The 108,514-nt window shown below is 51.9% G+C and overlaps 7 protein-coding genes across 14 annotated transcripts in view; 4 read left to right on the top strand and 3 right to left on the bottom strand.

Annotated features, from left to right (window-relative positions):
- The window catches only part of DDX25 (DEAD-box helicase 25), a 15,280-nt gene extending 5,715 nt beyond the window's left edge, over nucleotides 1-9,565 (bottom strand). The window contains exons 1-6 of the mRNA XM_074976887.1: nucleotides 9,491-9,565; nucleotides 6,405-6,540; nucleotides 4,240-4,332; nucleotides 2,511-2,613; nucleotides 853-967; nucleotides 376-553 (exon numbers count right to left, since the gene is read on the bottom strand). Of these exons, the coding sequence (XP_074832988.1) occupies nucleotides 376-553; nucleotides 853-967; nucleotides 2,511-2,613; nucleotides 4,240-4,301 (458 nt within the window). The 5' untranslated portion in view covers nucleotides 4,302-4,332; nucleotides 6,405-6,540; nucleotides 9,491-9,565. The remainder of the gene's footprint in view (nucleotides 1-375; nucleotides 554-852; nucleotides 968-2,510; nucleotides 2,614-4,239; nucleotides 4,333-6,404; nucleotides 6,541-9,490) is intronic.
- A 6,538-nt stretch (nucleotides 9,566-16,103) lies between these two features.
- On the top strand, nucleotides 16,104-26,520 carry PUS3 (pseudouridine synthase 3). 6 transcript variants are annotated; one of them, XM_074976829.1, is made up of 5 exons: nucleotides 16,104-16,166; nucleotides 21,758-22,203; nucleotides 23,462-24,030; nucleotides 24,508-24,698; nucleotides 24,821-26,520. In XM_074976829.1, exons 2-5 carry the CDS (start codon nucleotides 21,814-21,816, stop codon nucleotides 25,144-25,146), a joined length of 1,476 nt encoding a protein of 491 aa, XP_074832930.1. In that variant the 5' UTR covers nucleotides 16,104-16,166; nucleotides 21,758-21,813; the 3' UTR covers nucleotides 25,147-26,520. The 6 variants fall into 6 exon arrangements, with proteins under 6 accessions (XP_074832930.1, XP_074832931.1, XP_074832929.1 ...); XM_074976830.1 differs by lacking the exon at nucleotides 16,104-16,166 and adding an exon at nucleotides 16,578-16,720; XM_074976828.1 differs by lacking the exon at nucleotides 16,104-16,166 and adding an exon at nucleotides 16,721-16,840.
- Nucleotides 18,730-29,619, bottom strand: HYLS1 (HYLS1 centriolar and ciliogenesis associated). Of its 2 annotated transcripts, none has more exons than XM_074976835.1 (2): nucleotides 29,578-29,619; nucleotides 18,730-20,163 (listed from the first exon to the last, which is right to left on the bottom strand). In XM_074976835.1, the coding sequence occupies exon 2, from the start codon at nucleotides 20,131-20,133 to the stop codon at nucleotides 19,216-19,218; it is 918 nt and encodes a 305-aa protein (XP_074832936.1). In that variant the 5' UTR covers nucleotides 20,134-20,163; nucleotides 29,578-29,619; the 3' UTR covers nucleotides 18,730-19,215. The 2 variants fall into 2 exon arrangements, with proteins under 2 accessions (XP_074832936.1, XP_074832937.1); XM_074976836.1 differs by lacking the exon at nucleotides 29,578-29,619 and adding an exon at nucleotides 28,877-28,915.
- Nucleotides 29,301-36,118, top strand: RPUSD4 (RNA pseudouridine synthase D4). Its single transcript, XM_074976834.1, has 7 exons — nucleotides 29,301-29,489; nucleotides 31,114-31,279; nucleotides 32,384-32,585; nucleotides 32,953-33,046; nucleotides 33,194-33,344; nucleotides 33,770-33,867; nucleotides 34,887-36,118. The coding sequence occupies exons 1-7, from the start codon at nucleotides 29,325-29,327 to the stop codon at nucleotides 35,091-35,093; spliced, it is 1,083 nt and encodes a 360-aa protein (XP_074832935.1). The 5' UTR covers nucleotides 29,301-29,324; the 3' UTR covers nucleotides 35,094-36,118.
- Nucleotides 36,119-36,770: 652 nt separating this feature from the next.
- On the top strand, nucleotides 36,771-48,360 carry PANX3 (pannexin 3). The gene is made up of 5 exons (XM_074976833.1): nucleotides 36,771-38,463; nucleotides 43,315-43,457; nucleotides 44,449-44,663; nucleotides 46,412-47,076; nucleotides 47,779-48,360. The coding sequence occupies exons 1-5, from the start codon at nucleotides 38,283-38,285 to the stop codon at nucleotides 47,832-47,834; spliced, it is 1,260 nt and encodes a 419-aa protein (XP_074832934.1). The 5' UTR covers nucleotides 36,771-38,282; the 3' UTR covers nucleotides 47,835-48,360.
- Nucleotides 48,361-57,098: 8,738 nt separating this feature from the next.
- Nucleotides 57,099-94,561, top strand: LOC142001579 (sperm surface protein Sp17-like). Of its 2 annotated transcripts, XM_074976967.1 has the most exons (5): nucleotides 57,099-57,492; nucleotides 60,701-60,771; nucleotides 61,640-61,696; nucleotides 91,762-91,976; nucleotides 93,744-94,561. In XM_074976967.1, the coding sequence occupies exons 1-4, from the start codon at nucleotides 57,339-57,341 to the stop codon at nucleotides 91,966-91,968; spliced, it is 489 nt and encodes a 162-aa protein (XP_074833068.1). In that variant the 5' UTR covers nucleotides 57,099-57,338; the 3' UTR covers nucleotides 91,969-91,976; nucleotides 93,744-94,561. The 2 variants fall into 2 exon arrangements, with proteins under 2 accessions (XP_074833068.1, XP_074833069.1); XM_074976968.1 differs by lacking the exons at nucleotides 91,762-91,976; nucleotides 93,744-94,561 and adding an exon at nucleotides 62,797-63,039.
- Nucleotides 94,562-96,089: 1,528 nt separating this feature from the next.
- VSIG2 (V-set and immunoglobulin domain containing 2) lies at nucleotides 96,090-104,032 on the bottom strand. The gene is made up of 6 exons (XM_074977161.1): nucleotides 103,892-104,032; nucleotides 102,759-102,966; nucleotides 102,115-102,273; nucleotides 100,201-100,320; nucleotides 99,047-99,194; nucleotides 96,090-97,650 (listed from the first exon to the last, which is right to left on the bottom strand). Exons 1-6 carry the CDS (start codon nucleotides 104,009-104,011, stop codon nucleotides 97,509-97,511), a joined length of 897 nt encoding a protein of 298 aa, XP_074833262.1. The 5' UTR covers nucleotides 104,012-104,032; the 3' UTR covers nucleotides 96,090-97,508.
- Between the last annotated feature and the right edge of the window lie 4,482 nt (nucleotides 104,033-108,514).

The following is a 108,514-nucleotide window of genomic DNA, read 5'->3' as shown; positions in this document are numbered from 1 at the left end:
AACAAATTCACGTCAATCCTAACAGAATTTGGCAGGTGCCAGGCTGATTTTAAACACTGAAATAAGGGTTCTTGAGCAGCCAATTTCCTCTTGACCGAATGTTCAGAAAGTACCAAATTCACAGGAAAAGCTTATAAGCAAGGAAGGTGGACTCACCCACTTTTTAACTCATGCTTTAAGAAGGCCTCGCTCTAGCTTCCCCTTCAAGTACATCTGTCTGGGGCAGAATTTTAGGTAAAGTTTTTTCAGCACTGGTTTAGCTAAAACTGTTACACAGAGTTTTAAACTGATTTGCCAGTTAAAAAGTGAGAATTTTGACAATTAAACCACTGTTCACTCTGCCTTCAGCATTCTGACGGCTAATGAGAATATTACCTCTGAATACGGAAACTCTGGTCTAAGAAGCCCTGGGTATCTATCATAACATCTGCTTCATCCAGCACAAACACACTGATCTTCTTCACATCCAGAAGCTTCAATTTGAAACACCAGTCGAGGACAGTCCCTGGAGTTCCAATTATTATCTGTTCTTCAATCCTGGCACCTCTCCGAACTAAGAGGAGGGAGAAGTTACGTTAGCCTTTATCTTGGGGAGGGATCTCTCATCTACAAGCAGTCAGAGGCCTAATGCTGCCTGTTGCCAATGTGGAACCTCCACATCTAATTACGGACAAATATAATTTGCAGAATTTTAAAATATCCTGTGTAGAATTTTTATTTGTGGAACAGAATTCCCTTAGGAGCAAGAATGGGATCCCTGTCCTGACTGGGCCTCTAGAATACAACTATGAGATAATACAACACTAACATTGATTAGTCCCATATCTACGGAGAAAGGCGAGTCAAACATACTTCTATTCCCTCGGACGGCATATGTAACTCTGATGTTGACACAGAGTTTTCCCATCTTCTCAACCACTCGTCCAGTCTGCACAGCCAGCTCGTAGGTCGGTGCTAAACAGAGGCACTTCCAGGGAGCAGAGAAGTGAGAGAGACATTACAGAGTAGCCAAGATGGAAGCAATCTATCAGTTGTATTGTTTAAAATCAGATTAAGTGGATGACATATAAAAGGTACTGTACAACTTATGCAGCACTTTGCAAATATCAACTGCAATCAAATAAATACATTAAACTACAGTCTATCAAATGGCTGCACAAGCACCAAGCTTAAGGCAAAAGGAGAACGTTAGGGGACAAGGTCAAGAAAGTAGGTACATGACAAAATACCTTCCAAAGTTGTGCTCTCTTGTAGGGGAAAATGTTACCCAAAAAAAAAAAGGTGGCAGCGCCCACCTTTGCCTTTATAATACACAGGGCTCCAAAGCCATTTAAACTTAATTATACAAGATCTTCCAAAGACATTCCAGGAAATTGCCATACCTGTCACACGATTCAGGGAAAAGGTATTTAATGACATGCATGCTGAGCAGCTACCTACCTTTTTTATTCAAGTAAACCCATGACTTTCATTATTCTATGACAAAAAAGGAACAGAAACCTGACTTACAATGCATGAGATTTAGTTGCAAGGGGGCAAGAGGTTAGAATTATATCCTATCACTGAGAATGTTTTTGGAAGAGTAACACTGTTTGTTCTGTAGTATTTGTGATTTAATTTAACTCAGTATGGATAAAAACGGTGATTTCAATAAGTGCTAAACCTTTATGATCTACAACATTACTCTTCCATGTTAGGTTAATTCATGCTGAAACACAAAAGTGACACTTGAGCCAGTAAGGTTATTAATGTGAACAAGAATTTTAATTGTAAAATAAGCGTCAGAAAAAAGCTGTCATGAAATTATAGTAATTGCTCTTTAAACTTCTCTGTTTCCTCAAAGTTAAATGCAAAGTATTTCAAACCGGTCTAAAGTCATAACTAGTAAATATGCAGTTATGCTTTTAGACAGGGCTTTCAAATTTTATCTAAAATTATTGAACAGTTTTCTGCACTAAAAGGCAAAGAACTTAAGATGGAAACATATTTTTGTTATAAAGCTCGTTCAGTGCGCATATATTATTTCAAGTTTCAAAGTGACTGTACAACCAAAATATTTAACACAAAGGACAGTGAGTATGTTGCCAGTAAGTGCTGGCATATCACAAATGTATGATCATAAAACCCTGAAAGAAAATAAAGACAACATGAGATGATTCACTTTTACAAATGAAGTTAAAAGTAATTTTAAGTATCACAGCTTCCACTGGGTCTCCCTTTTTACCTTAAGGTTTTACAGTAATAACTTCCTGTTTTAAAAAAACAAAACAAAACACAATTGCATGATGGGCCCAAACAAATCAGGGAAACTGACTACACATGAAGCAGTGAAAAATAATATACATAAAGTTCTGTCTCACACAAAGAAAATGAAAAAGTTATTTAATTTCTCTGCTACAGTGTTCATAGCAACATATTCACATTCTGATTTTGGCTGTTTCCCTTTAAGAAAGGCAACAGATTACTACTCCTATTCCTCCCAGATCACCTTAACTTTCTACCAGTATTACCTGGGGAGACTTCTCGGCACCATTAACTCTGCTCAGCATGGCCAACGCAAAAGCTGCAGTTTTTCCAGTTCCTGACTGGCTCTGTGCTATTAGATTCTGGGGTCTGCAAACAATAAGAATTTACTCAGTTATGCACAGGTTTTATAATTGCAAAAGTCTTTGTACGGTTGTAAATGTATGTTGTGTTCTACAAAGAGGGAGGTGCGATTATATTAAAAGGGATTGCCTAAAAAGTTGACTTTAAGAACAGAGATATGACAGGAAGTGCATTTGTCCTAGGTACATGAGCACTGAATAACATGGGAGCCAGGGTAATAAAGGAAAAGAATTCTGTTGAACAAAGGAAGAAGTCAGAACAGAGATGAAGGGGGATGAGAGATGATGTAGGACCCGAAAAAAAGGAGAAATCCTAAAACAGGAAGCCAGTGGGGGGTTCATGACCCAGTCAAAACAGAATGAGAGAAAGCTTACAGTGGCAACAGTATTTTGGACAGACTAGAGGGAGGCAAAAGATGATAAGTAGAAAGGTCTTAGTGAGAAATGAGCAGATTTTGGAGACATCAAAAAGATACCAACAAATCTTTAGACTGATGATGGGGAGAGACAGACAGATGAATTAATGCTGATTGAGATTATGGACAGGGGTGGAGTGTCCCAGAGCTCAGACTCCAAACTGAGCCTGAACATTCGAAGAGTTTTTTTTCATCTTTGCAGCCTGAGCCCCGCAAACACAAGTCAGCTGATGATGGTCAGCAGTAGCCATGCTCAGGACTTTCATTCCCATGGAGACATATCTGGGACAGGCAGCAACCGTAGATAATTAAGATTGAGTGTGGGGAGGGGTCTAAAATGATGAACAACTCTGTAGAACTGTGGTTCTCAACCAGAGGGTACTGGGGGTATCCCTGAGGGTACACAGAGATCCTCCAGTGGGTACTTAATTCATCTAGGTCAGTATTTCTCTACTTGGGGGTTGTAGACCCAAGAGTTGTTATAGAAAAGGTTTGGATTGGAGGATCACAAATGCCAGGTCAGTATTTGGAGGTGGCAAGCCAAACACTGAGGCTCAGGCCTCTGACAAAGCTCATCAGTGAAAAACAGGCTCAAGCATCACACTGAAACGCAAGTGAAATATATATATGCAAACTGTTTGTATTGTATAATAAAGTACAAACAAGTAGCAAGTGACTTTCCAGTAACTATGCTGTGACACTGTTGCGTTTCTATATCTGGATTTTGTAAGTAAGTACTTTGAGAGGTGAAACTTGGGGTACTTCAAACAAATAAGACTCTTGAAAAGGGTATGGTTGTCTTGAAAGGCTGAGAAGAACCATTGCTATAGAAGTGGAGTTTGAAAGGAAGCTGTACAGCCAAACAAAAGTGCAGAGATCGGACAGGTAGATCTGAGACTCACTGCCATAAGTGGAAGTTGAAAGCACAAGAGGAGATAAAGCTATGTACGACAGACGAGCAAAACCATAGGTTCAGTTTGACTTTTATTGTAGAACAGAGAGGGTGGCAGACCCAGATGAGGCTTGGAGCATCTCCACATGGTAAGACCCTGGGACAGAGTACCACCTCCAGCACTGACTCAGCATAGCAGGCCAGGAGCCCCTTTCCCCAACAAAATATAGAAGTCAAACTACACCTACCACAAGAAAGGCAGAGAGATGACAAAAGTGAGCAAATTCAAATAGCATGTTTTACACCTTGCTCTGCAAGTACTCACGGGTCAGCTAGCATCATAGGAAGGGCTGTCTCCTGGATCTTGGATGGTCTGTTAAAACCCATTGCGTAAATTCCCTGTAATAACTCCTTCTTCCTGTCAAACCAGGGGAAAAAAGTCAAACTATTTAAAAGCAAGTGACAGAAACGCCCTAGGACAGTGCTCTCAAAACTTTTTAGGCTGTGTGCTCCTCTCCAAATGTAGTTTCCCCTATACCCTCATCTGAGATGGGGTCATAACCAGAGGTGGAAGAAGTACCCGAACATTTATTTGCGCAAAACTGCAGCTGCTTTCACTTTTGCATACTTGAGTACAACCTAGATGTGACATTTGTGCACACATGTACTTTTACTCAAGTGGGTTTCCAAAGGGACACTGGTGACTTGTATTTAAGCATACTCTCCCACCCCAGCAGCTGTACTTCTACTTAATCTTCTGGGTACGCTTTCCATCTCTGGTCACAACATACCTATGACTAGATTTCCAAGTCCTACTAAAGCAAGTGTGTTAGCAGATTTTCTCCAGCTGGGGAACCTGACCAGGACATTCAGGAATGTGAAATTACTGGTACCAAGGTATTTGTTTAAAACAAAACAAACAGAAGACAATTATTAAAAGTCAAGGGAAAATTGAATTTTTGTAGGTAAAACCCACTTCAGATGGATTTGGAGTGGAAATACAGAATCCAGGGTTTATATAGCAGTGAGTGGGGGAGAAGGAAGCTACCTGTCACTAGAAGGACCAGTTAATGAAGCAAATTAAGCTGATCTTGTTTCATTCCTACAAATATCAAAAGGTGGAGGAATTACCCTTGCAATGCATAAGCCAGTTGAGATTTCTATTCAGGTCAAGTTTAAAAGGTGTTATATTTGTAAATGAATTGCCATTCAGATATCTCCCTCTGTAATTTTGTGGTAAAATCTTTTTGTAGAAGAATGTCCAAATCCATCTGATGAAGTGGGTCTTGCTCATGGAAGCTCATGACCTAAAAAACTCGTTAATTTCTACGGTGACACAGGACTGCTAGTTCTTTGGGAAGTTACAGACTAACAGGGCAACCCTTCTGAGACAAAAGCAGTGGTTAGATTAGGCTCTCTAGCAGAACCAGACATGACATTCCAATCCAGTTTTATCCAGTTAGCCACACACTCAGGAGGGTTTGGGGGACTCTGAATTCTTTAAGAGATAGACCAGTAGGGATACAAAGACGCTTTACCAATTTTACTGCCTGCCTCTTACATGCTAAATGTCTCAGATGAGAAACTGCCCCACTTCCTGTATTCAACCAGTCCCTATTTCTACCGAGGAAAGCAGTTGGGGTGACCTTTTACGATTTCTTTTACGACCTTTATCATGAAACAAACAATTTATTGCCCAACCCATCTTCTATTACTAAATATTAAATACTGACCAATTCCAATGCTCTCCAGATACCACTCACTCTAGAGGGTACCATCATAAGGCCTTGTACAACATAGCAGCAGCATGTTTTGGCTTTAAAGGTTAGGAGGACATAAGCTCAACTGTTCCTTGCTGTGGCTGTAACCCAGCAGCTAGAAGGAAGACTCATCTGTTGACATAATACCATTATTTCCTATACACCTCCAGGTTTCCCTTGGACATTGTGCATTCAGGTCTAACCCTAATCATGTTTAAACATGGTTAGGAAACAGCTATGATCCAACCATATTAAAACATGAACTTTCCCTGCTTGTGCGAAAAGACTGGCATCCTCAAATCATGTTTAGGAACTATTTGACCCTATATATTTACCAATTTAAAAAAAAAGTTTCTTTTATGACGGCAGATTGTTTTTCATTCCATACCGGCAAGAAAGATGATCTCAAGTCTTTTTAAGTTCTCTACAACTGTGGTATCTAAAAGTCACTATTTAAATATTGGTGGATTAAACACACACTTCCACATTGCTTTGGGAAAGGTACCAGATGTGAGAGTCTCACAAGATCGTAGCAGGGTAGAACAGATGGATCCTTTAATGTATGTTTGCACATCTTCCCCATTGTAGCTGTATTTGGGTTTTGCTCTATTTTACTATCACTCCCCAATGCAAAAGAATTGAGTGACAGGACTAACTCCTTGTAGTAACTATGGGACCAATGATCTGACACTGCTGTTCTTCAGTGCATACTTCTGTCCTGGGTACTCACAGCCGCAGCTCTTCAAAGCTTTTCACGGAGAAGAGAGGGGAGCTGGGATCTCGCTGCAGGACTTCAACATGATGATTGGATTCTACTAGAGATTTCCGGATAAGTTTGTTTAAAAGGGAATTTTCTGCTAAATCCACTATGCGAGCATTAAACAAAAAGAGGGAGAGAAAGGGAACAGGTCACCATACCTGGCAGGTTTGATAAAAATCAGCTTAATTCCTGTATTGTAAGTGCTACAAGAAGAGTGTTTTTCAAACAATAAATAAATAAAGCCCTAAGACAGAAAGAAAAAAAAAAAAAAAGAAAAAGCAAACAAGTCAATGCACACTTGGTGGCAAAGTATAATGGGGCTGATGTCCCTTTGTCTCAAACAATAGAATTACTGTAATGCTAGACATGTCCACTTCAAAAACAACTCTGCCACGACTGGAGCCTTTCCAAACAGCTGAGTCTGTGCCATCTTAATTTGTAAGCCTATGGTGCTTTCACAGTCTAATACAAGAGACTCCCTGGCCCAATCTAGCTCATCTGGCAAACTCCACCTAACTCTGTAAACTACCATACCTCTGCGATTTTGCCCAGAGACAAGAGGCCAATATGCTCTTCTCTGTCTCTTCCACCCCAAAACCCTTGTGCTGTCCCTGACATTCCTGTGTGGATTCTCTGGTCTTGCCCTCTCTTATTATTACTGCAGTGCACTTTGGTATATTTTTCAAATGAAGAAACTATAAAGATCTTTCGACGTAATTAGTGAAACTGTTTTATCCCTGTCCCCCGACTCTCAACATTAAGGCTGGAACAATGTTCAGCGTTCATCTACGAATGGAGTCATTACTGACAGTGTGCAGAGACCACTGCGCCTGTCATGTTCACCAGTAGTGTCTCAGTTTCCTCACACTGTCCTGTCTACATCCACTTTGTAAGCTCTTTGGGATACACATGATCTCGTGGATCCGTGTTTGAACTAAACCAGCACAATGGGGTCCTGGCTCATGACTGGGGTCCTAGCTTTATGGTAGGTCAAATAACATATTAAAAATAAATATTTCAGAACAAAAGCTTCCACACACGCAGTTACTCAGGAACAGCTATTCCTGAGTAGTTTCATGCGTAGACAAACACACACTTAGGCTATGTCTAAACTGTAGACTTCTGTTGGGAGCCCGGCGATCTGACAGAAGTCTGCTGCTTTGGCAGCATTCTGCCAACATCTGAGTCATCCTCGTTCCACGAGGAAGAAGGGATGTCTCGGCTGGGGAGGGGTGCCCAACATTTGGTCCTGTGTGGACAGATCAAATGTCAGGAAAGCCTCTCCCAAAAGAGCTGTCTGCAGAAGGTATGCAAATATGCTGCGCAATTTGCATCTCTTTTGCAGACAGTTCTCGGCAACCTAGACACAGGCTGAGACCTCAGCTCACTGGAGTGGTAATGAAACACAACCAGAATTAGCTTTTGCTACAACAGGCCTTGGCTTTTTCAACTGGCAGTAAATATTCGAAAGGATACCGCTTAGGACACAGCTATGCGCAAAGTGCTCATATGCAGTTGTACAAGTTGGATATACCTAGCACAGAAAATTGGTAAAATGTTGCTTTTGCAAGACCAACACTAAGGGGTCAAATCTGCTATCAAAGTGTAACTCCTCTTTGGACACATGCAGCAGGGAGGAAAATAAGCCAGCCACTGGCTAGACGGAGTTAAAGTTACACCAAAAATATGTAAAGATCTTAAAGTTATAAAGTCAAGCACCCCAAAATTAGAAAATGATATAATTAAGGTTGCCTAGGCAATGAGAATTTGGTCCCCTGGTGACAGATCTGATGCACTGGGACAATACCCAAAATTCAAGAAATGTCAGAACTCATGGGACAACCTTGATTCACCCTCCCCCACTGTGTGTGTCTGTGTTGTAATTTGTCTTGGAGGGATCAGATTAGAAGAACGGGGCCTGACTGACTAAACACTGGGCAGGGATGGAGGAATATGAAGGAGCTGCAGGAAGGAGACTGTGACCAGGTCTATACCTGGAAGGCTGTACTGATATATTACACCAGCAAAGTACTACTGTGTGGATGCAGCTGTAAGAACTGTACCTTGCAACTGGGGATGTTGATTAACTGCTCTTAATGCAAGCAATTAATACAAAACAAATTAACAAGATATAAAAGTTGCAATTAATCAGTTTTAATTGCACTGTTTATCAATGATAAATACCAATTGAAGTTATAAATATTTTGGACAATTTTCTACATTTTCTAATATATTGATGTAAGGTGTAAAGTGCTCACTTTATTTTTCTTACAAATATTTGCACTGTAAAAATAATTTTTCAATTCATCTCATACAAGTACTTTAGCGCAACCTCTATCATGAAAGTGCAACTTACTAACGTAAAATTCTTTTACATACTGCCATTTAAAAATAAAAATGACATAATACTTTAGAGACTAAGTCCTTTCAGTCCTCCTCTTTGTTAGCCAATAGCGAAGACAAACAACCTCCCTTACATTTACAGGAGATAGTACTGTCCGTTTTTTTTATTTATGTCACCTGAAAGTGAGAACAGACACTTGTATGAGACTGTTGTAGCCAACACAGTGAGGCATTTATGTGCCAGGTATGCAAAATGTTCATATGCCTCTCCAGCATTCCAGAGAACATGCTTCCATGCTGAATTTACATTGATATTCTATTATTATTTAAGTGATTAAAATTGTGATTGTGACTATTTTTAAATCTCCCTATTAAATATAATGTTTAAGTCATTTGACAACCCCACTGGTGATTAACATCAGTTTCTTTGAGAAGACTTCCCACTCTCCTGTCTACTCTTTCCAGACATGCCACTAATGTGAGCAAACAGCTAACCAAAAAGGCAAGAACACGGTCCTCTGACGGACTAAAAAATCAGAGCACTTACATGTTTTGTTGACACTGCCTGATTATTCAAAGAGAACAAACAGATGGAGTCATTGTACACATACCCACAAAGCCAAAGCATAGCCAGAAGAGCCTAATGCTGAGCTGAAAAGACTTGGCAGAGGCCCTTTATTCAAATATATCTTAAAAAAGTTGTGTGATCCCACCTTTATCATCTTCCTTATCCTCGTCTTCGCCATAACTTGCATACTTTTTCCCTTAAGAAAATCACAACAATAGTACATTGAATATACAAACATGAGAGTCCTTTTATTTTTTAAGCAGCAGATAATATGGTACACTCTTTCATATCTGGAACAGCCCCGCGACCAGCAGGTGGCCGGATATTCAAATATTCTGGATAATAGAGAAGTATACCCAGCAATCTGAAACACTAAAGAAAAATGAGATTAGATATTAACAAACAACAAATGTACGAAAAGGACTTTGTTTATCAACAGTAGTATTGTATACTGTAAATATACTGTATTTATTTGTATTTACTTTCACTACACTGTACTTAGACAAATGTAACTACAATTTACTTATGGTCAAAATGCCAGTTATTTAAAAGTTCCAGATGATAGAATGCCAGATATGAAAGAGATTACTCTATGCGCCATGCTGATTGTTGGATAGCCAACAATTATTCACAACAAGCCAACATTGGAAAAAAAAAAAACCACAACTAGTCAGAAGCCATTCATTTTATTACAAGACAAAATACAGGTTCAGCCACCCCAGCCCGGCACCCTCTGGACCTGAGCCATCCCAGACCAGGGATTTCTCAAGACTGAGATGGTCAGTTCTGCTCCCCTGCTGGAGTTCCAGCTTCTGCACCAGGGCTCCCCTCCCCACATCATGCACAGCTTCCCAACTGCCCACCCCTACAGGCTCCCGGCTGCCAGATCCTTGCGCCAGCCCCCCTCCCAGCCACAGCTTCCCCAGGCCCACATCTGGCTGCCGTTCCCCAGCAATGAGACACCACTCCCCAGACTGGGCCTTCTCACCCAGTTCCAGCTCTGGCTTCCTGGGGCCGCAGCTTTCTGCCAGGCCCTGGGGATGAGCTGCTGCTCCCATGCCAGGGGCTTTGCATCCAGCCCCTGCTGCAGCTTCCCCGGACCAGCTTTTTGCCCAGCCAGCCCTGGCTACTGCTCCTGGCCCAGGGTGAGGGCCTCTCACTGCAGCTCCCTGGCAGAGGCTGCTGGCTCCCCTCCCCTCTTGCCACACAAGCCAGCTGTGGCTGCTTCTGGACGACAGAGGCTGCTGGACAAGAGAATTCCGGATTTGGGAGCTTCAACTCGTACACTGCGCTTTTAAAATTCAAAACTTGGAGAACCTTTTGGACTAATGTCCTGCAAGTAGAGCTGCTTCAAATTTAAAGGTCTAAAAGTTAAATAAGTTGAAGAATAACATCCATAGGAAAGACTGAAATTGTCAGGACTATTTCATTTATGAGAGACACAAAGAAGTGGAGCAATAAAAAACGTTCAGAGTAGGCCATAGAGTAGATAAAAGCACTATTTTATCCTCCTATTGTGAGAAAGTAAATAAGACACCCCATGAAACTGAAAGAGAACGAACAGAAATGTAATAAAGGAGATCTTTTTGAAGCAGTACATAATCTGTTGGAGTCGCCCCTTAACCCAAGAGCTCAGTGCACGGAAAAAGTGGGGAGAGAGGGAAGAGATTTTTGCAGGGGGACCACTCCACAAATTTTGATAAACGCTCATGGGCTGCACATTTCTTACCTCACCATGTTGCATCTATTGCTGGAGTGCATAAGATACGGGCTGTGGGCAGATCCAGTCCACAGGCTGCATCTGGCCCACATACTATTGATGACCTGCTGTCCTGGTAGTAGAGAGGAACAGGAGCCATGGGACTTTTTACATAGCTGCAAGAAGCACAAGCAGCAACCAGGCAGTGCAGTAGGAATAGGGGCTGCGAGCCCTTTAAATAGAACTGATTTAAAAGGCTTTGGGCTCCAGGCCCCACAAAGCTACCGTGCTGCCTGGCTGCCAGCAGGGGTTCCTGCAGCTATTTAAAAAGCCCACAGCTCCCAGCTCTTTGCTGCTACCCCAGCAACGGGATATAAATATTATGTGGGACAGATGCAAACCGCAGGCCAGATCCAAGCGTTAGATCCAGCCCAAAGGCCATATCCTGCCCACCCCAGGCCCAGTGAGATTCATGAAAGGATTATAGTTATAAAGATACTGAACACAATTGCAGTTATGTGACAAATTACAAAATATGGGGAAATTAAACCAAAAGACAGAGAACCTTCAGAGCGCCCTGTACATGATCAGAATCCAAAGAACAGGGCTCTTCAACCTGATTCACCTGATGAGGATGAGAGGAAGCCAACATTACTGCTGTGGTGCAAATAATCATGTTTCACACAAGAAATAAGGAACCAAGTGGTCACCAGGTGGCATGTCTGAAAGAATGCATGGTCCAAAGCACAAGGAGAACAGACGCTCCAGACAGATCTGCAAAAGATGCTGTTGCCACAAAGGAGACTGACTTCTGAAAGGGCCACGCCTAACAAATAATGCAGACATCTTAGAAATCAGCTGAATACTTGTAGAGTAGGCCACTGATGCCAGAGAAAAAAAGTTATTCACAAGAAGCTACTAAAAGACAAAGTGGAAATGTATTGAGAGCCAAATCCAGAGGACAGAAATGGCTGATCCTGATTAATGCAACATGTGGACACTGTTGGGGCAATCTACACAATACATTATTCCGATTAGCTATTCCTTATGAACGCCACTTGTGGGCAGGAGTATTCCGGAATAAGAATGCTTTACTCCAACTAATTCAGCTGTAAGTAAATGAAACTAATTGTGAATTAAGCTCTATTATTCTATAAGAGCACATGCACAAGGGAAGGGATTCAGAAACAACTAGTCTGCTCTAAATCCACACCCTTTTACTCTGTGTTCACTTTTGCAGGGCTCTGCTGCACAAACTATCACCATTCTGAGGAGCAAACTAAGGGGCAGCAAAGAGACACACCTCCCTTTGACTCTCCTGCAGTGGAAGAGGTGGGAACCCACGCTGTGTGCCAGGGAGCAGCATCCCAGTCACCGGGGTGTGACTCCCAACCGGGACCTTACCTAAGCAGGGAAAGGTGGCATTCCTGAGGCTCCTCTGGTGGGTACAGAGTCCAGAAAACTGCAGGGAAGAAAGGCGATAAGCAGGGTCGGGTGGTGGTGGGGAGGGGGACATGGACAACAGGGGGTGGACAGAGCCAGCCCAGCAGGGCATGGCTGGTGGGCAGTGGATACTACACTAGTTAATTGCAGCACAGAGACCCGAAGGTGCAGGCCCCAAGGCATCCACTTTCCCCTAAAGCCAAGCCTAGCGGGAGGTAACCAGAGGAAAGACTGGGAGTAATAGGCAGGGGGACGACAGACTATCGGGGAGGGGGATAAAAAGAAAGGGGGAAGAGGGTGTAACAGGAAGGGGGGTGAATACTGCCATAGGTGAGACAAGGTGTAGGATAACGGGAGGGAGAACAGGGCTAAAGAGGGAGTAATTGTGGGAGAGGGGACAGGGGTAACGGCTTGAGATGGACCCGGTGATGGGAATTCAGGGTACAGGGAGACAGGCAATGCCCCAAGGGTAACAGGAGAACAATATAATGGGGGACTGGTAACAAGGGGTAAGGGAGGGGGGACAGGCCATGGCGTAGTAGGGGTTCAGGAAGATGGAATAACTGGATGTCAGAGGTAATGGGGGTTCAGGAGGCCAGGGGGTAACAAGCAGCAGAGTAATGGAGCACAGGTGATGGTGTAACAGAGGGCAACAGGGGACAGGTATGGGTAAGAAAGTTCTGGGGCCAAGGCACAACAGGACAGAGTAAAAGGGGTCAGGGAGTCACAGAATAGGTGATGGGGCACCCAGGGCTCAGCAAGCCAGGCAAAGAGGATAATGGAGTAATAGGTCAGGAGATGATGGTGTAACAGGCAGGGGGAGGATTGGCGGCCATAGGACAATAGGGTGACGGGGCCAGTGAGTGACTTACTGGGAGGTGGCAGAGAACAACAGGGTGCTGGGGCCAGCGAGGGGGTTACTGGCGGGGGGGGGGTAGAGGACAATAGGATGCTGGGGCCAGTGAGGGGGCTATGGGGGGGTGAGGACAATAGAGTACCAAGGCCAACAAGGGGGTTATAGGGCTGGGGCCGGCAAGGGGGTTACAGGATTTGGGGGGCAGTCAGAGGACAATAGGGTGCCGGGGCCAGCAAGGGGGTTATGGGGGGGGGTTAGAAGACAATAGGGTGCCGGGGCCAGCGAGGGGGTTATGGGGGGGGTTAGAGGACAATAGGGTGCCGGGGCCAGCGAGGGGGTGCTGGGAGGGGGGTTAGAGGACAATAGGGTGCTGGGGCCAGCAACGGGGTTATGGGGGGGGGTTAGAAGACAATAGGGTGCCGGGGCCAGCGAGGGGGTGCTGGGAGGGGGGTTAGAGGACAATAGGGTGCCGGGGCCAGCGAGGGGGTGCTGGGAGGGGGGTTAGAGGACAATATGGTGCCAGGGCCAGCGAGGAGGTTATGGGGGGGGGGGCGTTAGAGCACAGTAGGGTGCTGGGGCCAACGAGGAGGTTACGGTGGGGGGCCAGAGGACAAGAGGGTGCCGGGCCAGCCGGGGGGGAGGGGTTACGGGGGTGGGGGCAGAGGGCAATAGGGTGCCAAGGCCAACGAGGGGATTATGGGGGGTTGGTTAGAGGACAACAAGGTGCCGGGCCAGCGGGGGGGTTACGGGGGGGGGGCAGAGGACAACAGGGTGCCGGGCCAGCGGGGGGGGGGGTTACAGGGGGGGCCAGAGAGCAATAGGGTGCCGGGGCCAACGAGGGGGTTATGGGGGTTGGTTAGAGGACAACAGGGTGCCGGGCCAGCGGGGTGGGGGGGGGGGGCGGCAGAGGACAATAGGGTGCCGGGCCAGCGGGGGGGGCGGGGCAGAGGACAATAGGGTGCCGGGCCAGCGGGGGGGGGGTTATGGGGGGGGGCAGAGGACAATAGGGTGCCGGGCCAGCGGGGGGGTTTACGGGGGGGGCAGAAGACAATAGGGTGCCGGGCCAGCGGGGGGGGGGGGTTGCGGGGGGGGGGGACAGAGGACAATAGGGTGCCGGGCCAGCGGGGGGGTTTACGGGGGGGGGGCAGAAGACAATAGGGTGCCGGGCCAGCGGGGGGGGCAGAGGACAATAGGGTGCCGGGCCAGCGGGGGGGGGGGTTACGGGGGGGGCAGAGGACAATAGGGTGCCGGGCCAGCGGAGGGGGTTACGGGGGGGGCAGCGGACAATAGGGTGCCGGGCCAGCGGGGGGGTTTACGGGGGGCGGCAGAAGACAATAGGGTGCCGGGCCAGCGGGGGGGCAGAGGACAATAGGGTGCCGGGCCAGCGGGGGGGGGGTTACGGGGGGGGGCAGAGGACAATAGGGTGCCGGGCCAGCGGAGGGGGTTACGGGGGGGGCAGCGGACAATAGGGTGCCGGGCCAGCGGGGGATCGGGCCCGGGGGTAACAGGGAACGGGTCACTCACGCTGCGCGCCAGGCAGGCGGCGTCCGACTCCGCTGAACTCATCCCTCCCCACCCACCACGTGCCGCGCCGCCGTTAGAGGCGCGAAGACACGCATGCGCCTGCCGGTCACAGGACCCGCTCATGAATATTCATGAAGGGCGGTGCTTGCAAAGGAGAAATGGGGGAGTGGAGCTGTGTGGGGTAGGGGTCTCGCTGCAGCTCACCCTGACCTGCGGGCGGGAGGTGTCCCCGCCCCCGTCCCGCCCCGCCCAAGGGGTATGACGGGGATCCCTGCCGTGCCCCCCCGGGCTATGAGAGTGGGGGGCTCCCTGCCACGCCCCACCCCGGGCTACCTGAGAGGGGTCTTCCTGCTGTGCCCCAGGCTATGAGAGAGGGAGGTGAGTGGCAGGGAGGGGCACAGCAGCTCCCCAGAGCCCCCTCGGGTGCAGGCCAGCTCTGCGTTTGCGGCAGGGCTGGGAGGCGGTCCATGCCCTACTACAGGCCAGGCCATGGCTCTTGGGGAAGCACAAGGAAGCAGTGGTCAAAGGGCAGATGTGCTCTGGGGGGCTGGGAGTCTGCCAGCACCCTGCGCCCCCTCCATTGTCACACCTGCACGGAGCCCACTGTCACAGTAACCATGTCACCCTGGGGCCTGTCAGCACGTAGTGCCATGGGCCTAGCAACACACCACCTTCTGCCCAGTGCCCAACCCACAGCTAGAGAAACCAGGCAAAGCAGGATGCAGCCTGGAGGCCAGAAGAGCCTAGCACCGGTTTTGTGAAGGAAGAAACACAAGGGAAGAGTTCGTTTCGTATTAGGTTCCTGCCAAGTCATCACTGCAGTCTTTAGCATCTCGGGATTTGTGTATCCTCTGAATATCCTGCCTGGGGATGGGGAAGGGGAATGACAGGCCTCTGCATAGCACAATTTGGTCTCTGGTTGAGAAGACTAGCCAGTGCCACGAGCGCTGAATGGTGAAACGTGCCTGTGTGCTCCGCGGGGCTCCAGATGCCCCTCAGGCGGAAGAGGAGGCGGAGCAGGATTTCCTAATGACAGCACGATGCTGATTGTACAGCTAGACTCCGCAAAGGGCAAAGAAGGTTCTTAGGCTGCCTGAATGCCAGGGACTCAGCCCGGGCACGTGGTAAACCGTAGAAGCAGCGGGGCCGCAGCACACGTGGAGGCAGGACTACATATCCCAGCAGCCTCGGGCAGCGCGCCAGGGACGACTATTTCCGTCAGGGAAGGCGGAAGGCCATGCACGTGCGTGGCTAGTCCTTTCCCGGGATGAGCTGCGCAGGCGGCCGGGGGCTGTGGAGGTAGGCGCCGGGCGGGCGGGCGACGCGGCGTTCGCCTCTCCTATTCCCCCGCGGGGAGGGCAGCGGCAGGGAGCGAACCGTCTCCAGCTTGGGGGGCCGGGCGTTCTGAGCTAGAGATCTGCGGCCAGAATCTCTCCCCGCTTCATTGGAGCAAGGCAGGGGGTCGGCGGCACTGAAGGTTTCTTCCCCGGGGGCGGAAAGCGATATCTGCAAAAGTGCCTTTGCCCTGAATGACCCACTTCTGTGGCACTGAGCCCTCTGCAGCGTAGCGTGAGGCTGTGTCATCGTACGGCTGGGGAAAATGAGGCCGGAAGTCACGCATGTCCATGGCAAAGCTAGGCACAGAGCTTTGAATTCCTCGCTTTATTGTTCTATCCTGTGAAACATGCAGCTTTCCGGCGCCTTGGATAGACGCTTTTTTTACGCTGAAATAAACAGCACTTCCATCCTGCAGGATCCTAAACAGCTTTTTAGGCTGAGACAAATTTTATTGGTACTGGGCTGGTCAAGGACCCCATGGCACTTGCTTCCATTTACACAAAGTCCCTTGGCAGGTCAGGTGGCAGATAACTGCTTCTCAAAATCCAGTATAAACACTTCTCAGAGGATTTAAGATGCTTTGCGCATGTGGAGTATTTTTAGACTTGCATTTGAAGCTGGGGTTTTATTTTCAGGTAGAGATGACTTTGTAACTTAATGAATGAATGAATGTAATGAAACCATTGAAAGCTTTATGCTCCAGCAATGAGGACAATACCTGGAGTTGTCGAAGAGAAATGGTGACCTTGAGATGCACCAGGCACATCAGCTGGAGAGTGAGAAATATGAATCTAGGTGTGACTTTAAGCCATTACCTGTTAAAATTTGTTACATCCAAACTTGCTGAGTGCTTCCTGTTAGCAGGGAATTAACATCTGGCAGGTCTTATTACTTCAGCCTTGCAAGTAATTTGAAAGGCTAATACTAGCTTCTTTCCAGGTGGATGCCATAGGGATGCTTATTAAGTTTCGAAGGTTTAGGCTATATAGAATGTTTTAGGGAAGGAAGCTTTGATCTCCCTTTCCACGCTCAACTGTTGCGATGCAATTTGCCTGTTTGTTCCCAATCTCTCCCTGCAGAACCATGGTGGAAGTTGATTGTGTGCAGTGTACTACAGAAGAGATTCTTTTAGTGCTCATCTTTGTGGGTGGGGAGTCAGGCTCTAGTATTCTAGGGAGAGGGAAGATAATGTATGTTGATTTTTCTCATATTTAAATTTGTCAAACCACTGAGCTATAGGGTTCTACAGGTGTCACTTATGGCAGAATTTAACCTGCAGAACTCCTTTATTTCTGTTAGGGTGTGTGTTAGTGAAGGCTATGACCAAGCTTTGTACTAAAGAATTTTGGGGTTAATATAACAGAATAAAACACTTCTAACTGTGTAAGTGAAGCTGTGAATCCTCAAGCAGAGATCCACCTCCAACCTAGGACTTTGTGTGTTGGCAGATTTGCTGGAGAAAATCTGTATACCTTGCTGGAGTGTTCAGTACTTCCATTCCTATCAATAGTCCTCAAGACTCTCTGCCCACCTCAACCTTGGTATGGTTTAGGGAGAAATTTAATGATACCCTCTCAAGCACTTCTAATCAAAATTGCCCTTCTCCTGTGTGCAGTTAGAGCTAGAATTAGAGAGAAGTGGGTCTTAGCATGAAAGCTCACTACCTAAAACATAAATGTGTTAGTCTAAGATGCTACAGGCCTGCTTGTTTTCAGTGAATTCAAGGTAAGGAAGGGGAAGAACTAGAGGATCGCAATCTCTTCTTCAGGGAGAAGACTGCTGGGAAATCTTGCTAGTTAAAATCTATAACTACTGCGTACAATATTGGAATGGAAGACTCCACTCAGTGCATAGGTCTTTGATAGCAATGAGTAGCTTGTATGAAGATCAAGTGGAGAACAAGGCCTATGTATAACTAAACTTTCTTTATACAGGAACTTACCTGACCTATTATTGGAACATGAGTACAGCAGTCAAATTCGGCATGAAGGACAGGGTGGCCAGCTAGCAAGTGTGAAAAAAATCAAGAGGAAGGTGGGGACAGGAGGTGCCTATGAGACAAAATCCTAAGTATCAGAACTGTCTCTACAAAATAGGGACATATGGCTACCCTAACTGGGCAGGGGGATGGTGCAGGGTGCTTTCACTTTGTCCTTTTTTTGGCCATTTGTGCCTGTGCATTTGGGTGCACAGATCTATACGTCATTATGCTAAACTCTTATTCTTATTGGAAGGCTCCAGAACTAACAACCTATTGAAGTGAATGAAGCTATTTACATATCACTCGTCTCATGATTTTTATTTTTTTTTTTTGTAATAAGGCCTAAAAATATTTGCCCGATATTCTAAATCAGTCATGATGACTGGGATAGGTACTTCAAGCAGCCTAGGATTTTTTTAACCTTAAATTTAAAATATAGATTAAGATAAAATAAGGCAACTAGAACAACACTAGGTATTTACAGGCATGATAGGAGAGCTCTGTCTTCAGATAATGAATCCATAAAACTACAGCACAGCCTTTTACACAGTTTATTAAAAGAAATGCATCATCTAGGAGCCATAAATAAAACACACCAGTAGCATCACACCACAGCAATTCATCCACAGGAGCAAGTGAAAAGAAAAAGGTAAACAGAACTAGTGATGTCTTCTTTCCCCTGAGCAGAAATGATTCCTGAAGGCTGATGTTTTTTATTATAGCCACTTCATTTCGGAAGCTGCTCAATAGTCTCCTTAAGGAGTAGCTCTTTTGGTCTTGTTACTAGGAAGACAACTGGCATGCTACTGACAATTCAATACAAGCGTCCAGGAAGGCTGGGCAGTTAGAACTGTTTTGTATCACAGTCAGCCCCCATAGGAGATCTTGGAGTCAACTTAACATATTCAGGATCTCCAGAAAGAGCAAATAGCTGAAAATGATGCATTGTGCCTGTGGAGAGCAGGTAGATCTTTGATTGAAACTAAAGGATGGTAGTCCTGGGGGGTGGAAGTTGAAGAGACTAGTTAATTAGGAAGAAAAGGAGCTTTTCCTGGGAATGAGACCATTTGCCAGGTCACAGCGTACCCCCCAGCGCAGAGCTGATCTCTTCTTTTCTGTAGGCACTAGATAGTTGTTGGGAACATAGATATGTTGAGACCTGATTGGGAGGTCGGGTTTGTACAGCATCTGTTCCCGGATGCCCCAACGCAGTTCCTTCCTTTGATCCTCCCCTGGTATCCGGAATGACTCCCAGTCCCGCTTATACTCAAAGTACCGAGCTACCCGGTCAATCTTCCCACGATTACGGCTTTGCTGTTCTAATCTCGGAGGAATGAAGGATTTTGGCTGTCCTGCCACAATCAAATCTTGTTCATAAACCGGAGACCCCTCATCATGACAGTTCCTAGGAAGATATGGGCGATCTCCATGAGAGCCACTGCGAGGAGGAAGATCCAAATAAAACTTCCCATGGGAACTGTGGTTTGGCTCACTTTCCACCTCTGACACAGTGTCTTCCTGGTGGGTGTGTAATTGGAGCAGTCTCTGTTGCAGGGCAGAGATCTCAGGATCGCTTTCAGCGCTGGTTTCTGGTTCACTGATGACTGACTCATCAGACACATGTACTGCTCCATTGGGCATCCGCCTCAGAACTTTCCTCTTCATCACTGGTTTCCTAGGTCCCTTAAGTGGCTCTGAAAGGGTCTCTGGTTGTACATTGTCTTCTGCCTGGAGGTGCTGCATCAACAGATGAGATGGCCTGATCCCAGAATTCACAGATGCTTTAGTGTAAGGGTCATATTGCATTGGTGCACGGGCTCTTCTCAAGGTATCTCCATCTCCATGTTCTGCACAAAGTTGAGTAAAGGCCATAGCAGCTGCTGCCAGTCGTTCTTTATGGTTCATAGTAGCCCATCTATACTGATCTGATCCTATGAGTGCCTCCATGGTTTCACCTGGGCAGGGCTGATTCTTATTCTGTAAGAGTAAACTGTAATTAACTTCTTTCTTAGTATAGCTGAATTGACAGATACAAGAGCTACTTAATGAATATTAAAATCAGACTCAGACCATTTACCAGTGGTTATGTGAATGTCAAAAAGGAATGTAATAATTAAGAACTAGTGAAACAGAAGAGCAGTGCAGTCCTTTATGGACTCCTGAACAGTGCTCCCTGTAAGCTGAGTGCTTGGGCAGCTGCCCAGGAGAGTCGGGTGCCACTCAGTAGATCAGCAGAGCACCCACAGCTACCACAACTGGCAGCATGTTTCTGTTGATGGTGCACATCCCCACATACCTCGGTGCACATAAAATGTATTCCACCCATGGATGGGGAAAAAAGAGGGGCACAGCTTCCAAATAAATCCCTCACTTAGGATACCTGCCTACACCTGCTTTTATATGCCATGCCAGATAACACATACAGTGCAGTCTCATGCCCCAGTGTCTCTTTTGAAGCAAATACTAGAATGTCATAAAAGAATTTGTAGTGGTATTCAAACAGTAAAGGGGGTTAAGTGGTAATGGGTAAGTTATCTTAGCACAAGGGCCAATTACTAAGATAAGAGCTAAGTATGAGGCAGGAGATTGACTATTTGGTTTTGTCTGAACTAGAGGAAGTCATAACACATTTTCTAGTAACAAAGGTCACCGTGTTCATCTGTAGTCTAACAAAACAAAACAGCAGTCATGTAGCATTTTAAAGCCTAACAGAATGATTTATTTGGTGATGAGCTGTCATGGGACAGACCCACTTCTTCAGATCTTATTTTCTAGTGTGATTTTTGCCTGGTGTGAGCAAAACAGTTGTCTAGTAATATAAGCAGCTGGGGCACCCTAGAAGTTTCTTATTAGCCCAGATGAAGGAAAGATACACCCTGGGTCCTCATCTACATACCAGAGTCTTACCTAAAGGCGGAAGACTGGTTGAATTGCATACATTGTGAGAATCCAGTCAACAGCAGAGGCTAAGCTTGGCAACATTTAAACTGAGATTTTCAAAGTCACCTTGGTGATTTGGATACATACTTAATTCATATCAATTTTGACAGTGACTGGGCACCAAAGCTAGTAGACAGCTTTGAAAATCTGAGCTCTACTCAGGTATCAAAGTATCTGTTTTGAAGGAAAGATGAGTCCCTAAGAGTAATAACAGCATGAGCAAGCTACCTCATGTGCTGATCCTAGTAGAGAAGCAGCTAACAGAAGTGAGGGTTCTTTGCTTGACAACTCTGTACAGATCCCAAAAGACATGAAAACATGGTATCTATGTGACTTGACCCACATAGTGTCTGTCACAACAGTAAATGGAATGAGGGACATGAAATCAGACGTGTTGAAAGGATTAGTTACTCTGAAATAGGAAAAAAGCTGTCGTAGCACTAAACCTAGAAGGCCATATGCTGGGCCAGAACATGAGAAATGCAGTATTCCAAAGTAGGTTAGAAGGCCAAAGACAGTATGAGAATTTAATTCTTAGATGGGTAAGCTCCAGAGACAGATTCCCACTAAATCTAATAGGAAATAAAGCACCACTCAGATTTGTTTGTCTCCTTAATCTTTTCCTCTGCAGAGGCTGACGCACTACGAACATTTTCAAGCTCTGATAAATTATCAGGAATCCTTAGTATGGCAGAGCTGGGTGTGGAGAAAGATCAAAGAGATGGACTACTAAAGAGGGTGCAGGAACTGGAGGAAGAAGTGAAGAGACTACAAGAGAAGCTCCTAGAGGGCAAGGAGAGCAGAGACATAAAAAGCAGGCCCCCAACATTGGGGAAAGCCAAGAAACGCCAGCAGCGGCCATTTGATTTTAGTGCCTATGGCCAGAGGCACGTGGCACTGAAGATTGCCTACCTGGGCTGGGGATACCAGGGCTTTGCCAGCCAGGAGAACACTAACAACACCATTGAAGAAAAACTGTTTGAGGCGCTAACCAAGACCCGGCTGGTAGCCAACAGGCAGACTTCCAACTATCATCGTTGTGGACGGACAGACAAGGGAGTCAGTGCATTTGGACAGGTCAGTACCTCAGGCTGCCAGTTCTCCCACTTCTTGCAGGTATGATAGTTTTTCCCTTTGATCTGAAAATGAGCATGGTAAGAAGCATTTCTAGTACGTAAAAGGACACTCAGCAGACAGCATCCATATTTCATTTTGTGTTCAGCCATTGTTAGTTAACCAGTCCCAAAAGACTGGAAAATGGAAGACATGGGGGGCCTGTCTACATGGGGCAGCTGTTGTGAAACAAGTGAGTGTGACTATAAAGTGCAGCACTCTTTTATACTAGCTTCCCACTTGGACACTCATTCAGCACAGAGGTACTCTTACTGTGGAGTAAAGTGTCCTGCAGGGTGCTATGGCAAAATAACTGGTCTCTGCTCTTTCCTCATGTAGATGAGCCCCTAGTTTGAAACTTTGAACAGTGCTAAGCAGCACTTAGTGCCCCAAATGGTCATTAAACCATTTGTTAATTTTTTTATTCCTTTAGAAAATCCTCTCGAAAGCAGTCAGCATGGTCTCCAGGTGACAGTCAGATTTACATTCTGCTTTTGTACTGATAAGTGCTTTGGCTGGGTAACCCCCTCCACATTCCTACTTAGTAAACTCAGAATAACCCTAACTAGGGAGGCACAATAGCTATTTTGGTAGAGAAGGTGAGCAAGCACCTTTATACCATCATGATTAAGGTAATGCTGGGAAGACTATGCCACTCTTGACTATGTGGCACAGTTAATAGTTCAACTGTGCATAGACAGAGCCTGTCTCATTATACACTTCAGTCAGAACACAACAGGAGACTGTCAAAAATAGGCGAAAAGCCTCACTTCCATCAGTGGTTTGAACCCAAACTTTATAGATAAGGGCCAAAACCATTTATTGTTTGCATGTAAATTAGCCATAGTCTACCAATAAGTTGCTCTGACTTAGTGGACAACAGTGTGTAAAACACCACAAATTAGCACCCTTGTTGAGGTTAAGGAGCAAATTAGCCATGGAACTGAGTTGCCATCTGAGTGTGGTTCCCCCCCGCCCTTAAGGTTGGACTTATTCCAAGATACCTATATATTCCATGGGTTGCTTGGACTTCAGGGGCTGTATCACCAAATCAATAATGGTGCAGCTCCCTCTGACCGTCTCGTGCATCTGCAACTATACGCTTCAATAGGAAATGCAGCTAGATTAAGACATTAAAGCAAACTACAAAACAGGCCTCTCTTCTGGAGGCCTTGATATCTTGAAGGACTTAAACTCTAATCCCCTTTTTCCAATCCTGCAGGTGATTTCCCTGGACCTTCGCTCAAACCTTTCAGAGGGAAAGAAAGTGAATGGCCATGAGCTTGGCTTGGAAGATCAAACTAGTATTTCTGCCAACGAAATCCGTTACACTCATATCCTAAATCGGGTGCTCCCTCCTGACATACGTGTGTTGGCCTGGGCCCCAGTAGAGCCAAGTTTCAGTGCTAGATTCAGCTGCCTCAAGAGAACCTATCGCTATTTTTTCCCTCGTGCAGATTTGGATGTAGGCCTCATGGATACTGCAGCACAAAAATATGTGGGGACCCATGACTTCCGTAACTTTTGCAAGATGGATGTAGCCAATGGTGTGTCAAACTTCCAAAGGACTATTCTTACAGCACAGGTGCAGCTGGTGGATAGAGGAGGGGAAGCTGGGCTACACGACCCTTTCCAACTGTACCAGTTTGAAGTGTCAGGCCAGGCATTCCTCTATCATCAAGTCCGTTGCATGATGGCAATCCTGTTTCTAATTGGGCAGAAGAGGGAGAATCCAGAGATTATTGATGAGCTGTTGAATGTAGAGAAGAACCCTCAAAAACCACAGTACAGGCAAGAGTTACCAAGACATCCTCAGAAATTCACTTCAAAGAATTTATGCATCTTAGTCTGTTTCTGAATCTAGTACTATAGATGCCTCTGCCACACTTGCTAAAAGCATCCAAGCAGCCTGTCATTATCAGGCCTATAGTAATATGGAATACAGGGCTTCCAGTGGCTGCAAGTCACTTAATATGCCCTCGAGAAACTACTTTTCTTATTGCCTCAATGTGTAAGCTTTGGTAAGGAAGATAAAATTGTGGATGTCTTTTTTCTTAGGATGTAGTAAAATGTAAGTGTTGCTCATAGGATCAATGAGCTGCTGACTTGGCAGCTCTTACACAAGATAGCAGTGAGTGTCTTCATCTTTTCCACTAAAATCAGTGCCATAGTGTATCTGCAGTCCCGTGTTCTAAGTTTTTCCCAATTCACTTAACTTTCTGTTGCCTGTGCCTGGTTAGATAATGTCTTGTCCTTTCCTCTCTGCAGCATGGCAGTGGAATTTCCTCTGGTGCTATTTGACTGCGAGTTTGAAAACATCCAATGGCTCTATGACCGAGAAGTTCAGGAGTTTAATGTTACTCATCTACAGCAACTCTGGGCTAATCATGCAGTCAAAACACACATGTTATATAACATGTTACAGGGGCTAGAGTCTGCTGTCATATCCACAGGGACAGGTAGGAAAAACTTCAGTGATTATGTGTAACTGAAGTCATAAGGGGATAAAGGCTAATTCCTGAAACAAGTAGCCTGGATTTTTTGAGTATTCTGGCAGCTGACTTCCTTGTGTGTGTTACAGGTCCAGAGAGCAGACCGGTGCCCTGGAGAGAGGTGAATCCCCCAGTATGTAACCAGGTCAGCAGTTTCGTCGAGGGGGTGAAAGCCCGCACTTACAAACCTTTGTTGGCTCGTCCCAAGTGTGAAAGCTTGGAGTCACGGATCAATCACTTTGTGCGCAGGGGACGTATTGAGCAGCCATCCAAAGAGAAAAAAGCAGGAGCAGACAAAGAGAAGTACCTAGAAACCAAGAGAGGCCACAGTGACGCTGCAGAAGAAAATAGCAAGGCTCCAGGACAAGCTGCCAAGCGAGTCTGTGTGGACATGGGGTCAGAAAGCTCCAAATAAGATGTTGCCACTTGGGGACAGAAGCAGGACCATCTTTCAGTGATGGGGTAGAAGTGGTCCACAAGGATTTTAGGAAAGGAAACACTTGGGATTTGTGGGGGATTGTATACAGAGGAGAGGAATCCTAATAAGTGCAATTGTGCACCTACTTATTTTAAATATTAATTTCCAGGAATCCGTTTGAAAAAATTATTGTATGCTGATCTCATGCAGAGGTTCTCAGACAGGTCCAAGGAACAAATGCTGGGAAAAAGGAACTTGTTTTACCCCGCCGCCCGCCGCCCCATTTTCTTTTACCAGGTGCTTAAATAAATTAAAGCAGCTAACATTTCCATTCAATGCAAGCAATTACTGTACTTGCCACAGAAATACATGATTAAATGGGAGAAGTGGTGAGTAGTAGTAGTCATGACAGTATTAGTGTAATCCAGATTAGCCACTAGTGAGAACCATAGTTATTTCTTATCCCTCAATTTCTTCAGCCTTTTCTTGCTGTGCTATTCTCCTTTAAGCACTTTACACATGGAAGAGGACACAGGGAGAATCAATCAGCTGGCACCCTCATCAGCATCCCTTTTCAGCCAGCTTCCAGGGTAAAGTGCTGTCTCAGCAACTGCTGCCAGCATGCTGTTTTTGGCCCAGAGTGCATTCTGGTGGGTGGTGCCCCAAAGTGGAAATATGGCAAGCATCAGAATGCAAAAGTGCTTTGGAGGGAGCAGTGGATTTGTAGGTTCCCTCCCCTTCATTCATGCAGATTTAAATTTGGTTAAGGAAGGTAAGACTACTCAGAGGCTACTAAGGCCACTGTTCTGTAAAAATGAAGTCCTGTGGCACCTTATAGACCAACACATACTTTGGTGCAGAAGCTTTTGTGGGCAGTGACCCACTTCATCAGACAAAGCAGGTCATTCCCCACAAAAGCTTATGCACCAAAGTATGTTAGTCTATAAGGTGCCAGAGGTGTTTTTGTGCATACAGAGTAACACAGCTATCCCTCTGATATTTGAGCTCTGACACTGTAAATGTTTTGGGTAACAGTGTGATCATGGAGACTACCTCCAGGCACCTTTGAAAGTGTCAGCATGAAATTCACAGTGCCAGGAAGTTTGAAAGAAATAAAATCATGTCAAATCAGCATTTTCTGGAAAAAAAATTTCAGATAAAAACACTTATCCCAATTACTACTGTGGTGAAGGGACAGCACAGAAGGCTGGAGAAATTGTTTTTGAAAGGAAGCACTTACACTCCAAGAGAAAAGCAAAGACAATAAACTGCTACAGCCTGGCATGGCTAGTGTCTTAATTCTGAATAAGATCATTAAACAGCTTTAAACTAAAGATTCAGACTAATTTGTCAAATGAATGACTAGTTTTAAATACTTTTCCCCTGTTCGTCTGCTATTAAGAAAATAAGAATGTTCATGATGACAGTTGTAGATGACTCACAAAGCCAAACTGGAAGGAAATTGATGTGACTCCACAGAAAATTCTGCCCACAATCCCAAAGGAGTAGGCTACGCTAAAAACTAGTGATAAGTATAATCTCTCAGTGTGGGAGAAGGTATTTACCATAGGCGCTCAACTGTCTGTAAAGGAATGCACCAATCCTTTAAGCAGTTTTTGTGTTCTGCACACACTGCCATTGAAGTCAATAGGACTATGTTCATTTAAACTATAGCTTCTTCCTTGTTTAACTCAGTCCTGCCCCAGGAAATATCAGCATCATGGTAGACACACTCAGTTTCTCTGTTTTGAGCTTGTGTGTTAATCCACTTGTGGTGCAGTCCTACAATTTAAATATGCCTTAAAACTACCCCTGCAGTATGTGGTTGGTTGCAGAGCTAAGTTTCCTAACTCCTGTAATTACAGGGCACCAGCTTATTGGATTTAGTCACAATGAGTACCTTTGCCAGGAGGGATGTGCTCAAGCCTGAACATCCCCCAACCCCTATAGCAACAGAAGACTACCAAAGGGAAAAGTCTCAGAAACACAGGTAACCCTGTTAGTCTGTACCCTCACAAAAACAAAAAAGCAGGCCCGTGGCACTTTAACAATATTTATTATGCAATGTGCTTTCATGGGACAGACCCACTTCTTCAGATGTGGAAACTCTGATACCTGAGAGAGAATTTAAACAGAAAAAAATGAAATAACTGCCAAATGAGCTAGACCAGCAGCAGGTGGGGGAAACAGATCATGCAAGTAAGTGTCTGAGGTAAAGCAGACTGGCTGCCCAGATCACAAGGAATAGCAAAGGGGGGGTAGGGATTCTCATAAGAGTGGCCATACTGGGTCAGACCAAAGGTCCATCCAGACCACTATCTTGTCTCTGACAGTGGCCAATGCCAAGTGGCCCCAACAGGTACCAATCAAGAGATCTCCCTCCTGTCATCCATTTCCAGCTTCAGACAAATGAGCTAGGGACAACATTTCTTACCCTTCCTGGCTAATAGCCAGTAATGGACCTAACATTAAAAAAATAAAAAACTTCTGTAGTCCTAGCTTTCACAGCCTCCTCTGGCAAGAAACTCCACAGGTTGACTGCATGCTCTGTGCAGAACTTTTGTTTTAAACCTGTTGCCCATTAAATTTAGTATTCTCTCATCCTGATTTGATGGGAACAAGTAAATATTTTTTTCCTTATTCACTGTCTCCACACCACTCAATTTTATGTACCTCTATCATATCCCCCATCCCCTTAATCTCCTTTCTAAGCTAAAAAGTCCTAGTGTCTAATTCCTCTTCATATGGGACCTGTTCCAAGCCCCTAATTAGTGTGGTTACCCTTTTTGGAACCTTCTGTAATGCCAATATATCTTTTTTAAATGAGGAGACAAACTCTGTATGCAGGATGCAAGATGTGGGCATACCATGGTTTTATACAAGGAAACAAGATATTCTCCATCTTATTTTCTATCACTTTTTAAAGGATTCCTAACCTCCTGTTTGCTTTTTTGACTACCACTGCATGGATGTTTTCAGAAAACTATCCACGAAGACTCCAAGATATCTTTCCTGTTGAGTTGCAGCTAAATTAGCCCCCTGCCATCATACTGTGTACATAATTGGGGTTAATTTTTCCAATGTGCATTACTTTACACTTAGCCACGTTACATTTAATTTGCTGTTTTGCTGCCCAGTCACTCAGTTTTGCGAGACCTTTTTGAAGTCCCTCACGGTCTGCTATGGCCTTAACTGTCTTGAGCAGCTTAATGTCAGCTGCAAACTTTGCCGCCACCTCGCTTTATCCCTTTCTGCCGCTCGTTTGTGAGGAAGCTGAGCAGCCGTCAGGCAGCTGAAGGAGAAGAGTGCAGTCCTGCCGGCCCACTAACCCTAACCCTGCCCCTTCCCCGGGTGGGTTTCGCTCTTGGCCCGGCACAACGCGACCTACTGGCCGAAGAGGCTTCCAGGCGCCAAGCTCGTGCTGGACGTTTCTCGCTTGAGACGCCATCGCAGCCCGTGTAGCTCACGCCGGAGTTAGGGGAACGCGGCGACAGCCCACCCGCCCGGGGCCAGGGGCTTAGGGTCAGCTGTCAGAGACGGTAAGGGGCAGTCGGCGGCGCTCGGGGCCGCTCCGTACCGGACAGTCGGAGGCGCCCGGGCGCTGGACCAGCTCCGGCCACCTCAGAGCCCCTGGCGGGGCCAGCGGCACGTGCGCCACACCCTGGCCCCAGCAGGGCCTGGCGCTCACGCTCGGGACCTCGCCTCAGCCGGCCCCGGCCCCGCGTACCTGTTCCGAACCTGAGAAACGTCCTCGCGCACCGCCCGTTACCGGCTCCCAACGGTCCTCTCCGCCGCCGTTTAAATCAGGGGGCGGGACTTCCCCGAGGCCGCGAAAGCCACCGTTGCTATTGGCTCGTCATGTGTGCCAGTCTCCCTACAGTTGCCTCGCTGTCATTGGACGCTTAGCCTCAAGCCCCACACCCACCGCCGCTTTTTTTCTTCCCATTGGGTGCGGGGTTGCCAATCTCTGCGCCCAGCTGCGCAACCCACGCGGGGTTTGCGGGATCCCTATTGGGAGAGTTATCGGTAACTCCGCCCCTCGACGAATCCCATTGGGCAAGCCTCCGCGAAGCCTCAGGCCCGGGCTCTCCTGATTCGGCGACTCTTTAGCGCCCTACCAGGGCGGGCGGGGAGCGGCACTTGGAGGCCCCGCCTCGTCTCATAACCCCAGAAAGATGGCGGCGTTGGGGGGCGCTGGGCTGCGCCTTGGGGGCCGTCCGCCTGCCCTGACTCGGAGCCTCCGGGCCTTCTCCGGTAGCCGGGGGGCGGCAGCCGGGCGCACAGCCGAGCAGCTGGCCCAGGCGCTCCGGGCGCAGAAGCGTGAGGAACAGCAGCAGACGGTGCGTGCTCCCGGCGTGCGCCGCCGTGTACTGGGGCCCACAGCTCCCGGCGTGCGCTGCGCGGGGTGGGGGTCACCCCGGGGCTCACCTTGGCACGCTGTGCAGGTGGTGAAGATGCTGGTTGCCGGCATGCGCTGCGCCCTGTCGGGGTTCGGCAGGGCTCCCAGCTAAGACGGAAGAGGGCTGAAGGGGAGGGAAGCTCTGTGTTGGCAGAGGAGGGGCTTGCCAGCCAGGCAGCACCTTGTCTGTTTGGCTGGGTTTTTAGGTGAGATTTAACAGTTGGAAATTCGAGGAGCCAGCACGTGAGCCGGTAGTGCTTCAAGCACCAACAACTTGCAACTCTGTGTTAAAGAAAAATGCCACCTAATTTGCATTTAACATGTCAGCCCAATGCTGCCGTCTTGCTGGTGCGGTGCCAAGCAAAAAATGCCAGTTCGTTGTGAATGCACAGGGAGCAGAAGATCTAAGTACAACTAGTGGAAACAAGGCAGTGTGGACTTTAAGGTGGAGCTTACCTTAGCTTTGTATGAGTTGAAGTATTCATGGGCTACGTCTACACTAGCCCCAAACTTCGAAATGGCCATGCAAATGGCCATTTTGAAGCTTATTAATGAAGCGCTGAAATGCATATTCAGCGCTTCATTAGCACGCGGGCGGCCACTGCACTTCAAAATTGACGTGGCTCACTGCGACGGGGCTCCTTTTCGAAAGGACCCCGCCTACTTCGAAGTCCTCTTATTCCCATGAGCAGATGGGAATAAGGGGACTTCGAAGTAGGCGGCGTCCTTTCGAAAAGGAGCCCCATCAGGACAAGCCGCCCAGCGGTGAGGCGCATTAATTTCGAAGTGTCACGGCCGCCCTCATGCTAATGAAGCGCTGAATATGCATTTGAGCGCTTCATTAGTAAACTTCGAAATCGCCATTTCGAAGTTTGGGGCTAGTATCAACACGGCCATCCTCTGTCTGCATTGGACTTCTAGAGCAGGTTAGGTAACACTATCTAACAAAGCACCATTAAATCCTGGCTTATACAAAGACCTGATGTGAACTCATCTCTCATTCTGAGTGATGTTTTTCCACAACTACCAAAGCCTTGCACAGCTCAGAGGCCAGCAGGGGCTCCATCTGTTCTTTCACGCTTCCTAGTGTATTAGAATTAATCAGCACCCTTCTTCAGAATCTCAGGGTACCGTTTTTACAGTCATTCATCTGCTTATACCTTCCCTCTGAAATTTTAGCCTTGATTCTTTGGATGCTGTCAGCAGCAGTCAGACGTCAGCCTGAGATCAGAGCTCCTAGGCCAGCTCCAGTGGGTGATGAAACCTACATGAAGTGGCTCGACTGCATTGGAGTTGAATTCCTTAGAGATAAACCTTGCCCAGCTGGATGAGATTTAGTGGGATGATTGCAGGAAAGGACAATTAGCCAGTGTCTACTGCCATGGCAGTGCAGCAGCTATGTGAGGTATCCTCACATGCCACAATGAAGTGAGGAGATATCAAGGCAGCAAACTGCCCGATGTCTCACAAGAAGTTTGTGGCAGAGTCGGGAATTGCAGCCTTGTCTCTGGAATCCCCATTACTTAACCTGAGACTTCCACTGATAGGATTTTCTCCCTTCACAGGAGCCTAAAAACCCAGTATTGAGGCGTGTTCGAGAACTGGCCCAGCTCAGCAAGCAACTGCAACGGGTTCATCCCAATGTGCTGGCCAAGGCACTGAAGCGTGGGCTCCTGTACCAGAATGAGGAGATTGTGGTGATTGACAAACCCTATGGCCTGCCTGTGCATGGTGAGAGGGACACAGGAGGCTGGTCTGTGCTGGGCAGTGTCTGTGCTAATGATAGGTGTGTGTGTCATCCAATTCTAGTGCTTGTGAGGAACCCCCAGGAGGGGCCTTTTCTTGGTCATCTCTGGGCTCATGTCACGTTAACTAATGTTAATTAATTTCAGCTCCAAAGGCATCTAAATGCCACTTGGATCTTGGCTGCTCCACCATCAGGACCATCACTGGATAGTGCTGGAAAGGGCCTGAGTCATACTGTGCACATGAACAGGGGCCTGAAGTGGAGCTGTACCACCAGAGAACCTCCTATGGGTGCTGCATAGGGAGCAGAGGGATAGGGTAAAGTGAGGAGATAGAATATTCTGCGTCTCATGTCTCTGCTTATCATGGGCTTTCCTTCCAGCATGTGGTTCAGAGAACAGAGCAGCATATGTCCTCTAGGGTCACATATCAGTCTGAGGAGGGGAGAATGTTTCACCCATGATGCTGACTGTTGGGTGTGCTGGGGGCGGTGATAGCAGCAGACTGGGCAATAGGGCGTGCTCAGCTGCTGCTCACAGGAGGTCTGCTTATATGGGCAATGCAGTAAATGGAAAAGTGGAAGTTGGTTGTTTTGCTGTGGTAGTGTCTGAAGGACCCTAATCCAAACCATGGCGCTATGTGCCTATCTCTGGGTATGGCACCATCTGTGTCCTGGAGAACTCGCGGTCAGACTTGGAGTGTGCTTGTGTGGATGGGCAGAGAAGCCAGTCAGTGAGCGAAATAGGCTGGCATTGCTCTGCTTTACACAGGCACCTGGAGCAAATCCAGGGTTCCTTGGGGTGCCCAGAGTGCCTGGCCCCAAGGGCTAAAGTTTTGAAGGTACCCAGTGTTACCTGGCAGAGTGAGGTCTGGGGCATCTCCTAGGGAATATACACAGGCTCACAAGTGCCTTTGTGGATACCGAGTCTGCAAAAGGAGCACTTTGGAATATCACACTCTTTCCATGGGGCTGTGATTGAACCTCCCCTTGCTGACTGTGCTTTCAGGAAACAGGTTCCCTGGAGAGTTCTCGTAGGAGCTCAGTCATTGATCTGGTTCTTTGGGCTTGTTTTGCTTCCTGTCACCCAGGTGGCCCTGGGGTCCAGAATTGCATCACCGATGTGCTGCCAATTCTGGCCAAGATACTAGATGGCATGAAAGCTGAACCTTTGCACCTGTGTCACCGGCTGGACAAGGAGACAACAGGCGTGATGGTGCTAGCCCGGGACCAGGACACGGCACGTCGGATCCAGGGCCTCTTCAAAACACGACAGGTGGAGAAGAAATACTGGTACGAGAGGCCTTGCTGAGAGGAGGAGGGCGGGCTCCCATGTGGTCTGGAGTGTGGTAGAGAGGGGCTTCTGCCCTCTGAAAGATGAACTGGGCTCTGTCCTGACAGTAGATGGAGGCCTTAGTGTGCAACAGCAGTGCAGATTTCCCACAGTGCCTGAAGGGACCCCCGCCCTGTTAGCCCTTTGACGGGGTAGGGGCTAAGTGTGCTTCACAGCTTTTGGAAGTGCTGCTCATGTCTGTCCTGCTGAGGAACCTCCTCTCGCAGGGCTTATGGAGCATTGCCAATGGAATAAAGAAGGAGGATGTCTCTGTGGCATGGAGAGAGCCAGGGTGGGGCCCTGCTGATCTATGTGTTCTCTTACCAGGACAATTAGCGTGGGCCTCCCAGATCCTCCAGAGGGGCTGGTGGATATTCCCATTGTGGAGAAGGAGGTGGAGAGCCACCAGTCACACCATAAGGTGAGTGAGCTGCCTCTCAGCCAGGCCCTGGTGCTGCTGCCGAGGACTTAGCCCTGTGATTCTTCAGCCAGGCCCTCGGCGCTATAACCCTTGCCTCAAAGCACTTAGGGTGTATTTTCTGTGACTCCCATCTTCCCTGTGCTTCAGATGACGTTGGCACCAAGGTACCGCGTGTCTCCTGAAGACGGGAAGCTGGTGAAAGTGCGCCGGAACCGAGATGCCCATGTTGCTGTGACCCGGTACCGCGTTCTGGATAGCAGTGCCTCTTGTTCCCTCTTGGAACTTCAGCCAATCACAGGCAAGGCTTGTCTGGACCTGGTTCATTAGGCCATGCCAGCGACCAGGGCCCCAATGTGTTTCTGCTGTTGCCCCTGCAGAGGTCTGTATAGTGACAGTAGGTGCTCTGTGTCCGATGGAAAATGGCTGAGACTTGAGCCAGTGGGTCTCAGGGAGCTCAGGACTTAGCCTTTGAGTTTGGCTCTTGGATAAGATTGCAGCTCAGCCAGTCAGGAGCATTCCTGGTGTGGTGGGCCCCAAACTGTTTGCTGGCAGTTTGCTGGGGTGCTGGTTTGCATCTGGGCCTCTGTCTGGCTGTTGGGGTTGATGACGGGCTGCAGCCCGCAGGCAATGCCACTCTTCGTTTGGCGGTCAGGCTGGTGAGCAGTAGGAAGGTGGCACCAGGCTGTGTTCTAATGCCTGGATCTCTTCTTCTTGCATGCCTAGGAGTGAAGCACCAGCTCCGTGTCCACCTGGCCTATGGATTGGGGTGCCCAGTCCTCGGGGACCACAAATACACTCACTGGAGCAAGTTGGCACCCCAGGTAAGAGGTGAGCTGGTGAGGGGAGGTAGTGAGAGCTGCTTTCCCTCAGAAGGAAAACAAGGGCAGGGTTATGGCACCTAACAACCCAGGGAGGGCTCCAGTGCGTGATGTGAGGCCTGCTGCTAACCGTTCCCTGGCAACACAGCCTGCCTGCTGGGACTGGCCTCTCTAGGCCAGTGGTTCAGATCAGTTTGGTGGTTTTCTTCAGCACCCCATTGGGCCTTCTCTTCTTAGAGCCTCACACTTGGAGCAGTCAGGAGCCAGGTCCCCAGACTGCCAGCTGGAAGCTCTGGAGATGTACTGATGGCACGTGCTGGTGCTTCTCCCTGCCTCAGAGATGATGGGCTCTCCTCCCACAAGGAGACAGATCCTGGGGCATTTCCCCAGAGACATCAGTTCCTCTGCCCTAGGGGGTCCCAAGGCCCTTCTACTTGGGGAAGAGGTGTGGAAATGTGCACTAGGCAGCTGTCCTCATTTCTAGGGAATGTGTTGTGGGGTTCCCTCTTTTGTACTGCCCAGCTGCAGGGGCTCCTCTCTTTCTCTGTGGGACTTGGGGGTGTCACCACAAAGTTCCCAGGGTATCTTTCCCTAAGCATGGAGAGGGTGGGAATGCCATAGACGGGTGCTGTCCGCACTAGCCAGATCCTGTGGGACTGCACCCTAAGTGAGATGGGCAGGAGCTACCCCCTGCCTCCCAAAGCTTCTCCCAGGCCCCATTTCCTCTGTGTCCAGTCAGCGTAAGGCTTGAGCCCAGTGCCTTTGACTGAACTGTGGCAAGCCCAGAGGCTCCCATGATGTGCCATCCCCTGGCAGGTGCCTGTACGCTGCTGGGGGCTGTCAGTGGCTGTCAGTGGTGTTTCTGATGCTCTCGCTGCACACTGTACCTACAGAGGCCTTATTCCCTTGGCCGTGGTGGCAGCAGGGGCTGGGGCACTGCCTGGCTTTGGCAGCTGGTGCGCTGTCTCTGGGCATTCTCTTACCCATCTCTCCTCTTCCCGTCCACCCTCACTTTGGAGCAGAAGCTTCCCGAGAACACTCTGAAGAGACTGGGGTTGGAGCAGGCCAAAGTGCGCCACCTCCCACTCCACCTGCATGCCTGCCAGCTCGCCCTGCCTCTGGGAGCTAGCGAGGAGAAACAGCTGCGCTTGGTCTGCCGGCCGCCACGCTTCTTCACAGACACCCTGAAGCGGCTGAAGCTGGAGGTCCCAGTGTCACTAGAGGAGTGAGAGGAGAGTGGAGCTGCCTGTCTGCACAGCCAGCATCGCTCCAGTGACATCTGCCACTGGGTCTGGCCCCTGTGCAGGGCCGCCTGCCTACAGGTGAACAGGTGATGAGTTCTGTGGCTTCATCTGCTCCAGGAAGAGCACAGCCACTGGGGACAATGTCAGTTCATTGTCCTGCCTGACTGAGCGTGGTCCATTCTGCCTCTGATCCAAGGGCTGGTCCTGTGCAGGGAAGAGCCAGTTGAAGTTAGGCAGAACAGGGCCTTGCCTGGAAGTCAAACCCGAGCTGTGAACGTCTGATTTTGGTCTACATGGGAACCCTCAGAGGCTGTGTAATCTAGGAGGAAGCCAGTCTCTGCCATGGGGCTTCCTGCTGCTGAACTGTCAGCTGCCATCAGCAGGGGCACCAGTTTGATCCCTTTCACCATGTACTGTGCTGTGAAACCTGCTCAGGGTGACCATCTGAGTGGGGCTCAAAACCCCTGGCTGGAGGACTCGAGAGGCTGGCTGGGCATCCCAGGGAGAGGAGGGTGGGACTGGACTCCTGCTTTCCTCACACTCAGCACCAGCTGAAGAGGTCCTGCAGGGCCAGGGCTGTCCTCCAGTGGGGCTCTGGGACAACTGCTGTGGCCCCAGCTGCGGGGGCGCAGTGCTCAGTTTGGAGCTCTCTCTGATTTCAGAGAGGTGGCATCACAAGCCTCCCAGCACATTTAATTCCAGAGGGAGAGGCTGCAGCTGGGTGCTAGCCCCATTTACATCCAGTACTGCTGGCAGCTTGGCCAGGACGCACTGTGGATGGGGGTGGTGGTTCTGGGGGAGGCAGCACAGCCCTTCCAGCAGGGACTCAGAGTGGGCTGTTGCTGCTTCAGGAGCAGTGTGTATTAGGACAGCTGGCCACAGGCCAGGTCCCTGTCTGCAGCAGGCATTTGTAACATTCTTGTTTTGTAAACTGCCCAGTGTAAATACAGCAGTGGCTTTGCCCTGGACAAGGGACAGCCCAGAACGCATGCAGTGTTGTGCTGAAGGCTTCTTGGCCCTCCGGGCCCTGTAATGCACGTTCCCATGGGGATTCCCTCAGCTCTGCCGCTTGCTTCCTGCCCCATAGAAGCAGGCTAGGTGCCATGCTGTGAGACCCAGTTCCTCAGCTGCCAGCTCCAGGTTCCTTCTAAGACAGACTGCTGCATACTAGATCAAACCCTCCTGCCTGTTACAGCTCAGTAAGGCTGTGCAGCCAGGTCACCCATCCCTGTCCTGTGTGTGTCACAACAGTTCTAGCTCTGATCTCTGCAGCCTTTGTTACCCAGGCAGCTTTTCCTCCAGTGCAGAGCCCCAGCCTTGGGTAACGCACAGGCCCAGCCCGGCCCAGTTCATAACAGACAGCTGAGCCCTGTAGAGCGACCTTTGCCTTGCCTGAGATGTCAGGGGGCAAGCCAGGCAGGACAATTCACCAGCTCCTGGTGGCATAGGCTTTCCTCTGTAAAGGTGTTTGAGAGGGGACATGGCTTCCTCGCTATCCAGCACAATGAATCTTGCCCCTGCCACTCCCGACCCATATGCACACCCCCACACGTTCTGTCTTTTGATTCAGTGGGCATGGGGCATAGCGAAGGCCCTTGCCGTGGGTGGCTGGGAGAGGAGGCAGAGTGCTGGGGGGGTGGGGAGAAGGGGTTCTGATTTTGCAGGGTGGGAAGGGTTGTGTTATAATGTGTCCCCATTTGGCTTGCTGCGGGAAGGGTATCGAACACCCTGCTCCATTCTTCAGCACTTCTCTATGGCCACAGCTGTGCTGTTAGTAAACGAAGGTGAGGCCCAAGCTTCCAGCCCATCCAGTGGGGCTGTAACATGGCTCTGCTACTTCAGTGGGAACCCTGGCAAGGAGCTGATGCACAGACAGATGCATAGTGAGGGGATAGTCTGCTGGGACTCATCCAGGCTAGACCCCTTGTCTCAAGGGCTTGGGCAGGTCTGGAAGGGATTATGGACCCTTCAGGCCATCCAAGAGAAGGCCTGGCCCAGGCTCCGGAGAAGGAGGGGTGAGGGTGGCTGAGCAAGACGCTTCTGTGGGGCAGCAAGTGAGTCCCAAGAATCTTAGGGGACACAATCACAGGAGCTTTGTGCACTTGGAAGTGCATGGTGGTGACTCAGCATGGGTAGGCTGGGGCAAAATCTCAGGCCTGCTTATAAAGGGGCTGCTTGGGGAGGGCTGGGGCTCCTCCCTGGCACTGCTCTTGCTGAGAAGTGCTGCACCCGGGGGTGCGGCATGGGCCACCCAAGCAGCAGTGGTGGTCTCTGAGCATGCCACTGCCCAGGTAAGGAGTGGTGGGGTGTGGTGTGGAAGAGACCCCCGCTAATCCCAGCCACTGGCTGGAGTCTGGTGGGCCTGGAGGGGCAGTAGTAGGCTGTTCATGAACCTGAGAGTGAGCTGCCTCTCCGGCCCATAAGCACCAGACCTGCAGGTCCTAGCAGGGTTTCCTTGCTGCTCCTCCCAGGCAGCTGTCTGCTCAGCAGTGTCTGTTCTAAACAGCACAGCTGGGTCCATTCCCTCAGCCTCAGCTGGGCTCAAGCTTGGCCTGGTTAAATTCCTACCAGGCTTACCATGCAGCCCTGCAGTGCCTGGGGTGGGGTCAGGCTGCCGAGAGGCCTCTTGGAATCCTGCCACTTAATGGCTACCCACAGGGCTGGGGTTCCCCGGGCGAGAATGGCCACCTCCCAAGTGTTGGAGGCTATGGCAGCTAACGTGTGCATTTCACACACACAACCCCCTCTCCCCCGGGCATTGGGGCTGGGATTGTGCCTCCCTGCCAAGTCTCCACTCATTGCTGGATGTGAAAATAGCTCAAGAGCCCCACACCCATTAAAGTCACTGCTAGAAATAAGTCTGTTTATGAGAGAGGGCTGTAAAACCACAGGGATGCAGCCTTTCATGGGGCTGCCCATAGCTGGGTGAGGCTTGCCAGGCCCAGCAATCAGCCCTGCCCTCCTGCCTGCTCTGTTTGAGGGGAGGCTATTTGTAACTTTCTCTGAGAAAAGGCTCCCTTGTAATTAGCAAAGCACCCAGTGCTCAGCCTGGGCTGCTGGTTACCGCTGCCTGTACATAATGCTGGGTAAACACCGTTTTCAGCCCCACAAGTGCTTGGCCAGGATCAAACCCTCAACAACTTCAGCGACTGCTTCTTCCCTGCTCCCAGAGCCATGTCGATTGCACACACGGCTGCCGAGTACATGCTCTCCGATGCTTTGCTCCCAGACCCCAGCGGCTCCCGAGCCAAAGGTCTGCGCTTGGAGCTACCGAGCGACCGCGTTGTGAAGTTTGTCACAGTGGGCGTGCCCCTGTTCCTTGTGTCCCTGGCATTTGCACGGGAATTTACCACAGGTAAGCTGCAAGGTGGCATGTTATCAGGCCTGGGGGGAAGCTAGAGCAGGAGCCAGATATGCACCGTGGACCCTGTTGGCTTCTTCTGGTTCTACTTCTGGTTTGTGATTGTCAGATCTTTTGCAGCCATGTGGAAAGCTCAAGTGAGGATGTGGGGATGTTTAGTGGGAACCGGCGAGAGTTCTGGGGTTGGGGGGATTGTTCCAGAGGCATAACAAAGCCTTGTGCTGTTGCAGAACTCACTCCAGCCTTGAACCACTAAGGGAGTCGGCTTAGCCCTTTGTGCAGTGGTGCCTTTGCAAGGTTTGTCCATCTGCAGCATCTGGTTCCGCTTGCTGTTAGCGCCGGGCTTCCAGGCTGGCAGTCCCTGTGAATGCTCTGTGCTCTCTGGAGAGTCTGTGGTGTTCATTCTTTGTTGCAGTCATGCCTTGGAGCTCCTGTCATGGCCTGGGTCCCTGTGGTACAAGGTGCTCTTCAAAGGACAGAGAGCCACCCTACCCCAAAGAGCTGAGCTGAGTAGGGACCTGCAGCTGGAGGTAGGACTGTTCCTTGGCCAGCATCTGACAACTTGCCACAGTTTGGACAAAAATAGCAGCTGCCCTCTTCTTGCAGTTCCCAGTTCTTGTGCCGATGTGGTTGGCATTGCACCTCGCTGGCTGGCCACTCACGTTAGGGGTGGTCTTGCTTGTTCCTCTCTCTTCAGCAGCCCTGGCATGTTCTCAGAATCTGTCATTTTCTCTATCCCGCAGCACCTTGGGGAGCCACCTCAGCCGGCACTGGGATGCTGAGTGCTTGAATTGACTCTTCTTTTCCCAGCCCATACCACTGGGCCTGGGATCCTCTTAAACAAAGATTCATTGATAGCACAGTTGGATGCATCTTCACCTCAAGCTGAGCGTGGACTTAGGCGATGATCTGCTTCTGCCTCCAGAGGCTTCCTGGCTTTCCACCTTTCTACCCACCCTTACAGCTACATGTCCTGTGCTCAGGCTGAGATGGGGGTAGATGAGGGGGTTATGTCACTATCTTTCTCAAGCCCCCCTTGGGGGTTCACTTGCTGTTCCTGGGAAAGCAAAGCAAGCGTATAGTAAACTCAAAGAGGAGGAGATCCCTGTGTACACAATGTGTGTTTAGCCTGGAGAATCTTCTCCTCTTGATCAGAGGGGGCAAGCTTAGCAGATTTCAAACTAGGGTTAGCCATTTCCCTGAATATCAAGTATGTCCTCAACACTTAGGCTTGCTGGGAGAGATGGGTCTGAGGCATCTAACCTTATAACAGAAGCCAACATCTGCTTTGCTGGGACGATGAAGAAATATTCCCAAATGTATATCACTGGCTAATTAACCACCAGGATAGTTTTACACTGACTTCTACAAGTTGTGGCTCTAGTCAGAAGGAATGCATGGCTGGTCGAGTCAAGAGAGCAACCCTTGGGTCAGCCTTACTGGAATGTGTGGAAAGAAGAGTTATGGATTTCTGAGAGACTTCAATTTAGGAGACCATCTGCCGGATGGCTCCTAGAGCTGGTATTATTAACTTCTAATAATTATGGGTGGTGGTCTAACAGAAAGGGTGTTGCACCTACCATAAAATAACTGTTTGGACTCATTCTAATGACAATTGATGATCTACCACTGGCCTGGAAGGTGGTCATTGTCAAGGGGGAAGTGCTCAGGAGATGATCACATTTAATATATGCAATTAGCGGCCAGTCCCAACTGGTAACAGAACTATTCAGTGCTTAAAAAGCACATATTCCTCAAGGCTGAGGAACATGATCAGTGACATTGGAAAACTAGTTCGAAAGCTATGAATGAACACTGGGAGTTCTTTAAGAAGAACTTATTAGGTGTGCAAAATGTCATGATTCCATAGCTGAGAAAGAAGACAGCTTTGTCTAACAGCTGTTGTAGTTGAAAGGCAAAATAAACCTGACAATTTGAAATACACAAGCTGAAAATAACAAATGGAAAACAGAAAATCTATAGCAACTGATAACAATTTGAAGTTGTGAAATGTGGACAATCTAGGGATAAAAATTTTAAAATCGGCAGGCCTGGATAATTTACAGTCAAGAGTTCTAAAAGAGTTGGCGAGGAAATCTCTCTGTCCAGCTGATATTAATTTCTTCTAAACCTCAGAATCTTGGGGGAATTCAAGAAGACTGGAAGAGTGCTAATGTGATCACTCTAAAAAAGAGCAAACAGGATGGCCCCTCCAAACATGTAAGTTATAAGAAGATTTTTTTAATGTTTGACTTAGCACCACCCAACAATCTAATTTAAAAATATCACTCTGCACTACTAGCGGATCACATATGAAACAGATTAGAAATGAATTGACAGAGCTCAAAAAGTAGCTGTCAGTGGAGAACTGTTGGTGAAGTGGGTGCCCCACCGGAGTTCTGTATGGATTGTTAGGAGGCCTGATGCTTTTCAGCCACTGGAGGAAACTACCAAGGGAAGTGGAAGATTCTCCAGCCTTCAAATCAAGACTGGTGATCTTTCTGGAAGAAGCCTGAGCCCAAGCATGGAGAAACCTCGGCCTGTGATCTGGATCTGGCCCCTAGGGCTCAGGGCTTCCCTCCCCAGCCTCTGGCCCACAGCAGGCTGTAGGGGTGCGGAGCGCCGAGACTCATGGGCTGGAGTCTGGCAAGCTGGGGCTGAATCCAGCCCATGGGCCCTGCCTGATGGGGGCAGGAAGCAGCTCTGTGCACTGCTGCTGGGCCCCTTCCGCTGCTGGGAATGCTCAGCCCCAGACCTGGTGGCACTTGTGGGCCTCAGTGGGAGGCAGGTCAGGGCCATGTTCCCTGTCTGGTGCAGAGGCTGTGCCCAGGGCGCCTCAGTCCCCCAGCTCCACTGCCCCCTCGCCTCCCCTGCCTGCAGTGAGCCTGGGCACTGCTGGGGGGATGGCAGCACTGCCTGGAGAGGCTCTGGCCAATCAGAGCAGTGGGTCAGGGGGTGCCTGGGAGCAACACCAGGTAGGCCCTCCCCAACCTGCTTCTGCACTCCCTCCTGCCCAGACCCCCTGCCCCAAGCTCACATCCTGGCAGCCCCCTCCCCCACAGCACTCCTCATTTGGGGCCCCAATCCAGAGCCTAGGAGGGCCCACAAAATCTCCTAGCCCTGCCCGCCCCCAGCTCTGGGGCTGGTGCATGAGGAGAAAGAGGGGAGGGGCTCTTAGTTGTTTTTTTTTTCAGTCGGGGATCATGTCTGTGAGGTGTTTAGGGACTTTGCTTCTCATGGGGGTGGCTCCTGACTGGTTTTTCTGTGGCTCAGTGGCCCCTGGCCCAAAAAAGGTCACCTCTGCCAGCTTTAGTGAAACACAGTCACTGGGCTCAATACAGGGACAAAAAGCCTGAATCACACAGATGAGCCCATCTGGCCTCAAAACTGGTGAATCTAAACTCCTGGCTTGCCAGTGATTTAACATTCCTGTTTGGGCTGAAGGCGGGGAGCAGGAACACCTGGGCTTGGCAGGCTATTTGCGTGTGTTTGACCAGAGAACCTGTCTGGGGATTTCTCTTTCCATCCTGCCTCAGAAATTTGTTCTTGGCGTTAAGTCAGGAGGCCGGTGGAGCCAACGAGAACAAAGCAGATGTGTTCACTGCCTTGTTCCTGGATCACAACCTAGACTGAGGTGCCACCAGGTAATTAGGCTCCTGAATGGACACTGACATCACCAGGTGACTAGGCTATTCCCAGCCTATGAGCTGTGGCTCACACTGTGTGTACTGTGCTGAGGAAGGAAACCATCATCTTCAGGGCCAGGATCATCTCAGGAGCCTTCGTTAGCAAACTGGCTCCTTTACACCCCCGTCCACCCCAAAATCACAGCGGCAGCTGAATGAACCCCAGCTGGCAGGGCCAAGCTAGTCTTAGCCAGCAGCCAAGCCCAGGGAAGCCACCTGCGGATTCTGCAGAGCTGGTGGCTCAGCTACTGATCCATCTCCTGGGGCTGTGACATTAGGAGCATAGCTGGGAATTCCACTGCCCCAGACCCCTCTGCAGCTGGCAGGCCTGGAGCAGGGCTGCAGAGCCTTCGGGTGGCTGCATTCCCGCTGTGTCAGCCCCACCAGCACACTTGCAGCTCCGGCTGAGCATTGCAGTGTGACATGACAGCTGGAGCCAGAAGTTCATGGAGGGACCCCTCTGCTTGCACTCTAGAGGGGCTCACCAGCCCACCCCTGCAGTGACTAGTGGCTTGTAGGGTGATGACCCAAGGGGCAGGGAGGCATTGGAGTGGCCACAGGCAGGATGGCAGTATCTGAGTTCAGCAAGGCTGCACTGCTCAGTTGTCAGTGCTGGCTGGCCCCTGGAGCCAGACTTGCCTGCCAGACCAGGCTTCAGCTGTGATGCTGTGCCTGAGTGGCAGGACCACAGGGCCAGGGCATGATGAGCTGTGTCCAGCCGACTGTGTCCCTATGCTCTGTTGCAGAGGCGAGAGGAGGCCCAAGGCAGCTCTGCGGAGCATGGACTGCAGAGAGCACAGCCCACATCCAGCATGCTGCCCAGACCCAAGCTGGTCCCCACCCAGCTCCAGCCTGCAGGGAATCAGGCAACCTGGCAGCAACCAGCAGAGGCATTGTTGCATTGCCAGTATTAATGTTGTGGTTTATGCAATCCTAGGTAGCACTGTCAGCAGGGCATGACTGGCTGCTCCCTTGCCTGTAAGGGGTGCTGCCCACGCTGCCTACCACACGATGGCTGCAAGTTGTGTGGGGCATAGGTGCCAGACACACCTTCCCTGCTGAGACTCCAGAGGCGGGGGTTTGCATTAGTCAGGGCGATCCCCACATGTGGGCCCCTCGTCTCCTCCCTCTTTCTGTAATCACTTATGCTCTGTTCCAGGGACCCAGATCAGCTGTTTCTCGCCCACCAACTTCACGGGGAAGCAGTCTGCATACGTGGATACATCCTGCTGGGATTCCTTGGTCCACTATGAGTTTGATGCTGCTGGAAATGCTACAGCCAAATCCCTCTGGACTCTCAAGGTAGCTGGGCTGATGGTTGTGGGAGCTCTGCCTTTTAGGGGGCTGGTGTTGCAGCACCTCCAGGGCCAGGAGTGGCGTTCGGGTGGGCCTGGGACCCAGCTCACCAGGATAAGGTGCTCCCTACCCCTCTTTCTGCCAGAGGTGAGCAGAACACACTGCCCTTTGCACTGCCTGTAAGACCATCCCCATAGAGCTTGTGGGATTGAGGCCTTCAGTGGCTCTGGCTGTGACTTGAGCGTCAGTCAGTTACAGTTCTGCTGTCGTGTGCACCTTGCAGACAGCTCTGCCCAGGGGCTGGGGGCTCTCCAGGGGCAGCCTGTGCAGTGTCTGTGGCAGGCACCCAGCCTGACTGTTGCAATGTACTGACTCCACACAAGGAAATGGTTACAGTCACTAGTGTGGGCAGAGATTTTAGACTCCACTGCCACAGTGCACCTGAGCAAACCACCTCTGTGGAGCAAGAGCCACCTCTGCCTCCTTCAGGGACACCCTGCCTAGGATCACCTGTATTTCACTGCATTTAGCATCAGCTCCCAGAGTCCTTGGCTGCCAGGGGCCCAGCACCCCGGGCTCATCTTGAGCCCCATAGCAAGGGAACTCTCTAGTTCCCCCAGACCTGTCCAGGAGGTCTGGTGGATAGTGTACGGGGTTGAGACTCAGGAGAACTGGCTTCGGTCCCTAGCTCTGCCATGACTCCTGCTGGGACTTTGACCAAGCCCCTGCCTCATGCCTCGGTTTCCCTGCTCTGTAATGGGGTGGAGGAGCTATGGTAAAGTGCTTGCAGATGGCAAGTGGGATGAGCCAGGCAGTCATTAGGTGTCATTCTGTCTGGGGTTAGAGCATGGGGCTGCTGCCCCTGAGCCTGATTCTGGCCAGTCCCCGTCCCCTGAGCATGCATCCCCAAGGGCCTGGGATGTTCCAGCCAGTTCTGGCTGCAGCTGGCCATTGTGCTCTCACTCTGGCCTCAGCTGTGGCATTGTCCTTTGCCCAGGCCTTCCCCTACTCTCTGCTGCTCATTGCTGTGGCCATGTACCTACCCTCCCTGCTGTGGAGATACACGGCCGCGCCCGCCCTGAACTGTGACCTGCTCTTCATCGTCGATGAGCTGGACAAGTCCTACAACCGCTCCATCCGCCTGGTGCAGCACTTGGTGAAAGTCCACCAGGCCAGTGCCGATGCCCGGCTCTTCTGGGAGGAGTTCGAGAAGTGAGTCAGTGTCTCAAGGACTGACCCTTGGGGGACAGGGCAGACTCAGGGCACAAGAGTTCCAGGTGGCAGAGCAGAGGGGTCTCCAGGGTCTCTTCTTGGAGAATATCCTGATCCAGGCAGAAGGGACTCTCCAAATCCCCAAGCTGGGTCTCTGACCCCTCAGCTTTTTGCCCTGGGGTTCCCACAAGTCTCAGTTCCTCCACAGCCAGGCTAGCAGGACCTTCCCCCACCGTGTCAGCCCTCTGGCCCACCCTGCTGTGGGGAGGGGGTTCCTGAGCACCCGGGGCCTCTGAGGCGAAGGGGAACAAACTGGAGCTGGGTGATGGATCCTAGTTAGCTGGGCCCCTGCTCCCTACTTCAGGGAGATCCCTGAGGGGCCTAGGCTAGGCTTCAGGAACTGCCTTTCACATGCCCCTGGCATGGAGACCTGGGCCTGGAGCCCCATCCCCAGGCAGGGCTCTGTGGCCCAACTGGTCTAGTGGGTGTCTGAGCCTGTCCCCACCACAGGCTGCTCTGTGCCCAGGGCTGGGCCAAGGGCTGTCAACTTTCCAGATGCAGAACACGAAAGGCCACTGTCCCTCCTAACCCACCCCTGCTCATTCCACCACTGGCACTTCCCTGCCCACCCTCATTTCCAGGGCAGGGGGTGAGGGCTCCAGGGTGGGCCAAAGGGCATGGAGGGGGACTTTGGGCTGGGGCAGGGGCTTGGGGTGCATTGGGGATGATGGTGAGCCTCGGCCTTGGCCTGAGAAGTTCGGGGGGGCGATGCCAGCTCTAGGGGGTTGTTTTGACACAAGCGGGGGCTGAGGGCTGGGTCTGGGGTGCAGCAGGGGGTTCAGTGCTCTGAGGCTCTGGATGCTGATGACCTGAGGGGGCTCCCAGGAAGCAGCCAGCATGTCCTTCTGGCTAGAGGCACAGTAAAGGGTGTGCAGAAATCATCCCCACAGGGAGCTGCAGAGCTATGGCTTGGGGTGGGGGCAGCACTCAGAGCTGCTCACTCCAGGAGTGAGCCATGGGGAGCCCGCCTACCTTAGCAGTCCCACCCGCGACCGGAGCACTAAGGCCCTGTTGTGCGCTGAGCAGAGGCCCAGTTTGACCGGGCATACAGGTCAAAACCTCCATGCCTGCTCCTTGGCAGTGCTCCTGTCTGGCACTCCCAGCCTTTGCCCCCAAGCTGGACTTACACTCTGCTACCTGGGAGGTGACACGTGTTCTCAGCTCCTGGTTCTCCATTTGGATAATGCTAGCAAAGGGCAAGTGCTGCCACGGAGTTTAGCAGCTAGAGGCGGATTTAATTTTTTCCTTGTGATTTGCGTCATTCTCCATTTGGGTGGAAATTAAAATTCAATTCCATGCACAAAACCATGCAGGAGATGGAGTGTTTCAGCAAGAAAATTAAATTAAAATGTGTTGGTGAGAGATGAGAAAAAGTTGATCAACACATGTTGGGAGTATGAACAAGCTGACTCGTTAGTCCCTACTGCCCCACCCCGAGCACGCCCGTCACTCTTTTCTCACCTTGGGACTAGAGTAGATGGCCCCCGAGGTCCTGTGGGTCCCTCGGGGTCCATGATTCTGGTTAGTACAGGGGGCAGAGTTCTGACCCCTCCACCACTACCTTTCCCTGGATCAGGTAACAGGGATTTAACCAGGCCAGGTCCCCAGCTGGCGTAAACTGACCTCAGTGAAGTTACCTGGCTTACCCCACCCAAGGCTGTGGCCCCAACAACGCTGTCTCTTCCCAGGGCTCGCAGGGAGCGGTACTTTGAGTTCCCGCTGCTGGAGCGCTACCTGGCCTGCAAGCAGCGCTCGCATGCCCTGGTGGGAGCCTACCTTCTGCGGAACCTGCTGCAGCTGGTGCTCCTTGCAGCCACGTGCCTCTACCTGGGCTTCCTCCTCCTCCATGTCTTCGTGCAAGATGAGTTCAGCTGTTCCATCAAGACAGGGCTCCTGGGGGATGAGGCCCACATCCCCGACGTGATCCCCTGCAAGCTGGCCTTCTTCTCAGTCTTCCAGCTGATCAGCCTCTCCAACGGGGGCGTCTACGTCCTGCTGGCACCAGTGCTCGTCTACAATATGCTGCAGCTCTTCCAGTGGGACAAGCGCCTGCTGGCCATCTACGAGATGCTGCCCGCCTTCGACCTGCTCAGCAGGAAGATGCTGACCTGCCCCCTGAACGACCTGAACCTCATCCTCCTCTTCCTGCAGGCCAACATCTCAGAGCTCAAGTCCTTCAGCCGCCTGAGTGCCGTGTGTGCGCTGCGTGAGGGCACAGCCAACCCCCAGCACATCGACACCATTGTGGATTTCATGACCCTCCTGGCTGGGCTGGAGACATCAAAGCCGAAAGCCCCAGCATGCGCAGCAGGGGCGGAGGAAAACCATCCTCCCTCGAGCAGTGAGGTTCTGGGTAAGAGCCGGATGGACCCTCTCTTCCAGTTGCTTTCAGATTGCCTCCATCCCCAAGCTAGATGTCAGAGCTGCACAAATCTTATGGGGTCACCAGCCTGCCCCGGCAGAGAGCTTCCACAGGGTGACCACCATGCTCTCCCATATGACTCCCCCTTCCTTGCCTCGGTTTTTCCTTCTGTAAAATGGGGAGCATGGTACCAACGGGGGATAAGGGTCAAGATCTCTGGCTGAAACACAGCCAGGTAATGCTGAATATTATTAGTTCCCTCAGGTCCTGGACAGCCAATAAGCAACAACCCTGCCTCCATTGCTTTTGAGGGGGACAGTGGAGGAGGCTGGGGTTCAGAGGAGCAGATATGGACAGACTGATTGTAGCTATCATCCCTGCCTGAGGCTAGGCACACCTTAGCCCCCAGGCAGCCTCAGTCTTAGGGGGCCCTCCCCTGCTATGTGGGGGATGCAGATTCAGATCCGAAGTGGGGAATGAGGGAATGCTTCTTCCAGGAGCCTCCAGCCTGGCCAGGTTGGATCAGGCATACCAGCCTAGCTCTCCCTCCCCCAGCCTCCAGTAATCACTGCAGCAAAGGGGGCCCCTGGCTGGCTGAGATAGGCCCAGGGGAGGGCTGGTGGGGAGCAGGTGCCCTTCTTCAGCTCTAGTGAGGCTGGTCACATCCCTTATTTCCTCTCTCCCTCTATCTAGAAATGGAACCCACATCAGAACCTCAAACTACCGCTGGCCGCAAAAACTCTGCCTGAGGGCTGGCGCCCAGGGAGTGGGGCTGCTGAGCAGGGCTGGGATGGTCACAGCCCACCGCTGACAATGACAACATGCTCCAGGATGAGTAAGAAGTGTACCACATAATGAAATCCATGGGGTGAAGCCCAGCCAATGGCCTGCCCTCTGCAGCTGCCGTAGGGTGGGCTTTGTGCTCATCCCACCAAAGTAAGCATGGCTAGAGCCACCCCAGCCCTCATTACTGCTCAGAACCAGGGAGCAGCTCCCCTGCCACTGGTTTTAGCTGGATTGGGGTAATCATCACCCTGCTGTGCTCTCGCTTCCAGCTGCCCCAGCGCACTGCTGGGGCCAGTTCTGGTTTCACAGTGATCACACCCTGCCCATATGGATAGCAGAGGTGTCGCTCCTAATTTGCTGCGGCATACCGGCTCTCAGTGTCATTCCTTAGGCCTTGCCCTAGGCTGTGCCCGTGGCAGCAAGCCCAGGGGGCCGAGAGGGGCAGAGTGAAAACTGAGCCGAGGAAAGGAAAAATGGATAATAAATTAAGAAGTGAAGACCGTGTTTGGTTCCTGCTTCAAAGAGGGTTGGATTGGGTGGGAGCTGGCCTCGAGCCCAAAAGCACCCAGCTGGCTCCCTTCCCAGCTGTAGCTGTCAGGTTTTACAAGCACCTGGAAAGAAGGAACAGGAGCCCCCACAACTGCCCACAGGGAGAGCTGCTGCTATGGCAGGGGTGGGGGACAGGACACAGCCCCTGTCCAATGGAACCACTCCCTGCCCCCTAGCAAGACAGCTGCTTCCCATGAGGGCAGAGGGGGCAGGCTCAGCGTTCCATGTAAGCTGAGCGCATGTTGGCTGCTCTGTGGAGACTCATGTGCTGCCAGATGATTAACAGTGATGCTTTCTCCTCCATTGGTCCTTTCTCTGCCTAGCCTGGGAGCGGCTGGGGTTGGGGCTGTGTCCAGTAGTGGGGCACTGCTTGCAGTGGGGCCTCTCCCCATCACTGCGCTGCAAATAGCTAACATCCACTTGCCCCAGTCAGTGGAACCACTGTCCCAAAAACAGCTAGAGGCCCATACTCTGGAGAGAACCGGCTCCCAAGAGCTTGCAAGAGACTGGGTCTGCCCTAAGGAAATCAATGAAATCAACTGGTACAAAAGCATAATCTACTCCAACCTTACACTGGGATCTGGGGTTTGGCTAATTTAAAAGACAAGAGCTATCACCCCAGCCATGGTCAAAGAATTTATTTCATAAGAGTCAACATTAATCACTACACAGACACCCCCTTTAAAGAGAGAAACAGTCCACATCTTCGTCAAACCACCCAGGCACAACACCCTCCTGCCAGAGGGGCTCTTAACAGTGGGCATTCAAAGCCCTCAGGTGTCTTTGGGAACCTCAGCCTTAAATGGCAAGTGTTCCCTTGGCTGAGAGAAGAGCCTGACCAAACTCTCAGCCGTGACAACAGCTATTGTAGGGGTTGCAGGATTGCAGCCCTTACTGCTGCACTGAATTCAGAGCTGGGCAACCAGAGAGGGGAGAGCAGCGGCTGCTGGCAGGACACGCAGCTTGGAAGGCCATAAAATTGTCATGACAGTCCTATCAGTACTTTACTCCTCATAGAAACACACCGTACTCCTCTGTGGGACAGCACAGGGAGGTAGGAGAGTTAGGAATTTCATTCTTAGCTGTCACTTTGTGAGACATTTCAGAAAGAATGTTGGAGAGGGGCGACAAACACACAGTGCTCTCCCATGCCAACTGGATTTTTCTTTTTCTTATTTTAATGTTCCCTTAAATAAAGTCCTTGAGATGGTAAACATCATCCGCCAGGACACAGGAACTATTGCTTTTGTTGTGGCATGTGCAATATGGTGCTGATATAATACAGAATGTTTGAGCCAAAACCCTTTGGCTATGTCTACACGCGCCCCAAACTTCGAAATGGCCATGCAAATGGCCATTTCGAAGTTTACTAATGAAGCGCTGAAATGCATATTCAGCGCTTCATTAGCATGCGGGCGGCAGCCGCGCTTCGAAATTGACGCTCCTTGCCGCCGCGCGGCGCGTCCAGACGGGGCTCCTTTTCGAAAGGACGCCGCCTACTTCGAAGTCCCCTTATTCCCATGAGCTCACCATGAGGGGAATAAGGGGACTTCGAAGTAGGCGGCGTCCTTTCGAAAAGGAGCCCCGTCTGGACGCGCCGCGCGGCGGCAAGGAGCGTCAATTTCGAAGCGCGGCTGCCGCCCGCATGCTAATGAAGCGCTGAATATGCATTTCAGCGCTTCATTAGTAAACTTCGAAATGGCCATTTGCATGGCCATTTCGAAGTTTGGGGCGCGTGTAGACATAGCCTTTGAGTAAAGCAAACAAACCAACAAACATATAAACTGCTAGTAAATACATACTGGATTTTTTTTTCAATTCCGTGGAATAGACAGATCTTTCTCCACAAGCGTCTGATCCAACGTTCTAATAAATCCCAAGACCATCCCACTGCTGTAAATAGGATGATAATGGGACTCTAATCCATAATTGAGACCAAACTGTGATCCTAGTTACGCACTTCATTACCAGGGCCCTATTTATGCAATTCCCCCATTGAATTTGCCTCAGAATTTTCACTCTGCCCGCCTGTCACGGCATCTGCCACTTCTAGATTCGGAACTTCCATATACAAAGAACATGTGTTCTGTCTCTCCTGCTTGTGGAGACAGCCCTGAAAACATGAACTGGGTGTAACCAATGCCATCCTGAATTTTCCAGAATTTGCAGAAGCGTAACCTGCCCTGTGTGTCTCGCTGGAGTGTTAACTCTGGAATCCCGATGGGACTGTCTAAAACTTCAATATCTAAGAACATAAGAACGGCCATACTGGGTCAGACCAAAGGTCCCTCCAGCCCAGTATCCCGTCTGCTGACAGTGGCCAATACCAGGTGCCCCAGAGAAGGAGAACAGAAGACAATGATCAAGTGATTTATCTCCTGCCATCCATCTCCTGCCCTTGTACTGAAGGCCAGGGCACCATACTTTACCCCTGGCTAATAGCCATTTATGGACCTAACCTGCAAAAATTTATCGAGCTTTTTCTAAGCCCTAATAGAGTCCTGGCCTTCACAGCCTCCTCTGGCAAGGAGTTCCACAGGTTGACTGTGCGCTGTGTGAAGAAAAATTTCCTTTTATTAGTTTTGAACCTACTACCCATTGATTTCATTTGGTGTCCCCTAGTTCTTGTATTATGGGAAAAGGTAAATAATTTTTCTATATTCACTTTCTCCACACCATTCATGATTTTATATAACTCTGTCATATCGCCCCTCAATCACCTCTTTTCCAGACTGAAAAGTCCCAGTCTCTCTAGCCTCTCCCCATATGGGACCCATTCCAAACCCCTAATCATCTTAGTCACCCTTTTCTGAACCTTTTCTAATGCCAATATATCTTTTTTGAGGTGAGGAGACCACATCTGCACACAGTACTCAAGATGTGGGCGTACCATAGTTTTATATAGGGGAAGTATGATATCTTTTGTCTTATTATCTATCCCTTTTTTAATAATTCCTAACATCCTATTTGCTTTACTAACTGCCGCTGCACACTGCGTGGATGTCTTCAGAGAACTATCCACTATAACTCCAAGATCCCTTTCCTGATCTGTCGTATCTAGATTTGACCCCATCATGTTGTACGTGTAATTTGGGTTATTTTTTCCAATGTGCATTACCTTACACTTACCCACATTAAATTCCATTTGCCATTTTGCTGCCCAATCACTCAGTTTGCTGAGATCTTTTTGTAGTTCTTCACAATCCCTTTTGGTTTTGACTGTCCTGAACAACTTGGTGTCATCCGCAAACTTTGCCACCTCACTGCTTACCTCATTTTCTAGATCATTGATGAACAAGTTGAACAGGATCGGTCCCAGGACTGACCCCTGGGGAACACCACTAGTTACCCCCCTCCATTGTGAAAATTTACCGTTTATTCCAACCCTTTGTTTTCTGTCTTTTAACCAATTCCTGATCCATGAAAGGATCTTTCCTCCTATCCAATGACCGCCTAATTTACATAAAAGCCTTTGGTGTGGGACCATGTCAAAGGCTTTCTGGAAATCTAGGTATATTATGTCCACTGGGTGCCCCTTGTCCGCATGTTTATTAACCCCTTCAAAGAATTCTAATAGATTAGTTAGACACGACTTCCCTCTGCAGAAACCATGCTGACTTTTGCCCAACAATTCGTGCTCTTCTACGTGCCTTGCAATTTTATTCTTTACTATTGTTTCTACTAATTTGCCTGGTACTGATGTTAGACTTATCGGTCTATAATTGCTAGGGTCTCCTCTAGAGCCTTTTTAAAATATTGGTGTTATATTGGCCGTCTTCCAGTCATTGGGTACCGAAGCGGATTTAAAGGATAGGTTACAAACCACTGTTAATAACTCCGCAATTTCACATTTGAGTTCTTTCAGAACCCTTGGGTGAATACCGTCTGGTCCTGGAGACTTGTTACTATTCAGCTTATCAATTAACTCCAAAACCTCCTCTAATGTCACTTCAATCTGGGAGAGTTCCTCATATTTGTCACCTAAAAAGGCTGGCTCAGATTTAGGAACCTCTGTAACATCCTCAGCCATGAAGACTGAAGCAAAGAAATCATTTAATCGCTCCACAATGGCACTGTCTTCCTTGATCGCTCCTTTTATATCTTTATCATCCAAGGGCCCCACTGCTTTTTTAGCGGGCTTCCTGCTTCTAATGTATTTAAAAAACATTTTACTATCAGTTTTTGAATTTTTGGCTAGCTGTTCCTCAAAATCTTTTTTGGCTTTTCTTACTACATTATGACACTTAATTTGGGAGTGTTTGTGTTCCTTTCTATTTTCCTCACTAGGATTTGACTTCCGCTTTTTAAAAGCTGCCCTTTTCTCTCTCACTGCCTTTTTAACATAGCTGTTAAGCCATGGTGGTTCTTTGTTAGGTCTCTTACTGTGTTTTTTTATTTGGGGTATACATTTAAGTTGGGCCTCTAGTATGGTGTCTTTAAACAGTTTCCATGCAGCTTCCAGGGATTTTAGTTTAGTTACTCTACCTTTTAGTTTCTGTTTAACTAGCTTCCTCATTTTAGTATAATTCCCCTTTTTGAAATTAAATGCCGGAGTGTTTGACCGCTGCGGTGTTCTTCCCAACACAGGAATATTAAAAGTTATTACATTGTGGTCACTATTTCCAAGCGGTCCAGTAACAATTACCTCTTGGACCAGATCCTGTGTTCCAGTCAGGACTAGATCGAGAATTGACTCTCCCCTTGTGGGTTCCTGTACTAGCTGCTCCAAGAAGCAGTCATTTAAGGCATCAAGAAATTTAATCTCTGAATCCCGTCCTGAGGTGATATGTACCCAATCAATATGGGGATAATTGAAATCTCCTATTACTGTGTTTTTTATTTTGATAGCCTCTCTAATCTCCCTTAACATTTCAGCATCACTATCACTGTCCTGGTTAGGTGGTCGGTAATATATTCCTAATGCCATATTCATATTAGAGGAATGAATTGTTATCCATAATGATTCTACAGAACATTTTGATTCCTTTAGGATTTTTGTTTCATTTGATTCTATATTATCCTTCACATATAGTACCACTCCGCCACCCGCACGACCTGTTCTGTCTTTCCGATATAATTTATATCCCGGTATGATAGTGTCCCACTGATTGTCCTCATTCCACCATGTTTCTGTGATGCCTATTATGTCAACTTCCTCCTTTGATATGAGGTACTCCAGTTCACCCATCTTATTAGACAGACTCCTAGCATTTGTGTAAAAGCACTTTAAAAAACTACCACTATTTATATGTCCGCCTTTCACAGACACATTGGATTTTTTTATATGCGATTGTTTCACATCTGATCTTGCCCATATATTATTTCCCACATTCCCTATCTGACTAACTTCTAGGGAATCCCTATCTATGGAGCCTCGTGTAAGAGAAGTCTCCGTCCGATCCAGGTGCTCCCCCGCACCAATCGGCTTTCCCCCACCTCTTAGTTTAAAAACTGCTCTACGACCTTTTTAATGTTTAATGCCAGCAGTCTGGATCCACCTTGATTTAGGTGGAGCCCATCATTCCTGTATAGGCTCCTCCTACCCCAAAAGTGTCCCCAGTTCCTAATAAATCTAAACCCCTCTTCCCTACACCATCGTCTCATCCACGCATTGAGACTCTGAAGTTCTGCCTGTCTATCTGGCCCTGCGCGTGGAACTGGAAGCATTTCAGAGAATGCCACCATAGATGTTCTGGATTTCAGTCTCCTTCCTAGTAACCTAAATTTGGCCTCCAGAACATCTCTTCTACCCTTCCCTATGTCATTGGTACCGACATGGACCACGACCACTGGCTCCTCCCCAGCACGGTACTTACCTCCCAGTCGACCTCCTTAGCTGCCCAGGGGCCCAAAGCCCCAGCTGCTCTCATGTCCACATGCCTCCCCCTTAGTTCCATGACATGGTTACTAGACAGCACAAGAATCCATACACACTGCCAACTGAAAATGCACAGACAGCATCACACAATTGGGATTTAGTAGCATGGGGGAGATTGCTTTAATGGGATTAATCACTTTCATATTTAATTGAATTACAACCCTGCATTTTCCATTTAAATTAAGTTACCAGAATTTCCAGTTTGCTGGGCCAAAGCCGTGCACAATTCCAAGCACCAGAAGTAAACAGACTCTGAAAAGAAGACAAAAGCATGTCTGGCAGAAAGAGTTACTGAAAGAGCAACGTGTTAGGGGACAGTTGGGTGAAGGGAAAAGGGGAAGAAGGGGGCAAGCCACAAGAACAGACGGTAGCTTTAACAGTCTTAGAGGAGTAGCCATGTTAGCCTGCACCTTCGGAAACAAAAGAAGCAGGCCCCTAGCACCAAACGCCTAACCATTTTATGTATTAGGTAATGAGCTTTCATAGGTAAGCCCCACTTCACCAGATTTTGGAGCAAAAATGAGAATGCAGGGTGTGTGTATCCATATATATACCAGTGAGGGGGGCGAGGGAGCACAAGGGGGGAATCTATCTAGCTATGCATATAAAAGTGGAGCTTTCCCATGAAAGCTCATTACCTAATACATAAAATTGTTAGTCTTCAAGATGCTACAGGCCTGCTTGTCTTTGTGTGTGCCATTTAATTAGAGAAGCAGAGCCAAGCCAAACCAAACTGGAAATGGGGCTGAAGAAAGGGGCAGTCTGCAGATCTGACCTCTCGGTGGTATCGTACACCCACTCTTTCCCTTTTGGACTGAAAGGTAAATCCCCACCCAAAGGGGTCGGTGATATTTTATTGCCAAGGCAGAAGCCTAAGCAATTTGCCTCCCCTAGGTGTTCTCTGGGAGCAGGAAGGTCTGGACAGAGCAGGAAAGTTCCTGCTCCCAGGCCCCTCTGATTTGTCACTGGAAGACCAGCTTTGCTTCTCTGGTTCTCTCATATTCCCCATTCACCCCCCACCTTCTGCAGAAGCCACCCTGAGCATGAGCAGCAGCCAAAGAGCAGCAATTTCCGCTGGAGATAACGGGAAAGCTGTTAGGAAGTCAAATCACATGGCCAGGTTAGTGTGCTAGAGAGAGATTTAAATTAGAGAGACAAGCTTCCTCCTTATGTCACTGAGCAAACAGGAGACCAATGGGGATTGTAGGATTGCAGGGAGTGGGGGGGATCGGACACCGGTGGCAGTGCTGCCATTGTCCCTGCCAACAGTGGACATGGCGTGGTGATGGCAACAGTGGGAAATTGGAGTGGGGGCAGAGTTTCTAGCCCAGACAGCCCACTCTTACTCAGCCCCCAGAACAAGGGGACAGTGACAGCTGCCACCAGGCTGAGGACCAAAGCAAACAGGTTTGGACAGAGGGCATACAGGTAACATTTTCCTGTGTCTCAACGTCAGGGACTTGGGACAAAGCAGCAGCGGAGCCTTGTTCCTGCCACTAATGAGCTTGATCAGCCACCAGCCACACTGAACCTCCTCCACGTGGGCTTTCCCCAGCTACAGCCCTGAACTCGGGGCCTTCCTGTGGCCCTTAGTCCTCTCAGTATAGCCAGGCTCAGCCTAGCATCAGTCTTCCAGGCAACTAGCCCCTCCAAGAACCCAGGCCAGACATTTTGTAGTTCTGAGGACAACACTGGGCCCACAGAGCCGAGCAAACTGTGAGCAGCCTGTAGAGTGCTCGGCTGGACACTGGACATGGGACAGTTAGACTCCTGCCTCCCATCATCTTTGGGTGGTGGCACTAAGGCAGGCCCCACTGATGGGAGGGAGCAGAGCCTGAGGCATGGGCGCAATGCAGCAGGCTTGCCATCAGACCGCTCCCACGTGGGAGGCGAGCCAGGCCCCCCACACAGCTGAGACCGGGCCTGGGTACCACGCTGCAGGCTGGCCACGGATGGGAGGCGAGCCAGGGCCCCCACACAGCTGAGACCGGGCCTGGGTACCACGCTGCAGGCTGGCCACGGATGGGAGGCGAGCCAGGGCCCCCACACAGCTGAGACCGGGCCTGGGTACCACGCTGCAGGCTGGCCACGGATGGGAGGCGAGCCAGGGCCCTCACACAGCTGAGACCGGGCCTGGGTAACACGCTGCAGGCTGGCCACGGATGGGAGGCGAGCCAGGCCCCCCACACAGCTGAGACCGGGCCTGGGTACCACGCTGCAGGCTGGCCACGGATGGGAGGCGAGCCAGGCCCCCCACACAGCTGAGACCGGGTCTGGGTACCACGCTGCAGGCTGGCCACGGATGGGAGGCGAGCCAGGGCCCCCACACAGCTGAGACCGGGCCTGGGTACCACGCTGCAGGCTGGCCACGGATGGGAGGCGAGCCAGGCCCCCCACACAGCTGAGACCGGGCCTGGGTACCACGCTGCAGGCTGGCCACGGATGGGAGGCGAGCCAGGGCCCCCACACAGCTGAGACCGGGCCTGGGTACCACGCTGCAGGCTGGCCACGGATGGGAGGCGAGCCAGGCCCCCCACACAGCTGAGACCGGGCCTGGGTACCACGCTGCAGGCTGGCCACGGATGGGAGGCGAGCCAGGGCCCCCACATAGCAGGGAGCTGAGCCTGGGGTGCACTGGTCATGGCCTGGGCAGGGGCAAGCTGGGCCTGCGGGCGTGGCCTGCAGGCAGAGGGGCGGGGCCAGCACATCGGTTCGCGTTTGTCCCTTCCGCCAGCCCAAGCTGGGGGGGGGGGCTTGTTGCCAGGCAACAGAAGCGTCCGAGAGCGGCCGAGCGGTGGGAGCCCGTCTGAGCCAGGGAAGGGGACACCCCGGGACCGGGACCCCTCCGCGAGCCGGGGGCAGGGCCAGCCACCCGGGCTGGGCTGTGCGAGCCGGGGGTGCCGCGGGGGCCTGGCTGCTTCCCCGCCGGCCGGGCCGCAGCCGCAGCTCTCCAGTGTGAGCCGGCAAGGGGCTAAGGGGGTGCAGCGAGCGGCGCCCCGCCCCGCCCCGCCCCGGCTCTGCAGGCGGGTGTCCCCGCGCCATGTCTGTCCCCTTCTCCAACACCCCCCTGCGCGTTCCCCGGGGCTTTGCCAGCCTGCTGGAAGGCCTGGCCCGAGCCGTGCTGCGCGCGCAGCCCGAGCACATCGCGGCCTTCGCAGCCGCGCACTTCGAGGAGCTGCTGCAGCAACGAGCGCGTGAGTGAGAGCGGGGCCCGAGCCGCGAGGGCAGCCGCCGCCCCCGGCGTCACGCGGGAGGGAGCCGCTGCCCGGGTCGGGCCCTTCGGCCTGTCGGGGGCTTGGTGCACAGGCCCGAGTCAGGGCTCTGAATTCCGCTCCCCGCGTGTGACCGGAGACACGGGGTTCAGCCCCCGTTTTCCCCGCTCCCCCCTGGAGAGTTAAACTTTACTTCCCGCCGGCCGGCCGGCCGCGCACCCCGGTGCACCTGACGGGCTCCCGTGCGGGGCATCCCGGCCTGCTCCCCACGGGCCTGCCTGTCAAACCGGTCTGGAGACAGCTCGTCTCCCCCGAGTGGCTGTTAGGGAGCCTGACATTAGTTACGGCACACGAGTGAGTGATTGCGTCCTGGGTTTCACAGCCCCGCTCTCCACGTGTCCATTTTCTCTACTGCAGTTTCTTCCATTTAAAACATGTTTTTCCTCCCTCCTACATAATTTCTCTCCCCCGTTTTCCACCCTGCCTTTCTAAGTCATGAGCTGATAACTAATGTTCTCAGTCGCCCCTTAGAAAAGGGGAGGCTGGAAGAAGTGGTCTCATTTTCTTAACGTGTTTGTTTCTGGGATGAAGAGGGTGGCTCAAAACTATTCAGTCTCACTATGGTTTCCACTTAGTATATTTTTAATGTAGAACAAATTATGTAAGTTATAAGTAAATGACTTATGGGGGTTATTGTGCACAAAAAAACTTGCCAGCAGGCAATATCCATGGAGAAAGAGAGTGCATCCCTCAGTGTCCAGTCATCATGGTTGGGAGGTGAGATCCATACCTCAGGGCTGTAAGGCAAACCCCTTTAACTTGGGGTGAGGGTCCCCCACTGGCCCCAAGATTAATTGGCTTGTTGCTCTAGGAATAGCTATGTCTACATGTGCTGGTCCCCCTTGGACATGCAGCAGTCCATTTTGTTTGGTCACCACCCATTTCCTCATGGGAGGAAACTGGGTTGTGACAGGCACTAGTGAATTCAAATTGTTTCGTGCTGTGCCAGCAGAGGCCTCTCTTGGTACAGCCCTGCCAGCCCACTGACTCTCCTGTGCTAAGTTCCCTTGCTGTGCAGCTACCTGCAACTCAGTCGTGTGCCTCATTTCCAAGCTCTCCCCCACTCGCAGAGCCCCTTGGCCTCACCCCATCCCCACAGGAGTTTTGGTATGTGCACCAATATGAAGGTGACGTTTTGCATATTGTCTCCATATTGGTGCACATTGCCAGCGCCCAGTGGTTTCCCCCCCCCCGTGACATGGGAGCCAATTAACGTGCAGGCGAGCCGGGGCCAGAACCCAGGGTCTTTGAGGAAGGGGGAATCTCACTACCCACTGGCAGGAGTAACGCAGTCACCAAAGGGCAATGGAACTCCACCTAAGGTTCGCCCATTCCCTAGCAGGCAGGCACCCAGTCAGAGAGAAGACGACAACACTGGTTTAAAGTGTAACAAGAAACTTATTCACACTAACAGGCAAAAACACAACAGCAACACAAACACATAAACCAGTTCAACTACTCTATTTTCAACTATATTCTAACTTACAACAATGGATGTGTGATCCTTCCTGGGAACCTGTGGGTAGTATGTTTATTTCTCCGCAAAAGAAAACAGATTCATTAAAAAGAGAGAAATGGAAGGAGGGAAGGGAGACCTGGGGCGGGGTGCTACTCCTGGCCCAAATGGGTAGTGGCAGAGACTACCGGGTCCTTTTGCCCTTAGATAACCTCCAAACCCCACCCAGTCCTAATACGGTGTTTATGGCCCGGCTATACCATAGGCCTAATCAAATTACGTGTCCTGTGAGATGGTGTCCAATCTGGTGTTGTCAGGAAGTACCCCAGCACCAGTGCTGCTTGTGTGCGTTGGCATGGCAGGTGGAGTAGCGATGATGTTGGTGGGTCCTAGGTTTCCCTCACCAGGCACGCAGTACCCGTAGCCAGAGCCACGGGCCAGTTCGCCACCTGGTGGGTATGCCGCAGGACCCACTTGCCGCTCCTAGATGCAAACGCGGTGCTGGGGTGGGTAGAGGTGCTTGTTTGGCAGCACCGTTTCACTGCTCCTTGCTTCCCCTTATAGGGAGCCAAAGCAGCAGTGATAAGCTCTTTTAGCTGTGCTGCTTAGCAGTAGATAGCTCGGTGATTTTAGCAGCTCAGAACAACACCCCCTCTGAAGAGTGAGCATAGCAGCAACGCTTCAGCCCTAAAGCCACAGTGATTATACAGCTCTTCGGCAAGGCCACCCATGCCTGCCACAGTGATTTTTCAGCTCTAAGGCAGTCCCCCCCCCAGAAAAAAAAGGTTGCCACAGTGATTTTTCAGCTCTGAGGCAGAGCCCCCCCCAGAGGAAGGGTTGCCACAGTGATTTAGCTCTAACAGAGCCACCTAGACGGTTGCTCTCACAGTGATTTTCTCTGCACCTCTGATCAGAATGCTGTAAAAGTCTTGCTTGTAGTTTTCTCAGAGTAAGTGTCCAGTCCAGGAAGGTGAGGCAGAATGACCCCAAATGGGCTGAGAGCCCTGGATTTATAGGGAGTTTACATGATTATTCATAAGGTAATTTCCATATTCATGATGTGTGTTCTAGTTCTCAATCAGGTCCTCTCTCTCGGCGGAAGGTTCTGGAAGCTGGCAGAAGCCTGCTCCCTTTGACCAATCAGAGGGCTCTGTTTGAATCCTAGCTTCATGGATTCAAGTTACCAGGAGAGCTAACTGCCCCAAAATGGCCGTAGGTGGGGCCACAAAATGGTGGCCTATAAGCTTTTAGTTTGTCCATGTCCCTGTATAGATTTTACCTCAGCCAGAGGCTTGTATGTCCTAGAGATAAAAATCCCCGACACACATAGCAAAATTTATTTAGCTCAGGGGTGGGAAAATGAGGCTCTGTCCCTAGATGTTAGATACTCCAGTGGGATTTTGCTCCCTTTTGTCATGGGACTGTTCCTAGAACCATGGCTGCCTGGCATTCCTTAACTGGCAGGGCCTTTACTCTCGCCTGCTGGCTGTGCAGAAAATAGCATTTCTTTTTCTCACATCCCAGGCTGCTTCTGTTCTGAATCTATCATCTTTGTTTCCCTGACATCCTGCTGCCACCCCACTGAGTGATTGTAATTTGACTGGGGAACTTCCTGTCTTAATTACTAGCTTGACATTTGTATGATAAAACAAGAATATTTATATTTATTTTCAGAATCCAGGTTTGACCCAGCAGAATGGGGGGCTAAACTAGACGACAGATTCTACAACAACAAAGCTTTTGAGGTAGGCTGGGATTGCTGCTCTTCCCGCAGTTTACAGGAATAAAAAGCAAAATCTCACCAAATCCGTTGGAACCTCAGTTAGAAGGTTGCTGTTGAGATAATTCTTTTGCTCTGAAGAGTGTGGTAGGATAACATACTACTGTACAATAGCAAGGCAAATGATCTTGGTCAGAAATAATGCCAAGGTCCTTAACCTGGCTCGCCACCTCTACATTTGTCCTCTGAGTAAGCATGGGTACAAAGTAGGAAAGATACCCCCCTGCTGATGACCTGCGTCCTATAACATGACTTCTGTCTTTTCGTGGCTCTAAGCAAGGCAGTTCTTATGCAACATATATTACCCTAGCTCCCATCCAGGGCAGAGACTGAGCTAAGTGGGATGCATGATACCTGTAAGATTCTGCTGTAGTGTACATAGTGGTAGTACCCTACCCTGTGTTTGGAAATGAACTTGCCAGGGGACCTAATGTGTCTGTTGACTAGGGGAGCTAGGAATCAAGGTTTTAGTTTGTTTTCCAGCCACGTTCTTCTGCAGCACTGCTAACTTAAAATGTGTGATAGGGGTCCTGTCTTATCTGTGTTGTGGGGTATTTTGCCCATTCTTGGGTGCTCTTAAAACTGTTACCAATAATGGTAACCAGATGCCAGGTGAAATCCAGACTTCGCAAATCCTCCTTGATGGAAGTTGAATTAGTGCTTAAACTGAGCAATGGGACCAGGGAACTACAGACTCACACAGATGGGGAGAAGCTGAACTTCCATTTGAGAGGCTTGTTCTGGAGCAGCCTGTAAGGAGACTCGGACTGGAGCTCTCTCTTATTGTCAAGTAAGGGTTGGTTAAACTTTTATTTTTCCCATTTCTCTTACAGGAGGCTGTGTCTTTGCAAGAAGAGGTTAAGGAGTCAAAGACAGATCCCATGGAGTTGGTAAGTAACCTGTCACGGTGTGTGCAGATGATTCTGCTGGCGCTGCATCTTGCATGCAAGTCCAGATGGCCAGGCAGGAGTGGGAAGTGTTACATCAGTTCCGGGGCATCTCTTTCTACATGATTTGAAGAGAGGAATTTTGTTCCAGCTGGCTTAGGATGCTCCCCTCTCATGTAATTTCCCAGAGTCACACTTCGGCCAAAAGAAGCCTTGAGTCTCATTCAGCTATGAGGGAACTTTTCAGTAGAGTGTCACCTGGGGTGTGTTCCATTGGCATTTATGTGCAGAGGATTTGACTTTAGGGTGGAGATCTGTGCCCATCCTTTCCCACTCTGAATTTTAATTTCTAGATCACTGAGCTAATGAAATAATTTTCCCCAGCTAATTGATGAACGTAATGGTGTAACTGCAACTTGGTGTTGTATTTGACTCCCTTTCCCAGCTGGGGCACCCTGTTGGGTGCTGGGGAGTCTGATTTGTGTTTCCCGCTGAAAATTGGTCTATCTTTTGCTGTCCCTCTGCCCAATAACTCAGTCTTTTTCATGCTTGATAATGTGTTTACAATGCTCAGCATTTTTAGAAATCAACATTTGCCAACACTCCCTGGGAATCTAAGAGGCCATCATTTGCCCCCATACTTAGTAGGAAAAAACTATGGTGTCACATACCACCAAGGAGTAACTTTGGCAAATGCTGCTAGATTAATGGCATCATTAGTCTCTCACGGCAGAGCGCTCTGGAATGAGCGGTTGGTATTTAAATAAGAACCAAATCATAATGTTCTTACTCAGACAACATTACCAGCTAGTCGGAGAAAGTTCTGCCTGAGTAAGGACCTCAAGATTTGGCACTAAAAACAACCCCAGTGATGATTAGATCTGTTGCAAAAAGATTTTAAAGATGACAACACATCTTCTTTCCCACAGAACCTTTGGCTCACACACAGCTTCCAAAATGCCTTTGGGAAGCAGCAGTTTTCAGGGGCTGCACACTATGCAGGTGTACTATATCTTAGGCATTAATTTTTACTACAAACAAATAATCAGTCTGTCCGCTGATTAAGAAGCCATCTCCTCTGTGATTTTATTTCTTTAATGAAGGAGCTTGACAAAGGTGGAGTCTACAAAACAAGCACTCATGAAATAGAAGATAAAGCTGCCACAAAAATCCAGGCCACCTACAGGGGATACAGGGTAAGAGAGACCATGAGAAGAATGAAGGAACTAGCTCAGGATGCAATGAGCCCCAGGGAAGAAATCTAGTGCTATTAGACCTGCCAGCATCCTGACTGCCAGGCTAGATGCAGGTGAATGGCATTTTTGTCAACAATGACAGTAGATTTATTTTTGTTTAATAAACATCATATTTTCAAAATTCACCTGGACCCCATGTGATTTTTTTATCTTTTTGAGCCTGTGTGCAGACCTGCTGGCTCGGTCTGTCATTGGCATAGACTCATTTGGATGGGTAAAAACACTGAGCTTCTCTTGTAAGTTTGTTGTGATCTGGTAAGCCACAGAAAACCTTTTTGTTTGCTTGTTTGTTTTAGTTTTGCAAATATTAGTTTTAAAAGCAAAAAGCCCATTGCTTGAAGCATGCCAGTTACTGGCTGCATGGTAGGATTACTGTTTCCAAACTGTCCCCCAAAGAGAACAGAATAGGCAAGGGACTATAGGAGCAAACACCAAAGATGTGTGCTGCATCCCCTGTCACTTCTGCTGTGCTCCACCTTCTCCAGGTTTGCTCTTGCCCTCCGTCCTCAGGTCTAGAGCAAGGGGATTAGCCGTGGGGTCTCCTGCCTCACAAGACTGGGCTGAACTGGACAATGGAATCGTTCTTTCTCTGATCCAATGACTAAGTGTTTATCCACAGCAGAACAGTCATTGAGCCAAAGAGACTTAGTGGGAATGACTAATGCAGTGATCTGGGCATCTGCTCGGGAGGAAGGAGAGCCCAGGTCCAGTCCTCCAGTAGGTGGCCCGTGAGCACATCTGCTGGACTGGGTCTCACACGTGACTTAGGCAGCTGGATGCCTATCTTGTTGTGCTCTGTAAATTGTGCTGGGGCATAGGCATGAGGTAGGCATCTGCATGCCTAGAAGGAGGCAGCAACTTTGACTGAAAAGTTAGGTGCTGAGTGAGTTTAGGCACCAACAATGTTCAGTGCTATGGGTTGCAGTGAAGCTAAACGTGGATTTAGATGCCTAAATCTGGGGTTTAGACACCTAAGTACCTTCATGGATCCCATCCCATGTGCCACAGCTTCCCTTTGTAATGGGGGAGGTGTGTTGGCAGTTACGGCATGTTTGTAAAGTGGCTTGAGAGTCCTGGCTGAAAAGATGCTATAAGAGTGCAATGTATTATTAGATTTACACCTGGGAAACAATGAAGAAAATCAAGGGGAAAAGACTATTAAATAGTTGTTAGAATGGGAAAGATTCAGGGCTGGTAATGCCATACACATGCCTGCTTCTCCATTTTTTAGCCATTGCTTTGTCACTTTATAGGCATGCAAAACGGGCGTGTTATCTAGTGGAGTGTTGGCATTTTGCCCCCAGTTCACAGGGCACCTGCTAAGCATGCGAGAGGAGGTGTTGGTGGGGTCAGGTCCAGGTTCTTTCTGGTCTAGCTCACTAGTCTAATCCAGGTCAGGTGGATCTAATATTTGTATCTCTCTGGTGCCCTTTGCCAATTGACTGGGTCAATTTCAGTCTAGTTCCTATTAGAAGTTTAACTGACATGCCAGAAAGTTCTCCCCTTGTCATGACTTTTTAGTTAGTTTCTTATGCACTAAACTTAGAGGTTTTTAAAAAGAGAACACTTCTGTGGGGCTAGAACCTGACAGAATTCAGCACTGTGGCTGTCACTTTTTCCTGAATCCATAGTTTAGAAATATTGTAACACAAAATGGAAAGTAGTGATTGAAGAACAAAGGCTCTGTGGCAGCCTCCCCCCTCGTGCAGTGGAGGATTATCTCATCAATTGGGATCAAGACACTTTTTAATGAAAATTTAATAAATTGGCACCAATAATTGGGTGTTATTTCCCAAGGTCTCTGCAGTTATTATAATCACTCACCTGAGATTTCGTACTCACTGCTCGACTTTTTTTTAAGGATAAGAATACTTATGCGATCGTCTTGAAAGTCCCTGCCGGAGCATCTAAAGGAGGAAGAAACGATATGTAAATGTGCACATCTCCAGATTATATTTAATGCTCTATTTTTAGTTTTCTTGCATCCCTAGAGGTTGTCAAAATTTAGTGCAGATCCTGCTTGAAGGAGGGAATGTGACATCTGCTATCATTACAGGCTCCATCAATAGGGGGAGGGAGGGAGGGAGAGGCACTGCATTGCTGCAGTTAACATATTTCACAATCTCAAAGTAACTTCTGTCCACATTGTGGGCAATCACCTCCCAGGTTGGAAAATCCACCTGGTTTGGAGGTGCTGGTGCCTGGGACTGCTTTGTTTCAGTGAAATGCCAAAGGGGCTTTTATCCATGGCAGTGAACGAAGCACTTTAGTGATGAACTTGAATTTTTCTAATGTACTAAACTAAATTCAATCTTAATTATTGTACAACTCAACATGGGTGCTGAAAAAAGTACCCCAAACACTGAGCTTTAAGCAGCAGTGCTGAGCCTTGAACAAAGCTATACTGAATTCCATGGGCTCACTGCTGCTTGTGGAATCAGCAGGCCTCATTCACTTTGCCTTGCTCCTGGGATAGTCATTCAATGGTGTAAGGTGTCCCCAACCCAGGACTCCTCACTCATGTGGACTGTGGAAAACCTCTCCATGGTACTTAAATGTTCTCCTTTCCCATAGGAGCTGGTACCTCACAAACTCCAATATATGGACCCTCCCACCCCTGTCTGAGACAAGGTAGTTCCCCATCTGTACAATGGGAAGAGTAGCACTAAGACCCAGAGAGCCCAAGGTCTGGATCCTCAGAGCGATGTGTGCTCTAAAGTTTCAATGGAATCCATAAGAATTAGCTTCCTAATTAACATAAAGCTCCAGCGGGAGGCTAGAGCTGCGAAGGGATTTAGGTGCCTAAGGCTATCCTCCACACTTGGAGAGTGAGCATGTACACGGGTACCTAAGCCCTGGGGCATGAAGGCTGTCTCACAGCCAAGCCCCGGGGGTGTTCAAGTGAAGCAGTGCCTGCTCTCCTTGTGTGGGTAAACAAAGTCAGGGGCTGCCTAGCTGATCTGGCCCAGCACAGAGCACCTCGGGGGGAGGCGGCGGCAGCAGTCCCTTATTACCTGTTGCCCAGTTTTTGAAATGCTCATAGGAGAAGCCTGTTTCATACCCCTTCCCTTAGGCGACTGCCCTAGCCACTGGGCTCTGGGCTATTCTGAGGGAGAGTGGGGGGTCTCTCAGTCTCTCCTGCTGAAGCTGTCTTGACACTGGGTCTCCACCATGCCAGGGAGTGCCCTGACAGTGCTCTCTCTGCACCAGGGAGAACATTGCTCACAGTAGACAATGTGTCAATCTACCAATGTAATATATGCCATCATGTGCCAGCCAGTGCCCCTCTGCCATGTACATCGGACAAACCGGACAGTCCCTACGGAAAAGAATAAATGCACACAAGTCGGGTATCAGAAATGGCAATGTACAAAAGCCTGTAGAGAGCACTTCAGTCTCCCAGGACACACAGTAACAGTAACAGATTTAAAAGTAGCTATCCTACAGCAAAACAATTTTAAAACCAGACTCCAAAGAGAAACTGCTGAGCTGCATTTCATCTGCAAATTCAAAACCCTCAGCTCAGGATTAAACAAAGACTGCGAATGGCTGGCTAAATACAAAAGCAGCTTCCCCTCCCTTGGTGTTCACACCTCCGGATCAACGGCTGGTAGCAGGCCTCACCCTCCCTGGCTGAGTTAACGTCGTTATCTCCAGCCTTGCTCTGGCCGGCCTGTTTACACCGGCCTCTGCAAATTTCCACTGCCAGCATCTGACGAAGTGAGTCTTTGCCCACGAAAGCTCACGCTCATCCATTTCTGTTAGTCTATAAGGTGCCACAGGACCTCTCGTTGCTATTGCAGATCCAGACTAGCACAGCCCCCCTCCTCTGGTACTTGAGTGTGTCAATAGGAGAGATTGAGGGAGTCCTCCCCCTACTCCCCCAAACATGACAGATCCCAGCGCATTTTCCTCCAACTGCGGCAGCAGCAGTAGCAGCGATTAGACCTGAGTCACCCCTTACTCTAGGTGAGTAACAGCCTTCTGGGGAGAGCTGCACCACCTGCTCTTCCATCATTACCTCCAATTTTTTCGAGAAGGGAGATAGGTACCTATCTCTAGGAGGGGTTCCTGCCTCTGAAGCCACCACAGAGACAGGCCCCTACCCATCACTGGCATTTCCTACTCACTGGTGTAGCAGCAGCTTGGTGGCTTTTGTGGATCCCATTCTTGGGTACGTTGCTCTGCACAGGTTGCAAGTGAGCCTGGGTGCCTTGGGGCTGTGGCTTCTAGCAGGCGTGCTGAGTCTGTCTCCTCTGCAGCTCTAGCTGAAAGCCTGTGTCAGTTCTCCCAAGTACCAGGTTAGTGCCCTAACCACTGGCCTGTCCTCCTTCTGACAGCCTGTAAAAGGCAGAACATGCCTGTGACAGGGAGTGAGGGGGCTGCCCTGCAGTGCCCCCCGGTAAGGGAGAAAGGCCCTGGGTCCCCTCCTGCCTTTCTCTCCAACCTTGCTATGGGTGAGAATGGCCGTGAGCCTGCAGTTTGCCTCTGCAGCAAGGGACTACGCTGATGAGCGCAGTGGGCCACTGAGGTGAATGATAGGATATTGGACTGCTGCTCCCTTGGAAGATGGGAGAGACAGTGGAGCATAGCACAGCCAGAGGGCAGGGCTCAGGAAGGGGATGATGCAGGCCCAGAAGTGAAGTGGCAATGAATGGAGCTAATTCCCAGGGTATCTAGCAGGAGGCACCTGGGGGGGCGGGACCACCTTGTGACAATGCGCACTCCATCTCATTTATTACAGATTAAGGTAAGGAACCACTGACTTGCTGGAGGGCGTCTCTGCTCTCCACTGCATCGCCTTTCATGAGGTGAGAGGATGTACCCGAAGGAGAGAGAGGCCCAACAAGAGCCAAGTCTCCATCCTGCTTCCCTTCCCAAGGCCTGCTCTCCCACAAGCAGGCTTAATCAGCCCAAGTTTTCCTCCAGTGGGTTATGCTGCAATCAGACTGGCAGGGTCTGCTAAAGACTCTGGCCTCCTGCTAGTTAAAGGTGCCAAACACAGCAACCCAAACTGGAGCTATGCCCACGACTGGCCGGCTCATCAGCCCCTGCTGTCAGTGCTGGTGGCAGAGGGGGAACAAGCAAAGCGGGGAGGAAGAACTGAGTTGGTGTAACCCCTCCCTTTCTTCCACCACAGGCAGTGCTCCTGCTAGTGCCTGCGGCTCTGACCTGCTAGCTTTGCCTGCTGTCATGCTATTTGCTGGGCGGTAAGAAAGCTATTTTTGAAGGGCTGCCCTCCAGTCTGCATGAGTGAATCGCTGAGGAGTTTGGCATTAGCATCTCCCCAGCCACCAGACCGCTGCCCTTCCAACCACCGAGCACTGGCTTCTTTTACTGCCATTTTAGGGCTTCCTCATCTCCACTCCCTCCGAGAACCTCCCACCTCCCCCAGGCTCCATTGTTCTAAGCATCCTTCCTGTTAATTCCTGCTTTGCATCTAAGTTCCTCCAACACAGATTAGTCTTGGCACAGAAGGCAGGACTGGTGATGGAATTTACTGCTGCTGGCTTTGCCTCTGCCCAAGAGAGGAGCCTGAATTCTGTTGTTGGCTGTAGACATGGGACCCTACTCCTCTCAGTGCAAGGCAGGTCAAAGTCACTGTGTTTTATCTAGACGTGTTTGCTGTTACTTCTAGGCTCTTTACATACATCAGAATGGCATAGTTGGTCCACCAGTTACAGACGTGCCATCTGAAATGGCAGAGCTGTGAATTCTGTGAACCCTGCTAGGTGTCTGAGAGCCCCATTAAACAACAGTGCCTGTCCCTGTGCTCACCCCATGCCACATAGGCTCTGGGAGGCTACTGGACAGCAAGCGTCTCACCAGCAGAGACCCTGGGCCTGGCATGCCTTGCAGCTGCTCCTGCACAATGGCCTTCAGCAGTGGGCAGCAAAGACAGCCCCGCAGAGCTTCCTTCTCGGAAGAGATTCTGTTTTGGCCAGACAGAGACTAAGCAAGTCACCTTGTCTCCCTTACCTATCAGACCTGGGCAAATGCATGATCCACACACAGGTGAAACTCAAACCTGTGTTAGCTGTGACATTGCAGCCCCGAATGTCCCCCGATCACAGACAATCAGAGTGGGGCCAGGAGGGCCATTTGACCTTGGTCTCAACCACAAAAGTGGCCTCAAATTGAGATACTTGTTAATTTTTGGCATTCAATAAGTTTCACAAGGCGCTTTTAGGTGCCTCCCTCAATAATAAGTGTATTTGCCCAGGAAAAGGCTTTAGATTATTAATATTCCAATTATGCCTCACTTTTTTTGGTGCCTTACTTTGTTTTCGTGTCATGATTTATATTTTATTATGGTAAAAGGCCTCAAAAGCTGGAACTGGCCTAGGCCTCTCTGGACCTCTGAGAGGAGCTACCCCCCTACAATTAGTAGTGGTCTGCTGATGGCCATTAGGGCAGCAGAGAGCAGTGACAGGGCCTTCATGCATTTGGGTGCAAGAGAGATTACCAGACTGCCTCTACCTGCCTTTGAAGTCACAGAGCGAGCCTTAGACCTGCTCCATTTGCCTGGTGTTCACTTCCTGCTGCTTTCCCGCTTGCTGGCAGGCACAGAGGGGGTTTGGAGGGCTGGAAAGGAGAGAAGGTTTCAAAGTGGTAGGCACCCCAGTTTCAACAAATTATTTTAGACAGAACAGCAATATTGGGAGAGACAGGGAGTGATCGTACACACAAGGACCATGATTAATGCAGTAGGCATAAATGCATCTCCAGGAACGGGATCAACCTTATGCTATTAGCAGTGTTCTATCTTTGATGTTCCTCCTTTGCTAACAAACAGTGCCACTGGCACCCTTGCAGGACATGCAGGGGTTGGAAGCTGTCATGAATGAATGACTGTAAAGAGTAAACCCAGAGACAGCAGGTTCTGTGTTGGCAAGCAGCCAGGTGAGCCAATGGAAAGAGAGAGGGGAATTTTTGAACTGAAGCAGTTATCTGCTGGGAGAGTCCTTTGTGTGGCAGGAGGAAAGACACCCCAGGGCCAGAGACTCTGGCCGAGATAGCAGAACCAGACCACAATCCAGCATCTATAACACAGCAGTGAATCCGGACCCTTGAATCCCTCTAGAACCAGCCCAAGAGCAGGAACTGTTGGAGCAGCCAGTACCAGGATTGGAACCAGCAGCAGAGTGGGGAAGCAGGTGTGCCAGCAGGTGGGGAAGCCCCAAGACCAGGTCAAGGCACCTCTCCAGCCACTCCCCATAATAGAGGTTCCATTTCAGTGCGCAGCTGTGGATATTATGGGTCCTTTCCCTAAAAAGACCTCAGTGGGAAACAGTTCATACTGACTCTTGTGGATTTTGCCACCTCGTAGCCTGCAGCCACGGCTCTAGGAAGCACTATGGCCAGGAATGCGTGCCAGGCACTAACTGGTATTTTGCCAGGGTATGTTGGCCCTCAGACATCCTTATGGATTTAGGAGCCAATTTCCTGGCAGAGACTAAGAAATGTCTTTGGGAAGCTCATGAGGTAAAACACGTGGTTGCCACTCCCTACCACCATCAAAACAATGGCTTGGTGGAAAGAATTAATGGAACTTTGTGGGCCATGAGTTGTAAATTTGTGGATGAACGCGACCACGCTGGGGACCTCCTGTTACAGCAGTTAGTGTTTGCTTACAGAGCTGTCCCATGTCTCAGTTTGGGATTCTTGCTTTTGGAACTTGGGTATGGCTGTTAGGTTAGGGGCCCCTTGCAATGCATAAAGCAGCAATGGGAGCAGTACCCCTCCTCCAGGAATTAACATTTTGTGTTCTGTGCACAACCCACAACATACCATTAGACTCTTTAACCTTGCTTAACAGCCTCCAAACTGTGGGGAGCCCGCTACCTCACTACCACAGACCTCACCAAGAGACAGTGGCAAGTACTGCTGGATCTAGCTGCCAGGCTAAAATCTGCTGTTATCACCCCTTTGGGGCTCTGTGAGTGCCTAGTCCTGCCTTTTGGCCTCCAGGGAGCACCTTTCAGCACCACCAGGTGGACCAGCTGCTGTGAGGGATGGAGAGTTTTGCCTTGGCTTACTTCAATGACATTTCATCTTCAGTCAGATTGGAAAGTGCACGTATGCCAGGTCAGCCGAGTGCTGGATCGACTTCAGGAGGCTGGGCTGACTACCAAAGCATGGAAGTGCAAGGGTGGGGGTGGCTGAGGTGAACTACTTGGGCCATAAGGCGGGCAGTGGCTGCTTGAAGCCAGAGCCAGGTAAAGTGGAGGCCATCAGTGCTCCAGACTAGGAAGCAAGTCCAGGCCTTCATTAGGATGGCGGGCTACTACTGGAGGTTTGTGCCCCACTTTAGCTCCATTGCAGCCCGTGCCACAGAGCTGTGTAAGAAGGGGAAGCCAGCCAAGGCGGTCTGGACCAAGCAGTGCCAAGGGGCTGTCTGTCCACCTGCTTGCATTTGGCTAGTCACAGGACTCTCATTCGCAGGCAAGGAGCACTTGAAATGTTCCATATACATAGTGACTGTAAGCATGGGAAGGCAGACTGTTCCTGGGGGGCTGGCTCTTCCAGTCGTGCTATCTGCTATAGGGAGGCAGTGGCCACTTCGTATTCCAGTTCACAGTGTTATAGGGTAAGTCACACTTGTGCTCTCCTTCATGGAGACTTTATTTTTGCTCTTTGGCCAGGTCTACGCTAGACCTTAAAGTCAATTGCAGGTAGGTAGTTCTAACTATCGCAATCTACAGCTTATCTATAATTGACTTACCTGGCTGCCCTCACTGAGGAACGTAAATGGGAGAAATTCATGAGATTGGGGAATAGAGGACTAAACTGTGACCCTGATAGTCTGATTTCAACCCTGACCTACTCCATCTTCCAGGTAGTGAAGACATACCCTTCGTATCGCTCAAATGCCTTTTTCTTCAGTAAGGAAAAGAAGCCCCTGGGGAACTGTAAGTGATTTCTAGTGGTAAGGACAGGTATTGTACAGAACAAAGAGCTCACAAGAGGAGGAGCAACTTTCTGGTGAGAAAGGAATGCAAAGAGCAAGGAAACCTGGCTTCCCCCTTAGCGACAGAGGAAGCCGATAAAGCCCCTAGTGAGAGGCTGGAGGAGGATTTTCTTGTAACCGCTATTGGAGACAGTGGCAGGAGAAGAGCTATTTTTTGCTAACTCGGGTGGGAAGAGTGACATTTGAAGTACTTAGAAGCTCGCGCTTGCCAGAGGAAGCGGCTGCCATGGAGCGTAAGGACTCAAGAGGTGCTTCAAAAACATTATGTTCCAGAAACAAACTTTCTACTGAAGTTCTTTGGCAGAACCCCCGGGGTGAAGAAGATGCCTCAGAATGTCTACTGCAAAGAAACACCTTCCCCTGCCTGGCTTCTTCAGCATCTCTGTTCTTTGTTGACAGGCAGCTCTGGGGAATGGCCCTGGCTGTGCATGCTAGCAGTCCAGGGCTCAGACTGCATACCCTGGTAGTTGGAGATCACATCTATTGGCTCCTTAATCAACTTGTGTTCCCTCCTCACTCCAGTCTATGCTACAAATGCAGCTTTCTCAGGGAACCTGCTTACTGACACAGCTGTTTTACAGTAAGCCCATTGCAAACATGGATCTTTGCGTTTGAGTCTTGGCTCTGTGACAAAGTCAGTCCTGTTCCTGGGCTCCTGGCCTCTATTGAGTCCACTGGTCCCACTTACAGGCCCAGTTGTTCTCACTGGGGTGAGTGGTGGTCTGGGGGGAACCTGGGCCCCGCCCACTCGTGCGGGGTTCCAGCCCAGGGACCCTATGTGGCTGCTGCTGGGAAGTGCTGACTCCCTTAGCACAGCAGCTCTACCCCCGGGCCACTTCCCCAGACAATTCCCCCTGGTATCTTCTCCAGGCTGCAGCAGTCACAAGTCACCCTCTCACTCTGCTGAAGCTCCTCACTCTCCCTCTGCGGTTTCTGGTGTTCCTGATCCTCTGCTCTGCTCCTCTCCAACCTGCTCTCACCCACTCCTCTGGTCTACCTGTGTCTCTCCACTCGCCTCTCACACTCTCCCCACCCCTCCCACTGCGAAGGGCTTTAAAGGCTCTTATGAGACCAGTCATGGAGTCAGCAGGCCCCAGGGAGGCTGAGCCATCTCCCCCCAGCTGCCTGTGATTGCCCTGCTGGTGCTCCGCAGGCCCTTCTGCTTGTTTGGGCTCCCTCTGCGGGGGCCTCCGCCCTGGCCCTGCCACAACTCCTTAATTCAAGTGCGTAGATATCAGGGTGATAAATGCTTTATTTAAAACTGTGAGTGCAGCAGCACCCAGGAGTGGTTCATAATCGAGCTAAGGGTAAATTCACGGAGGTCAGGCCCATCTCCCTGAATGGCTGTTAGCCAGGGTGGGCAGGCATGGATGGTGTCCCTGGCTGCTGTTTGTCAGAGGCTGGAAATGAGTGCTGGGGAGGGATCGCTCGATGCTTACCTGTTCTCTTCACTCCCTCTGGGGCACCCAGCATTGGCCGCTGTTGGAAGAGAGAACACTGGGCTGGACGGGCCTTTGGTCTGACCTGTGTGGCTGTCCCAGTGGAGCTTTGGTAGCAACAATTTCTTTCCATCTGCGAGTCCTAAGTTGGTTGGAGAGGCAGAGCCCACCCTGTGCTGGAGGAAAGAGTATGAGCAGCTCCCATGACAGAGATGAGGGGGGCAGGTCTTTGTGAACAGCAGTGACCCTGCGGGTGCAGCTGGCCTAATGGAAAGAACTCTAATGGCAGCTCTCAAAGAAGGATGGAGGCACCGCAGCCCTCAGAAAAGTGACCATGTGGCATCTCACAGCAAAGCTGCAGGGGTCAGAGTGGAAGTCAGGCAAAAGTCCTCGGATTAAGTCATTTAATGGGCTTCAGAGGCTTTGGGTTCAATGCCCACAGTCTCCTTGTGTGTCTCTGGCTGGTCATAAAACCTCTGTGCTGTGCATCTCTGTCTGCGCAATGGCGATCCAGCCCCCTCTTTCACATCTTTGTGCCCCTCTTCTCTGGGGGTAGGCTGCTCCATGCAGGGCTTGTCTCCTGCTCTGGCCCTTGATCTCAGCGGGGGGCTCCAGCTGCTACAGAAATACAAATAAGGCGTGATAGGAGTGACACTGAACCCTGGGCCTGAGGGATTCATGGAAAGCAAGTCCCTTGTGTCCCTGGGCTGTGCACAAGAAGGGCCAAAAGCAGCAGTGCATGGAGAAGAGCAAGAAGGTTGCCTAGCAACTTCCAAGCCTTATTTTATGGACCAGAACGCTAGAGCAAGCCAGGAGCTGGGGGTGGTGGGAGCCCAGCACAGAACAAACGCAGTTAGGCCTGGCTAATTCCCTCCCTGCTCGTACTTGGCTCTCAGACACAAATCCAGAAACCTCACCCCACTCCCTCTGCACAAATCTGAGTGCTGCAGTGAGGTCTTGTGTGACTAAGATTCTGTTGCCTTTATATAACATTCCATATAACAAGTGATGTTTGAAACACGTGACGGTTACAAAGCAAAGCGTGCTACAGGTAGGAAATACCAGGGTAACCTTAACGCTGCCCTATTGTCATCATCATCAATAACCGTGGGCTCAGCGCCGGTTGGTGTGTGATGCCTCTCTCACTATTTCCTTCCATCTTTCCCTGTCCAGTGTGGAGTGGCTTAGTGTCTGTAGACTAGCTCCGCATCAATCTACTATATCATCTACCCATTCTCTGTGGGGTCTGCCTCTCCCATTTGAACCGTCCATTATGCTGAATACCAGGGTCTTGATTTTTCGTTCTTTTTTCATTCTGCAAATATGTCCAGATAGTCGTAGCTTCTGTTTTGTAACCTTCTGCAGCAGGTTCTCTTTCGGCTGTATCTTCTTATATAACTCCTCACTGGTGACCTTCTGCGTCCATCCTGTTCTCAGAACCTTTCTATAAGAACTCCTTTCAAACGCCAATATTCTTATTTTTTAATCTTTCGTTATCACCCATGTCTCACATCCATACAACGGGCTGCTATTGTGCATGTACATTATTACACAGGGAAGTCACTAGGGACAGACTTTTGGAGCTCTTGGTTGCTGAAACCCTGACCACTCTCCTCTCTGTGCCTCAGTTTCCAATTGTAAAATGCACATAGTACTTCCTACAGCTTGGCAGAATCTCACCTCCATGGGAGGAGAACCAATCTCCTTGGGGACAGGCTGGCTTTTTCCAGCAGTCAGGAAGGGGTTAAATGAAGAGAAAAGAGAAGGTAGGGAGAGGGAAGATCTGAGCACTCAGTGCAAAGCTGAGGTGCTGAGAACAAAATTAAACAAGGAATCAAAGGATGTGCACAGAAAAATACCCCAGCTTGCCCAGACAGCAGTGCTCACTGGTAGGTAACAAACAAGACAAATTAGCATTGCTCCTTGTTTGATCTAGTTGATTTTACTGTGGGAATGATCCACTCAACTGGAGTCTTAAAAACAAAGGTTATCATCAGTTTAGAGATGCTTGAGTCAGCAAACAGGGACAGGGGCCACGCTGGCTCTAAAATGGCATTCCCTGTTTCCAAGGCACTGGAATGCTGACAGATTAGTGTTCTAACAGACAAAGCACATTTGGTATTAGTTGGTGTCTGCTGCATATCAGCATGCTTCACTAGGGAACAGGATGATTGGCCCCTTCTGCTCCCTTCTATAATGTGTAGAGAAAACCCAGAGGGGGCTTCCTGCTGAGTGACATATAGTAGAGGTTTCATGCCACCAATCCTAAAACATCCATGGAATTTATGACTATTATAGATGATAATATCCTTCCTCAAAATGTGTAGTAGCCAGCACAAGGAAATTCTGTATTAGTTCTTGTCCTGCCTGATAAAGAAGAATGGTCACAGAACTAAAAAGTAATGGCAGCTTAGGTACAAGTGATCACGACTTGATTACATTTATAAAGTGCAGGCAGGGTAAAGTCAGACCAGACTTGGAGTTTTAATAGGGCTAATTTCACAAAGCCAAAACCAATTATGAGTCAACTCAACTGGGAAGAAGAATTTAATCAGAAAATAGGAACAATAATTGGGAATTATTTAAGTGCACTGCAGTAGATGCTCCAAAAGCTGTAATCCCACACCTGAGGAAGAAGGCTGTGCTGGTTTAAAAAACTGACCTGGTTTTAGAGGGGTAGTGACAGCAGCTAGAAAATAATTTTGAAATTTCTGACAAGCGGAAGAAAAGGGAGAAAGGTGAAAATAACAAATATGCCAGATATTAGGAACTGTAGAAAATTGGTAAGGTAAGCAAAGGTACACAGGCTAAAACCTACGTCTAGCAGAATGAAGGGCAATAAGAAGGAGATTTTCAAAATGTATTAGGAACAAAAAGAATCTTGCCAATGGTGTTGGTCCATTAGGGGATGGAGAGGGTAGAATTACCAGTAATAATGCAGGAAAGGCAGATAAACATGTCTGTTCTGTATCAGAGGGTGATACAGATGGTACCATATCAGTTAACTAGTATCTCTGGAGCAGTGGCACTCAACATATTTACCATTGTGGGCCACCTCTACGTTATGTGAGCCATATCCACTCAATATATATGTTACTAGTATGGCCCTAAGGATGTCACAAGGCCAACAGCCGTGTGCTGGTAGGGTCACAGGCAGTCCATTCTAGAGGATGTTAAACAGAAGCAGCTAAACGTGTTTATGTAACATGTCAGTCCCAGGACATTAGAGAGACAAGGTGACTGAGGTAACATCTTGTAATGAACCAACTCCTAGACAAGCTTTCGAGCTACACAGAGCACTGCTTCAGGTTTGGGAAAGGTCCCGTAAGTGTCAGAGCTAAATACGAGGTGGAACAGATTGTTTAGCCTAGGTACTTAGCACATACTCTAAGGGACAGTTCAAGGTAGGTTGAGTAGCCCACTGACACCTCTGCAGCCATAGGACAAATATGGAGGCTAGTGGCCTACGGTAATAAACCAACAATCCAGTATCTCTGTGCCATCCATGGGTTTGAGCATCTAGCAGCATTAGAAATGTAAGTGCCCAGATGTATCTTTTGAAAGTACTGTGCAGGTTCCGTCTGGGGCTGAGAATGGAGAGGTCAGATATGAGGCAGTTGCTTTTGGGGAAGTGTTCAGATGCAGGTCAGAGTGTTCAAATGCAGGCCAGAATTACTTGGCTCAGTCTAATTCTTGATCTTCCTCCCCACCCCTCCACTCTCTGATTTGCTCACCTTGATTATCTTTTTCTGATTTGTCCTCCTTGCTTACTGTTTTTGGTTCTCTGTGTCTTAATATTGAGTCTGTTCTGGTCTGGCTATGGTCTGAAGAAGTGGGTCTGTCCCACGAAAGCTCACCTAATAAACTATTTTGCTAGTCTTTAAAGTGCTACTTGACTGCTTTTTGTTTTGACAAGTTTCAGATCAAGATGAGATGGTTTTCTCAAAGTTCTGCTCTGCACCCTACCTCCCCTCCCTAGCCAATACTCTGACCAGATGCAAGCCTGTGTTCACACCCTATAAGTGACAGCACCACTCTTTGTACAAAACATGCCTTGGGAGATATCATTAGAAACCTACCAAGTTGCTGGTCAATAATCTCACTATATGTAAAGTTATGAGCACAAGATGAAATCCCAGCTGAAAGGGATTTGTTGGAAACATCTGAGAAGTGGGTAAGCCTCTTTGTCAAGACAAAGGACAGGCAGATGCCCCTAGTCAGCTGTCATCAAAACTGGTGGGACGTCTTCTGTCAAGTGACCATTCTTTGGCAAAGAAGGGGACCAGGAACAAATATCTGCGTCTTGGAAAACAACTGCAAAAAGCCTTTTCCCGCTGCAGATGCCATGTCTCCTTGCTCTAGGCTGGAAAGAACTTCATTGAGGGGTCACTCGTGGAGAAACTTTAAAGAACTATAAAAGTGAGGGGCAAAACCACCCCAGGTTCTCTCTCCTTCCCCAACTCTCCCTTTTCACCCCAGGAGACAAAATAAACAGCTCTTGGACTTGGGGAGCTGCGAGTTTGGCCAGCTACGTCACTGAAATGTGGCAAGGGACTTCTCTTCACCGAGGCTAGTGTGCTCAGGCTAGAAAGTGCTTTATCATAATTTTTCTAGAACCATTTCTGCCTTTGGAGCCTTAATACTAGTAGTCACCTGCAGCCGAACTTCTTTCAGTCTTTAATCCAAACTAACCCAGTGTCGTCAACTGTGTGGGTAGCTCTGTTTGAGGGGCCAAACTCCTGTGCATTGATCCCCTTAGAGGGGCAATAGAAGTGGCTTATCTGGACTGCCCAAGGGAGGGCTGGACATTGCAGGATACAGACTCTCTGAGGGCCGCACGGGACCAGGAACATGCTGGGACCACTCTGTAAGTAGTAACCAGGGACGGTGGGAACCACAGTACAGCTGGTGTTTGCTGACCAACTGTTGAGGTGAGAGCTGCTGAGCCACGGTGTGGCTGGACGCAGACCCCGGGCAAAGGAGAAGAGCCAGACCTGGGCAGCTGTGGCTGTAACCACGCATCAGTGTGTGAAGAAGTGCTGGGTTGAAGAGTTGCGGGGCCTTGTTAGCAGTGGCAATGGAGCCTCCTGGGGATGTCAGACATGAGGCTTGGGGGCTCTGGGGGGCAGTGTGTTGGGCAGTGAAGCCAGAGTTGTGCCCTGCAGCCAGTGCGCTCGCCTCCGCTCCGCTCCGCCCGCTGGCGCTTGCCGCAGAATGCGCATGGGGCCTCCCGCTGGGAGGCCTAGTTCTGGCCTTGGGTTGGTTTGTGGGGTGGAGTTTGCTGGGGCCACACTCGGTACATGTGAGTGCACATTAGTTAAGTAAGGGCACAGGCTGCCTGTCTCCTGGGGCCTTTCTGTCTGTGACCCTGGATGTGCAGGTGCTGGGGCGGGGTTAGTTGTGGAGAGGGCTGGGTGCATTGAGGCCATCAGTGTCTGCGTACCCTGTCTATGCTCTGGATGGGGTACGGGACAGCCACAGGGGCTGGCACTAGAAGTGTGGGGCTGCTGCCCCATCCTCAGCCCCCAGCCTGACGTGGCTCCGTCAGAGCCAGGGTTTTCAGTTTGGCTTGATGGCTCTCAGCACCCCCCCCACACACACACAAATTGCTCCAGCCCCCTGGGATCTGTGTGCTGTGTGTGGGTGTTTCTGTGTAAGTAGGTCAGATGCAGTTTGCTGTGCTTCATTGTGTGGGCAAGGTTCAGCTGCGCAAGGCTTGTTGGATGGGTGGGTGTGTTTGTCCTGATTTTGTGGTTTCAACTCACTCGAGGATTTAATACTCCATGGAGTTTAGAAACCCAGTTGTGGAAAAGCCTGTGTCCCTCTGGGACAGCCCACCTGCTGGGGCAGGAGTTACACCTCCAGCTTGACTCTTCTTGTGTTGTTTTGCTGGTGCATGGCCTGTCATGTGGGCCTGGAGTGGAATTTCAGCAATCAATTGCCTGTTGTGTTGCAGCAGCTGACCAGAGCAGGCAGAACACACAGGATTTGATGTCCTAGCCTGCAAGAGCATGAAACAAGAGCAATGCCCCTTATGCTCCCAGGCATTCAGCCGAGGGGTGGGAAGTAACTCCCTGCTGAAGCATCTGCTCTCTGCCCCGTTAGGAACAGACCACTTGGGCCAGAGCTTTGCTCTAGAACGGTGATTCCTGTGAGCCTGCGTGAGCGTGGGAAGCTCTCCCTCTGTTGGCGTTAGGCTTTCCAGCTCTGCACCAGTCGAAACTTTGGGGCCACTTTCCTAAGCACTCACCCTGGGTCAGGCCTGAGTAAGTCCACTAAAGCCCACATAGCTACAGGGGTGGCCAGATGTCCTGATTTTAGGGGCACAGTCCTGGTATTTGGAGCTTTGTGTAGGCACCCCACCCCCCAAGCTGTTTCACTCTTCTCTAGCCACCGGCCTGAACTCCGTGGGGGAGAGAAAACTCCAGCTCTGTCCCCTTCTCTCTTCCAGATCTAGTTTGACAGCAGATTGGATTAGAAATTGAACACAATGGAAGCAGAGAAACCTAAGGGTAAACATTTGCATGCCCTAATGAAGGCAAATCACACAATTTGCCATGCAACATTAAATATTTGATCCTATTTGCTCCATAGATGTATTTATAGGGTAGGACGTCTGGTTCCAGGCTGCCTGTCTCTTTAAGCATTTGAAGTGTGTTAGAAGCAAGGGGAGTTGCTGTGAAATAAACTGAAGAGGAGGAAAAAAATGAAAAGCCTGAAGAGAGCTGGAGCCGTGTGAGTAGGTCTGATAGGCTCCGCAGCCAGGAGGAACCAGGTTACGTAGGCAAGAGGCTCTGTTCAATTTGAGCACCTGCAGAACAAGCTGGTCTGGAGAGAGCAGGGCAAAGCTAAGCCCCAGGTGGAGCAGAAGGGCAGAGCCCCACGTTCCCATTGCCGAAGCCTCCAGTGGATTGGGAAGCTTCTAATCGGATTGACATCGGGGATGGACTGCTGCAATGTACGTACCCGCCCGCTTGCTCTTTAATCACACAACTGAACAAACGCAGGTTACCAAGGACTGAGCTCAAGGTGCCGGGGCTGCTGCCATCTCTGAGCTGTGCTCAGCCTGTGAGGGTGTCAACATTCCTTCTTCTCGCTGGGCACTGAGAGGGCTGGGGGCAGCATAGCCCGGTGGTACCTTGGTGCAGGCACGGGCTGTGAGGAGAGATGTGGAAGCAGGTTGCTCTGTAACATGCATGAGACAAGGGACTGAAAGGGATCTAGTTAATTTTCAGAGGAGATGCTTTAGCAACCAGCTCTAGGCTCTTAAACCTGTTCTGCTGCAGGGCAGGGTAGTTTTGGTCGCAGGGGTTTTGAGCATGAAATAATAGTGGTACCAGATGAAAAGCTAGTTTGTGTGTGGGAGTCTCCTGGCTTATTTCTGTTTCTGCAGCATGGAGAGGAAGGGAGCAGGAAAAACCAAAGTCCTTTCCCTACTGCTGAGAATAAGCAGCAGGTGTCGCTCCCCCCCTCCCCCGGAAGGAAAGACACCTGCCCAAATCTGCAGCTCTGAACTTTGGGCAACAGACACCGGCTCCTTCTGTTCTGAGCACTTAGGAGAATTGCACTTGTTAATGACAAAAGCAGCTCAATAATCGCAGCTGCCTGCAGTGAGATCAGCACTGAGACAGAGCTGGAGCTCATTCCAGGAGGCTGGAAATACATTGGAGAGGGGTAGAGGGGGGGCCTTGTGAGTGATTAAAGGGTTAGAAAACCTGTCTCATAATGGGAGACTCCAGAAGCTCAATCCGTTTATTTTAACAAGGAGACCGTCAAGAGGTGACTTGACCACAGCCTGTAAGTACCTATGTAGGGCACAAATGTATATCCATGAGCTTTCAGTCTAGCAGAGAAGGGTGAGAGTGATCCAGTGGGGGTGGGAGGGAAGAGAAGCTAGAGAAATTCAGACTGGAAATAAGGTGTATGTTCCTAATAGTGAGAGTCTCTAACCTTCAGAGCAACTGGCCCTGGGTTCTTGTGGATCTTCCATTGCTGGCAATATTGAAATCAAGATGGGAAAGTTTTCTAGATGCCTCTGCTTGGGGTTGGTCTCTGGCCTGTGCTAGGCAGCCGGTCTGCCTGGTTGGTCACTGTGGTCCCTTCTGGCCTTAGCAGCTGTGAATCTTTGTATTGTAACAGGAAGACCCAGGCCTCTGTGTAGGCAGCTAGTGCTGGGTTTGTGGTGCTCAGTCTGTGCTGTGGTAAAGTAGGATGATCCTATTGTCCCATTTGCAAAGCTGGGAGGTGTTGTGGTAATGAGTCCCCCATCTTTATGAAAATAGGCTTATGAATATGTATGTTTTATGCAAAAGAGATCAAGTAACATATCAATTTTAAAGTTACAATCTGCTGAATCTGTATGTCCTATTTTTGTGCATGTGTCACTCGTACATGAAGTTAGAAATATGACATGTGAATCTGTTAACTTCAAAATGTGATAATGAGGTCATCAGTGATACTTTAGGAATTTAACGGCTCAGTACTCACACCAATGATCTGTGAGTGGTTTTATTTTTTCTGTAAACCCAGATTGTAGTTGGTCCTAGAAAGACATGTGACCATGTACTGGAATCCATCTTGAATCTGATATTTTTTCATGGAGTGGGGAGACTAAACAAAGGGTTCCTGCCCTGAGGGGAAGTTTATTTAAGGATTGGAAAGCGATTAGTCTTTTGTCTTCAGATGGCTCTTGAATTTGCCTTCCCACCCTAAAAAGACACCTAGGAAGAGACCCAGAAGTTTTCAAAAAAAACAAACAAACTGTAGAGGAAAAGGGTGAAGACAAAGCTGCTGGGCCCAGGTCAGAAAAAGAGCAATTCTGGCCTGAGATAAGAATAACTGTTTAGGGTCAAAATTCACATGTAACAAGTTTCCTAATGTGTTAGCATTAGCTGGTGGTTTTATTTATTTTAACTTAGCAACTTAGTTTGTTCTGTCTGTTGCATTTGCAACCACTTAAATGCTACTTGGGGTAAATTCTTGTGTGTGTTGTCAAGCCCCATATAAATAATTGTCACCTGGGGACCTACAGCCACTGTGCATTTCTCTCATTTGTTGATAAAGGGGGTGAACATCTTTTCTCCATGTAAAATTTTTACACCGAGTAAGATGGGTTTATTTGGAGGTTTTGGTCCCTTTTTGGTGTTGTGCTCCTGGAGAACTCAGCTATAGGGCTTTTGACAACACCCAAGAGCTGAGCTGGTTTAATGTCCGTGTTGCTCTGCTAGGGGGTGGTATCCCCAACTTTGTGCCTTTGCTGAGGGACATCAGACCTTGTGGCCCAGCAGGACAGGGTGATGGGGAGCCCCAGAGGACAGGAAGGCATGTCAGTGATTTGATTAGCACACTGGGTGAAAACTCTGTGATCCAACCCATTACAGTTGGCATTTGAAACATTACCATTTTCCACAGGACTAGGTTGTTTTCAGCACCTATGGTTAGGAGATGGTGGATTCATCTTTTAAGCCAAGGACTAAATGTGGTCAGAGCAGCACTTCATACCACGCTGGTGTGTGCAGGGCCCCACTGTGTCTCCTAAAGGCACAGCCTCTTGGGAAGATGCTGCTGCTGCTAAGGAGATAGACGTTTTCTAGAGTCTCTGCACCAAGGAGAACGTGGACTTCCTCTGGGTAGCAAGGCAGGAGTAGTGCCACTGGGGTCTCAGACATTTGGTTCTGCTCTTGCATACACCCAGGTAACTCTCTAAGCACTCCAGGGGAGTCACTCCTGACTTTGTTGGGTAAGTGAAAAGGGACTCTGGCCGGCTCTGGTGGCAGAAGGGAAGTCCTCCTGGAAGAGGGCCCATAGCCGGTGTGCATCGTGAAGGACAGATCTGGAATAAAACAGCAGCTCACAACCAGTTCCAGCTAGAGAGTTTTGAATGGTGAGTCTTCAGAAGAGCTCACCTGGCCAGAACATAAGAGTTCCCTTGAATCCTCCCAGCTGCTTTCTTTGCTCAGTGGTGTCAGCATTTGACAGATGCTGAAACTGAGGTGGGAGGTCAAGTGACTTGCTCAAGACCAGAGAGGTAGTTGTGTGGCAGCCAGACTGGAGTGCAGGAATGCTAGAGATCTAGTTCTGTGTGGATATCATAGAGTCCCAGGGCTGGGAGAGGCTCAGGAGGTCATCGAGTCCAGCACCCTGCCCAAAGCAGGACCAACCCCAACTAAATCATCCCAGCCAGGGCCTGGTCAAGCTGGGACTTAAAAACCTCTAGGGATGGAGATTCCACCTCCTCTCTAGGTAACACATTCCAGTGCTTCTCTGCCTGCCTGGGGAAGTAGTGTTTCCTATGATGTGCTGACTCCCAACAGTTATTGACATAGGTTGAATTTGGTGTTTTCTTTCCCCAAACCTTCTCTCCCCAGAGCTCAGGGCAGAAGAAGCGACTTCTACAGACCTTGGGGCCAGCTGCTAGAGGGAGGCGTGAGGTCAGGTACTAGCAGACAAGTCTCTCGTGCTCGGCCCTGTGGGCTCCGGGCTGCCTGAGTCCTGTCACCTCACACGTTGTGTCCCTCACGTGCGGGCGCCCAGACTTTGTAAAGAACGTTCCATTCAGACCAGATCCTGGCCAGCTTCCAGAGCACAACATGGCAGAAGTGACCCAGTCTCTTGTGAGATGCAAAGGAAAGCGTGGGGCAGCCAATGGGCCGTTGACGAGGAAGAGGCCTAGGTGAGGGAGGGGCGGGGCGTTTTAAGATGGGATTTGACAATGCGGGGAGTGCAGGGACAGGTGATGCAGAGCAGCAGCTCCTAGTGGCAGGAATGTGGTGAAAAGGGCACCTGCCCACCAGGGAACATTTGTGAGACAGGATAAGAGAGGCCAGAGATGTGAGTGTGGGGAGCTGGGAGCAGAGGGAGTGGCCGAGACCCACAAGGTGAGTGCAGAGGGAGTTTAAAGAGCAGACAGAACCACTTTTCTCTTGCTCCTCAGAATGGAGCAGTGGAGGGAGCCGGGCACAGGCTCTTCTCCTGAGCGTGCTGCAGGCTGGAGAGCTGGGTTGGCAGGCCTGGGGAAGGCGTCCAGGTGCTGGCATTCCTGGGGTGGCTTGCAGAGATGGTTGCCAGCATGTGGTCTGGAAGGATACATGGGAATGGGAGGGTAGCTGAAGGACTGAAAGCACTGAGCTGGGGAGGAAGCTGGGATGATGGAGCTGTGTTTGGGAAGGCTCGCTTGGCCCTCAGCAAGGGCATCAGATGGAGGGATTTAGCTTTGGCAAATAGGCACAGAGTGAGCAGGCAGGTCCATGTGCCCAGTGAAATAGGGGACCTGCCTCAAGTCCTAGCTCAGCCTCTGACCACTGGGGACCTTGGTCGCGCTCTCTGTGTTTATTTGCGGTGTAGCTCTCCAAGGCCCTTGTCTGCACTGGGGCATTGGAACGCAGTTGCAGTGCCCCAAAGTACCAAGCAAGGTTGTTGACAGGATGCTCTGCACAGGGGAGACCCCCCCAAAAAAAGTGGAAGCTACAGCTTGTTAGAGTCTTATTCTGGGGGTTAATCCCTTGCCAACTTCCTGTGCTCGCTTTAGGGGCCACAGCCCCTCTGAGCCTCCAAGAACAGAGGTCTGTACCCTGCACATCCTGGCTCACCCTAAGAAGGGAATCTGGGATGAGGGCTGCTGCTGGGCACCCCTAAGCATTCTGATACCCAGGGGTGCTCCCCATCAGTGTTCAGCTGGAACTCTCTGGTGGTGAATCCAGGCTGTTGCTTGTTACTGGACCCTTAGAGATGCCAGGTGAAATTAGGGCACTGCAGAAATGCACAGTGAGAGACCAACTCCACCCCAGAGCTTACCAGGCAAGAGACAGGGGAGAGGTTTGTAGCTCCATTTTACAGACCTAGAACTGAGGTCCAGTGTGACTTGCCCAGGATTGTACTGCAGTCCTGGCTTAGCACTGAACCCTGATTTCAGCCACACAACTTGATCCCCACACTACCCTAGGTTATGCTCCTTCTCCTTGTGACAGGTGGATAGATCCTTGTCATTTGGGAGGTCTGCACCTCCCTTTCTATGACCCACTGCCACAGCCATGCTAAGGAACAGAGCTCAGCTGCTAACCTGAGGGAGCCCAATAAACACTGTTCTCAGCAGGGACCTCAGGTCCTGGAATTCTCTCCTCTGAGATGATCCCTGATGTCCTCTGCTCGCCATCCTCGGCCGTGACGGATCAAATACAGAGCAGCCAGAGAAGGGCCTTTCGCTTCTGGATGGAGCCTGTTGTGTGGGCAGCGCACCACAGCTCTTCAGGAAGGAGCAGTTTGCACAAGCTATCACAAGGCAGTTAATTAGTACATGAGGAGTCTCAGAGGCTGGGGATGAGCTGCAGGTGCTCAGCTGTGACAGTGGTGGGCAGCAACCGAGTGAGATCTTTGTGAAAATGGAGCTCTGCTAGCTGGGAGGCCTCACGATCCCTGGGGGTACTTCCTGAATGAGCAGCCAGCATGGTGAATGGTTATTAGTGTGGTAACTAGCACCCAGCAGTGCTGGTCTGTGCAGAACGGCCCACATCAGGCCTTTGCAGCCTGGCAGTGTAACCCCCACACCTCATGTCGGTGAGTCACTGTCCCATGGAATGGCGCCTTGACCACTCGGAGAGAAAGGACAAGTCTCCTCTACAGCAGTGGTTTTCAACCAGTGTAACGAGACAGACCCCTGGTGTGCTGTGACATGTGCCCAGGTGTGCCATGAAATTCTGCCCATTTCCCTTGCCTCAGCTCTTTGCAGAGCTGCCACAGGGGCAGGGATCGATGGCCCCGTGCCAGTTGAGGCTCAAGCAGGAAGGGTTCCTGAGTCCTAGCTGGAGTGGGGTTCATCGATTTCCCCCACATGGGAGAAAAGCCAACCCTGTAAAGACCCCGTTCATGTCAGGAGGCCACTGAAATGCTGCTTCCTGGCCTGAACGTGCCGGCGGGCAGCCCATGCCCACTGCCTGTTGTGGCAAGGGTGAGGGACGGAGCCCCTTGGAGCTGGGATGCAGTTTAAAGGCAGCATCCTGGCTCCAAAGGGCTGGTGGGGAGGGGAGCTGCTTTCAGTGGTTACTCCTTTACTCAGCATCCCTAGCACGGCGCCGAGCAGGTTGAAAATGTCTGTGCTCGTGGTGTATTCTGTGGTGGTGCGACGCATTAACGCATTTGATCCTTGTTTAGCTGGTTGTGGGCACGGCTGTGTTGCGAACCTCTCTGATAAGGCTGTAGCTGTAGTAAATGTAAGTAAACTTGACGTTTCTGAGCAATTGATTCAACTGAAAAAAGTGGGTGTGCTGTGGAATTGTCTCAGTGACGTGTGACATGGTATTGAAAAGGGTGGGAACCGCTCAGCTCAGTTGAGAGTTAGTTGCCTTTTAGTGCAGACTGTAGCAGTTCCTGCACTAAGTTCCAAAGGTGTTCGGTTCAAGCATCTGTTGAGTTACAGCGGCGTGCCTGTAAACCGGCCTTCCAGCATTACAAAACCATGCTAAGTTTTCCTGTGCAGATACACATGAACACCTGAAACATGAATGCACAGATTAAAAATGCCTTTGAAGTCAGTGAAGTGCTTGTGACCAGCAAAAGCAAATAGTCCAGTCCTAGCACGAAGATCACTTGGACCCGCAGGAAAGGATGTGTCATTTTCAGCGTAACTTTGTGAAGAGCACGTGTGACAAATTTCAGGAATTAGTGTCACATATGTCCTTATGAGCAGGTCTTGGTGACAGCTCTGTCAGCACGTCATGCTGGCACACAGCCAATTACCACACTATGGTGTTTAAGAAACTTCATTTTAGTCTTGTCTTAGCCGACAGAGAGGAAAGTGACTAGGACTCCGAGGGGAAGCTTGCCTTCGGTCTGTCTTGTGCCAGGTGTGTGCTGAGCAGGCCCCACCTGGGTTGGCAATCTCTGGATGTGGCTTATGCCCAGTGAGAAGAATCGGGTGGGCGATTGGAAAACAGAAACATTCATAGCAAGAGATATGTAAAGTGGATTTTTTTCCAACCTGTTCCACCCCAAAAATCAAACAATGCCCAAGCCAACAGATCACCGCTAAGCAAGCCACTCTAAAGAACAAACAGGCTTGCTCCAGGCCCCCCCACCGCAGTATCGCACCAAACAGGGCCGATTCCTGGGCGACTGGCTGGGTGCTGGCTCGGGGCCACTGGCTCGGGGTCTGTTGTTGTGGTTAGTGACAAAAGGGGCAGTAGAACGTTGGTGGTAACCTGTGTCGGGTCCCTGTGGGGATTCATTTTCACCAACCTCCTAGAACATTCTGGCCCTCTGGAGAATCTCACGGAACCTTCCAGACTTGTTCCTGGGATTTTAAAAATTGCACTACCTAGCTGTGTGCCTTGTTTTTAATGCCCAGCCCCAGCTGGCGCTGTGCTCCCTGGCCAGGCAGGGCCATGGTACTCACTTTTATTTAAAATTGGGCCCTTGATGTCCAAAGTGATGGCCCTTCCACTGGCAGTCTTCCACATGATAAGCTTCCTCCTGATTTTTTTTCTGGGTGTAACCTGCATGCAGGAGCAACTCCTAAGGCATAAAGTGGTCAGCAAGAGCCTTGGGCAGAACAGGGCATGTAAAAAGAACAGCACCACGGCTGACAGTAAGTACCAATCTGGTCTTTCCTGCTAATATTACAAGCGCAATGCAGCTCACTGTAAGGGAGGGTTTTCTCACAGCTATTCAAATAATTCCCAGCTTTTCCCCTTTCTTAATCTGCTCCCATTAATTGTAATTACCCCAGATCTTCCACAAACACCTTTCAAATGCTCATGGGTATTTATCATATCCTGCTTTCTGCTAATGACTGAGATGCATTACATTAAAATCGATGCTTAACTTGCCACACACCAGCCACAAGGGCCTATGCTGTCGTCGGCAGAGACCCACTTGGTCAGATGAAAGACATGGCTTGTTGCATAGGAAAGCTTACGCCAACATAAATCTGTTGGTCTATAATGTGCCGTGGGGCTCTTTGTTCTTGCAGACACAGGTGAACATGACAACCCCGCTGAGCCTTGTCAAGCACTGTCACCCGGGGTTGCTCTTGCCCTCTCAGCTTTCTGGGATTTTGCCTCCCATGGGATTTCAACTGCTGTGCTAGTTTGCATTTGTCCACGATGAGTTTGTTCATTTCCCCTCACATTGCACTAACCTCTTTAGGTCCCTTTGTATTATTACTGCCTTCAGTGGTGTTTGAAACACCTGCTGCCAACAGGATACAAACTGTGACATGCGCTAAGGGAATTTGGGCCCCATCCACATTTCAATGGGATTTAAACCAGGACAGGTTGGAGCCTGTTCAGCCCACCAGCCAGTCCCTCAGCTGGTGGCAGACAGCGCGTGTATGGCAGCCAGGCCACTGGCCCCATACACACTTGGAGCAGAGGCTGTGTCCTTGTTCCTTGCTCATACAGCCTAACGAGGCGATGGGCCAATGCTCTAGCTCTGAGGTCCTACCACAAAGAATCAAGTATGGCTTGTGCATCCATAGGCACGGGGCCTAACTACACTTTGTAACAGGAAGGGCTGTGTGATGTAGTGGGGGGTGGGGATGCATGTGTATGATTTATAACCTAGGTGACCAGGGTCCCTGCTGGGGGTAACCTTGGAGACAGGCCTGGTCATTTGTAACCTGGGTGACCAGGGGACACCTCTCCTGGAGCCAGACAAGAGCCTGGCTGGGTCTCCATTTTGAAGAGAGCAGTGAGAGTGAGGGAAGCTGGAGGCTGGAGAGGAACAAAGACAGGTGGGGCCCAAGCCAGGAGCTCCAGGCCCAGGCTTCCCTCTGGGGGATCTCCTCCCTGCCACATGGATCAGACAGACCACTTCTGGTTGCTGTGCTGACAAGTCTGTACCACACTGCATTCTGTCACCTAAGCAACCTCCTGCTCCACCTGCTGAGTGAGGGTCACTCCTGGCTGCAGAGGTGGTGCAGATCTTGGGACCCCCTAGACCCCGTCACAGGCGGTAGGAATCGGTTTGCCCCAGGCACTAGATTAGTAATATTTGACCAAGTACAAGGAACTGGTGATGGCATGGAGCTGTGACACCCAAGGAATTTCCAGATGGGCTGAGACCAGCCGTCCGTCTATGGAACTCATTGCCAGAGGAACTTGTGCAGACCAAGATTTTGGCGAGAGTCAAACAGACTGAAAGAGTCGGGACACTTAGGTGGCTACCGAGCATATCTACAGTATCTTAGGGGGTAGCACTAAGTGGTCCTGGGTGTGATCCAATCTGGCAATTCCCATGCTGGTAGTCCAGTGCCCCGTCTCCAACGGTGGCCAGCCAGATGGTTTGGGCGATAGTGCAAGAAACCCCCAATGGGCATGGATAGTTACCGCTTCCCCTAGAGGAACCATCGGACCACTCCCCTGCACTCCTGGCAACACCAAGCACCAGCTTGACCATCTCATTTCTTCAGCCCCCAGGCAGTTAGTGTCTCGCACGTGCCCGGAGACATGAGGGGTTTGCCAAGGGCAGGTTGTGTCCCCTGAGTGCCATGTACTGTGGCCAAAGGGATTCTGACAGGTACTTTTGGGAGATTTGTCTAACCCACAGCTTATTTTTAGCATGTGCTTCTCTAGCATCTTCTCCCTTTCTCTTGACGAGTTCTCTGGGACAGGGGCTGTCATTTACTATTAGTCTGTGCCGCTCTTAGCACAATAGGGCCTGACCTGGTTTAAACCACAGCAGAAATGTTAAATAATAGCAGGTGCAAATCACTCACCATGGGCCTCTGGGGCTGGTCCAAGGTCCGGAGGGCCATGCCAGTGCTTATCGCCTACCTCTTCAATTGCTGCCTGTTTAAAATATTCAGGCTGCTCTTATTCTCTTATTGGGGGCAGGGATAGCTCAGTGGTTTGAGCATTGGCCTGCTAAACCCAGAGTTGTGCATTCAATCCTTGAGGACGCCATTCAGGGACTAGGGCAAATAGATGTCAGGGATGGTGCTTGGTCCTGCCAAGAGGGCAGGGGGCAGGACTAGATGACCTCTCAAGGTCCCTTCCAGTTCTAGGAGATGTGGATCTCCAATTAAAATTAAAAAATAAATTCCTCCTCCAAAGCCAAGCATTTTGCCAGCTGCCTCTGACAAAACAAAACAAAAGAAAACAATCAGACGTGACGAACCCATTGCCAACTGCAGCTTGAGCAGCCGGTGGGCTGAAAGTCATTCCACTGGAATTACTGGAGCACAGGCAACTCCGCACCTTACGGAAGAGTCAGGAAACAATTGTTCAGTTTTGTTTCTTTCATGTGTGTCAGTTGCCACATGGCAGTCTTGGCTCAGACTCCAACCTTGGCACTAGGGTAACCCTGCCATACCTCTGCTGAGCTCGGTACAGTTGTGCCCCGTCCCAGCGTGTGGCGAATAGCTGTGTGACTCAGCCAGCCTGCAAGGTGCAGCATGGCTGTAAAAGAGGGAGCCCGGGCACTTCTGGAGCACTTGTGTGTTGCCTCCTCCAGTGGTTCTCAAACTTCATTGCACTATAACCAAAAGCTACTGCACAACCCCAGGGTGGAGGACTGAAGCCAGAGCCCACCCCAGGCCACCATCCCAGGGTTCAGCCCTGTGCTGGAGGGAGTCATTCCTGTACACTGAGCCAGCCTGATGCCAGCTTTTGTGACCTATTAAAACAGGGTCCCAACCAGTGTTCCTGTAAGCGACGTGCGGGGATGGCCACGCGGGAGAGTCAGGTGCCACCCAGCCAATTAGCAGAGCACCCACGGCACATGCCTCGGTGCACAGAGCAACATTTATTCTGCCCACAAGTGGGGAAAAAAAATAGAGGGAGCCCTGGTCCCACCCTCTTTGGGACCTGGCCCAGAGGCTGAGAACTGCTGCAGACCTTGCAGCGTTAGCGCTGTGGAGCACGGAGCCTGGTGTGACACCAGGGAATTGGCAGGGCAGGTGCCTACAGGGTTACCAGCTGGTTTGTGTAAACAGGGAGGGGACAAAGGAGGCGGCCAGTCATGCTGTGCCTTGGTGTCGCTGCTCAGAGCACAGTGCCTTGCTAACCTGTCTCGCTCTGCTCGAGTAATGGTGAGCCAGCAGCCTGTGCACCGTCCAGCCAGGAGTGCCAGGGAGCACCCTGGGCTGGACCGAAGGAGTTGGCAGGCCTGTGAACATCTGGCACAAGAACAGGTGCAGGGCTCCGCTTTGCTCGTGGCTGTGAGAGCCACTGGGCCTCTGCCCAAATCAGTAGCTGGGACCACAGGCGCCAACCAGCCCTAGCTAACATGGCAGCGGGTGCCCAGCCGCTGCCCTTGGCCCTGTGCAGGGGAGGGGGTGCGCTGGCAGTACTGGCACTGGGACCTCTCTGGTTCTCTGGGGTCCACCTCTTTGCCCGTCCGGAACTGCTGGTGCCCACCTAGGCAGCCCAGCCTGGCCTGTGTGCTGTTCTGATGCTGCCTCTGTTGCAGGAAGGGGCCTGCACCAAGCTGGATGAGGACATCTTGGACATCCCCCTAGACGACCCTGACGCCAACGCAGCCGCCGCCAAAATCCAGGCCAGCTTCCGGGGTCACATGACCCGAAAGAAGATAAAAGGGGGTGAAATGGAGCGTAAGAGCAAGGACCCTGAGTGCGCAAGCAGCACCCGTGCTGGGGACCTGCGCAACGGGGACTAGCCAGCCAGGTGAGTCCTGCCAGCGCCAGGAAACAGCACCTCGAGGCGCTGGCCTGCTGCAAGGCGAGGGCCCCTCTCTCCCACTGGGCCTGATCCTGACACCCGGCCCAACACCCAGGCAAGCTGCGGTCGCCCAGCAGACAATGTAGGCAGCCTGCCAGCTGTGGTGCAGAGGCAGGGGGTGATCTCTGGCACAACACGCAGCATGGTCGGGAGGGGACCCTGACGTGCCCCAGCCCCAGGACAGGGCTTGCCCCCAGCTGTGCCCCAAGGGAGCCAAGGCCCCCATCTTGGTTTTACATACGGGGAGTGACTTGCCCAAGGTTACCCAGCGGGTCAGTGGCAGAGTGGGGAGCACAGCCAAGATTCTCCGCTGGGTGGGGTCACCAAGTGTGGCGGGGCCCGCCAGCCCCGCGCCGGGCTGAAGCGAGCCGGGTGTCCCGCGCGCCGCGCCGGGCTGCACTGCCCGGCCGGGGCCGCGGCGGCTCGCTCGGCCCCGGCCCCCGCCCCCGCCCCGGCCCTAGTCCTCCCGCTGGGCGCCGGAGCCCTGGCTCGGGGCCTCCCGTCCCCGTGGCAACGCCGGCCGCCGCGCAGCACCCGGGCTGGTTTCACGGGCCCGCAGGCAGGTGCGGGAACCCCGGGGAGCCACGCGGCGCCGGCTGCGGCGGGCCCGATCCCGCCCACCTGCCCCCCGGCGGCGCGGCTGGATACAGCCCCTCCGGCTGGGGATCCGGCCCCGGGCTCTGCCCCCCGCCGCGCAGGAAGCGGCAGTTCGGGGCCTGCCCAGCCCGTGCATCCAGCCCCTGGCGCTGAGCGGCCGCCCTGCCGCGGGGCCCGGGCGTGTCTGGCTGCTGCTGTCCGGGCTCTGCGCAGCGGGAGGGCGGCCCGCAGAGGGTGCGCGCTGCGCCAAGGGGCCGGGGCAGCGGAACGGCAGCTGCTCAGTCGGGCAGGGGGTTCCTGCGGGGCGGGGTGAAATGTGGGTGAGCCGCAGGCCCAGCGGCTCCCACTGCTGGGGTGACCCCGGGGCTGGCAGGAGCACCTGTGTCCGCACACCGAGCGGGGAGCCCGGCCGGGTTTGGCTCGGGGGCGGCCTTGCCGGGGGCAGGTGGGAAGGCAGAGCCTGTGCCCGGGGAGAGCAGGGGGGCCGGACCCCAGGTGGGGCTCCACTCCCCATGAGTTGCACTGACTCTGCTCGGTGCATAAACCTCCTGCTCCGCCGGCTGCGGGGGAGTCACTGCTGGCTGCAGCTGGGGCAGTGGCTGGGGACCCCGGGCCCCATTACACGGGGTGGCTGGTGCCTGCAGTGGCTGGAGGGCTGCGGCGGAGCGGGGCGAATAGGAGCTAACCGCGCCGTTCTGCCCAGCTGCAGTCCGCCCCTCTCACCGCCCACACAGCCTCTGTGGGAACCAGGGCCGGGGCAGGGAACCCAGGGCACTCCTTGCGCAGTGGGCAGGGACAAAGCAGCTGCCACGCTCTGCTCCCCCGGGTGGGCAGGTGGCAAGTTTGCGGGGCCTCCGTGGGAGCAGGAGACAGCCAGGCCCTGAGGAGGGCTCCCCGGGAGCCGTGCACCCACATGCTGGCGCAGGGTGCTCCAGCCCCAGGTGGGCACCAGGAGTGAGGCTGGCAGGGGGACTCGGCGTACCCTTGTGGCTCCCTCTGGAAGGGGCAGTCCAGGGGCGAGGCCTCAGGGCCAGGGGCTCCTTGGGCGGTGGGAGCGGCTCTGCCCCAAGCACCCCGAACATGGGGGGGGGGGCTCACACTCTGCTTTCCGTGCAGGGGCTGAGACCTGATGAATGCAGCGTCCCCTGTGCAGAGAAGATGCCGCCCAGCCCTGTTCCCTAGCCCCCCGACTGATGCCCACCGCCATGCGACGTAACATGGTCCCATGGAGCCTGGGCTTGGAGCAGAGCCACTCCGGCCTCCGCGAGACCCTCCTGAGCCTCCGGCCTCCCCTGCTGCTCTGCTTCGCCTGGCACGGCCCCTTCCTGCCTCCCCCCAAGAGCCAAGACCCCGCTCCTGCCTTGGGCACACCCCAGCAGGCCCAGCCTCCCGGGCCTGGCTGCAGCCAGGACAAGCCCCCAGCTGGCGTGGGCTGCGTGGCTGGTTCGCGGCTGTGTGGAGCTGGAGAGGGCTCTGCCCTGTAGCCACAGCCCTGGGCCACCCGCATGGCTGACTCCACCGTGGGCCCCCCGTGCAGGAATGGCCAGCCTGGAGGTGGCAGGCCACCAGCATGCTGCGTGCCACGGGGGCTGGGTGCTCCCTTGCCGCCCTGCCCCACTGCCGGGCTCGGCTCGGCTTGGCTCGGCTCTGGTGCTGCTCAGCTGCATCCCCAGCCACAGCTTGGTCTGCCCTTCAAAGAGCAGCAGGACAGGTCTTTCTGGGCGGGCTCGGCAAGAGGGGCTGCAAAGCCGCAGCCTCCGGAAACAGCCCCCTTTGCCCTGCGCTGGCCATGCACCACCTACCCCACCCCCCGCACGCCTCCCCAGCAGCCCCAGCCGCCAGGCGCGGCGCCTAGTGGTTTCCTGTAGCTCCTTCCGACTTGCATGTGATTTCTCCAGCCACCCTGGAATGGCAATAAAGCAATGTTGCTCTGAGCCTGAGTGTGGCCTGTCCTCTGCCTGGCCAGTGGCTCCCGTCGCAGGGCCACCAGGTGCCTATGCACCCAGCCCCTCGCCGGAGAGCGGGCCTAGGGGTTCCCTCTTGTCTCCTTGCCCCAGCCGGCGCACCCCCAGGGCCGGGGGCGCCTGGCACCTGCAGTGCACGGGCCCCTTGGCTGGGCCCAGCCAGGCAGGGTCCCCCGCCCTGGGAATGGGGCTGGGCCCCGCTGGGGAGGAGAGCACCGCGTGGGTGCCCATCACGGCACGGGCAGAGGGATGGTCCCTCTGCCCGCCAGACACCACCCAGGGCCTTTGCTCCAAGGCTCCCTGGCGCCGGGCGTCACTTTAAGTCTATTGTGGCACCAGCAGCCACCCCCCTGGGCTTTCCCTGCAGTTCTGGGCCTGCTCCTGGCCTAGTTGGGGACTGGTTGGGCCAAGAACACAGTGGGGTGGGGGGTGTCAGGTCTGAAAATGCCTGGCAGGGGGCCCCAGCAGCTCCCTGGCTGCATCAGTGTCTCAGTGGAGAGCATGTGGGCCGGGGGTGGGGGTGGGGGTGTGAGACGAGCAGGATGGGAGTTAAAGGGTTAATGATGCTTGGTCCTCACTGCTGCTCCTTCCCCTGCCCTGGCATGGCTGCCTGAGGCAGTGCCACCAGCTCCCCAGGGCCCACCTCTGCTAACACACATGGGGTCAGCGCAGTGCTGGGTCTGGCAGGGCCTGGCTGGAGCCCTCCAAAGCACAGGGGGGAGGTGGCTGGTGAACGGGGGCAGGATGCACATCCCCACTGCAGAGCCCCATGAGCCCCGGCTGAGGCATTTCTCGGGATGCCTGGAGGTGCCCAGCTCAGCCCCAGTGCGATGTGCGGCTGCCAGCGAAGAGCAAGGCCACTGGGCCCAGGAGTGCACAGCCCAGGCTGGCTGCAAGCCAGTGTGCAGGGAGGGGTGGGGATGACTGCCAGGGCCTTGCTGCTCCAGCCTGCAGCTTTCTGGTTGCATCAACCCTGCTCCGTACCACCAGCACCAGGCGCTCAAGGCTGGAGCAACACACCAGGTGCTCTGGGGCGAGAACAGCAGCAGGGGTGGGCTGAGGGCTCAAGGGAGCAGCCATGAGGGAGCAGGGGGCTGGGCTGGCAGAGCCCCTGGGGGGACCTGACATGGGACAGGGGCTGAGGGCACGAGAGGGTGTGCAGCTGGGGCTGGGAGCAGCCCTGCCTGATGTGAGTTAACTCCCTCCCCAGCTAGTGGCTCTCATCCTGGTGCCACCATGGTTACAACAAAACAGCAGAAACCACCGAATGTCACCATCACATCGAGACACAGAGGAACTGTCCTAATGATGTAACTGTTCAGTCGCTAGTGTGTTTGTAACAAGGCCATTTCCCAAGCTCATATCACTGAACTTTGATTCCATCACGTTCTTAAGCGGGGTGTGGGGGGGAGACCTTCCTGCATTTTCTGGCTAAGCTAAATGTGAGGCAGCAGGGTGCCACTGTTGCAAAAAAGCCAACACAATTCGGGGATGCGTTAACAAGCGTGTTGAGAACGAGACCTGACAAGTAATTCTTCCACTCCACGCTGTGCTGTTTAGGCCTCAGTTGGAGGATTGTGTCCAGCGCAGCCGCACATGTCAGGAAGAATGTGGAGAAATTGGAGGTGGTCCAGAGAAGAGCAACAAGAATGATGAAAGGTCTAGAGATCATGAGCGATGGGGGAAGACTGGGAGAACTGGGCTTGTTTAGCTTAGAAAAGAGAAGCCTGAGAAGGGACATGCTGGCACTTCTCAAGTACCTAAAATAGTGCTACAGGGAGGAGGGAGAAAAATCGATCTCCTTAAACTCTGAGGACAGGACAAGGAGCAATGGGCTTAAACTGCAGCAAGGGCGGTTTAGGTTGGCCGTAAGGAATAAATTGACTAGGGAGTTTGTGGAGTCTCCATCACCAGAGATATTTCAGAGCAGGTTAGACAGACACCTGTCACGGATGGTCCAGACGGTGCTCGGTCCTGCCAAGAGGGCGGGAACTGGACTCAATGACCTCCTGAGGTCCCTTCCAGCTCTAGTGTTTTATTATTATCCATGGAAATCTCTCTCTCTCTCTCTCTGTGTGTGTGTGTGTGTGTGTGTGTGTGTGTAAAAAAAATCAATAGCTAATGTCCAAGTTTTCTGAAGAACAAAACAAAACCTTGAGTTTTCAGGTGCCCAAATGTCCCCTGGAAATAATTATAGTAAAAAAGCTGCTCTGCTCTGCTCCCCCCCACACCCCTACCATCTGAGCTAGCACCCAGTGAGCCAAGTAGCGACAGGGTGCCACAGATCCACAAGCTCCTGTGTGACAGTGGGAAACCCACATTGAGCCACCTACCAACCTCCAGGCACCACAATGCAGTATCGCCAGCTTCCTTCCCTCCTGCGTGGCTGCTTCCCCTCAGAGCCAGGCACCCAGCCAGCAGGTTGCCTAGCCAGTGCTTCGGTGGGCCAGGGCTGAACTGGGGAAGGCAGCGGGGCCCAGAGGGTGATGTGGGCACAGCAGTGGGAGAGCCCAGGCAGATCTGGGGGGGGGGGCGGGGCCAGAGCATGATGGAGGGTGCCAAAATGCAAGCCGGCCAGGGTGCAACTTTCCCTGAGGCTGGCCTGCTGGCACCAGTCAGAGCAGAGGCCACTGGAGGCAATGTGACACAGCCAATCAGAGGCCAGTGATTTGGCAAGGCTAACACCTCGTGGTGTCGGCAAGTCAGGGTGCAAGGGTTTGCCGACTGGGCTACGGCCCAATGCAGGACAGCCCAGGGGAAGGGCCCAGTGACAGGCTGTTTGAGAGAGGTCCTGGCCTGGTTGCCCCCTGCCCCCCAGCCAACAGGAGACCAAAAAACCCCCCAGTTAGCTTTCATAAAGAGTCACCTATACAAGCCCAGTGGGGGCCTGAGCTGTGTGGGAGCCAGGCTTGCCCGCTCACACGACAATGTTGATTCTGGATTTGGTGGTGCTGGCAGACTCTGGCCTCGAGGCTGGCTGATCCAGGAAGCGGCTCCCGGGGTCGCTGGCTCGTCTCTGCAAGGAGGTGTCCGAGATCCCAGGGGCAGTGGCATCCTCCCTGCAGGCAAGCAGGGAACTCACCGTGATGTCAACTGGCAAAGCTACACCAGTGTCAGGGAGCATGGCTGACACCGGCTGGGGCTGGGGCCGGGGCCCTATGTCCCTGTAACAAACTGCTCTGAGCACCTGTGCCTGGTGGGGGCACTCCAGCCTCCCGCCCCCAGGAACCCCCTTCACTCCATCAGATCCCAAACCCATGACCCCCATCGGCCACCCCATCCGCCCTGCCATGGCGCAGCACATTGGCCAGCCCAGTGCAAGCCTCTAGCCTGTGGGAGGCCATGCAATTGCAGCCTCTGATTCTTCAGCTTCAATGCCAGGTCACATGGCCTCTCGTCCAATTCTCCTCCCAGACCTTCCTGAGGTGTAAGCTGCTGGGCCCAAGTGGGGTGGGAGGGTTTTATTCCTCTGGTCTGGCTGCATGTGGCTCCTACTGTCCTGTGGTAACACCAGGGGGGGTGCCTCAGTTTCCCTAGGCACTGCATGAGTGCACAGTGGTGAGGGGAGTTTGACTTCTCACACGTAGGCAATGGCCCTCCCTGCTCCTTGTAACCCAGGTAGCCAGGTGACCCCTTTCTTCCCCAAGAAAGAGGCCAGAGGCTAGAGGTGGGACCTGGCTGGTTTGAACTGGGCTGGCTGAAGGAGGAGGAAGGGGGCCAGGGCCCAGCTCGGGGACCCCTCTGGGCCCCTCTCCCCAAAGTGGATGGTGCTGACGGCTTCTGGTCCCTGTGCTGACAAGTCTGTTCTACGCTGTGTCCCTGTCGCCCCATAATCCCCCTGCTGGGTGAGAGTCCCGTCTGCCTGTGGGTTGGAGGGCAGGGCCTGGGAACCCCTCCCAACTTCATGACAGCTGCACAAAGCCCCACTGGCGGCAGAGCCCCACGCCTGTGCTGCGGGCAGTGAGCCTGGGAGGGTCGGTTCCCGCAGCTGCCCAAAGACGACCAGCTGCTGGGAGCAGGAGGGAGAAGGTGGGCGTGGCCAGAAGGAGCCTTTGCTCCTTGGGCTAAACCTGTCCCGGCTCAGCTGTGCTCTGTTCAGGGCTGCTGCAGGGCAGGCTCTGGAGGACACCAAACCGCACCGACCACTGAGCCGAGCGTCCACTCGCATCCCTGTCAGAGGCTGAGCGCTGCCGGCGCTCCCCTGCCCCAAGGCCAGGGCAAAGCAAGTTGGTGGGGGGGCCATTTGCGCTGATGCAGCTCTGGGTGGATTTTGCCCAGTGGGGCTCTGGGGCTGGTGCCTTTCCTGGAAGAGCTGCAAAGGAGCCTGGTTGGACAGGCTCCCACAGCTGCTGCTGTGAATGCCGGCCACACCCTGGCCACGCGGCCCCAATGTGGACTGCTCCGTGCAGGGTCACGGAACAGGCTGGGCACGTCAGGCACGGGACAGGCTCTAACCTGATGTCGTTCCCGGTGTACGCGCATTGGGAGTCCTTCTTGTCCTTCCTTCTGTACCAGAAGAGGTAGAGCCCAGCCGCCCCGAGCAGGAAGAGCACCAGCAGCACACCTATCACCACTCCTGCCACCACGCCGGCTTCTGCAGCGCCTGTGGGGACGCAGCCACAGGTGGGAGAGCAGCTTAGCTGGGAACTGGGGAGGTGGCGGATGGGGACACAGAAGCCAAGGGGGTGGGGTCAGGGACTGGGGGAGGCCCTGAGCCCCAGCAGGGTGAGGCTGCACTTGCAAACAACCAGGCGCCCAGTAAGCTCACTGGAGAGACCGGCAGAAGGCAGTAGGGAGGAGGCCCAGGCAGAGCTGGAAACAGCCCACTGCAGGGGCTGATAGGGCCAGCCAGCGCAGGGAACCTGGCCTTCCTTAGCAGGGGCAGCTCTCCCGTGGCTGTGCTCGGCAATCTGGGCCGTAAGCACTAGGGATGCTCCTGCTGTCCACTCCCTGGTGGACTGGATCATTTACCTTCATCGACTCAGCCAAGGCTGTGTGATGTTAACAGGTTGCCATGGTGAAAAGCTGCTGCAAAACCCCAGCAGCTTTCCAAAAAAGTCTTTCCCATAGCAACAAAAGCCCTCCCCCAGCGTCCCAGCTATTGCAGGACTGCAGGCAGGGGACAGCCCGGAGCCAGCTGTGCCCGCAGAGGCGTAGCTGCTGGCTCGCTGCATGCACACGGGGGAGGACGTGCATGTCCAAGCATAGTCTGAAACCCAGGTAGACCTGAGCCTGGCAGCTGAGCGGGGGGCTGGGCCACACCAACCACTGATTCCACATGGCAAGAGAGGTGCAAACAGCCGAGTCTGGACTGCACTTCTGAGTGGGCAAGGCCCAATCCTAGGTGCATGCAGCGAGCCAGCAGCTACGCCTCTGCGGGCACAGCTGGCTCCGGGCTGTCCCCTGCCTGCAGTCCTGCAATAGCTGGGACGCTGGGGGAGGGCTTTTGTTGCTATGGGAAAGACTTTTTTGGAATGCCTGTGCTGGGCCCGTGCGCCCTGTGCCCTGGCAGTGCTCCAGCCTACTGGGCGAGGCAGCAGCAGCAGCACATTGCAGAGGAGGTGTGGGCTGCAATCCCTGGGCACACCGATCCAGGGTGGACTCCTCACCTGACACGCTGATCGTCACCTGGCAGCTGGCGTGGCCGAACTGGTTGGAGGCCACACACTGGTAGGTCCCCGAGAACGCCAGCGAGAGGTTTGTCAGCTGCAGCTTCCCGGTGCGTTCATCTTTAAGGAGAAAACAACAGGCTCATGCGTAGTGCTGGCGGCACCTGGACAGGTCCCTTGGCTCACGGGCAGCCGGAGAAGTGACGTGGGGCAGAGCGCACACACCCGCCTGCATGGGGCAGCATGTCTGACGGGCACACGGCCATGCTCTGGGTTGGGGTGGGCAGTGTGTGTTTCTTTGGGTGGTGCACATCTGCACATGCGTCAGTGCACAGAACAAAATTTATTTTGCCCGTGACTGTGAAAACATGAGAGGAAGAGGGCCAGGAACTCTCACCCAGCTGCTGGCCCAGTGTCTGCCAGCAGAGTCAGGCTTGATCAGCCACTCTTGAAAAGGACTCAGTGGGGCCAGTGGGCTTTGAAGAGGAGGAGGTCCGGCGTCTAGCCTCCTGTGGGGCTGGTCATTAAGATTTAGTCCAAAGAGTTAGTTTGGTCCAAACTCGCTGGAAGAAACCGCGGGGAAGAGCAAAACCACTGCTCCCAAGCTGAGCAGCAGCATCAGACGAAGTGGGTCTTTGCCCACGAAAGCTCATGCGCCGAAATCTCTGCTAGCCTATAAGGTGCCCCAGGACTTGTTGTTTTTGCGGATACAGAGGAACATGGCTGCCCCTCTGAAACTTAGCTCCTCTACCCCATCTAGCTGGGACATGAGCATACATTCAAGCAGACCAGGGCATGGCATTGCCGCTGAAACTGAGCCACAGGTGCAACCTACTGGTAGGCAATGGACACTGCAAATAGCATTGCAGAATGAGTTTATACGGTTCAGATGAAAGGTCTGATCCTGCAAACTCATACTGAAATGAGTCGTCTCTGCTCACCACGGGCATGTAAGTCCATGACCCGGCTCAGGGGCTGGACGGTGCAAGCTGCAGTGTGTTTACTTGCAGGCTATGATGCATGCATACGAGAGCGCGCGCGCGCGCACGTGTGTGTGTGTGTCGTGGTGAACACGGCTGACCCTGGAGCTGTGTGGAACTCGGCCTGTCATTTACAGAAGTGTTCTCTGAGTCATGCAGTGCCTTCTGACCACCAGAGCTGTGACTCCACGTATCACAATACACCAGAGTTTGTGGCACAGGGCCCTAGCCCTTTTTCCTAGTTTCTAAACGATTCCCTTTGATCCTGAGAGCTACAGTTACTCCAGGCTGTGGCTGGCCACAAGGGCCTCTGGAATTCACACTCTCACAGGAGGGCAACATTAAATTTGTACCTAGCATTTAGGATGAGCTGGTTATTCCCGAACTCTCAAGGGGTGCATCGCCACACTTCAGACAAACTCATCTGTCGGGGCAGAAAGACTCCTCCCCAGGCCTGGACAGCTGTGTGCAACTGACCAGCCCCTTTCTGCACCTTCCCCGGAGCAGGGGGTGGCAGGGTGGGGGAAGGGGTTGGGGCGGGGCCACTAACCCACAGAAAAGTCAGTCGGGGGGCCACATATAGGTGAGACAAATCCCCCCAAGAGCCTCACTGCTGCAGCCCCCGACTGAGACACCCCACTCCCCTCATGCTCCAGGAGGGGGACTGAGCTTCAGGGCTCCCCCCCGGCCAGATTGACTCTTTTGGGGGGTCAAGCTGGGAGCAAAAATGGGGGAGTCACGGTGCAGTGTGTGGAAGAGGCTGCCAGGGAGCAGCTGTGGGGCTGGGCAGGAGGGAGGGCTCATGAGTGGGGGTGGATCTGAAGCCTCAGAGTTGGTGTTAGCAGAAGCAGACAGGATGGACCCCGTCAGTTCACCCCCGGTCCATCAGTGGGACTTCCCGTGTCTCTCCCGGAGGGCGCCGTGCTCCACCTACCAAGCACCATGTTGGCTAAGGGCAGGGCAGACTTGGAGTCCAGCCGTGACCAGGTGTAAATGGGGGCAGGCACCCCCTCCACGGAGCTGCAGGTCAGCGTGGCCTCGCCCCCAACGTGGGCGCTCTCGGTCACTTTGCAAACAGGGGTCGACGGAGGCACTGTGTAGGGGAGGAGAGGAGGAAACAGTGGGGTTCTGGGCTAGGCGCACACGTGGGACCATGGTGCAGCATGGCACCTGGACGCCCACTTGGCTCTGCCAGCCGCTCAGGGTCTCCCCTGCACCACTGCCCACTGCTGTTCGAGCCCTGCTGGGAGCTCTCTGCAGCCACCGTGTCTGCGGTTCATCGCCCCATGTCCACCACCCCTCTGACTCGGTCTTCTCTCTGCCACCCGCTAGTGCCCTGCACAGTCCTTCTTGCTGCAGTGCCCGAGCGCTGAGCACAGGCCAGCGCGCGGAAACCCTGTAACGCGCACTCCTCTCTGGCACTGCCCAAGCCAGTCCAGCTCCCGCTTACAGCTGGGACCCAGGGACCTGGAGCAAGCCCCGGCCAGGGACGCAGGGCCTGGCCAGAAGGACCCCAAGGGCCCAGCCCAGCAGGCCCTGCACAGAGCAGGTGCCCACCAGCAGCAGCGCCTGACTCACTCAGTACGGTGAGGCGGATGGACCCTGAGCTGCTGCCGTAGAAGTCCGGTGGGTTGTTCACCTCGCAGATGTAGGTGCCGCTGTCCGAGGCCCGGACGTTTTCCAGCTGGAGGGTCGCTTCGCCCATGGTGGGAGGGTCGTGCAGGAGACGGAGCCGTGCAGCCTGGGAGCCGGGCGTGTACAGCTTGCCATTAGTGAAGTAGAGGATCTGCTGGGAGAGAAGACTGCTGGCTGGGGGCCCCCCAGAACCCAGGACTGTGTCCGATGCCGACCCGGTGAATGCTGGGCCCAGGGAGGTGCTGGAGCGTCATGCACCACAACCAGACCTCTGGTTGGCCCTGCGTCTCCTTGCAAAGCTCAAGGCTGCAGGGGGTAGTGAAGGTGAAAGCTGCAGCAATTTCGGCAGCTGGCCCTGGGGGGATTAGGGCTTGTGCGCAGGGGCGCCCAGGGCGTGGCAGATTCACCAGGGACAGAAGAGGGAGCGAGTGCTACTAAACAATGTGGGAGAGGAAATCTGGGGGTGCAGAGAGCCGGCCGAGACACAGACCAGCTTGTGCCGGGCACGCAGACCTGGCAGAGAGGCGCCAGAGAGGGCCCCACACACCGCAGTAAGAGTGCGCACAGGCGCATGAAAAGGGTGCGCAATGACCCTGGACCCACCAAGGTGTACAATCTCCCTACAGAACACACGGCCCGGGCTGCCCCGTACCCGGGGCAACCCAGGGCAACGCCCAACCCCGCCCAGGCCATACCCGGGGCAACCCAGGGCAACGCCCAACCCCCCACCAGTCCAGACATGGCACATCCCAGGGGAACACACAGCACCACGCAGGCCCTATGCAGAGCACCCAGCTAGGCGGTGAGTTACATGGGCTGGAAGTGCCCAGGCACCACAAATAGTCCAGGCTGGGGGCTCAGGTCCAGCAGTGTTAACTGCACCACAGCCTGAGTGCAGCTGTGAAGACTTAGGGCGCGGCCCAGCCGTTGGGGCAGGGTGTGTATGACCAGTGGCCGGGGGATTAGGGTACAGGAATCGTCATTGGCGTGATCTAAGGCTCAGCAGGATTTCAGAGGTAGCTCCCCCAGGCCCTGATGCAACCTCCCCACCCTGCCCCCGAGCCCAGCCTCCTCACCTGCTGCCCCTGCTCAGGTGCTGCGGAGCCGGGTGCAAACCGCCACTCCAGCATGAAGTTCTTGTCCACCGAGGTTGTGTAGTGACAAGGCAGCTCCACGCTAGAGCCACGCTGTGGCATGACAGGCTCCTGCGGCACCGTCACCTCCACGCACAGCCCTGCACCTGCGGCAGAGAGAACCGCTCGGTCCCAGCTCCCCAGCCCCCGGCTGCAGCCTCCCTGCCCCCCAGCGTTGCAAAGGCTGCCACTAAGACTGCCTTCCTGCACGCTGCTCTCACCCTGCCCTGCCCTGGATCCCCGCCACCGCCAGCCTCCCGGCCTGACCCCCACAGCGCTCCAGAGCACAGCTCCCTCGTCTGCCCCAGCACTGTACTGCTGCCTCTTGCTGTCGCTCCGCCAGAAGGCCCAGCCTGGGGCAACCCTGTGCCCCTCATGGCCCTCAGCACTAGGGCACCCTCTAATTGTTTCCATCTGGGGCAGCATCAATGCTGTTCTGCGCACCGAGGCATGTACAGAGGTGCACCACCACTAGCAATGCACCTTGCTGGCTGGGGGCGCTCTGCTAATGAGCTGGGTGGCACCTGAATCTCCCCAGGGCAGCTGCCCGAGCGCTCTGCTTATGGGGAACGCTGCTGGGCCCGTGTCCGTCGTACCCCCCCCCCCGACTCCTGACACCAGCCTCCTGGAGCTATACAAGTATCACCCTCCCACCCCCGCATTCCTGACACCAGCCTCCTGGAGCTATACAAGTATCACCCCCCCCAGCCCCCCGCCCCCATTCCTGACACCAGCCTCCTGGAGCTATACAAGTATCCCCCCCCAGCCCCCCCCATTCCTGACACCAGCCTCCTGGAGCTATACAAGTATCACCCCCCCACCCCCACCCCATTCCTGACACCAGCCTCCTGGAGCTTTACAAGTATCACCCCCCCACCCCCACCCCATTCCTGACACCAGCCTCCTGGAGCTATACAAGTATCCCCCCCCAGCCCCCCCCATTCCTGACACCAGCCTCCTGGAGCTTTACAAGTATCACCCCCCCACCCCCACCCCATTCCTGACACCAGCCTCCTGGAGCTATACAAGTATCCCCCCCCAGCCCCCCCCATTCCTGACACCAGCCTCCTGGAGCTATACAAGTATCCGCCCCCACCCCAGCCCCCACCGCTTGTTCTCCTTCCAGCTGGTGGCTGCCAGAATGCCTGGAGGCTGGGTCAAACTGAGACCTGTGGGGGCTGGGGGCTAAGACCCCCTCTCACAGCTGCTAACGCACTCAGCTTACGGGATTGCTCCGGGACAGCCTCCCTTCCATGGTGCATGCCCCAGCTTGTCCTTCTGACTGCAGCCACCTTGCTGCTGGGGTCTAGCACAACAGGAGCCAGCCTGGCCCAGGCCGCCAGGCCTGACTGTGAGAACAGGGGCCCATGGGGCAGGGCTCATCTCTCCCTGTTTGTGCACTGCCTGGCCCACAGGGCCTTGGGCCTGACCCTCATACACCTCGATGCCAGTCACAAACAAGGGACCAGTGGTGGGGAGGGCGAGCTTCTGTGCCCAGGAACCGCGGTTTTCCTCCTTTCACTCTCCACTTTGTTGAACTGCAGCAAATGCTAAATGGAGTCTGAGCAGAGATTTAGGTCCAAAAACTTTGCCATAAGGGCAAGCCAGATGCCCTGCTGAATACATTAACTGCAGCTCTTCTCTTTTACATTTTCTTCATTAGTGTTTTAAGGTGATGTTTATATTTTAAATAGACTCTCAAGCCTTCGTAAAGCAATCATTCCAAATTACCACATAGTGACATGCAAGTAAAACAGAGACATTATTTTAAATTAATCAGTTAGAGCTGTTCAGTGTGTTCATTAAAAAAGGTCATTTCTTTTAGCAAAAGGGAAAACTAATTTCATAGACTCATAGACACCTAAGGCTACAAGAGACTTCAGGAGGTCACTGAGTCCAGCCCCCTGCGCAAAACAGGAACCACCCCAACGAAATCACCCCAGCCAGGGCTTTGTCAAGTCGGGACTTAAAAAAACCTCTAGGGATGGAGATTCCACCTCCTCTCTAGGTAACACATTCCAGTGCTTCACCACCCACCTGGGGAAACAGCTGTTCCTAATACCCAACCTACACTTCCCCCTCTGTAACTTCAGAGCACTGCTCCGGGTTCTGCCACCCGCCACCGCTGAGAACAGCCGCTCGCCATCCTCTTTGGAGCCCCACCGCCAGGAAGGTGAAGGCTGCTATTAAATCACCCCAGTCTTCTCTTCTACAGACTAAACCAGCCCAAGTCCCTCAGCCTCTCCTCACAGATCATGAGCTCCAGCCCCATAATCATTTTGGTTGCCCTCCGCTGGACCCGCTCCAACGCACCCACATCCTTCCTGTAATGGGGGGTCCAGAACTGGGCACGGTGTTCCAGCTGTGGCCTCACCAGTGCTGAGCGAAGGGGAGGAAGAGCTTCTCTCGCTCTGCTGGAAGTGCTCCTACTGTGCCACTGCTCTTCTCCACCCCGAGCCAGCCTCCCAGCCACTGTAATCCCCAGCTCCTTTTCTGCTGCACTGCTACTCACCCAGCTGACACCCAGCCTGTAACAGCGCCTGGGGCTCTTCCATCCCCTGTGCAGGACTCTGCACGTGTCCTTGTTCCCCCACAGCCGATTGCTTTGGCCCAATTCTCCAATTTTCTGTCACCCTCCAACTTTTTATACGTAAAACAAACTTTGTACTCAGCCTTCTGTATCAAAGCGAGGCTGGACCCTTCTGCCTTCCTTGGGGCTCCCCAGGGCTCGGCTCTGCCCAGCGCGCACCGCAGTTTGGGAGACTTGGCTGTGGCTGGCCCACAAGGCCTTGGAAGCAGAAGGCAGCCCTGCGGTGGGGCCTGTAGGCGATGCCCAGTAGGGGTAGCTGGGGAGATCCCAGCTCTGGCCACCGGGGCCTGGCTGGCCTGGGCCCTTTGGCGTCCCAGATTTAAACCGTCTCACAAAGGGCGGAAGAGATGACGTAACCGCAACCCTGAGGGAGACGGTCCACAGCCGCTGCACTGTGGGCGACCAAGCACTCCCCAGCGGCGGGTGCAGGGGCGGTGACCGGGAGGCCGGCCCTGCTCTGGCTGCAGTGTCCTGGGCCGGACGGTGGTAGCTGCATGTTGCTAGAGGCCGGGTAACGAGGCCCCCAGGCAGGCATCCCAGGGAAGTGGTGGGGTCGCCAGCCCTGCAAACCTTCCCCAAGCTGCAGGCGTGTGCTGAGGAGTTCCACATTGCACCCTGCTGCCGAGCCTTCCAGCGACACTGGCCAGGTCAAGCCAGCTGACGCTGCTGCCAGGGCTGGAGCCCAGCACCGCACACGGCACAGCCAGGAACCCCGGCAAGCCCAGGGCGACATCCACACTCAGGAAAAGCCAACGGCCACTCACCAAAGAGCGCGGTGAAGGCCAAAGCCAAGCAGCCGAGCCGCGTCCCAGCCATGTTGTCTCTGGCTGCTGGCGCCGGTCTGCGTGGGGCTGAGACTGCCCATAAAGCCTGCCTGCGCGTTATCTCACACCTCGGCTAACGCAAACAGGCGTGACGCTCTGACTCACGCAGGGGCGGCCTCTGCCCACCTCATACTGCACAGCACTGACCACGCTCCTATGCCCCCCACCCCCTTTCAGCCCACTGACGGCTCCGTGGCCCAGCCTGGGGCCCCCTCTGCAGGGGCGGGCTCCCTGGGGAAGGGGCAGCATCCTTGTGGAGTGGCTGGGGAGGCAGGAGCCCCAGAGGAAACACCTGGCTTGAAGGATGGGCCCTGGTCTGCCCATGCAGCATGGAGGGCCCTGGGGACGGTCCTGGCTGCAGGGATGGGCCCTGGTCTGCCCATGCAGCATGGAGGGGCCTGCAGTGGGGTCATTCTGAGAGGGGAAGGCTGGTTCCCAGAGCCAGGAAGTAAGTGCATTGGGCTGGTTAATAATTAACAGTGCTGCAAAAAATGGAGCCTGCCACTTCCACCCAAACCCACCCATGCAAACAGCACTGCCCAGATAAGCTGGGCACAGACCTGGAAACCGATTTGCAAAACAGTAGACACTCAGCATGGCCATAGCAAGCCCCTTTACAGCCAGCACGCCCTTCCTGGGCAGGCTCCCTGACCGCCAATGACTGGCCCAGCAGGCAAGCTGCTGAACAGTCCCAAGGGGAATCCTGATTCCCTGGGACCTGCCAGGCAGGCACTGAGAACAGCACTGTGCAGGGGAGGTGCGCTGGCCCATCAAGGGTGCTGGGACCCTAGCCCAGGGCATGCACAGAGAGTGGGATCGTGTCCTGCCATGGGGGCAGACCCCAGGGAGACAAGCCAGAACACCGGTGGTCCCAAAGGTCCTGCATTCATAGTGGAAGTTCCCAGGAGCCTTGTGAGCAGGCTGCAGGGTCCTTGTGTCAGATCCACTTGGGGAAGGTGAGAGGAGCTGTAGTACGTTGTAAGACAGACCTGCCCCTGCACGCTCTGTGCAGCTAGAGCTACAAATCTCAACATGCATAACTCAGAGCAGCTGTGGCCAAAACACCGCTTGTCGCCCGTCATTCTCACTGGTGTAATCTGCTGGAGCTGCAGCGCCTACGCTGGTGCCTGTATCACCCCAGTGTGTGACGTT

Source organism: Carettochelys insculpta, chromosome 25 (genome assembly GCF_033958435.1).
Source record: "Carettochelys insculpta isolate YL-2023 chromosome 25, ASM3395843v1, whole genome shotgun sequence".
Lineage (NCBI taxonomy): Eukaryota > Metazoa > Chordata > Testudines > Carettochelyidae > Carettochelys > Carettochelys insculpta.
Note: the sequence above shows the minus strand (reverse complement) of the source record. Positions and strands in the feature narration are given on the sequence as shown.

Coding starts and splice junctions, on each gene's coding strand:
- LOC142001579 (XM_074976967.1), top strand. CDS start 57,339: ATGTCTGTCCCCTTCTCCAACACCCCCCTGCGCGTTCCCCGGGGCTTT. Junction 57,493..60,700: donor GCTGCTGCAGCAACGAGCGC/GTGAGTGAGAGC, acceptor ATTTATTTTCAG/AATCCAGGTTTGACCCAGCA. Junction 60,772..61,639: donor ACAACAACAAAGCTTTTGAG/GTAGGCTGGGAT, acceptor TTTCTCTTACAG/GAGGCTGTGTCTTTGCAAGA.
- HYLS1 (XM_074976835.1), bottom strand. CDS start 20,133: ATGGAGGCACTCATAGGATCAGATCAGTATAGATGGGCTACTATGAAC.
- VSIG2 (XM_074977161.1), bottom strand. CDS start 104,011: ATGCCACAGCGTGGCTCTAGCGTGGAGCTGCCTTGTCACTACACAACC. Junction 100,321..102,114: donor CTTAGCCAACATGGTGCTTG/GTAGGTGGAGCA, acceptor TTCTCCTTAAAG/ATGAACGCACCGGGAAGCTG. Junction 97,651..99,046: donor TACACCGGGAACGACATCAG/GTTAGAGCCTGT, acceptor GCTTGCCTGCAG/GGAGGATGCCACTGCCCCTG.
- PANX3 (XM_074976833.1), top strand. CDS start 38,283: ATGTCGATTGCACACACGGCTGCCGAGTACATGCTCTCCGATGCTTTG. Junction 38,464..43,314: donor TGCACGGGAATTTACCACAG/GTAAGCTGCAAG, acceptor GCTCTGTTCCAG/GGACCCAGATCAGCTGTTTC. Junction 44,664..46,411: donor TTCTGGGAGGAGTTCGAGAA/GTGAGTCAGTGT, acceptor GTCTCTTCCCAG/GGCTCGCAGGGAGCGGTACT.
- PUS3 (XM_074976827.1), top strand. CDS start 16,943: ATGGTGACCTTGAGATGCACCAGGCACATCAGCTGGAGAGTGAGAAAT. Junction 22,204..23,461: donor GAGTCAGTGCATTTGGACAG/GTCAGTACCTCA, acceptor CCAATCCTGCAG/GTGATTTCCCTGGACCTTCG. Junction 24,031..24,507: donor CCTCAAAAACCACAGTACAG/GCAAGAGTTACC, acceptor TCCTCTCTGCAG/CATGGCAGTGGAATTTCCTC.
- RPUSD4 (XM_074976834.1), top strand. CDS start 29,325: ATGGCGGCGTTGGGGGGCGCTGGGCTGCGCCTTGGGGGCCGTCCGCCT. Junction 29,490..31,113: donor GTGAGGAACAGCAGCAGACG/GTGCGTGCTCCC, acceptor CTCCCTTCACAG/GAGCCTAAAAACCCAGTATT. Junction 33,345..33,769: donor GGAACTTCAGCCAATCACAG/GCAAGGCTTGTC, acceptor TTGCATGCCTAG/GAGTGAAGCACCAGCTCCGT.